Source organism: Rana temporaria, chromosome 3 (genome assembly GCF_905171775.1).
Source record: "Rana temporaria chromosome 3, aRanTem1.1, whole genome shotgun sequence".
Classification (NCBI taxonomy): Eukaryota; Metazoa; Chordata; class Amphibia; order Anura; family Ranidae; genus Rana; species Rana temporaria.
Window position 1 is genome coordinate 462,808,390 of NC_053491.1, and position 144,179 is coordinate 462,952,568.

Consider the following 144,179-nt stretch of genomic DNA (forward strand, 5'->3'; position numbering starts at 1 on the left):
ATTCGGCCACACCCACTACTCACGCCACATTACTGCTCTCCTTGGGGTAACCAAAAGTCTCCCAGGTCTTTTAAAATCTCATAGTGTATACCGCATGTAGCGCTACGCGCTACCCCCCGAGGAGCCGCTTAAGTATGTTTGGTTCCGTACTCTGTCTCTCAACCCAAAGAACTGGCACACCTGGCAATAGTGTAAGTGCAGGGACCAATGAGAAACACATACGTTACAATAAAATACAGAAATAGGGGCAGATCCACAAAAGAATTATCTATTGATACGCCGGTGTAATTTTAAATTTCCCGCGTCGTATATTTGTTTTGTATCTTCAAAACAAGATACGACGGCATCTTGGGTCGATCTGACAGGCGTACGTCTTAGTACGTCTTAGTACGCCGTCGGATCTAAGCTGCAATTTTTCGGGGGCCGCTAGGTGGCGTTTCCGTCGATTTTCGCATAGAGTATGCAAATTAGCTAGTTACGGCGATCCACGAACGTACGTCCGGCCGGCGCATTTTTTACATTGTTTGCGTTCGGCTTTTTCCGGTGTATAGTTAAAGCTGCTGTTATGAGGCGTACTAAATGTTAAGTATGGCCGTCCTTCCCGCCTAGAAATTTGAAATTTTTACGTCGTTTGTGTAAGTCGTTCGTGAATAGGGATTTGCGTAGAATGACGTCACCGTCGGAAGCATTGGCTTGTTCCAGGTTAATTTCGAGCATGCGCACTGGGATACCCCCACGGACGGCGCATGCGCAGTTCAAAAAAAGCGTTGTTTACGTCGAGTCACAACGTATTTACATAAAACACGCCCCCATCACAGCCATTTGAATTCCGCGCCATTACGCCGCCAAAGATATACTACGCCGCCGTAACTTACGGCGCGGATTCTTTGTGGATTCGGAAAAAATAAGTTACGGCAGCGTAGTGTATCTTAGATATGCTACGCCCGGCGCATAAATGTGCCGCTGTACGTGAATCTACCCCATAGTCTTTACTGCAATGTTTCTGTGGAAAAGAGTAACAGACAGCAACAGTATATATTCAAGAAATCCAACTGGAGATCAATAACTGAGATTAAGCGCAATACTATATTTAGGCTGCGTTCAGGGAATTCCAAACCTGATAAAAGAGAATAGGCAAACACTTAAACAATAATAACTTTATATCAGGTTAGTTACCTCTACTTAAATTTGTCTCTATGAAACAAATCAACATTCAATAGATTAGTTCCCAAGATAGACTATCCCGTACACCCACTATGTGTGTGCGTGGCCATAGGGCACTAGTAAATTCAGTCCCTTGGAAGAAGGCTGAGGCCTTGGATCTTCAGCAAAGCAATACCACTAGCCCATATTATCAAACAAAGAAGACAGGATCTTCCTCAGCAAGGTGAATGAGGACAATGGTGTCTGTATACAGTGTCTCTGTGTCTGGATGGCCTGGTGTCCTGCGGCAATACAGGTGTCAGCAAGGTGACTAAGAGCATTGACGTCTCTATACAGTGTTCATAAAGCTGAATGGGCAAAGTGAAGCAACTCTATCTGTGTGCAATGTCCTTGTTTCCTGCAAATGGGCAAGTGCCCTCTCACCAATCCTGCGGTCAAGGCCCAAATGAATCGTCCTAAAACGGGCAGACTTTTCTAGTGACCTGGCTGGTCACCTCACACTGGAACACTTCACACCATCAGTGCAGGTGCGCCTGGGATCACCCTCAGGCTGGATGTCCCAGACTGGCTGTGGATGCGCGGAAACAATTTGGTTGACTGACCTGGGAGGCAACAACTGAGTCCAGCCTCTTCTCCTGCCTCACGGTAACTGAATCCCCTCAGATAAGCATGCTGACTCTTGTAGTTCTTGCCCCCATACAAGACTATAAGGCCATTTTCAATTAGAACGACATGTCCCAGAATCCTTTGCTGCTGCTAAAGTCCTTCTCATTGGTTCCTGTAATTGTCTCCCCTCTGATTCGCTCCCTCTCCTCCTGCTATTAGGAACACAGGGGTGGGAACAGGGAGCGACAAATGCCTGTGTGAGTCAGTGAGGAGAAAAAAATGGAGGCAGGATAAATCCCCCACAGACACTGACAGTCTCTCTCTCTCCCTCACAGGAGAGCCTTGATCAGCTTGGCAAGGCAGCAGGATATGCAGGGCACCCACTACATGCAAAAATAAAAAAGGCCATGCACCGCTAAAGTGTTCGGGTATGGCTTGAAGAAAAAGTGTCAGCCCTACTTTCTTACCATGTGACAGCACTGGTGGTTGGTGATTGGCTAGTCAAACAGAGAAGAGAATGTACATCTTACAAAGGTCTTTTTCTCTTTTGGAAGCTGGACAAAGAGACAGGAAGTGAAGGGAAGATGAGTATGTGCAGAGAGTGGGAGGGGTACCTGTTGCACTGCAAAAGCCATGAGTCGCTCAAATGCCACAATTTGTACTATTTGCAGTTTACCACATTGCTAACCAAGTGTATGTAATGCAAAACCTAACAAGGAACTTCCCTTATTTGTTATCTTTTGATCTGTTAAATATTCCATTGAAAGCATTTGTTACTAGCAGAATTTTTTATTCTTGATACACTTTGTTTGTTGGAGTGCTGGCATCTTTTTTAGTTCATCACTATTTTCATTTTCTACACGTGGGTTTAGCGCAGTCTTTTATTTTATTTCACTAGCAGGATCACCATGTAAAAATAAAGGGACAAAAAGCCTTCAAAAAACAAGTTTTGACTAACGATCTAAAATGTTTATTAAGTAAGTATTTCTCCTGTAATAATATAAATCAAATAAATAAATACACGTGTAGTCAAGTGCTGGCTATAACACTTTTGATATCATGGACATTCCATAACAAAGATTACATTGACCTTTGTTCCCTCTAAAGCCCAGCATGGAAATTGTGTCATAATTTCCTGATTGCAGAGAGAAAAAGACCACTAATGAAAGCTGAGGCTCATGGGCTATATAGTCCAGAGGCCAGTATTTCAATGGTCCTGCTGCAAACTACAAGTTCCAGATGGCTGGAGAGGGGAGGAATTCTGGGTGAGGAGATCAATAGAACATCCCGGGGAGGAGCTCAATCTCTTGGGACCCTGGCCTACAGCTGCAGAGCAGGGACCAGGCTGATTTGGTGGATGACAGCGGGTGCTATGGCCTGGATGGCACAAAGTGCTTTGCATGAGTGAGCCTTATTCCTGGAGGCAGACCCTCAGCTACCCAGCTTTCATTGCCAGTGTGGCTATACCAGGCCACTTTCATCTACACTGACGCAGACACCTGGGTTGTTGGGTGACCACTCAGTCATCTCTCATCTATCTTCAGATATTACAAGAGCCTGTTCTGGATTTCCTCTAGCCAAGAGCTTTGATACCTCCAGGAGTGGTGAGTGGGCAGAAGCCCACCATTGTAAATAATGGTATCAAAGATAAATCCGCCCTTTCTGTGTTCCCACCACTGCGCTTATGAACAAATAGTGATGATCAAATTGGCAAAAGAGTGAAGCAGCTACTTTTAAAAAATCAAACTGTGAAAAACATATTCTAAAACCCTAAAATTAGTATAATAAAATTTAAGCAGCGCTGTAAACAATGTAAGACGTATTCAAAAATAATGCTAATGTCCATAAACATCACCATGTGACAAAAGTGAATATGTGCACAAATTTCAAAAAATATATATAAATGTGTTTAAATATTAATTAAATATAAGTCCATAAAACACATCAAGTAGGTTTGTGAAAAAATAATGATAATAGCTTCCAATCTTCCACCACACCCGGTGTCGGTAAATCCTCTCCCATCAGATACAAAAATCACCAACTCAAATTGCCTTATACTCTCGCGTTCGGCGTGTAAACGTGTACAAAAAGACCTCACTGGTAGGTATAGTAGATAATCCCAGCTCCAACCAATTCACTGCCAGAAAGCTCTGCATGTAAATAAAAGAAGTGCTCAAAATTGCATGATACCGTAAAATCAGTTTCTTGCCCACCGGGTTAATTCTGGCACTTCTCTCCTTCATGTGAAAATCACAATTTTTTTGCTAGAAAATTAATCAGAACCCCCAAACATTATATATTTTTTTAGCAGACATCCTAGGGAATAAAATGGCAGTCATTGCAATACTTTTTGTCACACCGTATTTGCGCAGCGGTCTTACAAGCGCACTTTTTTTGGATAAAAATCACTTTTTTGAATTAAAAAATAAGACAACAATACATTTTGCCCAATTTTTTTATATATTGTGAAAGATAATGTTACGCCGAGTAAAATGATACCCAACATGTCACGCTTAAAAATTGCGCCCGCTCGTGGCATGGCGTCAAACTTTTACCCTTAAAAATCTCGATAGGCGACGTTTAAAAAATTCTACAGGTTGCATTTTTTGAGTTGCAGAGTAGGTCTAGGGCTAGAATTAGTGCTCTTACTCTAACGATCGCAGCGATACCTCACTTGTGTGGTTTGAATACCGTTTTCATATGCGGGCGCTACTCGCGTATGCGTTTGCTTCTGCGCGCGAGCTCGTCGGGATGGGGCGCTTTAAAAAAATTTTTTTTGGTTTTCTTATTTATTTTTATTTAGTTTTATAATTTTTTACACTGAAATGAAAAAAAAAAAAAAAATGATCACTTTTATTCCTATTACAAGGAATGTAAACATCCCTTGTAATAGAAAAAAGCATGACAGGTCCTCTTAAATATGAGATCTGGGGTCAAAAAGACCTCAGATCTCATAATTAGACTTAAATGCAAAAAAATAAAAAAATAAATAAAAATGTCATTTTTTCAAATGACAAAAAAAAAAATGTTTCTTTAAGAGGCTGCGCGGGACTGACGTTTTGACGTCACTTCCGCCCAGCAGAGCTATGAGGACGGGTGAAGGAGATTTCTCCTTCAGTCCCGTCCCCGCTCAGCTGCCGGACACATCCGATCCCCTCCGCCGCTACCGACGGCTCCGGTAAGCGGCGGAGGGCGCGGGAGAGCGGCGGGAGGGGGGGGGGGCCCCTCTCCCGCCACTGATAACCGCGATCTCGCGGCGAATCCGCCGCGGAGACCGCAGTTATCGTGTACACCACCGCCCCCTGAAAAGATGAATATCTCGGTTGTGGCAGCAGCTGCTGCCGTTATCGAGATATTCAACTTTAAAAACAGGACGTCTTTTTGACATGGGGCGGTGGTCAAGAGGTTAATAACACACTTGAATTTTCAAATATAGCACTCACATGAATTTTTTAAAAAATAGAGCAATACACTGCACAGCAAACACTCGTTTAGAGATGAACCGAAAACCGAGTATATTGGTCACAGCAGACCCAAGGTGTCAACTGATCACTCACCAACTCCCCGCTGTTCCTTCCTGGATCTCCGCTTCCTTGATCGGTCTTGATACGTCACACGTTCACTTCAGATGGTTGCCGCACAGCCACGCCCGGACATGTTTCGTCATAAAAGACTTAGTCATGACGAAACATGTCGGGCGTGGCTGTGCGGCAACCATCTGAAGTGAACGTGTGATGTATTAAGGCAGAGATCCGGGTCGCGCCGTGTTCTAGCAACATGGCGCAGTCGCAATCGCCGCGCGCCCCGCGGGCCACGCAGGAGCGGCCGCCCAGAATGAGAGTCGCACCGCTACACCGTCATTTGACAGTGAGCGTAGCGGTGCCTTGTTTATATATACTGTATATACAGTATCTAATAAGCAGGCCCATAGCAGCACATTAGATGTGCGATATTTGTGGGACCTGCAGTGGTTAAATAAGAAGTGGTGCACATGTTTTGAGGTATGGTTCGTTTTTTTATTTTTTTTCATGATTCTTCTGGTGGTTTTGCTATATTTTTGTTCTTTTGTGTTGCTTTTAGACTTTTTTAAGACAATAGCATAGATTCCTGCATTCCTTGCCTGATGCTCAGCTTGGTCCGGCTGAAGATGATTATGCAAAAACAAAACAAAAGGGTACAGAGGCCTAGTGTATTAACAAAAAAAATGTGATATACATAGACCTAAGTGGCAAGTTGGCCTTTGATTAGAGATGTCATGACCCTGACGTCTATCAGACTTGCCAGCTGACGCATTTAATGGACAAGCCCTCTTCTTCAGGCCCCGTTCACACCTGAGCAATTGGAATTGCAGCCAAACATGGGATGCGGTTGTGGTGCCATTATTTCTGCACCCCAAACACAGGGTGATTTTGCCTTGATTGTCCAAAACACACAACGCGAAACGCTCCTGGCTTAGTGTCAACATTTGGTACTTGAGGTTCTGTGGCACATTTTGGGAGTAGAGGAAGGCCCATTTAAAAAGAATGATGCTGCTCCAAACCAACTTTAGGGTCTCCACTTGGGCATTTATGTCCCCCATTTGGTATGTTCCACTGAGGGTGGTCAGGCTAGGAGTCTGCCCTGACTCCATGTATTCCACAAAAAAAACTCAGCCACCACACACCAAAAAAGCTCAGTGTGTGATAAATGATAACAGCCTAAGCCTAACTCCACCCAGGCCATGCCCCCAACATGTTTAGCCCCCACTTATGGGGCGAAACACGTTGTGGGCATGGCCTGGGTAGACTGAGGCTATACCATCACCTATTACATGCTGGGTTTGTATGGTGTGCGGTGGCTGAAATTTTTCTCAACAAAAACTCATGAGCATCTGATGGGACTTAGTCCACTATATCTATTGTATGTATTTTCATGTTATGAGTAACATATGTATCTGTGGCATCTATGATCTGCATGAGTATTATTAACATAGTCCTATTATTATTACTATTTTTTAGGTTTTATGCTTCCGTTGGCTTGAATTGAGAAATTTGGCAATCTTTGAAGGTTGCCAGTACCTGACAAACTTTGCAGGCAAGATCAAAATCAACGTAACACAATGCAAAAAGGTGCAATTGTGATGCAAAATTGAAATGTCTACTACATGGTTTTCCCCAAGAGTAAAGTACAAACATTGGCTTTGTGAAGCATTTTGAGAGATTTAACAATGCAACAGATTTAACATTTATCACACCTACTGTATGTTAACAAGGTCCAATGGATTATATTTAGCATTATAATAATAAATAACAGAAAAGTTTGACAAAACACTTTATTTTATTTTTATTTATTTTTAACTTTTTAAAGGTGAAAATCTTCAAAATGCGTTAACCACTTTATCATATCAGGAATTTCTTCTGATGATACCTGATTTGTCTTATGCAAAAGAGAGTTGTGAAGGGTTAGACACTCTAGTTCAGTGGTCATCTACCCTGTCCTCGGGGCCCACTAACAGGCCAGGTTTTATGTGTAGCGCCCTGCTCCCAATAACGGGGGTGCTATTTTAAATTTAGAGGGTGTCTGAGCAATAGTGGGCTCAGACTTTGTTTAATTTCATTAAATTAGCCTCTGTTCTGGCTATGGTTGTGTTTGATAGGATTTCCCACTGTTGCCTGTAGGTGGCGTTACCACTTCAGTCCAATGTTGGAACACAAGCAAACCATAGTGTATTGGTTGACCCTTCTTGTCAGCAGCCCAGCGGGAGTGGTGCCACGCTGTGCATGCCGGGGAGGGGCACTTAAGGTGCAGACACCGTTTTTCGGGGTCCTTCACCTCGTGGCCCTCCTGGCGCAAGGTATGTGTGTGTGATTCCAGTCCCGGGACCACATTGGTCCAAGGCTACATCTCTTTTGAGTAGGCCCAGCTATGCTGGCTAGGGCCTATGATTCTAAAGGGGATTCCAAGCTGTCCATCCAAGTGAGGGAAGCGCTTAACGAAGGAAACCAGGGGAGGACCTGCCCTGGAGGAAACCAAACAAAGCAAGCTAATGTCTCGGGATAGGCCTGGTGACCTCAATATACAGGGATCCACAGCTCTACTTGTCTTACAGTTCGATGTATCGGCTTAAAGGCTCTTTACTGTAATGCCGCGTACACACGATAATTTTTCAGCATGAAAAAAACATTGTTTTTCGTCATGTAGAAAAAACGTTGTTTTTTCCAACTTCATCATTAAAACAACGTTGCCCACACGCGATCGTTTTAAAAAAATGCTCTAGCAAAGCGTGGTGACGTACAACAAGTACAAAGAGAGAAAGGAGTTTTTGGGACTTTGAATGAGAAATGCTATTTTAAGCAAACAGTAAGTATAAATAAAGTTGTATATGTAATAACCAGGCTCACACTTACCACCCAAACAGCAAGCCAAATTCAACTGTCTAACTGTATATGTTAAAAGCAGAGAATTGGTTGCACGCATTTGCAAATACATGGTTAAGCTGCAGGCCATCACCAAGGCTCTCTGCATACTGCAGTCCTAACTAAACTTTTAAAGTCTCCTCAATAGAGGAGTCCCAAAAACTCCTTTCTTTCTTCTAACCAACAGGGAAGGAGGTGTATGCTTTTCATATGCCTCATTTAAAGTCCCAATCCTAGTTTTCTTTATACTACACAGGGATGGAGATGCGTTTTGTGATACCCTTATACATTTATGCATTTTTTTTCCATTGCTCTTTACTACTATACCAATCATAGGTAGGGGGCGTGACACACCCCCAGTCACCTGCCCCCTATCTACTCATTATTTATATGCCTCTATTGAGGAGACATTAAAAGTTTAGTTAGGACTGCAGAATGCAGAGAGCCTTGGCGATGGCCTGCAGCTTAACTATGTATTTGCAAATGCGTGCAACCAATCCTCTGCTTTTAACATACACAGTTAGACAGTTGAATTTGGCTTGCTGTTTGGGTGGTAAGTGTGAGCCTGATTATAACATATACAACTTTATTTATACTTACTGTTTGCTTAAAAACGCATCTCATTCAAAGTCCCAAAAACTCCTTTCTCTCTTCTAACTAACAGGAATGGAGTTGTATGCTTTTCATATGCCTCATTTAAAGTCCCAATCCTAGTTTTCTTTATACAACACGTACAACGGCACTATAAAGGGGAATTTCCATGCGGATGACGCCACCCTTTGGGCTGCTTTAGCTGATTTCCTGTTAGTAAAAGATGATTTGCGCTTTTCTGTCTGTTACAGCGTGATGAATGTGCTTACTCCATTATGAACGGTAGTTTTACCAGAACGAGCGCTCCCGTCTCATAACTTGCTTCTGAGCATGCGCGGGTTTTTAACGTCGTTTTAGCCCACACACGATCATTTTTTTCAGCCCGAAAAACGACATTGTTTAAAACGTTGTTAAAAAATGCAGCATGTTTGAATTAAAAATTTTTTCATTTTTCAGAACCCGAAAAATGATGTGAAGCCCACGCAAGATCATTTTAAATTAAAATTTTTTAAAACGTCGTTTTTTTCATGCCGAAAAATGATCGCATGTACGCGGCGTGAGGCTGGAAGTTCAGGACTTAAATCCTGTGGCAGAGGATTCCTGGCTATCCATGATCATTCTCAGACGGTCTGTGGCAGAGACTGTTCTCATACTGGTTAGTGCATCATCCCGGCTGCTAGGCCATGTGAGAGGGGTCTATCCGGGTGAGCAATACCCACTCAAGAGGGAGTGGTGACTGACTGATTGGAACTTTAGATATTTGTGTGCATTCTGTACTGCGTACCTGAACCTTCCCCTTCTCTTTATACTGTCCACTTTCTTCACAAGTTTTATGCAGCAAAAATAAAACAGTTGAAGGTTTTACATCTTGTGTGGACATTGCAATTCCTATAGACTTTCTTCCAACGAACATAGAGGCAACGTGCAAAACCCAAAATCTAAACCAGCAGCTTCTACGGGGGTAGTGCTACATATGTATTACCTTGGGGAGATGCAGACTAGAATACTGCAATCACTGAGCAGCAAATTATATCGCCTGTGATGTATTTCAGTTTATTTGCAAACCTGGCCTGTTAGTGGGCCCTGAGGACAGGGTTGATGACCACTGCTCTAGTTCACTCAAGTTTTCCCATTCGGGAGATTCAGAAAGAAATGGAGGGGAAATCCAAAATGTTAAAGTTGTCTTCAGAACAAGAGGTATTGGGAAATCTTCCAAAGTAGACACTAGAAATTTCTCTAACAGTGCACAGAGAGCAAAACAAAACCTGATAGAGGTTTTAACAGTTCCCTGCTCTATCCAAAACGAAAAATAAAAAATCAGACAACAAAGGTGTCTCCAAACTTTTTACACTGATTGTTGTTAGGCACCAGAAAACACAAGTAGTGGAGAGAGTAAAATGATGCAGATGGAAAACTCAAAGGGGCCTCCAATGATGCAATAGATGGTAAGAAAGGTTGGCATTTAAAGGAACACTAATGGTTCGTTTTTTTATTAGATCAATTGATTGCTGTAAGCTAGAGCCTTTAAATATCACTTGCCTCGTTTTTCCTTTTGACCTCCAAAATACAGTAATCCAGGTTTGAAAATGCCATTTCCTGTCTCTCCTCTTCTTGCTTTCCACCAGCATCTGAGCCGTTTTGCATGGTGGAAAGCAGAATGTGCTCACCCCCTCCCTATGACTACAGCCCTGCGTGAAGATGCTCTCTTATCCCTCACAGGCATAGAGGCTAAGCCTAATGGGAACTGTAGTTCACATTAGGCCGTGATATAGCAAGAATGAATGCGCACCGCAAACCAGGAAGTCAGTGAGAATAATGATTCAGGAGTGACAGAGGTGAATAAAACAGCTCAATTTCAACAGGTATCAAACTAGATATAATGCAAAACATTACTTTTTACTATCAGCTACTGTCAGACTTTAATTTAAGAGGAAAATATTTTTGTCTTTACAACCCCTTTAAAGCAGATGTATACCCGCAATAATTTTTTTCTTTTTTTTACACCTGAAAGGCACCGCATACAAGCTCATTATGAAATACTTACCTTCGAACGAGGTGTAGAGAACTTACCTGGTCCACGCCGAGCGAGATGTCATCTTGCCTCAGCGTGTCTTCCGGGTATCGCCGCTCCAGCTCTGTGATTGGCTGGAGCGGTGATGTCGCATGCACGCGGGAGACTTAATTCCGGCAAGGTCTGGCAGCTGCCGGGCCTTTAGCTGAAGATCCCTGCTGCGCATGCGCCACTGCAATCAACGGTGCATTGCGAGGGAAATATCTCCTAAACCGTACAGGTTTAGGAGATATTCTTTATACCTACAGGTAAGCCTTGTTATAGGCTTACCTGTAGGTAAAAGTGGTAGTAAAGCGTTTACTACCACTTTAAAAAAAATATATAACATTTGTTTCTTTTGATTTTGTCTGCTGATGGGTAGGATACTCAACTATCAGTAGAGTTGTTCATGTACTTTGTCTAGAGAACTGGCCAGTGTTTCTAAGAAACATGGAGGAATGATGTAAAAACTTTCTTTACGCACCCAATATGATTTGTTTTTACCGTATATACTCGAGTATAAGCCGTGTTTTTCAGCACATTTACTCGAGTCACCTTTTTGGGCTCGATCTCCCGGACTTCGGGGACCCGGTACCGGCTGGCCATAGCTCCCATGGACCCCAAACTTGGCACACATGTAGCCCCAGTTCTCCTCTATAAGTGTGCAAAGTCCGCTGACTATGGAACCTACTGCCAGGGAGCACTGACTTTTCAAAGCCAGGCACCCCTTCTATATACTCCCATGTTAAACGTAAGTCTAGTTATGGGCACAGTGAGGCATGGGCACAGTGAGGCATGGGCACAGTGAGGCAAAGTGAGACACAGTGAGGCATGCAGATGGACACCCGAGGCTTATACTGGAGTCAAAGAGTTTTCCCATTTTTTTGTGGTAAAATTAGGTGCCTCGGCTTATATTCGGGTCGGCATATACTCGAGTATATATGGTAATATACATTTTGTTAACATTTTGTTTGCAATTAGATTTTGTTAAGAATACAAAATACAGAACTTGTAATACAAATTAGAAAATAAAGCAGACCTTACCAACCCACTCCAGTCAGAACCATGATAGTGTGCCAGTGTTAGGGTTGAGGACTATTTTCTTTATTTCAACATACTGATCCTGCCGATAAGGATGAGGTTGGGGTTTGTGTGCTACTATGGGTTTGCGCTGAACATGTTGAACATACGTATCGGCCTAAACTGAGGGGAAAAAAATACGTTTTTTTAATATATTTTTGGGGGATATTTATTATAGCAAAAAGGAAAAAATATTGCATTTTTTTCAAAATTGACACTCTATTTTTGTTTACAGCGCAAAAAATAAAAACCGCAGAGGTGATCAAATGCCACCAAAAGAAAGCTCTATTTGTAGGAAAAAAAAGGACGCCAATTTTGTTTGGGAGCCACGTCGCATGACCGCGCAATTGTCAGTTAAAGCAACGCAGTGCCGAATCGCAAAAACTGTCCGGGTCCTTTACCTGCATTTTGGTCCGGGTCTTCAGTGGTTAAGCGGTTAACAAGGTATATAAAAATAAAACATCTAAGACACACAGTACTGTTTCTAAAAAATATATTCTCATAAAAACAGACACATATTTACTTTTGTTTGATTCCAGCAAATGAAAATAATATATATTTTTAAGAACAAAAAACACTGTGCTAAAAAATTTTGTCAAAATCTAAAAGATTTTTTTTTTTTTTTTATAATTTTCACCATTTGTTTCCCTATATTTTTAAAGGGATGAAAGTTTATTATTGACAGTATGGTATCACATTAAAGCACTCACTATCTTTTTCCAATAAAGCAAAAATAGGAGGACAAAATAAGAAGCAACTGCTAGACAATTGTTTTATAAATGCAAAATTATCCTCATCAGGTGGAGCTCTTGGTGTTTTTGGCTCTTCCATACACACAGCCCAGGACCACTAGGATGACAACGATGAAGAATTTTACAGCCACATAAGCTGCTAGTACTAAAGCTTCTTGACCAACACTGGACATCTGAGGTGGTTCTGATGATTCTGTAAAACAATTAGGATGTATGAATATTTCGTAGACCCAAGTACAATATGTTCAGGTCATATTCAAACCCAACTTTCACCAAAAAAATAATATGACACATGGGGGAAACTGTACTAAAACTTAGACATGTGCACTACCGAAAAATATGTTTTGTTTCATTTATTTGTTTATTTTTTTGTTTATTTATCAGATCATTATGATCTGCATTTGTTACTTTGGATCATTCATAACTTTGGATGCTTTCGTATTCATTACGTTCACAAACAGTTACCTTAGCCAAATTTGAAAGGAAATTCCACAGAAAATGTAAATCTAATCTATTCCAAATTAGCTGCTATGGTGACCTGAATAGAAGAATTTCGGCTATTTTACCTATAATTTATTAGTTTATAATAAATAATAATAAAAACTATAAAAGTTAATAATTTAATTTATAATAGAAGATACGAAAAACAAAATGATCTGAATGTATTCGATTCGATCAACTCGTAGGTTGAATCGTTTTTCGTTTTTTCGTTCTTTTGGGTTTTCGTTCTTTTGGATTACCATTCTTTCTAACAATTCGTTTTTGTATGCATGAGTCAAAAGAGTCTTTTGTTCATTCGGATACTTCTGAATGAACCAATATGCCAAATTTTGTCCGAAAACGAATTTGGAACAAAATGAATTGCACATGTCTACTAAAACTGGAGCACACAGAATCTGGTGCCGCTGTGCATAGTAACCAATCAGCTTCTATCTTCAGCTAGTTCGATTATGCTTTGCCAATAAAACCTGGAAGCTGATTGGTTACTATGCACAGCTGCACTAGATTCTATGTGCTCCAGTTTTTGTAAATCTCCCCCATAGAATATATCAGCTACACACAGCATTATGTAAATTAATGAGTACACCCCTTATAGTGAACATCCTGGCTAGGGATGAGCTCCGCGTTCGATTCGAACGTATGTTCGACTCGAACATCGGTCGTTCGATCGTTCGTCGAAACTCGAACAAAACGGGTCGTTCGCGCCAAATTCGAGTGACGCAAAACGTCCCATAATTCACTGGGGCGTTGAGCGCTGATGATTGGCCAAGCATGCTGTATGTCCCGCATGCTTGGCCAATCACAGCGCTCAAAAAACGAAGAGCCATAATTGGCCAAAGCCAGGGTGGCTTTGGCCAATTATGGCTCAGGGGGATTAGTACACGCCCCCCACTATAAAAGGCAGCCTGCACGGCTGCCTAGTGTAGTGTGTTGGCGGTTCTAGAGAAGATCAGTCAGTCAGACAGAGAGAGATAGAGAGATAGAGACACAGTGTCTTAACTAGATAGATAGATAGATAGATAGATAGATAGATAGATAGATAGATAGATAGATAGATAGATAGATAGATAGATAGATAGAAAGATAGATAGAGTAGGAAGTGTAGTCAGTATAGTTAAAAGTACAGTTTGTAGAGAATATATTCACATCCTTAGGCGTTGTCAATATATTTATAAACTGTACAGCTCAGCTAGTTTATCTATCAGGCAGGAGATTGTTCTACATGCAGCGCTCTAACGTGTTGTATTGCCTGCATTAGGGATTTACTTTAAATATAATTATTCTGTGTTATTTAACGTGTGCTAGTTAATTGCACACACAGACGCATTACCTGTTACTGCACGTGTGCAATTTATTTGCACAGAAGCGCAGTCGCTGTTAATGCAACTGGGCTATTGAATTGCACAGAAACGCAGTCGCTATTACTGCGTGCGTGCTGTTTAATAGCAACTAAAGGCAGTTGGTGTCACTGCGTGCGTGCTGTTAAATCGCATTTGACCGCAGTCGCTATTACTGCGTGCGTGCTGTTTAATAGCAACTAAAGGCAGTTGGTGTCACTGCGTGCGTGCTGTTAAATCGCATTTGACCGCAGTCGCTATTACTGCGTGCGTGCTGTTTAATAGCAACTAAAGGCAGTTGGTGTCACTGCGTGCGTGCTGTTAAATCGCATTTGACCGCAGTCGCTATTACTGCGTGCGTGCTGTTTAATAGCAACTAAAGGCAGTTGGTGTCACTGCGTGCGTGCTGTTAAATCGCATTTGACCGCAGTCGCTATTACTGCATGCGTGCTGTTTAATAGCAACTAAAGGCAGTTGGTGTCACTGCGTGCGTGCTGTTAAATCGCATTTGACCGCAGTCGCTATTACTGCGTGTGTGCTGTTTAATAGCAACTAAAGGCAGTTGGTGTCACTGCGTGCGTGCTGTTAAATCGCATTTGACCGCAGTCGCTATTACTGCGTGCGTTCTGTTTAATAGCAACTAAAGGCAGTTGGTGTCACTGCGTGCGTGCTGTTAAATCGCATTTGACCGCAGTTGCTATTACTGCGTGCGTGCTGTTTAATAGCAACTAAAGGCAGTTGGTGTCACTGCGTGCGTGCTGTTAAATCGCATTTGACCGCAGTCGCTATTACTGCGTGCGTGCTGTTTAATAGCAACTAAAGGCAGTTGGTGTCACTGCGTGCTGTTAAATCGCATTTGACCGCAGTCGCTATTACTGCGTGCGTGCTGTTTAATAGCAACTAAAGGCAGTTGGTGTCACTGCGGGCTGTTAAATCGCATTTGACCGCAGTCGCTATTACTGCGTGCGTTCTGTTTAATAGCAACTAAAGGCAGTTGGTGTCACTGCGTGCGTGCTGTTAAATCGCATTTGACCGCAGTCGCAATTACTGCGTGCGTGCTGTTTAATAGCAACTAAAGGCAGTTGGTGTCACTGCGTGCGTGCTGTTAAATCACATTTGACCGCAGTCGCTATTACTGCGTGCGTGCTGTTTAATAGCAACTAAAGGCAGTTGGTGTCACTGCGTGTGTGCTGTTAAATCGCATTTGACCGCAGTCGCTATTACTGCGTGCGTGCTGTTTAATAGCAACTAAAGGCAGTTGGTGTCACTGCGTGCGTGCTGTTAAATCGCATTTGACCTCAGTCGCTATTACTGCGTGCGTGCTGTTTAATAGCAACTAAAGGCAGTTGGTGTCACTGCGTGCGTGCTGTTAAATCGCATTTGACCGCAGTCGCTATTACTGCGTGCGTGCTGTTTAATAGCAACTAAAGGCAGTTGGTGTCACTGCGTGCGTGCTGTTAAATCGCATTTGACCGCAGTCGCTATTACTGCGTGTGTTCTGTTTAATAGCAACTAAAGGCAGTTGGTGTCACTGCGTGCGTGCTGTTAAATCGCATTTGACCGCAGTCGCTATTACTGCGTGCGTGCTGTTTAATAGCAACTAAAGGCAGTTGGTGTCACTGCGTGCGTGCTGTTAAATCGCATTTGACCGCAGTCGCTATTACTGCGTGCGTGCTGTTTAATAGCAACTAAAGGCAGTTGGTGTCACTGCGGCTATTTTGTTACTTTACACTTGAGCCAAGTCGCTCTTACTGTGTGGTTGCTGTTTAATACCATCTGAAAGCAGTTGGTGTGACAGCGACTATTTTGTTACTTTACACTTGAACCAAGTCGCTCTTACTGTGTGATTGCTGTTTAATACCATCTGAACGCAGTCGGTGTGACAGCGACTATTTTGTTACTTTACACTTGAGCCAAGTCGCTCTTACTTTGTGATTGCTGTTTAATACCATCTGAACGCAGTCGGTGTGACAGCGACTACTTTGTTACTTTACACTTGAGCCAAGTCGCTCTTACTGTGTGGTTGCTGTTTAATACCATCTGAACGCAGTTGGTGTGACAGCGACTATTTTGTTACTTTACACTTGAGCCAAGTCGCTCTTACTGTGTGATTGCTGTTTAATACCATCTGAACGCAGTCGGTGTGACAGCGACTACTTTGTTACTTTACACTTGAGCCAAGTCGCTCTTACTGTGTGGTTGCTGTTTAATACCATCTGAACGCAGTTGGTGTGACAGCGACTATTTTGTTACTTTACACTTGAGCCAAGTCGCTCTTACTGTGTGGTTGCTGTTTAATACCATCTGAACGCAGTCGGTGTGACAGCGACTATTTTGTTACTTCACACTTGTGCCAAGTCGCTCTTACTGTGTGGTTGCTGTTTAATACCATCTGAAAGCAGTTGGTGTGACAGCGACTATTTTGTTACTTTACACTTGAACCAAGTCGCTCTTACTGTGTGATTGCTGTTTAATACCATCTGAACGCAGTTGGTGTGACAGCGACTATTTTGTTACTTTACACTTGAGCCAAGTCGCTCTTACTGTGTGGTTGCTGTTTAATACCATCTGAACGCAGTTGGTGTGACAGCGACTATTTTGTTACTTTACACTTGAGCCAAGTCGCTCTTACTGTGTGGTTGCTGTTTAATACCATCTGAACGCAGTCGGTGTGACAGCGACTATTTTGTTACTTTACACTTGAGCCAAGTCGCTCTTACTGTGTGGTTGCTGTTTAATACCATCTGAACGCAGTTGGTGTGACAGCGACTATTTTGTTACATAACACCTGAACGCATAACTATGGCTGGAAGGACAAAGAGAGGCAGAGAGTCACGAGGGCAAGCAGGCTCTGCATCTAGAGGTAACGCTGGTGATGGATGTGGTGCATCCTCTTCAGCACGTGGCCGTGGCCGCTCGTCCTTCTTTTCGGGAGCTGGCCGTGTTGAGCCTCAACATGCTGAGAAATTAGTTGAGTGGATGACCAAGCCGTCCTCATCCTCCTCATCCTCTCTCACACAGACTGATTATAGTTTGTCTGGCAAAGCAGCTGCCAAGGCGTCCTCTACCCTCTGCACAATGGGATCACACAATCCTTCCCTAGTCCCACCGTGTCCTCCTGAGGAGTCCCCCGAACTGTTTCAACACAGTGTTGGGTACATGCTAGCTGAAGATGCACAGCGTTTTGAAGACTCCGATGACGGAACACTGATAGAGGAAGGCATTGATGTGAGCCCAGGGAGAGGGGGTGGCCGAGAGGGACAACAATCTGGGAGTGATGTTCCCCCAGCTGGAGCATACTGCCAGGTTGTCGCCAGTGATGATGAGGAGGGAGGGGATGATGAGGTCATTGACTCTACCTGGGTGCCTGGTAGGAGAGAGGAGGAGGAGGAAGAGGACGAGGCACAGGCACATCTTCAAAGAGGCAGGAAGCCCTCCAGGGGTCAGCTTAAGGGCAGCACACGCAGCAGAGGGCCATCAATGAGTACCTGTGCCAATATGGCAGCAGAACTGGCTCAGGGGAGCTTGGGTTTTTTTCACCACGCCAGTGGGCCTTGATCAGGGATGCATGCACTGTCCTGTCACCATTTGAGGAGGCCACGAGGATGGTGAGCAGTGACAGTGCATGCATCAGTGAGACTGTCCCGCTTATTCACATGTTGGAGCACACCCTACGTGGAATAATGGACAGGGCCCTTGAGGCAGAACAGAGGGAGGAAGAGGAGGACTTCCTTACCTCTCAAGGCCCCCTTTATCCAGACACTGTTCCTGCTTGCCCACCTGGAACACAGGAAGAGGAGGAGGAGGATGAGGAAGAGGAGGAGGAGGAGGAGGAGGATTGTATCAGCAGCATGGAGGTGGAACCTAGCACTCAGCATCAACAGCAGCAGTCTTCAAGGGATCATTTACAGTCCCAAGGAACACGTGGACTTTTACGTGGCTGGGATGAGGTGGCTGAGGATCCTGTCGTCCTCAGTGACCCAGAGGACTGTGCCCCGAATGCCTCTGCAAACCTACGCTGCATGGCCTCCCTGATTCTGCAAAGCCTGCGTAAGGATCCTCGTGTACGTGCTATCAAGGAGAGGGATCATTACTGGCTGGCAACTCTCCTTGATCCACGTTACAAGAGTAAGGTAACGGATCTTATGTTGCCATCGCAGAGGGAGCAGAAAATGAAACTACTGCGGGAGGCCTTGCAGAAGGGTCTGTGCAATGCGTTCCCAGAACCGGGGGGATTACCAAAACCTGGCCCTGGACAACGTCTTGCTGAGGCTTCGGTGAGTCAGAGAAGGAGCGGTGGAGAAGGTGGCCGTCTGAGCGATGCGTTCAGACAATTTTTTTGTCCGCAGCCCCAAGGTCTGACCGGTTCCAGCAACCATCGCCAGCGTCTGGTTTACATGGTCCGGGAATACCTAGCGGCAAGATCCGACTTGGACACCTTCCCCACGAAAAATCCTCTGGCTTACTGGGTCTTGAGGATGGATCACTGGCCAGAGCTTGCACAGTACGCAATTGAGCTACTGGCTTGCCCTGCATCCAGTGTTCTTTCAGAACGTACATTCAGTGCTGCTGGAGGCTTTGTGACCGATCACAGGGTACGCCTCTCCACCGACTCTGTTGATCGACTGACCTTCATCAAAATGAATCAGGCTTGGATCAACACCGGCTACCAAGCACCTGATGCTGATGTTACTGAATAAGAATTTTGTGTTGAAATATCAGATCCCTTTGAGACTGCTGATGCTGAGTGACTGTCCTGTTGTGCTGCTGATGGAATATCCTTCTCCTCCTCACTTTTCATGCTGTTAGCTAGTAAGAAATTTTGTTTTTCTGTGCTCCGCCACCAGTGCCTAAGGCCTAATTTTTCTGCCCCTGTTTAACAGGGGCGCCTAATAACAATTTTTGATGCAATACTTTGCACGTGGCCTAAGGCCTAATTTTTGTGCCCCTGTGTAACGGGCGTCTAATAACAATTTTTGATGCAATACTTTGCACGTGGCCTAAGGCACAATTTTTGTGCCCCTGTGTAACAGGGGCGCCTAATAACAATTTTTGATGCAATACTTTGCACGTGGCTCCTTGTTGCGCTCCAATTACAGATATTGGGAGGGGTTGCAGTGTTATGTTGCGCCTAATATCAATTTTGGATGCAATACTTTGCACGTGGCCTAAGGCCTAAGGCCTAATTTTTCTGCCCCTGTGTAACAGGGGTGTCTAATAACAATTTTTGATGCAATACTTTGCATGTGGCCTAAGGCCTAAGGCACAATTTTTGTGCCCCTGTGTAACAGGGGCGTCTAATAACAATTTTTGATGCAATACTTTGCACGTGGCCTAAGGCACAATTTTTGTGCCCCTGTGTAACAGGGGCGCCTAATAACAATTTTTGATGCAATACTTTGCACGTGGCTCCTTGTTGCGCTCCAATTACAGATATTGGGAGGGGTTGCAGTGTTATGTTGCGCCTACGGACACATTTTTATGCCCCTGTGTAACAAGGGCGCCTAATAACAATTTTTGATGCAATACTTTGCACGTGGCTCCTTGTTGCGCTCCAATTACAGATATTGGGAGGGGTTGCAGTGTTATGTTGCGCCTAATATCAATTTTGGATGCAATACTTTGCACGTGGCCTAAGGCCTAAGGCCTAATTTTTCTGCCCCTGTGTAACAGGGGTGTCTAATAACAATTTTTGATGCAATACTTTGCATGTGGCCTAAGGCCTAAGGCACAATTTTTGTGCCCCTGTGTAACAGGGGCGTCTAATAACAATTTTTGATGCAATACTTTGCACGTGGCCTAAGGCACAATTTTTGTGCCCCTGTGTAACAGGGGCGCCTAATAACAATTTTTGATGCAATACTTTGCACGTGGCTCCTTGTTGCGCTCCAATTACAGATATTGGGAGGGGTTGCAGTGTTATGTTGCGCCTACGGACACATTTTTATGCCCCTGTGTAACAAGGGCGCCTAATAACAATTTTTGATGCAATACTTTGCACGTGGCTCCTTGTTGCGCTCCAATTACAGATATTGGGAGGGGTTGCAGTGTTATGTTGCGCCTACGGACACATTTTTATGCCCCTGTGTAACAAGGGCGCCTAATAACAATTTTTGATGCAATACTTTGCACGTGGCTCCTTGTTGCGCTCCAATTACAGATATTGGGAGGGGTTGCAGTGTTATGTTGCGCCTACGGACACATTTTTATGCCCCTGTGTAACAAGGGCGCCTAATAACAATTTTTGATGCAATACTTTGCACGTGGCTCCTTGTTGCGCTCCAATTACAGATATTGGGAGGGGTTGCAGTGTTATGTTGCGCCTACGGACACATTTTTATGCCCCTGTGTAACAAGGGCGCCTAATAACAATTTTTGATGCAATACTTTGCACGTGGCTCCTTGTTGCGCTCCAATTACAGATATTGGGAGGGGTTGCAGTGTTATGTTGCGCCTACGGACACATTTTTATGCCCCTTTGTAACAAGGGCGCCTAATAACAATTTTTGATGCAATACTTTGCACGTGGCTCTTTGTTGCGCTACAATTACAGTATGTTTGAGGGGTGCCCTTTTTTCTACAATTTTGCTTTCCCAAAAAGATAATGCCACCCCCCCACCACCCCTAAAATAATCGAGATATTGTTCCCAGACAGCACGTGCGCAACCAGTATTAAATTACTTTGTTCTTATAATAATTTAATGTTGTGCAGGGACATTTCTAAACATGTGCCACTACTAGAGACACACAGCAGGTGTGATATTTGAAGGAATTTTTCATTTTTTTTTTCACTTTAAACATCATTAAAATCGCTGCTCCGCAAAAACGTCCGTTTTTAAAATATTTTTTTCGATTGATACATGTTCCCTGGGGCAAGACCCGGGTTCTGAAAGACGTTTACCAACATTAAATTGAATATTGGTCTTTAAAATGATCGTTTTTGAATTCGAACGTTCGAGTCCCATAGACTTCAATGGGGTTCTAAATGTTCGCGCGAACCCGCGGTCTGTTCGAACGTTCTGATGCGAACCGAACCCGGGTATGTTCGGCTCATCCCTAATCCTGGCTATCACACACTTTTGGTCTTTCTATTACTTATGGTAAAACTTTGGAGTATTTTCACTTTGAATTTTTTTATGTGTGCAACTTAAAGTAAAATTCCAGGCTAAACCTAACTAGTCTTAAAAATTCCCCCCAAGGAGCAGAGCCCCCCGCCCCAAAGCACCGCCCATGCCATCTGGTATGGTGTGGGAGGGGGAGATGCTTGCTTGTCCCTCCCTTTCCTGACCTTCCCGGGCTGCATACTTGGATAAGGGTCTGGCATGGATTTTGGGGGGACCCCACGCCATTTTTTTCCCGATATTTTTTTTCTTTTGCTGGCAATTCTCTTTTTACATGACTCACCGGTTGTTAAGGACGCAGCAGCCAGTTTCCTGGCCCACTCCTTAGCAACCAGCTATACACAGTGTGTGCGAGCTGTGCGGCTGCACAGGGCGCCATGCGGCCATCCAGAGGCGTACTAAGGGGGGGGCGAGCCGCCCCGGGTACCACACACTGGGGGGTGTCAGACCGGCACCCCCTTCCACGGTTGTATTACACCCGCGGTGGCAGCGCCGCGGGTTTAGGCAGTGGCACACTGGCACAGGCAGGTAGAGGTGAGCTAGCTACAGTGGCAAGGAGAGGGGTGTGCGGGGGGGTGCAGGGTGACACTGCTGTACCTACCATCCCCTTCTCTTGCGGCCACGGGTTGCCTGTCTGTGCGATCCCGGATGTAACACAGGCACAGCCGAGTGAAGCCGCCTCCCCCTCCTCTCTTTTTATGTGTAAACAGGGGTAGGGGACCTGCTGTGCATGTGCTGCCATGCTGATCTGAGGTACTGAAAGGGGGGCTGCACTGAACGGGAGGGCTACACTGAAGGGGGGGCTGCACTGAAGGGGGGGTGCACTGAACGAGGGGGGCCTGAACACCTAAGGCTGGCCCTGAGCACACCCAGCTGGTTTTCTGGCCAATCGTTGGCTGTGCTTGACATTCACACTTGCACTGGAAGTTACTATATAATAACAGATGGATTGATGCGAGACAAAGTCCTTTTACAGCGGGACAGAGGTATAAATGCAGGACAGCCCCGCCCAATTCGGGACTGTTGGGAGGTAAATGCACTGTGTCTATACAGAGGTGTGAGACAATGAAGCCAGCAATGTGTGTGCAGTGTGCAGATTCCTACTTTCTCACTCACTTTCTCCACTCCCCCCTCTACCTAGCCTGCCTGCTTGGAATGTTTGGCCATGTTGGAAGAATCATACCTGGTTTAGGCTGTGAAGGTGAGGGTGCCATTAACAGGTTCTTAGGAAGAGAGGGGGGGATGTTCATCTGTCAATGTGTGTTTGTACATGTCTACCGCCTGTGTGTGTGCTACACTGAGACATGGGAGAACACTGGCTGCATGCTGAGTCCCCCTCCCCCAATGTATACACAGCATGTCACAGTACACAGGGACAGTCCCTGACCTGGACACCAGTCCCTCTCCTTCACCCACTACTATTTATTGCATTTTCCAGGTCCCAGTTTAACCATTTCAGCCCTAGAAGGTTTTACTCCCCTTAAAGACCAGGGCATTTTTTTGCGATACGGCACTGCATTAATTTAACTGACAATTGCACGGTCGTGCAACACTGTAATCAAAGAAAATTTATGTCCTTTTTCCCCCAAAAAATAGAGCATTCTTTTGGTGGTATTTGACCACCTCTGCAGTTTATATTATTTGTGCTATAAACAAAAAAAGACCGACAATTTTGAAAAAAAAAAACAGTATTTTTTACTTTCTGCTATGAAACATAAATTAAGGCCAATATGTATTCTGCTACATGTTTTTGGTAAAAAAAATCTTAATAAGCGCATATTGATTGGTTCGCACAAAAGATATAGCGACTACAAACTGGGATAAATTTATGGACTTTTTATTTGTTTTTATTAGTAATGGCGGTGATCAGCGACTTATAGTGGGACTGCGACATTGCAGCGGACACATGTGACACTAAGTAACACTTTTTGGGGACCAGTGACATTATTACAGGGAAGGGGGGGACATCAGGGGCAATTAAAGGGTTAAATGTGCTTCCTGGGAGGGCTTACTAACTGTATGGGGGGTGCTTTGGCTGTGTGAAGACAGAGATCCGTGTTCCTGCTTAGCAGAAACACCAAATGTCTGTCTCCCCCACTAGCAGAGTGCTGTTCTGCCTCTCCCATGAACGATTGGCGGGTCCCGGTGGACACTGGATCCACTGATTGGCTTCTGCTGTGTCCAAACACAGCGGGAGCGGTCCGCCAGCACGTGCAAGCGCACCCCAGACTTAAAGTGTCAGACCAAGTACATCCCTGTTTGGTAAGGATAGTCCTTGTTATATAGAGATGGTCCTGGTTATAAAGAGATGGTCCCGGTTATATAGCGAGGGTCCCTGTTATATAGAGAGTCCTTGTTCTGTAGAGATGGTCCTTGTTTTATAGAGATGGTCTTTGTAATATATAGAGTCAGGCCTCGTACATACGTCCGAGAATCTCGTCGTAAAAGAAACGTTGTTTTCCTCGACGAGGTTCTTGACAAGCTTTCCTTGCGTACACACTGTCAAGACAAAATCTCGTCGTTCCCAAACGCGGTGACGTACAACACGTACGACGGCACTATAAAGGGGAAGTTTGATTCCACTGGCACAACCCTTGGGGCTGCTTTTGCTAATCTCATGTTACTGTGTGTTAAGTAAAAGTTTGGTGAGAGACGATTCGCGCTTTTCAGTCTGTTACAGCGTGGCGCATGTGCTATCTCCATTACAAACCCTACTTTTACCAAAGGTGCGCTCCCGTCTCATACTTTATTCTGAGCATGCGCGCGCTTCTAAGCATAAACACGAACGTGTTTCTCGTCGTAAACCAGCCCGACAAGAAACGCGGCGAGGAAATTGAAACTCCCGACGGGGAAGAAAGAGAGCAGCCCAGATTCACATACATCGGCGCATATTTATGCCGGCGTAGTGTATCGAATATACGCTACGCCGACGCAGCGCAGAGAGGCAAGCACAGTATTCACAAAGCACTCGCTCTCAAATCTACGCTGGGTTTCCTCGGCGTAAGCCAGCGTAGGTGGAAGTGGGCGTGAGCCATGCTAATGAGGCGTGACCCCATGCAAATGATGGGCCAAGCCACATAGAAGTACTTAAAATGAACGGCACATGCGCCGTCCCGTGGCCGCATCCCAGTGCGCATGCTCAGAATCACGTCGAAACAACTGCCTAAGATACGTCGAATCACTGCCTACGACGTGAACGTAACCTACGCCTAGCCATATTCACGTACAACGTAAACGACGTAAAATACGACGGCTGTGTTCCCTGGTTCATACCTTTGCATGAGTTGCGCCTCCTATATGGGGAATAACTTTACGCCGGACGTACGACTTACGCAAACCACGTATATTATGCGCCAGGCGCAACAACCTTTGTGAATCTCCGTATCTCCCTCATTTGCATATGTGCATAGAAAATCAACGGGAGCGGAAAATGCGCCCAGCGTAAATATGCGCCCACGATACGACGGCGTAGGCAAGTTACGTCGGTTGTAGTAAGCCTATTTTTAGGCGTATCTCAGATTGTGGTCACGGCGCACAGATACGACGGCGCATAGTTACACTTACGCGGCATATCTCGAGATACGTCGGCCTAAGTGCTTTGTGAATCTGGGCCTGCATGTTCTCTTTTTTTCTCGTCGAGATCCACGACAGTTTTTTCGACAAAAAACATACACCCGACCGTTTTTCTCTTCAAAAATGCTCTGCCAGCATTTTTCTTGATGGATTTTTCCGAGGAAAACGGTCGTGTGTACGAGGCCTCAGTCCTTTTTCTGTAGAGATTGTTCTGTATAGACAGTGGGCTGGATTCAAGAAGCAATTGCGCCTGTGTAACCATAGTTACACAGGCGCAATTGCTTACTCGCCCCGGCGTAACAAATGCTCCTGATTCAGGAACCTCGTTACGCCGACTGCAGCCTAAGATATGCGCGGCATAAGGCTCTTCCCGTTGTGCTCAGCATATAGTATGCAAATTGCATACTAACGCCGATTCACAACGTTACGCGAGCCCTGCGTACGCAGTTTAGTCGTTTCCATACGGCGGTTTTCGCGTAAGGCTGCCCCTGCTATTAGGAGCATGCGTTCTACGATCGGCGCGGGAACGCGCCTAATTTAAGTGATTCCCGCCCCCTACGGGATCATTTAAATTGCGCGCGCTTACGCCGGGCATTTTGCCGGCGCGGCCACGCAATTTACGGAGCTACTGCACCGTGAATCAAGGGCAGTGCAGTAAATTTGCAGGGGCGCAGTGCAAAAACGTTGCCCTGCGCCTCCGTAAAAAAAGCGCAAATCTACCTGAATCCAGCCCAAGTCATTTTTTCTACTGATTGTGCTGAGGTTTATATGTGTCTGTGGGACTCTTGCTTGTGGCACAGCAATCAAAGCACATTTACAGGTACAGGTGAGCCTGGGCTTTGTTTATCTATGCCCCATAAGCCCCTCCCATTTGTTATTGCAATCTGGCCACACCCATTTTCCGCTGCATTACTTCTCTCCTTTCTTTCTGGCCCCAGGTGCATGGGGGACGCTTGCAGTTCTCCCCACCCCCCTCCTCCCAACAGGGGGACGGTGTGTGGTTAGAGCAGGTGATCAGTGCAGCAGGTGGGGGAAGAAACTGGAACCAATCTTTTGTGGCTATCACTGCAGCAGCTGAAAGCCAACATCTCCTGCTCTAAGCTGCTGCAGTGAGAGCCACAAAAGATTGGTTCCAGTTACTTCCCTTTGTGTGGGTGTGACTTGAGTGTGGGCGGCGACACAGGGGGCCCCATGATCTCCTATTGCCTGAGGGCCTCATAAGTTGTCAGTCCGCCTCTGCTCCACCATGTAGTTTACTAGATGGAACAGATGGACCCGGGGGGTAGCTGTGTCAGTTTCATTTCGGGACACTGTATTGTCCTGGAATGAAGGCTGTTCCCCTGGACAGACCTGCAAAATGCGGGACTGTCCCAGGCAATCCGGGACATATGGTCACCCTACTCCCGATGTGTCCAATCACAGAGTCAGCGCACCCCCACTGGTGCACGAGCGCCCTCACCGGCGCACGTGTTACCCAGAGCCAACGAAGGGGATGCCGTACAGGTACGTGATTATGGGCTTAAGGGCCACCCTGTCACAGTACAGGGGCGGTCCTTAAGTGGTTACTTAACGCAGTGCCATATCTCAATAAATGGTCTGGTCATGAAGGGGGATAAATCTTCCGGGAAGTCAAGTGGTTTAGATAACACATTAATGCATATGTTTTATTTTTCTGGACAAATTAGGCTTTCTTTTAGTCATATTGCTCTGCTATTTTATTTATTTATTTTATTCCATGCAGTCTATGCACCAAAATATGCTTGTTTCCATAGGCGTGCGCAGCCTATTACATTAGGGTGTGCACCCCAAAGCTCAAACACACATGTATGTGTGTGTGTATGTATATATATATATATATATATATATATATATATATATATATATATATATAATGTATATACACACACACATAAATTGGTACATGTGCACAGGTTTTTTTGTTCAGTTTGCTGGTTGGAGGGAGGGTTGAGGGAGGGCTGAGAGAAAGAGAGGTGTAGGAGGGAGGGCTGAGAGAGGGAGAGAGAGAGAGAGGTGTAGGAGGGAGGACTGAGAGAGAGAGGTGTAGAAGGGAGGGTTGAGAGAGAAAGAGAGGTAAAGGAGTGAGGGCTGAGACAGAGAGGTGTAGGAGGAGGGCTCAGAGAGAGAGGTGTAGGAGGGAGGGCTGAGAGAGAGAGGTGTAGGAGGGAGGGCTGAGAGAGAGAGGTGTAGGAGGGAGGGCTGAGAAAGAAAGGTGTAGGAGGGAGGGGAGAGAGAGAGAGAGAGAGGTGTAGGAGGGAGGGCTGAGAGAGAGGGAGGGCTAGGGATGGAGGGAGGGCTAAGAGAGGGGGGTTGATAGAGACGGGTGGGCTGAGAGAGAAGGGAGGGCACTTAGAGAGAGGGGGGCTGAGAGAATAGGGAGGGGGTTTAGAGAGAGGGGGCTGAGAGAATAGGGAGGGCTGAGAGAGAGGTGTAGGAGGGAGGGCTGAGAGAGAGGGAGGGCTGAGAGAGAGAGGGAGGTGTAGGAGGGAGGACTGAGAGAGAGGGAGGGCTGAGAGAGAGAGAGAGAGAGAGAGAGAGAGAGAGAGAGAGTGAGAGGGAGGGCTGAGAAAGAGAGAGAGGGAGGGCTGAGAGAGGAAGGGCTAAGAGAGAGAGAGGGAGGGCTGAGAGAGGGAGGGCTAAGAATAGAGGGAGGGCTATGAGAGGAGGGGCTGATAGAGACGGGTGTGTTGAGAGAGAAGGGAGGGGGCTTAGAGAGAGGGGGCTGAGAGAATAGGGTGGGCTGATAGAGACGTGTTGGCTGAGAGAGGGGGGCTGAGAGAATTGGGAGGGCTGAGAGAGAGGGAGGGAGGGCTGAGAGAGAGGGACGGTGGGCTGAGAGAGAGGGAGGGTGGGCTGAGAGAGAGGGAGGGAGGGCTGAGAGAGAGGGAGAGAGGGAGGGCTGAGAGAGAGGGAGGGCTGAGAGAGAGAGAGGGAGGGCTGAGAGAGGGAGGGCTAAGCATGGAGGGAGGGCTAAGAGAGGGGGGCTGATAGAGATGGGTGGGTTGAGAGAGAAGGGAGGGGGCTTAGAGAGAGGGGGCTGAGAGAATAGGGTGGGCTGATAGAGACGGGTTGGCTGAGAGAGGGGGGGCTGAGAAAATAGGGAGGGCTGAGAGAGAGGGAGGGCTGAGAAAGAGGGAGGGAGGGCTGAGAGAGAGGGAGGGCTGAGAGAGAGGGAGGACTGAGAGAGAGGGAGGGCTGAGAGAGAGAGGGAGGGCTGAGAGAGGGAGGGCTGAGAGAGAAGGGAGGGGGTTTAGAGAGAGGGGGCTGAGAGAATAGGGTGGGCTGATAGAGACGGGTTGGCTGAAAGAGGGGAGGCTGAGAGAATAGGGAGGGCTGAGAGAGAGGGAGGGAGGGCTGAGAGAGAGGGAGGGCTGAGAGAGAGGGTGGGCGAGCCTGTCTGTCCTCCAGCTCCGGGCCTTGAATCAGAGCGCGGAGAGGAACTTGGAGCAGTCCATGCTCTGGAAGCATGGGGTACGCTGCGCCAGCTTTCTTCCTGGGGGAGGCGGGGTCGAGGGGACGAGTTCAAGGAGAAGGCGGTGCAGGCTCTCAGCTTATCTGTGCTCCCTCCCCAAGGGTGCTGCTGATTGCTGCCCACTGCCGCGCCGCCACACACATTTCTGGTGCTAGAGAGCTGCGTAGAGGACGAGGCGCATTAACAATCTCCAGGTGCCCTCTCCTCCTAGTAGAGAGTGCCGGCCCTGGGTGTGCCTGGGAATTAGGGTGTGCCCAGGCACACCCGGCACACCCCGTGTGCACGCCTATGCTTGTTTCTAGTGTTTTAGGTATATGTATATATATTTTACCCAGAATTCACATATTTTCCCAATGGAACCAGATTAGATAAATGTGTAAAACGTGGGTAAAAATTGTGTAAAGACTTATAAATAAATCCTTCCTGAAGGAAATATATATATATTTTTTTGCTCTACTTCATGGGTCTTCAAACTACGGCCCTCCAGTTGTTCAGGAACTACAATTCCCATCATGCCTATTCATGTCTGTGAATATCAGTGTGTTACAATGCCTCATGGGATGTGTAGTTCTACAACAACTGGAGGGTCATAGTTTGAGGATCCCTGCATCTAATTTGTCCCATTGAAATTATACCAAAATTAAAGGGTTGTGGAAAACTGGGCCTCCCACATTCTTTTCATAGTCAATGAGAGTCAGATTGTAATATACATTTTTCCAGTAAAGATTGGATGAAGGTCTAATCTGTCAGCCACAATGTCGCAGTCCCGCTAAAAATCCCTGATCACCGCCATTACTAGTAAAAAAAAGAATAATGTCATAAATCTATCCCCTATTTTGTAGATACAATGGCCGCGATTCAGATACATTGTCGTATCTTTGAGCGGGCGTAACACATCTCCTATGAGCTACGCCGACGTAACATTGAGAGGCAAGAACTGTATTCAGAAAGCACTTACTCCCAAAGTTACGTCGGAGTAGCGTAAATGGGCCGGCGTAAGCCCGCGTAATTCAAAGTAGCAAGTCAGTGGGCGTGTTGTATTGTAATGAAGCGTGACCCCATGTAAACGCATGTCCGATCGAACGGCGCATGCGCGTGCATGCTCAGAATCACGTCGCAAATACTCCCTAAGATACGTCGGCTCAATGCTTTGTCGCGTGAACGTAACCTACGCCCAGCCCATTCACGTACGACTTTGGCAGACGACGTAAAATACGACGCTGTTCCGACGTTTCCGACGTCCATACCTTAACATGACTTACCCCTGATTTATGAGGGGTAAACTTATGCCGGACCGACGCCTTACAGAAAATGGGCGCAAGTACGTTTCTGAATCGGCGTATCTAGGTCATTTGCATATTCGACGCGTAAATCTACGGAAGCGCCCTTAGCGGGCAGCGTAAATATGCACCCAAGATACGACGGCGTAGGAGACTTACGTCGGTCGTATCTTGGCCAAATTCAGGCGTAACTGCCTTTCTAAATAAGCGCATAGATACGACGGCGCTCATTTGGACTTACGACGGCGTATCTGGAGATACGCCATCGTAAGTCCTTTCTGAATCCGGGCCTATAACTTACTAATAGAGTTGAGTGGACACCTGGATGTTCGAGTTCGACGGGTTCGGCCGAACTTCGGTAAAAAGTCCGGGTTCGGGACCCGAACTTGACCCCGAACCCGAACCCCATTGAAGTCAATGGGGACCCGAACTTTTCAGTACTAAAATGTCTCTAAAACACTAATGGAAAGGGCTAGAGGGCTGCAAATGGCAGCAAAGTGTTGGTAAGAGCATGGCAAGTACTCTGCAAATATGTCCGAAACACGTCAGGTTCCATCATTTCTATTCACTAGGTCTGAACCTGGTCTACAGAATCGGCAGTATTTTGGATGTTATTGATAGATCTGAGGGGTATTTGAGCATTATCCTAACATAGGGCCAGATTCACAGAAAAAGTACGCCAGAGTATCTGCTGATACGGCTTCGTACGCCTTTGGATCTTAGGTGTAATTTTCCGACGGCCGCTGGGTGGAGTTTGCGTCGTTTTCCAGCGTCGGGTATGCAAATTAGCTGATTACGGCGATCCACGAAGATACGCGCGTTCGTCGTAATCTCTTACGTCGTCGCTAGTCAGTTTTTTGCGTCGTAAAGTTAAGAGTGCTATTTAGATGGTGTAAAATTACACCATCCATGTTAAAGTATGGCCGTCGTTCCCGCGTCGAATAATTTTTTTTAATTTTTTTTTGCGTAAGACGTCCGGGAATACGAAAGTACGTTATGCATGTCGCCGTTCAAAAAACACGTCGGGCGCCGTAATTTCGCGCAAAGCACGGCGGGAAATTTTCACACAGAGCATGCGGGAGCGCGCCGAATTTAAATGACACACGCCCCATTTGAATTAGGCAGGCTTGCGCCGGACAGATTTACGTTACGCCGCCGCAAGTTTACAGGCAAGTGCTTTGTGAATCAGGCACTTACGCTGAAAACTTGCGGCAGCGTAACGTAAAGGGGATACGTTACGCCACCGTAATTATTCCTGAATCTGGCCCATAATGTTTACTTATGTATCTTATTTTGATGCAATGTCACTTTATAGGACTTGCAGGAACAAAAACTGTCTCTGGACAGCCGCACTCTGAACAAATTGTAGCCTTTGGCTGGGTTCACACTACTACACTACTTTCATCCTACTTTGCTCTGTGTTCAATGTTTCCCTATGAGAGCGTCTTGTAGCATCCTACACAAGTCGGTCCGACTTTGAAAATGCTCCCTGTACTACTTTTGGTCCTACATTGATCCTACTTCAGGCCCATTGAATATCATTGAAGTCGGACCAAAGTAGTATCCTGTTCATGAAAGTAGGATGAATGTAGGACCAATGTAGGATAAATGTAGGACCAATGTAGCAGAGAAAAGTAGGATCAAAGTAGTGTAGTAGTGTGAACCCAGCCTTTATCAAAAGAAGGACAGCACTACAAGTCACAAAAAAAAATGAAAATAAAACCTGGCTGTTGACACGTTTCGCACTGGAACTAGTTTTCGATTTCCGAAAAATTAGAATTTCCAAATTTTCGTATTTACGAATTTTTCAATTTACGAATTTTCGGAGTTCCGAAAATTCGAATTTCCGAATTTCGTTTTTTTTTATTTTAGAAATGTCGCATTTTTTATTTTTTATTTTCGAATTAAAAAATTCGAAATTGAAAAATTCGAAATTGAAAAATTCGAAATTGAAAAATTCGAAAAAATCGAAAATTCGAAATTTCGAAAATTGAAAAATTCGAAATTTGAAAATGACAAATTCGAAATTTTGAAAATCGAAAATGAAAAATTCGAAAATCGAAAATTCGTAAATTCGAAAAATAAAAAATTCGAAAATGAAAAATTCGAAAATTCTAAATAAAAACAATGAAAAATTCGAAATTTCTAAAATTGAAAAATTTTAGAAATTTCGAATTTTTCATTTTTTTTATTTTGAATTTACGAATTTTCGATTTTCGAATTTTTCATTTTCGATTTTCAAAATTTCGAATTTTTCATTTTCAAATTTCGAATTTTATAATTTTCGAAATTTCGAATTTTCGATTTTTTCGAATTTTCGATTTTTTCGAATTTTTCAATTTCGAATTTTTCAATTCGAAAATAAAAAATAAAAAATGCGACATTTCTAAAAAAAAAAAAAAAAAAAAGGCACCCCAGACAGCAATAGTGGTCACTCACAGTACAGCCATGGCTGGAACAGAAACCCAAATTTGGCAAAAATAACACGGTCAGAGGCAACTAAATCTCTGACCACCCTCTAAAATTTAATGCAGCACCAGCTATAAAAGAAACAGGGCGCTACATTAGTAAGGCATTCATTTAAAAAGAAAAAATGAATTTTTGCTGTACATGGGGAAAAGGAGCTGGGATTGGGAAGTGGTCAGGATCCCAGAGTTCAGCTTTAATTCTTGGCATCAGACATAAATTAAAATGATACATTTGGGGTTAGGAGCACTTAACTTTACCTTTAATGATTAGTCTGGTTCCTCCTCCATACTGAATTTTATCTTCATATTGGTTGTAACTTGCACACAGTTTGATTACCACAAAGCAATAAAATGAAGTGTCATCTGCCTTCATCACATCCTTTATCATTAGATTAGTCATCCCTGTTATGGATGTCCGATGTCTATATGTAGAATGAACCATTTCCTGGTAGGGGTGGTAGGCGTACGGTCCGGTTACATTCTCCACTCTCCAGTATACATTGACCCGCATTACATCTCTCTCTGTATACCGATCACTAGGAAGGGTGTAGGAGCAGGAAAGGATCACTGAATGTCCTTCTTCTACTGAGATCTCATTAGTCAGCTGATTCCAAGATGGTTGGTAATCTAGAGGAAAATGTTGAAGAAATAAGCCAATCCATATATGCAGGGCCGCTGAAAGAAATCATGGGGCCCTGTACAGCCTACCTGACGGGGGCCCCCTTCAGCTCCACCCCTGGTCCCGCCCCTGGTCCCTCCTTCAGCCCCACCCCTGGCCCCTCCCCAGACCCTGCCTTGAAACAAAAGTGCAGGTTTGTCTACAAGTGATATTTATTTTTCATGCCATGGGTGGCACTTATGGGCCATAACGCATGTGCTTTTATTTTTCTACATTAGTTATCTGTTCAGGTAGCCTGGGCCCCCCTGCAGGCCGGGCCCGGTACAACAGGGCCAGCTGTACTGGCCTATCAGCGGCCCTGCATATATGTGAAACAATAAAATCAATTCCTGGTTTTACTTAGCAAGATCTAATTGCTGGGTGTTGTTTGGCCATAGTGAACTCAGATCTTGATATACTAAGGGCAAATAAACTGTTCACTTTGCAAGAGAAGTTGTTACATAGTTACATAGTAGGTGACAAAAGTCCATCCAGTCCAACCAATGTGTGTGACTATATGTCAGTATTACATTGTATATTCCTGTATGTAGTGGTCGTTCAGGTGCTTATCTGATAGTTTTTTTAAACTATGGATGCTCCTCCCCCGCTGAGACCACCGCCTGTGGAAGGGAATTTCACATCCTTGCCGCTTGCAATTTGGCCCAGAACTTATTGAATGTGGTGACTTTGTAAAAAATACCCCAATTATATGCAAGGAACAGTTTACTAAAAACAGCATTTTGCTGGCACATTATTGGATGCTAAATGTCAACCATGCATGCATTAAAGTGGTTGTAAACCCTTTACAACCACTTTAAAGGGGTGTTCCAGGCATTTTTTGTGTTTATTAAAAGTCAGCAGCTACAAAAAGTGTAGCTGCTGGCTTTTAATAAACATACACTCACCTGCTCCACGTTCCAGCGACGCGCCGGCCGGGGCTCCGCTCCTCTTCCCCCCTCGCCGGCCGGCGTCTTCATCCTAAGTGTGGGCACCCAGCCATGACAGCTTTCGGCTTCACGGCCGGGCACCCACTGCGCATGCGCGAGTTGCGCTGCGCTCTCTCATTGGACAGGCGATCGCATGGGACCTGTCATGTGTCCCAAGCGATCGCCTACAGGAAGGGGCTGCAGTAAGGCGATTAAGCTATTCGCCTTACCAGCCCCTCGGCGGAAGGAGGAAGTGAGACAGGAAGTCCCCTTCTCCTGAAGCCCCCACTAACCCCCCAAAAAAATTACATGCCAAATGTGGCATGTAAGGGGGCGAGGAGTGGGTTAAGCGGAAGTTCCAATTTTGGGTGGTTTAACCTACAGGTAAGCCTACATTAAAGTGGAGGTTCACCCTTTAAAACAATTTTTGACATCACACGGAGCCGCGCCATCCTACCGACAGAATGCCAGTGTTTTTTTTTTTTCTCAGCACATACCTCTTAATCAGGATTTTGACCTCATTTTGACCCGATCCCGCGGGAGTGGGCGTTCCCAAGCACTGCCTGTGATTGATAGGCTTCCGAACGGTGCATACTGTGCGTCACAGGTTGCCGACAGAACCCGAACGTCGGTGCGCAGGTGCCGTATAGAGCCGCACTGACGTTCGGTTTTTTCGGCAACCTGTGACGCGCAGTATGCGCCGTTCGGAAGCCTGTCAATCACAGGCAGTGCTTGGGAACGCCCACTCCCGCGGGATCGCCGTGAGGTCAAAATCGTGATTAAGAGGTATGTGCTGAGAAAAAAAACCAACTACCGGCATTCTGTCGGTAGGATGGCGCGGCTCCGTGTGATGTCAAAAATTGTTTTGAGGGTGAACCTCCACTTTAAGGCTTACCTGCAGGTGCAACAAATATCTCCCAAACCTAAAAGGTTTAGGAGATATTTGCAGAAAATGCCGGCACCTGTGTCTACGGATATTCGCCAACACACCAAGGATCATTTAAAAAACGTCCAAAAATGTTATGCATATTAGCGATCCAAAAAAACAATGTTTCGAGGTTGCACAGGACCTCTTTGTCAGGCAAAAGATGATCATCTTTTGCCTGACGAAGATGTGCAATTTCCTGGAAGGTGTGCAATTGGAATATTTTTGAGACCTGTGTCTACGGCACATGCGCCGTAGACATCGGGCGCAGGCGCACTGAGCGTGCCATTTACAGCGGCAATCGTGCCTTGACAGTCGGCTGCCATGCGCATGCTCGGGAGTGACGTCATCGCAGCTCCGGCCAGTCACAGCGCCGGAGTCGCGATACCTGGAAGTCACTCCAGGAGAGATGGTGGCGACGGAGGACGTGTCCGAGGACCGCTGGGGGGGCTTCGATGTCAGGTAAGTAATTCATAATGAGCTAGTATGCTATGCATACTAGCTCATTATGCCTTTGTCTTGGAGGGTGTTTTTTACTTTTTTAGAGAGGATTTACTTCCTCTTTAACCACTTAAGGAGCGAGCCTCTTTCTGAGATTTGGTGTTTAAAACATTTTTTTTTTTTGCTAGAAAATTACTTAGAACGCCCAAACATTATATATTTTTTCTAACACAGTAGAGAATAAAATGGCAGTCGTTGCAATACTTTTTGTCACACCGTATTTGTGCAGCGGTCTTACAAGCGCACTTTTGTTTGGAAAGAAATTACTTTTTTTAAATTAAAAAATAAGACAACAGTAAAGTTAGCCCTTTTTTTTATATTGTGAAAGATAATGTTACGCCAAGTAAATTGATACCCAACATGTCACGCTTCAAAGTTGCGCCCGCTGTTAAATGGCGACAAACTTTTACCCTTTAAAAAATCTCCATAGTTGACATTTAAAAGATTATGGGCTAGATTCAGGTAGGGGCGCGCATAGTTACGGCGGCGCAGCGTATCATATTTACGCTACGCTGCCGTAAGTTAGAGAGGCAAGTGCTGTATTCACAAAGCACTTGCCTTCTAAGTTACGGCGGCGTAGCGTAAATGGGGCCGGCGTAAGCGCGCGTAATTCAAATGTGGATGAGGGGGCGTGTTTTATGCTAATGTATGATGACCTGACGTGATTGACGTTTTTTACAAACGGCGCATTCGCCGTCTGTGTACATATCCCAGTGTGCATTGCTCCCAAGTACGCCGCAACGACGTATTGGTTTCGACGTGAACGTAAATTACGTCCAGCCCTATTCGCGAACGACTTACGCAAACAACGTAAAAAATTCAAAATTCGAAGCGGGAACGACGTCCATACTTAACATTGGCTGCGCCTCCTAATAGCAGGAGTAACCTTACGCCGAAAAAGCCTAACGTAAACGACGTAACTAAATTGCGCCGGGCGTACGTACGTTTGTGAATCGGCGTATCTAGGTCATTTGCATATTCTACGCCGAAAACAACGGAAGCGCCCCTAGTGGCCAGCGTAAAATTGCACACAATTATATGCTGCCGTATTCAAGTTACGTCGGCGGAGGAAGCCTATTTTTTTAACGTATCTGCCTTTCAGAATCGGCGTAAAGATACGACGGCTCAGATTTGAAATTACGGCGGCGTATCTGGAGATACGCCGCCGTATCTGCTTGCTGAATCTAGCCCATAATCTACAGGTTGCATGTTTTGAGATACAAAGGAGGTCTAGGGCTAGAATTATTGCTCTCACTCTAACGATCGCGGTGATACCTCACATGTGCGGGCACTGCTCACGTATGCGTTTGCTTCCGCACGCAAACTGGGTGGGACGGGGCGCGTTTAAAAAAATAACGAATTATTATTTCTTTTACCTTTTATTTTACATTTTTACACTGTTCTTTAAAAAAAATGGGTCACTTTTATTTCTATTACAAGGAATGTAAACATCCCTTGTAATAGAAAAAAAGCATGGCAGGACCTCTAATGTGAGATCTGGGGTCAAAAAGACATCACATATCATATTTACACAAAAATGCAATAAAAAATGTCCTTTTAATAGCATTGGGCAGAAGTGACGTTTTGACGTCGCTTCCACCCTGCAATGATATGGAGAGTGGGGGGGGGGGGGGCATCTTCCCCTCACTCGTCTCCATGTCAGCCTAGGGAGAGGATCCGACGGCTCCAGTAAGCGGCGAAGGGCACCGGAGAGCGGCAGGAGGGCGGCCTCTCCCGCCACCGATAAAAGTGATCTTGCGGCGAATCTGCTACAGAGACCACTTTTATCTTCAAGCGGACCGCCCGCTCTTGAAGAGGATACTGGGGTTATGGTAGCTAGCTGCTACCATGACGACGGTATTCCTCTTCAAAGTAGCGACGTAAAACGACGGCGGGTGGTCCGGAAGTGGTTAGGCTCTTTGGGTAATTCCCTTGCAAAGTGCAACTACCTCTACAAAGTGAACAGTTTATTTGCCTTTAGTACATCAACCCCATAGAATTAGAAAGCACTGAAGGCAGAAGGAGCTCAGAAATGGTAGGCTCCATGGCCCAGATTCAGGTAGCAATTGCGCCTGCGTAACCATAGTTACGCAGCGCAATTGCTGACTTGCGCCGGCGTAACGAGTTCTCCTGATTCAGAGAACTCGTTACGCCGACTGCAGCCTAAAATCTGCGTGGCATAAGGCTCTTATGCCACGCAGATTTTAGGCTGCATTCTAGCGATGACCGCTAGGGGGCGCTCCCATTGTGATCTGTGTATAGTATGCAAATTGCATACTAACACCGATTCACAACGTTGCGCGAGCCCTGCGTACGCAAATTACGTAGTTTGCGTATGTCAGGTTTCGCGTAAGGTTACACATCCTAATAGCAGGCGCAGCCAATGCTATAGGATACCCGGCGTTCCCGCGTCGCAATGTTCGAATTTTACGTCGTTTGCGTAAGTGAATCGTGAATGGCGCTGGACGCCATTCACGTTCACTTTGAAGCAAATGAAAGTTTCCCGACGGAGCATGCGCTGTACGCTCGGCGTGGGAGCGCGCCTAATTTAAATGATTCCCGCCCCGGCGGGATCATTTACATTGCGCGCGCTTGCGCCGGGCAATTTTGCAGGCGCGCCATCGCAATTTACGGAGCTACTGCTCCGTGAATCGAGGGCAGCGCAAATTATTTGCGGGGGCGTAGGGCAAAATTGTTGCCCTGTGCCTCCGCAAATAATGCGCAAGTCGTACCTGAATCCGGGCCCATATTTCTTTCAGTACACCTTGAAATTAAAGCGGGAGTTCACCCATTTATACATTTTTTTTTTTCTCCCCTTAGCTTCCTGCTCGTTTGGTCTAGGGGAATCGGCTATTTGTATTAAAATATGAGCAGTACTTACCCGTTTTCGAGATGCATCTTCTTCCGTCGCTTCCGGGTATGGGTCTTCGGGAGCGGGCGTTCCTTCTTGATTGACAGGCTTCCGACGGTCGCATCCATCGCGTCACTCGTAGCCGAAAGAAGCCGAACGTCGGTGCGGCTCTATACTGCGCCTGCACACCGACGTTCGGCTTTTTTCGGAAAATCGTGACGCGATGGATGCGACCGTCGGAAGCCTCTCGGAAGACTGTCAATCAAGAAGGAACGCCCAGTCCCGCAGCCCATACCCGGAAGCGACGGAGAAGATGCATCTCGTAAACGGTAAGTACAGCACATATTTTAAAACAAATAGCCGATTCCCCTAGAGAAAACGAGCAGGAATCTAAGGGGAAAAAGTGCCCTCTAAGGGTGAACCACCGCTTTAACATTTTTGAACAGCCCAAATTTTTGGTGGGATTTGGATAGAGTGGGAAAGGATTAGATTTGACCCTCCATTCATGTCCTGTGACAAAGATCTAAGCCTTCCTCTACTCTGCTAAACAAACGTATTTATGATTCTTTCTATGTTGTTGGAGATTTCCCCTCACTTCCTGTCTGGTAAAATGTTCTCAGCAGGGCAGGAAGTGAGGGGAAATCTCTCTAATGCCTTGTACACACGATCGGTTTTCCCCGCCGTAAAAAGTCCACCAGGAAAATCGAGGGGAAAACCGAGGACATGCTCGGTAGCTTTTTCCCTCATACACACGGGCCGGGTTTCCCAGCAAGAAAACTGCCATGAGAGCTTTGATTGGGAAACCCGGCCGTGTGTATGCTCCACCGCAGGTTTTCCCCATAGGTAAACTGCCGGCTTAAAAACCACCAGGAATTCCGGTGGGAAAAAAGAGAACATGTTCTAATTTTTCCAGCCGGGATTCCCGGCGGTTTTCCTGTCGGGAAAACTGCGATGGAACATACACACGGAGGGTTTTCCAAGCCAAAAGCTGTCATGGCCATTTTCCAGATTGGAAAACCGGTTGTGTGTATGAGCCATAAGTAGACATGTGCACTGCCAAAAAAATCGTTTTTTCCGTTTATGTTATTTTTTTTTTTTTTTTTTTTGGAAATTCGGGAAAATAAAAAAAAAATCCGTTTGTTTCATTCGTTTTTTTTTCGTAAATTCGTAAATTCGGGAAAATCGTTTTTTTTCCGTTTTATTCGTTTTTTTGCTTTTTTCGTAAATTCGGGAAATTCGAAAAATTTCGGATTTCCGAAAAAGCAAAAAACGAATAAAACGAAAAAACAAAATTTCCGAAAAAAAAGAATGAAACGAAAATTCAAAAAGTAATTTTCGGAAATGAAAAAATTCGGAAGTACGAAAACATTTTAATTCGAAATTTCTAAAATTCGAAAATTCAAAAAAACGAAAATTCCACAAATTCGGAAACTCCACAATTTCGAAAATTCTGATTTTTTTAATTTTCGAATTTTACATTTTTTTATTTTTCGAATTTTCAAATTTTTCAAAAATCGAAATTTCAAAAATGAAAAATTCCAAAAATCGAAATTTGAAAATGAAAAATTTGAAATTTCGAAAATTTGAAAATGAAAAATTCGAAAATGAAAAATTCGAAAATTCTAAATTTCGAAAATTAGAAAATTCGGAAATTCATAAATTCGAAATTTCTATAATTAAAAAATCGTAAATTCCAAAAAAAAAATATTAGAAAATTCGAAAATTTAAAAATTCGAAAATGAAAAATTCGAAAAAAAAAAAAAAAAAATTAAAATTAGAAATCTCTAAAATTGAAAGATTCGAAAATAAAAAATGAAAAATTGGAAATTTCGAAAATTTGGAATTTCGAAAATTAAAAAAAAAAGAAAATTCGAAATTTAAAATTCGGAAATGTAAAAATTCGGAAATACGAAATTGAAAAAAACGAAAATTCGAAAATTGAAAAATTCGAAATTTTGAAAATCGAAAATGAAAAATTTGAAAATGTAAAAAAAAAATCGAAATTTCTAAAATTGAAAAAATCGAAAATAAAAAATGAAAAATTCGAAATTTCAAAAATTCAGGATTTTTAAAATTAAAAAAATAAATTCGGAAATACGAAAATTCGGAAATGAAAAATTCGGAAATACGAAAATTCGGAAATTAAAAATCCAGAAATTCGGGAATTAAGAAATTCGGAAACTCGAAATTTCGGAAGTCCGAAAATTCGGAAATTGAAAAATTCGAAAATTCGGAAATTCGATTTTTCGGAAATTCGAAATTTTCGGAAATTCAAAATTTTCGGAAGTCCGAAAATTCGGAAATAAAAAATTTGTTAAAACGAAAATTCGAAATTAACGAATTTCCGAATTTCCGTTAAAAAAATAATTAGAAACTAAACGAATTGCACATGTCTAGGCATAAGCAGGACAAACAACTTGGTACATTCGGTCTGCCCAATAATGGTTCGAATCTCAGCCAGTTCCTGCTGAACCAGCCAAGATTCGAACCGTGTATGGCCGGCCTAACTGAAAAACATAGAACACAGTAAAAACCTGACATGGGTTCTAATCCTTCCCCCATTATTCAAAATTAAGTGTAGCCCAGACGCAACACTGCTTGCAAGGCAGCGGCACGACCTGGACTGTCAGACAGTCATCCACACACCACCCCTACTGCAGTGACTTTCCTTCCCTCTTCCCCACTGTGAGTGTATAGAGTGGCCATGCAAGGCAAGAGGAAGAGGAAGAAGGAGAGATAACATTGAAAGGCCGCACCTGCACCCGCAGCCCCCTGAAGCCCTGCCCAATGCCTGGGACAGCAACAGAAGGGCAGTGATTTTCTGCAGCACTAACCAGGAAATGTTAAACCAATCCCCAGAAGAGGAAAGACTGCTGGGAGCTGCAAAGAAGGCTGGGAGGTGTAGTTCCCAGGTGGATAGGTGGATCACGTAAAGAACATTGTGGAACTACAAGTCCAAGGAAGGAAGTGCTGTTGAGGAAGGGGGGGAAAGGACTGGAAATCCAGGGCTCGGGACTTGGTGATCACATGGAGAGACCGGTGCTGCTGCTGAGACCAGTAATACTTCTGAGTGTCAGTGCTTCCCTAGGATACCGAAGTGGGACTGCAATGCGGCGCCCATCCAGAAGCTGTTGCCTGAGACACAGTCAATTGTGTGCAGTGGACCATGCCTCAGGGCAGAAGGGCTGTGGGAGAGGAAATCTGTACCTGGATCATCTGTAGGGGTATTTTGCCTGGAATTGCTGCTTCAGTGCTCAGAGTTGACACCGTCTCCTTCAGGGATTGTAGGAGACAGCCTGGTGATATGTTCATTGCTTTGAATACCCAGTGTCACTCTCCTCTTAGGGACTGCACTGCCCCAATTTGGAACCCGCAGAGATTGGTTTTGAGAAATACTGCCCTTTTTGTTGGAATGATAAAAACTATGTTTAAGAGTGCTCCAACATAGGTTGGGCCCCAACACTGGCAGCCAACAGGTACAGCACTGACTACTGGGAGGGGATAAATAGTGACTTTTAACTACTGAGTGTATATACCCCATTTAGAGGGCTCCCACACGAGTAAGAGCCTAAGAGGTGGGGACTTTGCCTAATGCGGCTACACTACTGCCGTTTTTCAGTATGCATGAGGCCCAAGGGTCATTATCACTAGTCACCAGGGATCCTGTACATCAGCAGCACCTCCAGGAATAAGAGCTACATAAGAAAAAAACAGCAGGAACACTGGATCTCCATCTTTCCCTCTCACAGAACGTGTTCTGCCTCTCTTGAGAATGATCAGAGGGTGCTGGTGGACATTGGGTCCACTGGACCCCACTGATTGCCTCCCGCTGTGTCCAATGACAGCAGGAGTGGGTCGCCAGGGGCGAGCGCAAGCACCCCAGACCCCGTGCACGAAATCACGTACAGGTACGTGATTTTGCGCAGGAGGGCCGCCTTGCCACAGTATATCTGCGTGGGGTCATTCATAAGAGGTTAATCAGAGATTCGGAAGAAATTAATAGTGTTCTGTATTTGTACCTGCAACCACCAGCCTTGTAAATTGTTTACTTTCGAGTGTTGCTCTTGCGGTAGAGGTAGAGATGACACAGCAATAACTTCTCTGATCATTTACATGAAGATTATGAATGCGCAGCGAGACGTCTTGAGTGAAATTGACCAAAGAGTACCGACCCCCACCATATTGATGTGCGTTTCTACTTTCAAATATGGACACATCGGTACAGAGATTGAGTTCTCTGTCCGCAAAGTTCCAGGTGACGTTTGTAAGATCCAAGGTGTTTTTGGAGTAATAACACGGGATGACAACTTCTTCACTTGAAACAGCCATCAGTTCATCCAGCTGAGTGATATATTCTGTTTCTAAACAAATACAATAGGTTAAAGGTATGCATTTATATGTGGATATACGGGCCTTAACAAAGAGGGTTACATTTGTAGATGGCAGAGTCTATCCAGTAACCACCCTGTTACCATATGGTTGTCTTATATATATTTTATATATATATATGTCATATATCTGTCTGTATTTATACCCAGTCGTCAGACATGTCCGCTCTGGAGCTCCTCTACTTATTTTATACCACACCTATTGTTCAATTGAACATAGCTGTTTTTATATTTACAATATATTTTTATATATATTTTATGTGTTTTTATTCATGCCCGACTACCTACCTCCAGGTGTCTTGGCTTTTAAATTTGGTATCCTCTCTGTGTCCCATTTATATACTTTTTTACAAACAGTCTCCTAAGCTGTAGCGCTGTGAGAGGTGTGTTGGTTTCAATTTGGCAGCCACCTAATTGCTTTATACACAGCCTCCTGTATCGTTCACCCATGCTTTTATACTTGTCTAATTATAGTATTTTTACCAGTCATTACTGTCCCCCATGTATATCGTTTTTTCCGTCTGCAATAAGATGCAATGCACTTATTATGGCTTGTTTTCTTTATCGTTACATCACGGGACACAGAGCGGCATTCATTACTATATGGGTTATATGGAGTACCTTCAGGTGTAGACACTGGCAATCTTCAAACAGGAAATGCCCCTCCCTATATAACCCCCTCCCATAGGAGGAGTACCTCCAGTTTTTTCGCCAGTGTCTTAGGTGTTAGTCATGGTTTAGCTTGCCTCCGCATCCTTGGGATTAGGTGAGCTACCGGTTCTGTCCAAAAAAGCCTGCGCGCTAAAGTGGTCAGTAACCGGACCCCAAACCCTTGGGGTATAGCCCATAATGCTTTCTTTTTAAGAGAGCTGGACCCTGGGCCCAGAACTTAGAAAACCTTTGGGGCGCCTAATGTTTTCTGTTTGCCAGGGTGCTGTATGGGCCCAGGACAGTGGATCCTTCATGGAAGAAGAAGGTTCCCAGGGCCTGAAGGTCTAGACATCCCCACGGAGATGGGGGAAGATTGGACCTCTTGCTTGGCAAAGTCCTGCGGCATGGAGCAGGTAAGTAAGGGGAAAAAACCTGCGGGGCTTGGCTCTTAGCAAGTTTTTTCTGGGAGGTCACAGGGGACATGCCTAAAGGTTATGCATTGCATCTGGCAAACCAGTCACATATCATGAAGATAGGATGGCTCTATATGTTATATTTCCCCATAAAAAGTGACCTCCCTGGTAGTGTTGCAAAAGCTGTGAGTGGGGCCTTTTATGTACAAGTGTATGTGTGTGTCAGAGAGCTATGCTTACCTGCAAGCCTCCAGGCGATGCTCTATCCAGTCCTCTCCCTCATGCCTGCAAGGCAGGCAAAACGCTGACCTCCTCGTGTGTTCCAGGCCTACGGCTGCAGGAACAGAGAGGCCCTTCCTCCCAACCCCCCCCCCCCCCGTCGGCGGGCGCGCGCGCGGTGCGCGTGCACGTGTTATAGACGCATTTGGCGCCGTTTTAGCTGGGGGGGAAGGGCGGGTCAGTGGTTTAAAGGAAGGGGCGGCCCTTCCTTAGATGCCACAGCTCATTCATTTCTCTGGCTTAAGGGAGGAAGGACTGGAGTGAAGCACGGGGCGCTGAGGACACACAGTGGCCAGAAAGAATACTACAGTCTTCAGAAGATTGTGGTTTAGCCTAGGAATAGGCTGGTTTTCTTTTCCATCTCATAGTCTTTTCTTTGGCAATACTACTCAGGGGGATAGAATGTTTTTTCTTGCCTAGATTGAAAAAAAAAAAAAAAAAAGAAAAAAAAAAGAAGAAAAGTTTTTCTTTGAAAAAAAAAAAAAAAAAAGAAGGTGTCATCTAGGGTAGAGGAAACATTTTTTATTCCCCAAACAGGTGTTTGGGCATTTAACTATTATAAGTCCCAGGTACCAATAAGTAGCAGGTGTACCTCGGTATTGTACCATGGCATCAAGAGCAGAGGGTACAAAAGGTGGGGATTCCCCCGCAGAATCTGAGGTCTCGGATAGAGCTATGCCGCTGCTTTCCCCACAGGGAGCCTTTGGGCCATCGGGGTCTGGGGCTAGAGCTGACGCGAGTCAACCCAACCCTAAGGTGGTCACGGAGGAGGTGTTACTCGCCTCTTTAAATGAGATGCGGAGAAGCATGGGAGAAATGATAGCCGCAGCCATGCGGGGTAGTAAGCGGAATAGATCTCCGTCACCCGTGCGCGGACCCTCGGAAGAGGAGGTCCTTTCCTCTGGGGAATTGGACCTCTTGGACAGAGACCAGGTAGGTTCAGGGATCGAAGATCCGGATACAGAGGAGTCTGGGGCAGTCTCCCTGAGGGAGAGCTGGTGGATTCAGGGCTTGACGGACTTGGTCCATAAGGCATTCAACCTACCTGTACCAGATCTCCAGGTATCCACGGTTTCAGCTTTGGGCTCACTGAGGGCGCCTCAAAGCAGTGCTGTGTTTCCGATCCATCCTCTATTGGAGGAAGTCTTGTTCCAAGAGTGGAACAAACCAGACAAGGTTTTCTTTCCACCTAAGAAATTTTCTGTCTTATATCCTATGGAAGAAAAGTTTTCCAAGAGATGGGCTTCTCCTGCAGTAGACGCAGCCATCTCATGTGTTAACAAATCGTTAACATGTCCTGTAGAAAACGTACAGGTTTTCAAAGATCCAGTTGATAGACGCTTGGAAGCCCTACTTAAGAACTCCTTCACTTCTGCAGGGGCAGTAGTACAGCCAGCCGTGGCTGCGATTGGAGTCGCTCAAGCTTTATCGGATCAATTTAAGCAAATGCTTGAACTTATTCCTGCCGAGCAGGCAGAAGAATTTTCGGATGTCCCTAAGGCCATATGTTTTACGGTAGACGCAATCAAGGATTCTATCCAACAAGCGTCACGTTTATCATTATCCCTTATCCATATGAGAAGACTCTTATGGTTAAAAAGCTGGGAGGCTGAGCCCCCATGCAAGAAGCTCCTGGCAGGGTTTCCCTTCCATGGAGGACGGCTCTTCGGAGAAGACTTAGATAAATACATTCAGACCATTTCAAGCGGCAAGAGTACTCTCTTGCCAACTAAGAAGAGGGTTCAGGGACCTGCGTTTAAACGACAGTCCTCCCCTGGGCAGGGGCCCTCTAATGCCAAGCAGTATCGACGGCCTCCTGCAAGAACAAACTTCGGCTTCAACAGCAGATCACGAGGACAGGCTGTTAGGGGCAAGAGGCAGTGGTTTCGCAAGCCAGCAAAACCAGCCCCCAAGTCTACCTCATGAAGGGGCGCCCCCACCCACGAGGGTGGGGGGAAGGCTGCGACTCTTTTCGGAGATTTGGGAAGCCAACATTCCCGACGAGTGGGTACGGTCTTCCGTGGCCACAGGCTACAAGCTAGAGTTCCTAAGGTTTCCTCCTCCTCATTTCCAGGAGTCGAGGATTCCAAACGATCTGGAGAAAAGAGCCGCATTAAGGTCGGCTCTAGATCATCTACTTTCCCAGGAAGTAATAGTAGAGGTACCAGTCCTGGAACAGGGGCTGGGTTTCTACTCCAACCTATTCATCATCCTAAAGCCCAATGGAGATGTCAGGCCAATTTTGGACCTAAAGATGGTAAATGCATACTTAAAGGTCCGCTCATTTCGGATGGAATCCGTGCGGTCAGCAGCTGCCACACTCCAAAAGGACGACTTCATGGCGTCCATAGACATAAAGGATGCCTACCTTCATGTTCCAATTTATCAGCCACATCAAAGATATCTACGCTTTATGGTGGCTTCGCGTCATTTCCAATTCGTGGCGCTTCCCTTCGGGTTGGCTACGGCCCCCCGGGTGTTCACGAAGGTTCTAGCTCCAATCCTAGCCAAGCTAAGGATCCAAGGGGTCACGATCCTAGCATACCTGGACGACCTCCTAGTCATAGACCACTCATCTCCCGGCTTGGAACGAGCAGTGGCCCTCACGGTCCAATACCTCGAGAGGTTCGGCTGGGTCCTAAATCAAGAAAAGTCAACATTCCAGCCCACAAGGCAGTTGGAATATCTCGGCATGAGATTAGACACGGAACAACAAGGGGTGTTCCTACCTCTGAGGAAGGTCAAAGCCATCAAGGAATTAATCCTACTGGTTCTAAGCAAGAAAAAACCGACTATTCGCCTATGTATGAGATTACTAGGCAAGATGGTGGCTACTTTCGAGGCGGTGCCATACGCCCAGAGCCACACTCGCATCCTGCAGGCAGCCATCCTGTCAGCATGGAGCAGAAGGCCACAGGCCTTGGATATCCCGTTGCCTCTCTCATCAAGAGTCCGGCAAAGTCTGTGTTGGTGGTTAGACCCTCAGAATCTACTGAAGGGAAAATCTTTCAGCCCAGTGGCTTGGAAGATAGTGACCACAGACGCCAGCCTGACGGGCTGGGGAGCGATTGTGGATGGTTCCACTCGCCAAGGTATTTGGGCAAAGCCAGAGAAGCTTTTACCCATCAACATCTTGGAGCTCAGAGCTGTTCGACTAGCCCTCAGGGCTTGGACGTCGAAATTGCAGGGGCTCCCGGTGAGAATTCAATCAGACAATGCCACGGCAGTGGCATACATAAATCACCAAGGGGGGACCAGGAGTCAGGCCGCTCAGAGAGAAGTGAGCTTGATTCTCTTATGGGCAGAGGCTCATGTGCCCTGCATATCGGCAGTATTCATTCCCGGAGTGGACAACTTTCAGGCGGACTTCTTAAGCCGCCAGACTCTATGGCCGGGGGAATGGTCTCTGCATCCACAAGTCTTTCAAGCACTCTGCCAAAGATGGGGAGTGCCGGACGTGGATATCATGGCATCGAGACTCAACAAGAAGCTAGACAGGTTCATGTCCCGCTCAAGGGATCCGATGGCCTGCGGAACCGATGCTCTGGTTTGCCCTTGGCATCAGTTCAAGCTTCTTTATGCGTTTCCCCCGCTCCAGTTACTACCCCGCCTGCTGCGCAGGATCCGGGTGGAGCACATACCAGTTATCCTGGTAGCTCCAGCATGGCCCAGAAGGGCTTGGTACTCACTAATCCTAAGGATGGTAGTGGGAAACCCTTGGACTCTGCCTCTAAGGCCAGACCTGCTATCGCAAGGTCCGATCCTCCACCCTGCCTTACGGCATCTAAATTTGACGGCCTGGAAGCTGAATCCTTGATTCTCAGGGGTAGAGGTCTGTCTCAGAAGGTAATCTCTACCCTAATCAGAGCCAGGAAACCGGTCTCTAGGGTGATTTATCACAGGGTCTGGAAGGCCTATATAGGCTGGTGCGAGTCCAAGCTATGGCTTCCTCGCAAGTTCACCATAGATAGAGTTTTAAGTTTTCTCCAGCTAGGAGTGGATAAAGGATTGGCATTAAGCACAATCAAAGGACAGATTTCTGCCCTGTCAGTGTGGTTTCAGCGGCCACTGGCCACCCACTCGCTGGTTAAGACCTTCCTTCAAGGGGTCTTACGTATTAAACCTCCAGTTAAATCCCCGCTTTGTCCGTGGGATTTAAATCTTGTTCTGTCGAGTTTACAGAAACAACCGTTTGAGCCGTTGGCTGAAGTTCCTTTGGTTCTACTGACAAGGAAGTTGGTGTTTTTGGTTGCCATAGTTTCCGCAAGAAGAGTTTCGGAACTGGCAGCCTTATCCTGTAAGGAACCATATCTTATATTTCATAAGGACAAGGTCGTTCTCCGCCCTCATCCTTCCTTCTTACCGAAGGTCATATCCAGTTTTCATTTGAACCAGGATTTGGTATTACCATCCTTCTTCCCTAAACCTACTTCCAGAAAGGAAGGGTTGCTGCATACCTTGGATATTGTCAGGGCCATGAAGGCCTATCTTAAAGCTACAGAGAAGATCCGGAAAACAGATGTCCTGTTTATTCTACCGGATGGGCCCAAGAAGGGGCAGGCAGCTGCAAAGTCCACCATTTCTAGGTGGATTAAGCAATTGATCACTCAGGCCTACGGCTTGAAAGGGTTGCCTCCTCCAGTATCATTAAGGGCTCATTCTACTAGAGCCATGGGCGCCTCCTGGGCAGCGCACCACCAGATCTCTATGGCTCAAGTTTGCAAGGCGGCAACCTGGTCTTCTGTCCACACATTTACAAAATTCTACAAGTTGGACGTAAGAAGGAATACTGATACTGCCTTCGGGCAGGCAGTGCTGCAGGCTGCAGTTTGAGACCCTCGGATTCCGGGGGCTCCTCTTTTTTTGAGTTAAATTTAAAATTTAAGATTATTTTTCTCAAATAAGTTGGATTTATTATGATTTGAGTATATCTCTAAATTAAATCCTTTTGTCTTGGAGATGTTCTCCCTCCCCTCATTGTAAGCATTGCTTTGGGACATCCCATATAGTAATGAATGCCGCTCTGTGTCCCGTGATGTAACGATAAAGAAAAAGAGATTTTTAATACAGCTTACCTGTAAAATCTTTTTCTTGGAGTACATCACGGGACACAGAGCTCCCACCCCTCTTTTGAGGACCATTTTGGGAGGACTGCTTGCTACAAAACTGAGGTACTCCTCCTATGGGAGGGGGTTATATAGGGAGGGGCATTTCCTGTTTGAAGATTGCCAGTGTCTACACCTGAAGGTACTCCATATAACCCATATAGTAATGAATGCCGCTCTGTGTCCCGTGATGTACTCCAAGAAAAAGATTTTACAGGTAAGCTGTATTAAAAATCTCTTTTTTTGGTATGTGGCCCATGTATACGTTCCCTATGTGTACATTGCTGCCTGGTTTGTTTTTCTGTTTAAGACCTAGGTATCATGGCGTCCTGTCCAACGTTAGTAACACATAGGTATACTACATTGAGCTACAACAAAATGGCCGACGGACGTCCAGTTTAATAGACGTTTTTACAGCCTATTTAAGCCTATTGCTTACACCCTGCGTTATCCCCTGAAGAAGTCATGTGATGTGACGAATACACGTAAGGGAATAGGAGTTACAGAGCCGACACAGACCGACGGCGATGAGACGAGCTCACCGCTCGTAGGTGTTTTGCTTCTGCCCCAATTTTAAATGTGAGTTTTTACTTTGCTGCTACTTGTACTCTAATAAATTTCACAAGATACTGCACCATGGGCCTTCCTCTCTTTTCTTCCATCTTGTACCCCCTGAGCACTGGCTGATACTAAGGACAGGAGGTGGAAGATACAGAGAAGGTGGAAGTGAGAGTTGTTTTGTCTGTCAGTGATCCTCCAGCATACCAGTTCCGGATACGAACGCGGTGTTCGTGGAGATAGGTCCACTATCCACAGCCTCAATGTGAGTGCGTGTATATGCGATATATCATTTCCAAGGTTTCCCACAGGATTATGCTATTATCCATTTATTTTTGCTTCCATGTTTGTATGAATATTTGATGAGGAGCCCCCTTCATCTCAACCTCAATCCGTGTGACTGCACCCCCTAGGGAGACATTGTTTGGTACTTTGAGCCATCCGTGCTATGGCTCTGAGGTGAGCATCTAGTACCACAAGAGGTGTGCGCACCAAAGTTTGCCTACTGTCTTCTGGGACGTCACTATTTTAAATAGACTTTTTTTCACGCATTTTTGTTATACATTGTTTTTGTACACAGTTATTTTGGTTCACATCCGTGCACCTTCACTACTGTGTCTCTGGTTTATCCAGCCTGGTACATTCGTGCCACACCGGACTGTCTTCTGGGATGTCACTTTTTTAAATAGACAATTTTTCACGTATTTCTGTTATACACTGTTTCTGTACACAGTTATTTTAGTTTGTGTAAGCTACTATTTGGTTCACATCCGTGCACCTTTACCACTGTGTTTCTGGTTCATCCAGCCTGGTACATTCGTGTCACTTTATGTTCACATTATATGTTGTTTATTCACCTTTCTTTCCCTGTAATAGTCACCTAGTATCTATTTATTTATTTATTTATGTATTTCACTTTAGGGTTACCTACTTGTTAGGTATTGAGATCCCCCTTCTATTATTAGTTCACAGCGCTTCACCATCACTTTCCAGAGTCTATCCAGTGATTCTTGAAGGATAATGGACTCAATTCACAAATAAATATTCCAGATTTTGTGATTTAGAGTTATCCCTGGGCAGCTATAATTTACCTGCACTACCACTAGTAGCAAACTAGGAGGTGCTACATTATGTATAGCACTTCCTGTCTCTGTATGTTCCTTATGTATAGCACTTCCTGTCTCTGGGGATCTGGATTGAAAACTCTCTCTCTCTCTCCCTGCTTTCTCTCTCACCGCTCTCTTTCTCCCTACTTGCTCTCTCTCTCTCTCCCTGATTTCTCTCTCACCGCTCTCTCTCTCTCTCTCTCCCTACTTGCTCTCTCTCCCTCTCTCCCTGTTCTCTCTCTGTTTTCACTCTCCCTGCTCCCTCTCTCTCTCCCTCACTGTTCTCTCTTTCTCCCTGTTCTCTCTCTCTCTCTCTCTCTCCTCTCGTGCTCTCACTCTTTCTCCCTGTGACAGACTCACCTAGGACAGAGGCTTTTGGAGGGGGCTGAATGCTCGCCTCCTGCCTTGTGATCATGGGCCCTGGCATTTGGGGGAACGGTGCTCTTTGTGAGCTGTATGCCTGGGGACCCAGTATATCCCATATTAGAGTGACTGATTCATACTGTTGGGACATACAGTGTAAGGAGATGCTAATACCACCTCCTCCAGCCATCTGTCCATTCTCTGTGCTAATTGACCCTGCTATTGTGTGAAGATGTCCTGTGTTTACACTTATGATAATGTATATTGTATAGCAGGTGAGCGAGGAGACGTGACGTCTACCCTGAAAGGTCATATCTATGAGTCGCCTAGTCTGGGTAAATGATTAGTTAATTAACTCATGTTAATTTATGTTCTGGTTACCTCCTCTTTAACTGTATATAAGGTTGTATTCTTGGTTCTATTAAACACTCCATGTTCAGCAGACAAACAAGTCTCTTCTCGTTGTGTGCTTGTGAGCAGCTGGAATATCTGATATCTATATCCAGACTGATAGGAAGCAGTATATGACGGAAGCACTCAAGCGGAGTGTGGGATGTTCCGTTACACTCCCTGCTCTCTTTCTCCTTCCTGAATCCCTGTTCTCTCTCTCTCTTTCTTCTTGCTCTCTCTCCCTGTTCTCTCTCCCCCCTTCTCTCTCTTCCTCTTTCTCCCCCCTCTCTTTACCTGCACTCTCCCTCCTCCCATGCTCTCTCTCTTTCTTCTCACTCTCTCTCCCTGTTCTCTCTCTCTCTCCCCTGCTCTCTCTCTCTTTTTCTCTATCTCCCCCTGCTCTCTGTTCTCTCTCTCCCCACTTTCTCTCTCCTTTCCTGCTCCCTCTCCCCCTGCTCTCTCTCCCCTCTCTTTCTTCCTGCTCTCTCATCCCATGCGCTGTCTCTTTCTTCTTGCACTTTTTCCCTGCTCTCTTTGTTCTCTCTCCACTCTCTCTCTCTCTCTCCTCCCCTGTTCTCTCTCTTTCTTCTTGCACTTTCTCTCTGATCTCTTTGTTCTCTCTCCACTCTCTCTCCACTCTCTCTCCTCCCCTGTGCTCTTTTTTTTCTTTCACTTTCTCCCTGCTCTCTTTGTTCTCTCTCCCTCTCTCTCTCCACCCTCTCTCTCCTCCCCTGTGCTCTCTCTTTCTTCTTGTACTTTCTCCCTGCTCTCTTTGTTCTCTCTCCACTCTCTCTCTCTCCTCCCCTGTGCTCTCTCTTTCTTCTTGTACTTTCTCTCTGCTCTCTTTGTTCTCTCTCCTCTCTCTCTCTCTCCTCCCCTGTGCTCTCTCTTTCTTCTTGCACTTTCTCTCTGCTCTCTTTGTTCTCTCTCCACTCTCTCCACTCTCTCTCCTCCCCTGTGCTCTCTGTTTTTTTCTTGCACTTTCTATCTGCTCTCTTTGTTTTCTCTCTCCCTCTCTCTCTTCACTCTCTCTTCACTCTCTCTCTCTCCACGCCGGCGCTCTCTCTTTCTTCTTTCACTTTCTCCCTGCTCTCTTTGTTCTCTCTCCCTCTCTCTCCACTCTCACCCTCTCCTCCCCTGTGCTGAGTGCTCTCTCTTTCTTCTTGTACTTTCTCCCTGCTCTCTTTGTTCTTCTCCTCTCTCTCCTCCCCTGCGCTCTCTTTCTTTTTGCACTTTATCTCTGCTCTCTTTGTTCTCTCTCCCTCTCTCTCTCCCCTGTGCTCTCTCTTTCTTCTTGCACTTTCTCCCTGCTCTCTTTGTTCTCTCTCCCTCTCTCCCTCTCTCTTTTTCTGTCTCTCCCAGTTCTCCCTCTGTCTCCCCCTGCTTTCTTTTTCTATCTCTCTCTCTTTCTCTCTCTCTCTCTAAAAGTCCACGGGTTACTTGCTGTGCCCTGTGCTCTGATAACCCAAACTACGCCACTGAGTTCTCCTTCTTTACCTACAGATTTAGTGCAAGATAGATAGATAGATAGATAGATAGATATTTTTACCTGGAAATTGCAGAAGAGTGCCGTGTTTACTGCCCTTGAATATTTCATTATATCTTATATTGTATAGTTGGCAGCAAAATCGAGGCCCATCCGTTGGGTCCAGTCCTGTAATTGTGATGTATTCAGTCTGATTCCTGTTAGGATCCTTCTCTCTGAAGAGTCTTCCCTTATATTTCTCTGTAACATTTCCAGAAGGTGAAATGATTGTGTCCGCAGCAGAGGAACAATATTCTCCATTTGTCTCACTCCAAATGATTTGTAGATCTTGTTCCAGTTTCCAGGGGTCGGAGTATGAACATGGAATGGTAACAGATCCTCCAGACTGCACTGTACGAGTTTTTACCTGATAGACACACCTGGGAAATCCTGTGATCCCTGAAATGAGCAGATAAAGTGAGATTTAATATCAGTACTGTCGATCCATCTATGGGCAGCATGGTTGTACTGAAGTCGATCTAATGTTTGACTTCAGTACAACCAGCCTGTTGTGTTTTTTCCATAAGACCACTACCACTGGCTATAGTTGGCAGCAGTGATCATTGGATTCTAATGGCGGGGAAACCTCTCGTTGTCAGAATACAATAGTGCAATGGGGAGGGATTCCCCCTCCAACACCGACTGTGCTGATAGGGAATCAAGCAATGTACTTTCCTTCTCCCGGGGTAAAAACTATAGATTGTGGGATCCCACAGAAACATTTTTACTGCTTGTCTACCGCGCGGGAAGATAAGCCTCTCGTCCTGGGAGGACGTCATATGACGTCCTCCCCTTCCTGAGCCACTAGGGGGCGCACGCACCCTCCGCGTCACTGGGAACCTGATGCGCGTGCCCAGTAACTGAGCAGGATCGTGGATTTCTGTGTGTAACATTGTATGCCGTCGCCGCCATCTTGCTTCACCCTACCTATGCCTTGGAAGCTACCGCGCATGCGTCAAAGTCATTTAGAGCATGCGCCGGTTTCCACGGCGACAGGTAAGTATACAGACGCTCGGGTTTCTCGGCAGGAAAACACTTCCGAGAATCACGAGAAAATAGAGAGCAGGTTCTCTATTTTTCTCATCGAGATTCTGGGCAGTTTTCTTGACGAGAAACCGCAAAGCCTCGTACAGACGCTCGGTTTACTCGGCAAGAAAGCTCCGCCAGCAGTTTTTCTTGCTGGTTCTTGCTGAGAAAACCTTGCGTGTGTGCGAGGCTTCAGACTTTTTTCTCTTCTGAACAAATGTTATTTTATGGACAGTACTAAAATATTGCATTGTGACTTCTAAATGGTGCTATGGAGCCTTTGAAAAACATATTTCTTTAGCAAGAAATACAATGTAACAATTTTAGAGACCACAAGAGCTAAGTGGTTATTCAGCTGGTGGTACCATCGGCATTGGTCGGTATGCGTCTATTCCAGTGTTTCTTAACTCCAGTCCTCAAGGCGCACAGGTCATGTTTTCAGGCTTCCCATTATTTTGCACAGGTGATTTGATCAGTTTCACTGCCTTAGTAATTACCACAGCCGTGTTATTTGAGGGAAATTCTGAAAACATGACCTTTTGGGGCGGCTTGAGGACTGGAGTTGAGAAGCACTGGACTAGGGTAAGGCCAGGATCCATGGTTCTGCTGTGCCTTCCCTTCTGGCAGAGCGTCAATCTGCCCCAGATTAGGTAAGGGAAGGTTCTGGACAGCCACACTCCATTGCCTTTATTAAAATATTTCAAAAGTACAAGCCAGAGCAGAGTACAGGACAGAAAGCTGACGCGTTTCACACTTTCAACAGTGCTTAATCATACACCTATGATTAAGCACTGTTGAAAGTGTGAAACGCATCAGATTTTCTGTCCTGTACTCTGCTGTGGCTTGTACTTCTGAAATCTTTTTACAATTTTGTTTTGGAGTGCGGCTGTCCAAAACCTTCCCTTACCTAATTGCTATATGCTTAGTCAGAACCTGCTGCTTCCATTCTGAGGAGAGCCTCATTTCCACATACCCACCTGGAGCGGGTGGGGATTTTTGCAAATCTGCCCCAGATTGTCGTTTTACCAGTGCCCTGTGTAATCCGGGCACCGGCCAGTTCAGCTGAGTTGCACCGGCAGACATCCAGTCCGCGGTGCCCTGCAGCTGAGCTCTCGCTGTGTAAATTCACAGCAAGAGCGGCTCGCCGGCGGCGCGTGCCCCAGACCATGAAGTGTCAGATCAGGTACTAGGTATGTGATCTGGCACAGAGCAGCTGCCCTGCTGCAGTAAATGTATGGTGGGTGGTCCACAAGTGGTCAAATATGTATTGCATGGGAAAAAAAACACACTTCTAGTAAGATGAGGAATTGCAAAAAAACATTCATAGTCCAGGCTGGCCACAAATTTGATATAATTAATAATTTCATAATTAGTTTTTATCACTCACCTAGAAAGTACAGACAGATCACAATGAAGGGTCTCATCTCTCCTAACAGGGCGCGGTAGCTGGAGAGCAGAGGATGTGTTGTCACTGTTTTATGGTCTGAATGTATTTTAGGTTAAAGGAAGAGGATATGAGCAAAACACGGAGAGAAGAAAAAGCAGAAATTGTATTAAAGATTTAAGGGATTGATTTACGGAAGAACGTAACATACATATAAGGGCACTATGAGGAACTAGACAAACCTAGAGATGAGGGATTCAAAAGTATGACTTTCTGCAGAATTATACATTTTACATGTTAGCCAGATGCGGACCGCCCTCTGTAGATTAACCGTAGCATGGCGGCCGCCCGGCGCCAGATCACATACCCAGTACGTGATCTGACACTTCCCGGTCTGGGACGCACGCATCATCGGCGACCTGCTCCAGCTGTAATTGAAGCCAGGGCTGCCATCAGGGGGGTACAGGCATTACACCCAAATGGCCCCCTCCCGTTTTTTTTTTGCATTACACCTGTAAGGGGCCCCATGGTCCCCAAGGCCCCTTACAGGCCCGGCTGGCCACCCTCCCGTTTTTTTTTTTGCAGTAGACCTGTAAGGGGCCCGATGGTCCCCATTAGGGAATTAAAATTTTTTTGTCAGCACCCCCCCCCCCAGTTCTCTGCTCCAGGGGGGCCCTGCTTAAAGCTGTGTAGGGGGCCCCAAAATTTGTGATGGCTGGCCTGATTGATGTCAATCAGCTGGTGCAGCGGATGTAATGTCTGCTGGGACCCGCTGATTGTTCAGGAGAAAGGCAGACTATGTAAACAAGGCAGATGGCCGTTCTGTGAGAGGGGAATGTGTTGATCCTGTGTTTCAGGAACACGGATCTTTACATTCCCCCAGTACAAGCACATCCCCCGAAGTGAGAAAACCCTCCCAGGGGACACATTTAAGCCTTTGATTGCCTCTGATGTTAACCCCTTCCCTGCCAGTGTCATTAGTACGGTGACAGTGCATTTTTTTTAGCACTGATCACTGTATTAGTGTCACTGGTCCCCAAAAAGTGTCAAAGATGTCAGTTAGGTATTCGTATAAGTCACTGATCGCTGCCATTACTAGTAAAAAAATAAAAACGTAAAAAAAAATATACCCTAGTTTGTAGATTCACAGACACTGGCGCATATTTATGCCGCCGTAGCGTATCTCCTTTACGCTACGCCGACGCAGCGCTGGGTTTCTCAGGCGTAAGTCGGCATAAGTGGAAGTGGGCGTGAGCCATGCTAATGAGGCGTGACCCCATGCAAATGATGGGCCGAGCGCCAGACAGATACGTATCGCCAACTGAGCATGCGCCGTCCCGTGGGCGCATCTCAGTGCGCATGCTCACAATCACTTCGGAACAACTGCCTAAGGCCTTGTACTCACGAGCAGACATGTCCGATGAAACCGGTCCGCGGACCGTTTTCATCGGACATGTCTGCCCGGGGACTTCTGTTCGATGGCTGTACACACCATCGAACAGAACTCCGCGCGTAAACAATACGCGGGGCGTGTCCACGGTGTCACCGCTCCGATGACGCGGTGTCGCCGCGACAATGACGCGGCGACGTGGGCAGGCCTGCCTTTTAAATGCTTCCACGCATGCGTCAAAGTCATTTGACGCATGCGAGGGATGGCGATCCGCCCGAAAATGGTCCGCTCGTGCCTACACACGGCCAAACATGTCTGCTGAAACTGGTCCGCGGACCAGTTTCAGCAGACATGTTTGGTCGTGAGTACGGGGCCTAAGATACGTCGGATCACTGCCTATGGCGTGAACGTAACCTACGCCTAGTCATATTCACGTCCTACGTAAACTACGTAAAATATGCGGGCTTGTGTTCCCTGGTTGCCATTGTTCTGTTCCCACATGAAGACGAATGAAGGTATAACTGATAATAGCTGTGTGACTTCTTACCTTCGTATCCAAGCAGTGGGGCAGACAGGACCGGCAGATGTTCAGGTTAGATGGATCCAGACTCAGACATGAAGATGAAATCAGCGTGGGTTTATTCAATCCAGATAAGACAACAAACGGTGATACAATACTGTTCTGTAGTAGTGGTATCAATGCTGACTTGTTAGAATATGTCCTGCTAGCTGCTGTGGCTGCTGAGCTGCTGCTGAGCTGCTGCTAACTACTGCTGACTTCTGTGTGACTTCTGCGTGGTCAAAAACTGATGCCTTCTCGAGCCCAAAAATGTGGAGTGTCTAGTCACACAGCCATGAGGAGCAAACTGAAATGGCTGCCCCCAGTGAAGAGACCTGCCCAGCAAGAGTCCACGCCTCCGAATACAAAAAACTTTACTAACCAAAACAGAGACGTGTGTGGCATGCAAATTCTGGCCAGCAGATGGCAGCAGTGAAAGAAATGCATGAAAACAAACATGGAGAAATAAAAATTAAGAATGCAATGTACAAATAACTATAAGGAGAACAGCACACTCCCCGTCTGAAATTTACGTAAGGAGATTTCACTATGACGAATGTCCATAAAAATATAATACAACCTGTAACAAAGAACATGTGAAATGCAATAAACATGACATAGTGGGTTGGCTGACCCATAGCGGGTAAAACTGTGCAGTTCGAGTTCAGTCCTTTTTCATCCTTCAGGAACGTTCGATGGGTAATATTAGAATGAGTTTGTTAATCGGCCTTGCAAAAGTTTTAAGCTCACCCTTCCTGAAGATCTTCAGCTCCACCTTTCGGACCTTGCCATCCTTGCTAGGAAGAACCTTTGTAATTAGTCCCATAGGCCAGGTGATCCTTTCGGTTTGTTGCTCCTTCATCAATACGAGGTCTCCTTCTTTCAAGTTTGGTTTTTGATGTTGCCATTTCCTCCTTACTTGAAGAATATTGAGATACTCTTTACGCCATCTGTTCCAGAAGTAATCTGCCAGGTGTTGTACACGTTTCCAGTGTTTTTGGTAGATATTCCCATGGGTAAATTCTCCACTAGGCGTGAGCATATTGTCCGTTTTTTGGGTAAGTAGAATAGCCGGAGACAGTATGGCTGGTGTTTCAGGATCCATAGATACTGGCACAAGGGGTCTTGAATTGATGATAGCTGAAACTTTAGCGAGAAGAGTGACGAGAGTCTCGTGTGTAAGTCTTGAAGAGTTTACATCCATCAACATAGAATTTAAGATGTTGCGTGAGATCCCGATCATTCTCTCCCAGGAACCCCCCCATGTGGGAACTATGAGGAGGATTAAAAATCCAGGTGCAACCTTTCTCTGCCAATTGATCTTGGATAGGCTTAGTGTCGATGTTCAGTTCTCTACAGGCGCCGATGAAGTTACTTCCCTGGTCTGACCTCAACTGTTTCACTGGTCCTCTGATGGCGAAGAACCGTCTTAAGGCATTAATGAGGCTGGATGTGTCCATAGATTCTATCACCTCTATATGAACGGCTCGCACACTCATGCAAGTAAATAGCACGGCCCAGCGTTTACTGTTTGCGTGACCACCACGGGTTCTACGTGCGGACACCATCCATGGTCCAAAGACGTCTAGGCCAGTGTAGGTGAAGGGCGGCTCTGTGCATAGTCTATCCGCGGGCAAGTCGGCCATTTGTTGGTGTAGCTGTTTTCCTCTGGCTTTATGACAGTGCACACAGTCATGCAGTAGTTGGGCTACACGTTTCTTCATACCTATAATCCAAAGACCCGCAGACCTTAACTTGCCCTCAGTGATTTGTCTGCCCTGGTGTTCAGTCTTTTTGTGGTAATGTCGGATCAGCAACGTGGTGATATGATGTTTGCTGGGAATAGTGACAGGATTTTGCTCCGCAACTCCTAGGTGGGCTTGATTCAAACGACCACCGACTCTGAGCAGGCCAAAACTGTCCATAATTGGGTTTAAGTTTGCAAGGGGACTTTTTATAGGAATCTGCTATCTGTTGTTCAAGCACTTCCATTCTACGTTAAATTCCTGCTGCTGGACATGACGTATTATGAGAGACTCGCTATGAGAAATGTCCTCAGCAGAGAATGGTTTATGGCAGACGTGCCAACCATGACAATCTTTATCTTCCTGAGTATTGTGATAACATCTGGCGATGTGCACTAACCTTGCAATGGTTCTGACAAGTCTCATCCAACTGGAGAAATGTTCAAAACGATGACAGTCAAGCCTGGAGGTCTGCTTTGTTTCAGTGACTAATGCGCTAACTTCGGCGCGGATTTCTGGATCATTATCCGGATCCTGGATGCTGTAAACTTCCTGTTCACATATGTCTGCCCGTCCTAGCAGAAACTCTGGGCCTGTAAGCCAAGTAGATTTAGCAAAGGAACCCACAGACGTAGGCCTGGTGGCGTGATCTGCTGGATTAAGTTCAGATAGTATGACAATGTGTTCTCTCGTCTCAGGCTTGCTGTCCATGGTGCGCTGAAGAGAGTTAGATCTGGATGGCGCTTGCTCCTGATTGTCCGGGAGTCTTACCCTGGTGGTTCCGTAGGGTAATGGAGAAACCCAGTGATTGGTTTCGTCTTTAAAGAACTCTCTGTCTTCTACTGATAAGGCTACCTTATTGTCATCCTTGGTTGTGTGGAAGACTGATCTCCCCGAGTCGTCAGCAAAGAGGGGAGAAATTATGTCAGGTGGTTGTACGAGGTCTGGAGACTTCTCCTTCACTTCATAGTGATGAGGACACGGCTTAATGCAAGTTGTGCGTCCATCTCCGCGTACGTACGCTTTGAAGGAGTCGATTTCTGGTTGATCCAGGCATACATTTCCTATGACTACCCATCCCAGGTCCAGCCTCTGGGCAAATGGCGCGTAGTCAGGACCATTACACTGTTGGCGCACCTTGTGCACCCTTAGATTGTCTCTGCCAAGCAGGAGTAGAATCTCAGCATTGTTGTCCATAGGTGGGATAACGTTGGCTAGGTGCCTTAGGTGCGGTTGGTGAAACGCAGCTTCTGGGGTAGGAATCTCATCCCTATGGTTGGGTATTTGATCGCATTCAATCAGTGTTGGTAGGGGTATTTCTGTATTCCCACTGATGGGGGAAGCAATGAATCCTTGCGCCCTCCTGCCGCTAGTCTCTATGCGGCCTGAGCAGGTGTTTAAGATGTAGGGTTCTGATGGTCCCTTTATCCCAAAGGCTTCAAAGAATTTAGGTCCTACTAGGGACCGGTTGCTTTGGTCATCGATGATGGCATACATTTTTACTGCCTTTTCTGGTAGTCCCTCTGGATAGACCTTGATTAGGCATATTCGGGCACAACATTTCTCACCCTGGCCCTCGCCACATACTTCCAAACATGAGCAGGAAACAGCGGCGGCTGCGTTAGCGTGGTTCTGGGGCTCCCCGCCATGACTTGGAGCGGGACTGGTGGTGACGGCAGCTGGTGAGTCTCTGGGCAGTGGAACTGGGTGCATAGCTGAGGCATGTCTTTCACTATGACACTCCTCACACTTGACGATGGATTTACAGTCCTTAGCCATGTGCTCCAATGAAGCGCAGCATCTGAAACATACCCCAAGCTCGCTGAGGACTTTCTTGCGCTCCTGTATGGGTTTGAATCTAAACCCTCTGCATTTGTTCAGTGAGTGTGGTTTTTTATGAATGGGACATTCACGATTGAAGGACTTGTCTCCTGATGAGGTATTGTACTGTTTACCCGTGGGTGCTGCAGAAGATGGTAGGTTAGTCTTTCTAACACTCACGCTGCTCTTAAAGTCTCTGTGTTTATGCATGACACTTTCATACCTTGGTGATGGTGTCGCTGGAGCTGTAGTGTTGAACTCCAGGAAATCGAGGCTGGGGTCATTCCTCATCTGGGACTGTTCATCAATGAATCTGCAGAAATGAATAAATGGGGGAAAGGTGACGTCATGCCCCCTTTTGTACCTTGAGACTGATGCCGCCCACTTTTCTTGCAGACTGTATGGTAGTTTCACGACAATTGTGTTCACTCCATGGGCTGTATCCAGGTAGCATAGCCCGGTCAGACGAGGGTCTCTTTTGGCAAGCTCTAGTTCCATGAGCAGGTCACTCAAATCCTGAAGCTTATGGACGTCCTTAAGATTGATCTTTGGAATGTTCTGCAATCTCTTAAATAGGGCCTTCTCTATAGCTTTTGCACTGCCAAAGGTACGTTCGAGTCTCTGCCAGGCAGCAGCGAGACCTGCTTCTGCTTGTCCCACATAGACAGTTCTGAGGCTCTTGATGTGATTTGTGGAGCTTGGGCCCAGCCATGTGATCAGGAGGTTGAGCTCCTTCTCTGCGTCTAGTTTGAGGTTGGCAATGGTGGCCTTGAAAGTTGCCTTCCAAGCTCTGTAGCTCTCTGCACGGTCATCAAATTTTGAGAGACTTGTGTTAATTAGCTCTCTGCTCGCCATAATCCTGGCCAACTCAGACATATCTGATTTCTCACTGCTTGTTGCCACGACAACCTGTGGTGCCGCCGGGGCGTGTAGGCTTTGCGGCGTGAAAGGGTGAGATGCATCCAGGTAGAATGATGCTGCTGCAGGGTTGAGCTGTGATCTAGTCTCTGTAGATCGTGAGGACTGCTGCTTGAGCTGTGGAGGTAGGCCAGGAAACGCCTGATGGCCCTTTTTGTAGTTTTGTAATAACTGTCCTTGAGAAGGCACATCTGGGTGAACACCATCAGATTTCTCGGGTGCTGTAAGTGACACTGGCACTGTAGGTGGAGATGACTTTGAGGTTTCAGCTTGGACGGTACTGCATACTGGGGGTGATGCAGATAATTGTTTCAGCACATAGTCGCTGGTGCGGTAAGCTGAATCTTCTACGTCCTGTGGTAGCGAGCAGACTGGATCAAGACCTTGGCTTAATGCTTGCTCAAGTAGTCTTACTTTAGCTAATGCAACTTCCTCTTCCATCTCTGATTCAAGAATCTTTATTCGAGCCTCTGCTTCTGCGTCTGCCCTCTTGGCCTCTGCTTCTGCCTTTGCCAGAGCTTCTTTTTCAGTGAAGGAAGGTCTGGCTTTGGATTGCTCTGCATTTATGCGGGCCTCTAGTAGTCTGTCGCTTAGGGTTGAGCTTCTTGAGCACGATGATCTGTATGACCGAGAGGAATGTTTGGATGAATTTGATCTGTGTGATCTAGTTTCTTGCAAATGGGAGATGCGGAGTTCCGCTTTATCTTTAGCAAGCAGCACCATGGTGTCTCTTTGAATGTCTATAGATTCTGCCTTGCTCAGTTCTGAAAGGGCTTCATTATTATTAACGTTTTTTAGAAAGGTTATATACCTTGTGAACAGTCTCTTGTATCCTTCATGAGCTGTGTTCAGCCGCCTGATGCCAACTTGTAAGCTTGAGGTATCACCAGAGGATTTAAGTCCTGACATGAGGGAGGAAACTCGCTCCCATAGCTCTTCCAGGTTATCGCATAGCTCATCTTTTGTGGTTTGATAGTTTTCCCTGACCTTTATTGTCGGTTTGAGGGAGCGTCTTGGTCGCACGACTTGGTCTGCTGGAAGTGTGGGTTCTGCTTCCTGTACTTCTTGGTGATCAGTATCAGGCTGCATTAGCTCTGTTTCATCACTGGGGAACTGTGCAAGGTCCTTTTTGTCCATTTTGATTTAAGGTGCGCTGTCTCTTTAAGAAAATAAACTTTTGCATTGGGGGCTGAAAATTGCAGTGCGCCTTGGCTGGGGCACTCTGGCAAGGTTCCTCAGGTGTTTTAAGTGATTTGCGGGGGTTTAGGTTAGAGAGGGACCCCGTGTGCGTTAACAGTTCTGCTATGCGAGCAAAGGTTGATATGGGTTATATAAAACAGCTTGATGAGTTGTGGAGGGCTTTCAGGCAACAGTAAAGATACTGTGGACATGCGGTGCTTGCCCTGAGACTTGTGGAACATGCACTGTAGCCGGGCAGATTCGCTGCAGATGGGCCTGTTATGAGGGAGATTCCTTAGTGTGGTAACTCTGAGGGAATCTGTGACTGGGGTGTGGACATTAAGGCAGTTTTTGACTGTTCTGTTCCCACATGAAGGCGAATGAAGGTATAACTGATAATAGCTGTGTGACTTCTTACCTTCGTATCCAAGCAGTGGGGCAGACAGGACTGGCAGATGTTCAGGTTAGATGGATCCAGACTCAGACATGAAGATGAAATCAGCGTGGGTTTATTCAATCCAGATAAGACAACAAACGGTGATACAATACTGTTCTGTAGTAGTGGTATCAATGCTGACTTGTTAGAATATGTCCTGAGGCTAGCTGCTGTGGCTGCTGAGCTGCTGCTAACTACTGCTGACTTCTGCGTGACTTCTGCGTGGTCAAAAACTGATGCCTTCTCGAGCCCAAAAATGTGGAGTGTCTAGTCACACAGCCATGAGGAGCAAACTGAAATGGCTGCCCCCAGTAAAGAGACCTGCCCAGCAAGAGTCCACGCCTCCGAATACAAAAAACTTTACTAACCAAAACAGAGACGTGTGTGGCATGCAAATTCTGGCCAGCAGATGGCAGCAGTGAAAGAAATGCATGAAAACAAACATGGAGAAATAAAAATTAAGAATGCAATGTACAAATAACTATAAGGAGAACAGCACAGCCATCTGTGGCCCTGTGGGCCTCCGGGCCCCTGGGGACCACCGGACCCCTAAAAAAATATATATATATTATTATTATTTTTTTTAAAGGGCATTGCCATCTGGGCCCCTTACAGGTATACTGCCTGTACCCCCCTAATGGCGGCCCTGGTTCCGGGCAATCCGGGACATGTGGTCACCCTACCATGCAGGTATGGGAGATACTTCTTGTAACCTACAGGTAAGCTTTAATCTAGGCTTACCTGTAGGTTAGAGCGGTTATAAAGGGTTTACAACCACTTTAGAGCGGAAGCCTAATCTGCTTTCATCTCACACATGCAGCTGACCACTTTGCACTTCTACATATGCCTTCCGGTGGAAATGGCGGGCTGCATCTACAGATGCACTGGAGACCGCGTGCCACTAAAGCATTGGTAAACACATAGAAATAATTGCATTTTTTTTTTAAATAGTTTCTTTATTGTAGTTTTGCATATTACATAGGCATAGAACATTGCGCAGAATATAAAATAACATCACAATTCATCAACCACTTGAAGACCAGGTCTAGTCTGGCACTTCTCTCCTACATGTTAAAATCTGTGGGGTTTTTTTACTAGAAAATTACTTTCCAAACATTAGATAATTTCTTAGCAGAGGCCATAGTTACAATTTTTTATGTGTTTTCAAACACAATAATTTTGGGAAAAAATACACTTTAATTCATTTTAATGAAAAAAAACCCACAATATATAACCCAATTTTTTGGTAACATATAAAATTAATGTTACGTTGAGTAAATAAATACCTAACATGTCACACTGTAAAATTGCGCACGCTTGTGGAAAAGTGACAAACCACGATACTTAAAGTGGAACTTCAGTCGTTTTTTCATCTTTCTATCTATTAAAACTTCTGCTTTTGTTGTTTTAACTTTGGATAGTAAAACTTTTTTTTTCTGCAAATAAATATCATCTACTGCCCACTTCCTGTTTCTTGTCCGGTAAAAAGCCTAGGCTTATGACATCACGTACAGCTCTCTCTTTCTCACTCGTGAGAGTTTGCCACAAAGGGAGGGGGGATGAGTCAGAATAGGGCCAATGAGAGCTGCAAAGCTGGAGGTGTGCCTCTGTGTGTGTCTGTGTAAATCCAGGAAGTAAACAGGCAGCAGTTTCAGCTGCCCACAGTTAAAATGGCTGCAGCCAGACTCAGTGGAGGGAGATTTCTGCAGGATATTTGGCAATTGCAAAATCACAGTATATATATAGTAATAATATGCAAAGTGGTTGGAGGGAAGCCTCAGAATGGCAAAGATGTTTTTATTACAACTTATGTGAGTAGACTGCATTTCCTCTTTAACCCCTTCAATACCAGGCTTTTATACCCACCTCATTACCGGGCCTATTCTGGCACTTCTCTCCTACATGTACAAATCATCATTCTTTTGCTAGAAAATTACTCAGAACCCCCAAACATTATATATGTTTTTTTAGCAGACACCCTAGGGAATAAAACGACGGTCATTGCAACGTTTTATCTTGCATGGTATCTGCGCAATAATTTTTCAAACGCCTTTTTTTGGGGAAAAAAATATGGTTTCGTGAATTAAAAAATAACAAAACCGTAAAGTTAGCCCAATTTTTTTTTTAAATATGAAAGATTTTGTTACGCAGAGTAAATAGATACCTAACATGTCACGCTTTAAAATTGCGCACTTTGGTACTTAAAAATCTTGAACATTTTTACAGGTTACCATTTTAGATTTACAGAGGAGGTCTAGTGCTAGAATTGTTGCTGGCACTCTAATGCAGGCGGCGATACCTCACATATGTGGTTTGACCGGCGTTTACATATGTGGGCGGGACTTACGTGTGCGTACGTTTCTGCATGCAAGCTACCGGAGACAGGGACGTTTTAATTTTTTTTTATTATTATTATTTTACTTATTTCTTTATTCACACTTTTTTTTTTATTTTTAATTTTTTCACTTTTATTCCTATTACAAGGAATGTAAACATCCCTTGTAATAGGAAATGTGTGTGACAGGTCCTCTTTTTGGAGAGATGTGGGGTCAATAAGACCATTTCTCCTCCAGGCTGGAAAGCATAAGATTGTGAAAAAAAATTCACAGATCTCATGCTTACTAGGCGCAATCGCAGCTTTGTTTACTTCCGGGTTCCTGGGTGCGACATCATCACATCGCGCCCGGTCCTCTGACGGTCATAAAGATGACTCTATGCTTCCTAGCCTGCGCCGGACGATTATTTCTTCGGGCCCCCAATGGCACGGGAGAGCCCGGAGAAGCACGGGATGGCGGCGGGAGGGGGGATGTCCCCTCCCGCCGCCTATAAGAACGATCAAGCTGTGGAACCACCTATGATCATTCTTATGGTGCACAGAATCGCCGGCGTGAAAGAATGATATTTAAATGATGCCTCTAGCTGCAGGCATCATTCAGATATCACTGCACAAAGCCCAGGACGTCATATGACGTCCACCCAGGATGGGAGATCCCCTCTGTGGACGTCAAATGACTATGGGCCAGTAGTGAAGTGGTTAAAAATCCCCATAGGTGACACTTTAAAAATGTTTACAGGTCACCAGTTTAGAGTTACAAAGGACGTCTAGAGCTATCGATCTCGCTATAACGTTTGTGTTATACAAACATCATTTACCTATGTGAGTTCAATCTATGTATTTGTCTGCACATGAGCACAGGGGGATGGGCTTTATTTTGTTTTATTTTTATCTTATTATATTTTTAAAAAATAATTATGGTACAATCATTTTTATTACATTTAAAAAAAAAGCAAAGAAAAATAAATGCATAGCAGAGTTTTTGAAATTATGATATACAAAAAATGTTGACGCTGTAAAGCATGTAAAATAATAATAAGGAGGTAATGAACTTATGATAGGAATATATAAGGAACTTATCAAATAATAGAAATAAAAAAATAAAAAAAGGGTGAGATTCCAGACTAAGTACACGTTTTTCAAACAAGAAGTATCCAAACTGGGTCACATGAAGGTGGGTAAAAAGTTTAGATTAAGTAAGCAAATTAAATAATATAAAAAGATTTAAAAATAAAAAATATAGAGGAAAAAAGAGGGAAGAAAAAAAAAGAGGGGGGGGATTTGTAAAGAAAGGGAAGGATAAGGAACGATTTAGAAGAGATGGAAAAAGTCCATATGGACTGATGTCAGATGTGGAATGTATCAATATTGTTTCTTAACCACTTAACCACTTAACCACTTAAGACCCGTACCTTTAGGTAGCTAAAGGACCCGGACAGTTTTTGCGATTCGGCACTGCGTCGCTTTAACTGACAATTGCACGGTCGTGCGACGTGGCTCCCAAACAAAATTGGCGTCCTTTTCATTAAAAAATCTTGACACACAATCACATACATGTACGTCATTGTGTTCAAGCTGTTATACCAGGACCATGGCTACAGTTGACGGTCATAATTAAAAATTTTCAGCTGGCGATTCTCTCTCTGCTAAAAGCAATACGAGCGGCTGATTAGCCACTGGATCACTTTTAGCAGTGGGAGGGGTCTTCCTCCCACTCCTCCAACTTTCTGGTGAAAATTTCCTGTTTCCTGGGCTGACCCATCTCACCGGGGAGCCCGGGACCCGATCCAGTGGTTACGGCTACAGTAATAGCCATAGAGGTGATCGAGGACTGGAATGTCCATGATCATCTCTATGGTCTAGGAGACATTTTGTCACTTCCGGTTAGTGAAAATGATTTCATGCTTTCAAGGGTATAGGAGGTCTTATAGACTCCAGGGCCCAGATTCACAAAGGACTTACGACGGCGTATCTCCATGTACGCCGTCGTAAGTCCGAAAGTCGTATCTATGCGACTGATTCATAGAATCAGTTGTGCTTGAATTTGGCCAAGATACGACTGACGTAAGTCTCCTATGCCGTCGTATCTTGGGGTGCATATTTACGCTGGCCTCTAGGGGCGCTTCCGTATATTTCCGCGTTGAATATGCAAATGAGCTAGATACGCCGATTCACGAACGTACTTGCACTTACGTAACGCTGTTTACGTAAGGCGTACAACCGGCGTAACTTTACCCCTCATAAAGCAGGGGTAAGTCTTTTTAAGGTATGGACGTCGGAAACGTCGGAACAGTGTCGTATTTTACGCAAGTCGTACGTGAATGGGGATGGGCGTAGATTCCGTTCACGTCGACTAAGCATTAAGCCAGCGTAATTTAGGGAGAAAATTTGACGTAATACTGAGCATGCGTGCGCATGCGCCGTTCGTAAGGCGTGTCATTTACGTGGGGTCACGATTCATTACCATACAACATGCCCCCTACCAGCCTACTTTGAATTAGGCGGGCTTACGCCGGCCCATTTACGATACGCCGCCGTAACTTAGGGCACAAGTTCTTTGTGAATACTGCACTTGCCTGTCTAAGTTGCAGCGGCGTAGCGTAAATAGGATACGCTACGCCCTCACAAAGATGCGCCTTCCTACGTGAATCTGGCCCCTGATGTCTCCATAAAGAAGACCCGTCATACTTTATTGCTATCACAAGAGAAGTTTACATTTCTTGTGGCAGCAATAAAAGTGTAAAGTGTATTTTTATATATAAAATAAATAATTATAAAAATTTGTAAAACGCCCTCATCCCCTTGTGCTCGCACACAGAGGAGAACACAAAAGTAGGTAGCCCATGCCTGTAAAGGGTGTATTGCACCACTTATGTGAGGTATCGCCGCAAAAATTATAGCAAAAGCAAAAATTCTAATGCTAGAACCTCCTTTGTAACTCTAAACACAAGGCAGAAGGCAGCGCGCCTCCATTTCACAGTACATCACTGCGGACGAGGAAGTGCCAGATTGGGACGATCTGCCTAGTAACAGCCATTTCTGGTAAGTATAACAAATTATTATTATTGACGGTATAGCCGTGCTATTTGTAGCGCCGCTATACCGTCGTATTTACAGCGATATTCGGGCGCTAGCGGTGAGGTTTTAACCCCCGCTAGCGGGCGGTATTACCGCGGTTTCCCATTGATTTTAATGGGAAGGCGCGGTATAGGTGTGAACACACCGCTCCTATACCGCAGTAAAGATGCGGCTAGCAGGACTTTTGGAGCGCTCCTGCTAGCGCACCGCTTCAGTGTAAAAGCCTTCGGGCTTTCACATTGAACACTACAGGGCATGATTTTTCATGCGGTATAGCAGCGCAATTTTTAGCGCTGTACCGCATGAAAAACACCTCAATATGAAAAGGGCCTTTGGGTAGACCTCCGCTTTAAATGTAAACAAATAGTCTTCAAGTGGTTAAACTTCTTTTTTATACATACAAACAAAATATATTACATACTGCATCCCTCAAAAATTCCACTCGCCTGCTCGCATTTGGCAAGTGGATATTTAGGTAGGGCGAGTGGAGCAGGCAGAAGCAGACAGAATGCTGCTAAGGGAGGAGAAGAGGCGCCCTGTGGATGCTGGGGGGATATCGCTTGCTGGCAATCTCTGCTCTCCCCCTCTTCAATGCAGGCACCGATCGCACAATTTTCAGGCCAGCTCCGCCCTCTGCCTTCCGCTCCTGCTTTTTGCCTAGGTCTCAGCGGCTCCCCTGGTAAGGAATCCTGCAGCCCCATCATGAAATCATTTTGAGAGACAGCTTTATTGTGAGCGCCAGGCATCCAGGGCATATGACCCACCTTTGCTGGTTGGTATCCCCGCGCCGCAACCGCCCACATTGCTTTTGTTCCAGTCCAAGGCACCTTCTTTCTCTGAATTGTCGGGACTGTAGCATGGAGCCGAGTAAAGTGCAGTGAAACGTCTCCTCGGCTCTGTGCTACAGTCCCGACAGTCAGACCTCAACTGCATTGTGCTGGAAAAAAAAACAGCAATTGTGAGAGAGCTGGGGGGGGTGAGAGAGCTGGGGGGGGTGAGAGAGCTGGGGTGGGGGGGATTTGTAAGAGAGCTGGGGTGGGGGGGCATTTGTGAGAGAGCTTGGGTGGGGTGATTTGTGAGAGAGCTGGGGTGAGGGGAGGTTTGTGAGAGAGCTGGGGTGGGGGGAGGTTTGTGAGAGAGCTGGAAGGAAGGATTTGTGAGACAGCTGGGGGAGTTTGTGAGAGAGCTGGGAGGGGGATTTGTGAGAGAGCTGGGGGGATTTGTGAGAGATCCGGGGGGAGATTTGTGTAAGAGCTGGGGGGATTTGTGAGAGAGCTGGGGGGTCGGATTTGTGAGAGAGCTGGGTGGGATTTGGGAGAGAGGTGGGGGGATTTGAGAGAGAGGTGGGGGGATTTGAGAGAGAGCTGGGGGGAGATTTGTGAGAGAGCTGGGGGGGAGATTTGTGAGAGAGCTGGGGGGGAGATTTGTGAGAGAGCTGGGGGGGGTTTGTGAGAGAGCTGGGGGGATTTGTGAGAGAGCTGGGGGGTGGGATTTGTGAGAAAGCTGGGGGATTTGTGAGAGGGCTGGGTGGAATTTGTGAGAGAGCTAGGTGGGATTTGTGAGAGAGCTGGGGGGATTTGAGAGAGAGCTGGGGGGATTTGAGAGAGAGCTGGGGGGAGATTTGTGAGAGAGCTGGGGGGAGATTTGTGAGAGAGCCGGGGGGAGATTTGTGAGAGATCTGGGGGTGGGATTTGTGAGAGAGCTGGGGATGGGATTTGTGAGAGAGCTAAGGGGATTTGAGAGAGCTAGGGGGGAGATTTGTGAGAGCGGGGGGAGATTTGTGAGAGAGCCATGGGGGGTTGAGAGAGAGCTGGGAAGGGAGATTTGTGAGAGAGCTGGGGGGGATCGGTGAGAGAGCCGGGGGGGGGGGGGGATCGGTGAGAGAGCCGGGGGGGGGGGGGATTAGTGAGAGAGTTGGGGGGGATTAGTGAGAGAGCTGGGGGGATTAGTGAGAGAGCTGGGGGAAATAGTGAGAGAGCTGGGTCCCCCACAGTTAGAATCACTCCCTAGGACACACTTAACCGCCCACTAGTGTTTAACCACTTCCCTGCCAGTGTCATTTATACAGTAATCAGTGGCTTATAGCACTGATCGCTGTATAAATGACAATGGTGTCAAAAGTGTCCGATGTGTCCACCATAATTTCACAGGCCCGATAAAAATCGCAGATTGCCGTCATTACCAATAAAAAAAAAAAAATGCCATAAATCTATCCCCCATTTTGTAGACGCTATAACTTTTGTACAAACCAATCAATAAACGCTTATTGCAATTTTTTTACCGAAAATATATAGAAGAATACGTATCGGCCTAAACTGAGGGGGAAAAAAAATGTATACCGTATTTATCGGCGTATACCGCGCACTTTTTTGCCCTGAAAATCAGGGCAAAATCATGGGTGCGCGATATACGCCGATACCCGCTTCCCGCGCTGAGTTTGAACCACTGCGCCGGCATATACCGAGCGCAGTACACTCGGGTGTAGTCGGGCAGGCTCGGCTCCTCTCGCGGTCACGTCCTGTGCGTCCTGTACGTCCTTTACGCGAGAGGAGCCGAGCCTGCCCGACTATACCCGAGTGTGCTGTGCTCGGTATATGCCGGCAGTGGTTCAAACTCAGCGCGGGAAGTGGGGATCGAGCGGGGAGGGCACCACGATGGCCGCAGAAGGACGCCGGACCGGACGAGGCTGCCAATGGACGCGATGGACAACGGGCAGGACGCGATGGACGACGGGCAAGACACCGCCGGGCGCGCAATAGGCCGATAAATACGGTATATATTTTTGGGGATATTTATTATAGCAAAAAGTAAAGAATATTGCATGTTCGGATCACTCTTAAGAGGGCATTGTATAGGCAATGAAGAGGCATTCACCTTCTGTTTTAACCCCTAAAACCCTGCACCCCCATTCAGTTGAATTGACTGCATTGGGGTTGCCAGTTGCCCCATTCAGTTTAACGCGCCCCCCCCATCATTTGAATGGTCTTGTTGTGAGCAGCCTATTCAGATGAATGGGCATGCCTTGTGGTTGCGGGGCGCCCCATTTGGTTGAATGGGGGAAGTCTTGGGGCGCCTTGTTGGATGAATGGGTCTTGTTCTTGTGGTACTGTCGGCTGAACACAACAGCGAGGATAGTCTTTGCCAAGGCACCATGCAAAGCATCTCCGCTGCAGCATATGAACAGTACACACCCTATGCTGCCTTTGGTGGTGGTGGGGGGCGGACTTTGCACAGTTTTGGTTGCACCTGGAATCCATTTAGTGGATTTGAACTGAAATTTCAGTTGGGCTTTAATAAAACCCTATTTATGGGCTGTATTGACCACGTCCGCATAGACAACCTCCTCAGTGTGCTTTGGCTGAGCTCGACTTTTATCATTCAGTTTGTTTTCATCCAGTATGGCATAAAGCAATTTATTCTGCGGAAAGAGGAAAGTTGAGTTAAGTCGACACACATTCTTTACAACTCATCAAAAATAATACAAATACCATCACCTCCCCATATGTGAATGGTGACTGGACAGATGGATGTAGGTCTTCATTCATTTTAAGTTTATAGATTATGGGGAATTTGAAGGTAAAATATATTATATTACAATGTATTGGAGCAAAGCGTAGTGTTGGGAGCCATCTGAAGCATTGAGCCATTGACATTGCAATGTTTTATATTGTTGCCCATTGGCAGTGATCAGCAGTCGGGAACCGGCCATGGTCATAGGGTTCAGAAGCAGGAATAGCCAACTAAATCCCTGAGACATCTTCATTACTAAAGCTGACCATACACTAGTAGAAATTTGTTAAAGAACATTTAATTTTTCAAATGCTAATTGAATTTTTAAAGTACAACATTCACCGTCTGGTGCCCTGCATGTATAGCAGAGGGCCAGGTGCATGGATAGAGGGGGGTGTCACGGAATGACCCGTGACACCCAAAGACTTTTGAAGGATGGGGTGTACTCATGTGCCAGTGTCACTAATGACTCTTGGGTCTAGGGTCACCATGTGCCCCTTTTGGGCATAGGGTGACTGATAACTGATAATTAATGTTCTGCAGGATATCTTGGAATATTACAAGTTGTTAAAGTCTGACTCCAAATGGAGTGTTTTCATTCAATGGGGGGACACATGCTTTTGAGGTGTTAATTGCGTCTGCTCCTAGACATTCCATTGTGAGATGCTAACTAAGGCTGCTACTGTGGTGATGTGGAATGTGACTTGTCAAGCTGTATGCGGAGACCGGCTGTCTGGATAATGACTAATAATTAACTCAACTGAATGTCATTGTCTAAGAGAAGGTGTATTGAAGCCCCCCCCTATTGTGTGATGTGTGGGTGGAGTGTTCATTTGTTCCCTCGATTACTGTAACATGCCTGTACTGTATATAAGAGAGCTAACCAAAGCGTTCATTCATACATTTTGAAACCAGTAACAGAGCTTGTCGGTCTCGTTATTCTGGGGAATGGAATTGATTGGGTCGTGTCTGATGTCTGTCGGACTGTCGGATAAGCTGTCGTGGCTGATGGAATGGGAATATCGTAAACGGTGGTGACCGTTACAGGGGGGGGGGTGTCTAGTGGTGTTTTTAGGCCACTAGAAGTTGTTTACTTAAGTGATTTGCTATCTCCGTCTTAGTTTAGTATTAGTCAGTAGGGATGAGCTTCGAGTTCGAGTCGAACATTGCCTGTTTCCCGAACAGCGAACAATCTAAAGTGCTAATTTTAAAGGCTTATATGCAAGTTATTGTCATAAAAAGTGTTTGGGGACCCGGGTCCTGCCCCAGGGGACATCAATGCATTTTTTTTTTTTTAAATGGCCATTTTTTTCAGGAGCAGTGATTTTAATAATTCTTAAAGTGAAACAATAAAAGAGAAATATTCCTTTAAATTTCGTTCCTGGGGGGTGTGTATAGTATGCCTGTAAAGCAGTGCATGTTTCCCGTGCTTAGAACTGTCCCTGCGCAAAGTGTCATTTCTGAAGAATAAAAAAGTAATTTGAAACCACTCGTGGCTATAATGAATTGCCGGCTCCCGGCAATACAGAAAAAGGCATTGAGAAAAAAAAATGCGTGGGGGTCCCCCCAAATTCAATTACCAGGCGCTTCAGGTATGGATATTAAGGGGAACTCCACCAATTTTTTAAAAAAATATGACGTGGTGTTCCCCCCAAATATCCATACCAGACCCTTCAGGTCCCTATTAGCTAGACCCTCCCTGTTTCTTCTATGTGTCCTCAGTTGATGTTAGAACTTCATAGACACGGCTTGGGAAAGTCATTGTCTTTGTAAACTTCAAAGAACTGGTAAAACTACCTCTATGCTGCAGTTATCTGAAGTAAAAATTGGTTGGATTCTGTGTCTTATTGAAGAGTTAAGCTGCCTGTGGATAATGGCAGGTGGCCATACTTTCATCAAACAACATCTGAACTCCCCCCAATGCCATCTATCTCTCAGTACTTACATCTTCTCCATCCTCCACCGTTCTTCCCAAATTATCAGTGCCATCCACCGGGACCTCATCTGGTTTCTGAAATATATAAATTCCTAAGTTACATTTAAATAACCACTTAAAGTGTTAAATCTAAACCCAAGAGCCAAATTGCACCTTAGCAGTCCTTAGATGTGTCATCTGCATTATATAACTGCAGCTAGATAAGATATATCATGACCTGGATAAAAGGAGAGCCCACAGGTATGGTGGCTGCATTCATTTTCTTTTTTCAGGCCAAGTAATATTTTCCACAAATACAGTAAAATAGCAGTTGAACCTGCCACCAATGTCTGGAATCTCAAACAACTTCTGTGAACTACAAAACAAATCCACTCTATGGAGAATAGAAGAAGAGGGAGAGATGTGTTTGTTTTCCAAATCAGAAGAACAGCCTAGGGTGACAAAACTGCTTGTCGTGCAATACTAAAAATGCCATAATGTAAATATTGTGGACGAGAACGGGAAGAGATTTGACTGGCACCATCATCCCTTAAATATCAAAGATAACCAATAAGCATATTTTAGATGCAGTTTTCAAGGTGCACAATTGTCACAGACCATAAAGCTGTTAAAATACAGTACATTTTATTTACACTTAAAAATCATTAAAAACAATAAAAAATTGATGTAAGGATAGTGTTTACATGTGTGTTTAGAAAACACATCCCTTTACATATAGGGCCGGATTCAGAAAGCACTTCCCCCCGACGTATCTTCTGATACGCCGCGTAAGTGCACGGATGTGCCGTCGTATCTCTGCGCCTGATTCTTGAAACAAGATACGCCTGAATTTTGGCTCCATCCGACCGACGTAAGTCTCCTACGCCGTCGTATCTTGGGCGCATATTTACGCTGGCCGCAAGGGGCGCTTCCATTGTTTTACACGTCGAATATGTAAATGAGCAAGATACGCCGATTCACGAACGTACTTACACCCGTCGCAGTAATCTATGCCGTTTACGTAAGGCGTACGTCCGGCATAAAGTTATTCCACCATATAGGAGGCGCATGCCATGCAAAGGTATGGATGACGGAACAGCCATCGTATTTTACGTCGTTTACGTAAGTCGTACGTGAATGGGGCTGGGCGTAGGTTACGTTCACGTCGTAGGCATTGAGCCATTGCATCTTAGGGAGTATATGTGACGTGATTCTTAGCATGGGGTCACGCTTCATTTTAATAGATCACGCCCACTTACTTCCTACTTTGAATTAGGCGGGCTTACGCCGGCCAATTTACATTACGCCGGCGCAACAAAGAGAGCAAGTGCTTTGTGAATATCTATGTTACGTCGGCATAGCGCATATGAGATGCGCTATGCCGCTCTAAAGATGCGCCGATCTATGTAAATCTAGCCCATAGTCTATACATGTTTTAACATCATGGCTTCATCAGGAAGTACATTACATGTAAGTGATGCAACTGAACAAAAGAGAAAATAAGAATTCAAAAATCATATTACTTCATGTGTGTGTAAAGTTAGGTGTCCCAAGACTCAGGATGCAGAGCATTGCGTCTGGGGCCCGCCCAGGTGTGTTGAAACAGCAAATAAAAATTTGCTGTTGCAACACTGATCCTCCTCCCGGGCCAATCGGGAAGCAGGTATGAAACTTGTTTTCCGATTGGCCAAAATGTCTGGCAATCCTATTGGCCGCCTAGCGCCAGGAGGAGGAGAGAGACACCTGAGCCCGCCACGCTCTCACCGCCCGCATCTAAGATAAGGACAGCGGGTGGTGGTGGGGGGGTGTGTTAGTGCCCCCCCCAAAAAAAACACCAGCCGCCACTGATACATATATATAAAATTTATAAACATATATTTTGATAAGAACATTACAGGTGCTCACCTTTGAGATTGCCTCACAGTATCCTGTTTCTTTACTTGACCCATCACCTGGAAATCAATGAAGAGTTTAAAGAAATGTTCAGAGTACATTGCAAAGGTATTTAGTTATTATTGTGGTTTAGATTGTGAAATAATATATTGGTGTATTGTTGAGAGCTAAATGTAGCACACCTAGGGTGACCACGTGTCCCGGATTGCCCGGGACAGTCCTGCATTTTGCAGGTCTGTCCCGGGCACATTCATTCCAGGACAATACAGTGTCCCGGAATGAAACTGACACAACCACACCCACCCCCCTCGGCCAAATGTCCCCCAAAAAAGGCCGCCACATCACCTCTTTACTCACTGACAGTACTTGTCCTGGCCGGGAATGCCTGGAGGAGCACAATCACCGCCCCTTGCTTGTGATTGGAGACATTTTTAAATCCCGCCTCTTGTGTCCAATCACTGTGCTGTGATTCCTTACAGCACAAGCTGATTTTTGGGAAGGGAGGGTGTCCCTGAATGGTAGTTTAGAAATGTGGTCGCCCTAAGCACACCACCCCCGAGGGAGCTGCTGGTTAGTTTTGGGTGACATGTTACCTCTATTCCTTCGCTGTCTAGGGTACTTGATGAGAGCTGTAAAGAACTTCAATGTCCACACTTTAGGTTTCTTTGTCTATGCTTTATTACCCAACGGGGTAAAATAATAAAAGTTGTAGTAGTTAAAGAGGTAGAAAGGAGAAATGGGTAGTCGGTTCAGGTGTATAACTTTGGTCGGAAACAGTCCTGCTTCCAGCAATGTAGCTTTCGTCGCCACTCTAGCCAGAGCGGGTATTGTGCACTTTTTTCCCCCATTCGTAAATGTCCGTGGTTGCGAGAATGTGCCAGTAAAAATAGCCGAGATCGGTTCGGCTTGGAACTGCGCATGGAGATTGGAGGCAGGGGGTGATGGTGGCTGCAGTGGCACCACAGAGGGGGATGGAGGCAGGGGGAGATTGGAGGCATGGGGTGTTAGTGGCAGGGGGTGATTGGAGGCAGGTGGTGTTGGTGGCACCACAGAGGGGGGTGGTGGCACCGCAGAGGGTGGGGGATGGAGACAGGGGTTGTTGGTGGCACCACAGAGGGGGATGGAGGCAGGGGGTGATTTGAGGCAGGGGGCCTGGGGGAGATTGGAGGCAGAGGGAGATTGGAGGTAGATTGGAGACAGGAGGCAATTGTGGCACCGCAGAGGGGTGTGAAGGGAGGGGGTAGTGGTGGCAGAGGGGGATGGAGGCAGGGGGTGATGTGACTAAATAATTTTCCCTTATTTCGAAAATAACAAAAATATGTTTTTTTTTTACCTTAATATCTACCTTAAATCACATTGCTATTTGCCTAACGTACTTGTTTGTAGTCTAAATACTGAAATTTGCACCTAAAAATGTAATTTAGTAACTTTTGTGAAATGCCAGTAAAAAGTTGGCTGCGCCAGTAAATTTTGGGTATCATGCCAGTAAATTTCAATCTGGTAGGTTGGCAACACTGGCCTGGGGTGGTACAAGCACCCCAGGCAGCAATAGTGGTCACTCACAGTACAGCCATGGCTGGAACAGAGGCACAACATTTGGTAAAACAATACAGTCAGAGGTAGTTAAGTCTCTGACCACCCTCTAAATTTAAGGCAGCACCAGCTATGAAAATAGCAGGGCGCTACATAAAAAATAATAAAGCCTGATTTAACTTCTAGTGTAAATCAGCTAACTACATTCCAGATGCATTAAAACAATATACAAAGTCACGTTCCTTTATTTATTTTTTATTTTTTTTAGAAAGCAGCCACACCTGGAGAAGAAAAAGCCTGTGCCCTGTCATCTCTGTAAGGAACCATATGCACAGGTAGGGAAGGCAAGAGAGATGAGTCACTGCTCTAACTTGTTTACTTGTGTGTAGAAAATTTCAACTTGAGCTACTGACCACTGTAAACATACTTTTCTTTTCCCTAGCAAAACAGCCAAGAAGAGCCTTAAAAGTGTGCCCCTCCCCCTACCTACCCACCCCCCCTCCCTCCCTCCCCCACCTTGGCCCACTCTTGGCCTGGGAGCCGCTGGTAGAAGACTCTTCGCCTTCATCCTTGGCTCCTCAATCGTGGTGGTGCTCAAGATACTCCCCTGACCCCCCCCCGTCTCCCCCCCCCCCAGATAAAAATAAACAAATAAACAAAATAAAAATTATATAAACTTGCAAAAGAAATACACCACAAATGATGCTAAACCAGATGTAGAGACGGAATTATGAATAAAATCATGAGCAAGTCTCTTGCTGTGGTGAAGTCTGAAGTGGCAAAAAAAAAAAAAAAAGTGTGCTTTTGGAAATCTGCTGAAGGAAAATTATGATACAAAATATTCATGTTATATTTTATATTTACTTGATTACAAAATAGGAAGAAAATGCATTAAATGTGTTATATTTAGTGGTAGGGATTTTTTTTATTTAAACGTGCTTGCGGCAGTAATGTATTGCCGCCTCCCTGCAATAAATATGAAAAATCAATGACAAAAACGACATGGGTTCCCCCCCCCCCCTCCAGTCCATACCAGGCCCTTCAGATCTGGTATGGATTTTAAGGAAAATGCCACACCAAAATTAATTAAAAATATTGGTGCCCCCCCAAGATCGATACCAGACCCTTATACAAGCATGCAGCCTGGCAGGTCTGGACAGAGTTTGGGACAAGAGAGCAGCATACCAGGCCACATGCCCTCAACATGGGGGGGTGTTTTGGGGCGGGGGGCTCCCCTTAACAAGATCCTGCCCCCCATGTGGATGATGTACCCTCCCTACCCATTTACCAAAAAAAGTGTCAAAAAGCAAAAACCACAAGAGACAGTTTTTGACAATTCCTTTATTAAAAAATAAAAAAGTGTCCCGCGATTTCCATCCATCATCAATCAAGCCACCCGACGGCCCCGAAAAATAGAAAAAAATAAAAAAGCTCCGACTACTTGGGAGGCCTCCTTTTCACTTTGACAGCGACCCCACCCCCCTCTGACGTCACATGATGTCTCTAGGTGTCAGAAGGGGCGGGGTCACTTGGTTATATCACCAGTTGGCCCCGCCCTTGCCATTCTCATGGAGGGCAGGATCTGCTGGCCCCCTTCTTAAAGGGGGCTTCCAGATTCCGATTAGCTCTCTTTCCTGGGATGCATGGTGCCTACGCTGACACATGCTGGTGTCCTTCTGTGGGCTGCACGAATGCTGCTGGTGTCAGGGAGCTGCATTTCATTGACGGTATAATGAATTCACATATGTGCTGCTCTATATTGAAAGAGAAGATGTTACCATCACTCCGTGCCCTTGGTCGTCGTGCACTTTTCCAACATGACAACGATCCAAAACACACATCTAAGGCCACTGTTGCATTTCTGAAGAAAAACAGGGTGAAAATGATTCTGTGGCCTAGTATGTCTCCCTATCTGATCCCAATCCGGAGAACACCTATGGGGAATTCCGAAGAGACAAGTTGGGCATCACTCTCTGTCCAGCATCCAGGCTATAAAAGAGGTCGTTCTTGAAGAATGGAAAAAGATAGATGTTGCCAACTTGTTCATTCCATGCCTAGAAGACTTGGTGCTGTCCTTACAAATCATGGAGGTCATACAAAATACTAGATCGAGTAGTTTTTGTTGTGGGGTGTTTTCATTAAGTTATATTATTAAAGTGGAGTTCCAGCCTTTTACTGTTTATTAAAAGTCAGCAGCTACAAAAAGTGTAGCTGCTGGCTTTTAATAAACAGACACTTACCTGCTCCACGGTCCAGCGACATGGCTGCCCGCTCCTCTCCCCCCCTCTCCGCCTCCATTCACAGTGTGGGCACCCGTCCATGACAGCTTTCGGCTTCACGGCCGGGAATGCGCGAGTTGTGCTGCGCTCTCAGAATGGACAGGCGATCTCCTGGGACCTGTCACGTGTCCCAGGAGATTGCCTAAAGGGAGGCCGCCTAATGCGAGAGGAGGAGTCGTCTAGGCGGTCCCTGGGTGGGAGTAGCAAGTGGGACAGGAAGTCCCACTCCTACCGAAGCCCCCACTTCCCCCCCCAAAAAATGACATGCCAAATGTGGCATGTAAGGGGGTGAGGAGTGCTTAAAGCGGAAGTTCCACTTTTGGGTGGAACTCCGCTTTAACCTTACTTTCATGTAATGAGCTAAACAAGTGTTCTATAAAACTCAGTTTTGTCACAATTTTGGAAATTGTTCTTGTTTTCATTGAGATAAAGATTAAGGGGGTAATCCACAAAGAAGCGGCGCAACGTAATTTTTCCTATTTAAGTTACACCGCCCCAAAATTTCTACCTAAGTGCCCGATCCACAAAGCACTTACCTAGAAATTTTGAGCGGTGTAACTTAAATCCGGCCGGCGCAAGGCGTTCCTCTTCTCCAGGGGGCGATTCCCATTTAAATGAGGCGCGCTCCCGCCCCGGCCGTACTGCCCATGCTCGTGACGTCATTTTCCCGACGTGCATAGCGCAAAATTACGTTACGTCGGGCTTTGTGGATCGCGACGGGACAATAAAGTTGCGTCGGGTAAAAAAAAAGATACAGCGCCAAAAAAAAATTTAAAATTAAAAAAAAATCGCGTCGCTAGCAAGAAAGGTCTGTTTTTACAAGGTGTAAACAGTTTACACCTTGTAAAAGCAGCCCTAATTTTGCGTTTGCAAAATAAATCTTACAGAGAAAAAACGAAGCTGAAAAGCTTCGTGGATCTCCGCAAGTCCTAATTTGCATACCCGAGGCGGCATTTCGACGCAAAATGCCCCCAGCGGCGGATGCGGTACTGCATCCTAAGATCCGACAGTGTAATTCAATTACACATGTCGGATCTTCGTCCTAACTATGGGAAACTGATTCTGTGGATCAGTTCCATAGTTAGGACCAGGGATACGACGGAGTAACAGCAGTTACTTCGTCGTATCTCTTTTGAGGATTTGGCCCTGTATATTACATTTTTGAATTTGGGTTTAATACCCCTTTATATAAGTTCATATAAGTTCTTTGCCGTACCTTTACCTGGATCCTGGATAGGGTTCATCTGATGTTCAGTTCTAAAACAAAAACAAGTATGTCAGACTCTGCACAATGAAGACGAATATTTTTTTATTGAATCAAAAATGTACACCAAATGAATGTTGAGTAAATAAAAAATATGAAAATTCCCCTGCACAGACTAAAATAAGCCATTACGTTGAATGCCAGGCACCATCATCTCAATGTTTTCCTCTGCTGTGTTGCCCTGTCTCACTTAACCACTAAAAGACCGGCTCACGTACATATACGTCATCACTTTTAAGATGAATATCTCTTCGTAACGGAACCCGCCAGGGTTGTCCCTAGTTATACATACTCTCAATGGAACATCTGGCCATGGCCGTCCGGCACGACTCCAATATTCAGGGTATATCTATTGGCCATTGTCAATATAAACTGTCCCTATATGCGGACGACCTCTTATTATATGTTACTAAGCCCCACAAATCTATACCAGCCATTGTCGAGGCATTCACAGAGTTTGGACTGGCTAGTAACTTTAAAGTAAATTACGATAAAACTGAGGCCCATAACATCTCCCTACCCAAACCTACAGTAACCCAGGTTCAATCCTCATTTGAATTTAAATGGCAGTAAAAAGCTGTCAAGTATCTTGGAATCCAAATCCCTACCTCTCTACCCACCCTGACAGATATAAACTATATGCCCCTAATGAGAACGCTGCGAACGTGCCTCGAATCTTATGATAAACCGACCATCTCCTGGTTTGGTCGAATAAATGCAGTCAAAATGGACAATCTACCCAAAGTTTTATACGTTTTTCAGGGAATTCCTAGCCCACCTCCTCGTTGCTTCTTCCAATCGATCAACAGGGCTATTCGGGACTTCATATGGCGACATGGGAAGTCCAGGATTGGCTTTAACGTTTTAACTTTACCTAAAAGTAGAGGGGGTGTTGCCCTCCCTGACCTACGGCTGTACTTTCACGCTGCATCGTTGATCAGAATAATCGATTGGTACCACGGTTCCTCCACTAAATTATGGATGTCATTAGAAAATGACCGAATATCTCCCGACCTCACATCCCTTCCATGGACAAACCCGACACACAGACCCCCTACGGAAATATTGCCCCTTGTGACTTCCACTACGCTGCAAATTTGGGACAACTACCTCCACAAAGGTTTATTATCCTCGAGACCCAGCCTCTTGACTCCATTATTTGATATCAACTCTTTCCCTCCGACTTGTGCTAAATCTAAATTTCTTATGTGGCAAAAATCAGAGGCTCCTCTGTTGAGTCATACGCTTCGCGCTGGACAACCGATTCCCCTACCAGACATGCTCTCTTCCTGCCACAACCCTTCTATTGCTTGGCTTGAACACACTCAATTATTACACTTTACGCACAAAATACCAAACTTCTGCGATATGACTAGACCACAGACAGCTTTTGAGTCATTGATTTCCCAGTCGGACAGACCAGAGCATTCGCTATCCCTGATATATCAGTTACTGATTCAGGTCTCCTATCCAAACTCACTGTCATTCCTCTCAAAATGGGCAAGGGAGATGAATTTGTCTCCGGAGGATATGGAGTGGGGCAAAACACTGGCGTTCTCTCTTTTAAATTATCTATCTTATCTCATGCCCAAGAACGGAATTACTGTATTTTCTCCAGGTGGTACCGCTGCCCCACTATTCTACATAAGTTTGATCCTAATGTCTCTGACGTATGTTGGAGATGTTTGCAGGCCCCAGGGAACATGACACACATTTGGGGTACGTGCCCACGTGTCACCCCTTTTTGGGACAAGGTTCTCAAGCTATATGACAAACTTGTAGGTGACAAATATCTCAATTAACCCCGCTTAACAGTCCAATCTATGATTCCGGGGTCATACAAACAAATCAAGAAGAGCTTAATCCGCCATTTGCTGACGGCTGCACGTTCAGTTATTGCCATAGCGTGGCATCAACCTGTGATCCCCTCTCTGGCTGATTGGGCATGTGAAATGGACAGGATCGAACATATTGAAAGGATGTTAGCGTGGGATACCGATAAGAGTGAGGACCACACTATTACGTGGACCGTATGGTTACACTTCCGGTTCTCTGCTGATTTTGAATCTTTTATAGCGGATACAGCTCCTACTGCTTCCCCGTTGCCCTCTCATGAGTAGCGTGATGTCCCTTCTCCCTACTCTTCCCTTTCCTTTTTTTTCCCTCTCCTTACTTCTCTTCCTCCTGTATCTTAATCAGTTTGTAGTAATCTTACCAGTAGATTTACCGCACGTTCAGGCCATATGTGTTGAACCTTAGTTTTTTTTTTAGTCGTTGCCTACGCCACTGTTTACAGTGGTCTACTGGTTACTTGATTTACCATTACTAAGTTTATTTCACTTATTTCTGTGTTCATTAAGGTTATTTACCCGACTATGCATATGTGATACATGTTCTTTTGGTGTCCTTCCGATCCTAATGTGGACTTGTACACTCAATAGACAGATACTATTCCTGACCTATGTTTGGTTGAAATGTTTTACAAATGCTTGTAACTCAATAAAACAGATTCAACATAAAGATGAATATCTCGGTAACGGCAGCAGCTGCTGCCACAACCGAGATATCCATCTTTTCCGTGACTGGTCCTGTAAACCGAATCACCGTTAACAGCGGCGGTCTGGCGCCACCTACAGTGGAGGAAGCAGACTGCATCTGCCTACAAGATGACCCTACTGATTGGACAGACTGGGTCTGAGAAGGTATGTCAATGCATAAAGTGTCACATGAAATAGAATATGTGTAGTGATTTAATTTTTGGCTTCTTCATACAGCTGAAAAATGTGTTGTTTTCGTGGCTCTCTCCTCGCCCCACTGACATCAGCACTGCAGGTATGATGGACACCGGTGCTGATTTTTCCATCTATGCTTGTTTTTTCCAGTGCACACCAGTGATGTAGCTGTGGCCATGTGTTTTGGTCATGTGTCTCTATGCACTGGCTCCAGTGTCAGCTGCACATCCTTGCCATGGACTGGCAACCTGATCATAAAAACAGTGGACCATGTCTGGGCTATGTGCGCTTGTAGCACTATTGTTTTTTTACTCATTAATTCCCATGCCTTAAATATATTGTAATAAAGGTGTAATAAGTCTAATGCTGTGTACACACGATCGGAATTTCAGATAGGAAATTCTGACCGTGTGTATGCCCCATCGGAGAAATTCCATCGGAAATTCCAATGAATTCCATTTAAGTTTAAATATAGAACATGTTCTATTTTACTCCAATGGAATTCGTCGGAATTCCGATGAGCTTTTGGTTTAGCAAAAGCATAACATAGAAGGCATAACACGCGGCATAACATAGAAGCTACACAACAACTTCAGCCTTTGACTTTTGTCATTTGCTTTTAACTGGAGTTCCACTTTAAACCATAATTGTTCAATAACATTTGACCCAATCATGTGACATCAGAACATGGACGTGTAGATTGAAAACTGGAGAGGGGTAACGATCTGTGACTATCACACTTACCTATTTCCTTTCTTTTTGCAGAGAAGACCTGCAAGGAATAAACAGGCAAAAATTATTTTTAACCACCAGAAGGTTCTACTTCGTTCATGACCAGGGAATTTTTTTTTTTGAATGGCAATTGCCCGGTCATGCAACACTGAACCCAAAATTAATTCTATATTTTTTTCACACAAATAGAACTTTATTTTGGTGGTACTTGATCACCACTGGGTTTTTTATTTTTTGCTATATGAATAGAAAAATACCAACATTTTGAAAAAAAAGCATGATTCTGTTATAAAATTTGCAAACAACCCTTTCTTCATAAATTGATTCTGCTACATTTCTAATGCCGCGTACACCCGATCGGAAATTCCGTCAAGAAAACCGTGGATTTTTTTCTGATGGAATGTTGGCTCAAACTTGGCTCAAACTTGTGTTGCATTGACGGTCGGAATTTCCAACAACATTTGTGTGACCGTGTGGGTCACACAAATGTTGTTGGAAATTCCGACCGTCAAGAACGCGGTGACGTACAAGATGTACGAGCCGAGATCAATGAAGTTCAATAGGCAGTTTGGCTCTTCTGCTTGATTCTGAGCATGCATGTTTTTTTTCTGTCTGAAAAATAGTGAACCAACTGTCAATCTTTTGCTGGTGGAAATTCTGACAGAAAATGTTGGATGGAGCGTACACACAGTCGGAAAATCCGACCAAAAGCTCACATCCAACTTTTTTTGACGGAAAATCCTATCGTGTGTACAGGGCATTAGGTGAAAATAACCCAAATCAGTGTATATTATTTAGTCTGTAGGAAAGTTATACAGTCCACAAACTATGGTATGTATATTTGAAAATTCATCAGTCCTAATCTCATTTATTGAGGCCCTAAAATGTCAGGGCAGTACAAATACCCCCCAAATGTTCCCTATGTGGAAAGTAGACAGTCCAATGTATTTAGTAAGAGGCATGGTGAGTTTTTTGAAGTTGTAATTTATTGTTACAATGTTTTGGAAAATGTTTTGGAAAATGAAGAAATTAAATAAAAAAAATACACTCACTAGTTGATTGCAGTGTCAATAATCGGACTGAAGTGGCGGTGATCATGGACACTGACTGGCAACAGTTGGTAAAAATAATAATAATAATAATAATTTTTTATTCAACTATACTATTTTTTAGACATGTGCACACTGAAATATTTTGTTTCGTAATTTCGTTTTCGTCCGAAAAATAAATTTATTTCGTTACTCCCGAAATTCGTTTTTATTTATTTTGTTTTTCGTAAAAAAAATGCATTAGTCCGAAAATCCAAATTAAGGTCGAATCTGTCATTGAGTCTTATGGGGCCAGATCCTTTATAGCGAGTACGCTGGCGTATTTACTGATACGCTGGCGTACTTTCAAATTTCCCACGTCGTATCTTTAGTTTGAATCCTCAAACCAAGATATGACGGCATCTGGGTTTGATCCGACAGGCGTACGGCTTCGTACGCCTTCGGATCGTAGATGCAATACTTCGGCGTCCGCTGGGTGGAGTTCGTGTCGTTTTCCGCCTCTGGTATGCTAATTAGTCGTCTTTAGTCGGCTTTTTCCGGCGTATAGTTAAAGCTGCTATTTTGCGGCGTATAGATAGACTTGCCATGTTAAGTATGGCCGTCGTTCCCGCGTCGAAATTAGAATTTTTTTTTTGCGTAAGTCGTCCGTGAATAGGGATGGATGTAATTCACGTCTAAGTTAAAAAAATTACGTCGTTGCGACGTCATTTCGCGCAATGCACGGCGGGAAATTTCGAAACGAAGCATGCGCAGTTCATTCGGCGCGGGGACGCGCTTCATTTAAATGAAGCACGCCCCCTACCCGCCGATTTGAATTACGCGTCGAGAGATCCATTACGCCGCCGTAACTTACGGCGCAAATTCTTTGTGGAGTCAAAGAATTCAAAAGTAAGTTACAGCGGCGTAGCGTATCTCTGATACGCTGCACCTATCTAAATGTATGTGAATCTGGCCCATGGTGTCTGTCGAATGTTCAAAGAAAAAAAAACAAAAAAAAAACATGATTCGACAGAATCTTAAAAAAAAATAAAAAAAAGTCGAATCTTTTCTCTCTATGTCGACTCTTCTTCATGTCTCTATAATGTCGAATCTTTTCTCTCTATGTCGACTCTTCTTCATGTCTCTATAATGTCGAATCTTTTCTCTCTATGTCGACTCTTCTTCATGTCTCTATAATGTCGAATCTTTTCTCTCTATGTCGACTCTTCTTCATGTCTCTATAATGTCGAATCTTTTCTCTCCATGTCGAATCTTTTCTCTTTATGTAGAATAATATTGGACTAATAGAGTTAAGGTTAGGCACATTCGACCGCAACGAAAACGAAAATAAAGCATTTTTTTATGTCGGATCTTTCGGTTTTCGTTCTCTGTGCTTTCATTATCGTTTGTTAAGAGGATAACGAAAATACTTGAAATTCGGACGAAAACGAATGCACATGTCTACTATTTTTTACACCCTGTTACCAGATTGCTGATCACTGGTAAGAGCAATAGTTTTAGCTGTCATGAATGGCCTTCATTCATGACAGCTTGCTTACTATTGTGATCTGGAATTGGCTACTGCTAATCATACAGTACAGGATGCTGTGATTTGCTCAGATACCATGTGATAGCTGTGGCACAATCACAGCATCACAATAGTAAGCAAGCTGTCATGAACGGAAGCCATTCATGACAGTTTTGCTTACATTTAATCATGTGATCGCTATGATTGGTCATAAAGGAGGTCCCCAAGATATTGCCTTCATTTACAAGGATTTCCTCTCACTTCCTGTTTTGACTATGGGATAGGAAGTGAAGGTGAATCTCCCCAATGGAGCAAAGATGACAAAATAATTCTTACATTAGTTATTATCCTAAAATAAAAAATAAAAGTTTGCTTATAGATTTGCTTTACACTTACTCACCTTTTACTTTCAAAACTAGTAAGATCAGGATGATGATAATCATGATAATCACAGAAGTAATGATAATACTGATTATGGAAATTGGCAATTCTTTCCAGGTCATTTCAGTAGAGTCTAACAAAATAAAATAAAACAAAATATTAACTAACAGAAGAAAATACATGTAACAAACCAGTGAGCCTAAATTAAAAGTTGTTATAAAAGAACAATAAATATAATTGAAAAAAATAAACACGCAAAAGCCATCATAGCCATATAGAAACTGATATTAAGAACATTACATTTAAAAGGAGGCTATAATGGTCAATTTTATTACATTTTTGAAAGTGTATGCATTTATAAAGTAATGTTTTATATCTGATTTTGTACTGCTTATGGAAAATATTTATTTTACAAAAAAAAAAAAAAATTTAAAATGCAGAATCCATTACATTTTGCAAATAGACAATGGGAGAGGAGGAGCAGGTAAACAGGGTCTCCCATTGTCCATTTACAGAATAACTTGTATTCTGGGAACAGAATCATGGTGGATAAAAATCAATGATTTATAAAAAAAAAAAAAAAAAATTATTTTATTTGAATCATATTTGTTAGATTTTTATCAAGTGTATTTTAATAAAATGCTTTTGGAGTAAAAATCTAATCTAATCTAATGATAGTTTTTTTTTAAGATACATTAACCACGTAAGACCTGGACCATTGCCCCTTTTTGCGATTCGGCACTGCGTCGCTTTAACTGACAATTACGCGGTCGTGCGACGTGGCTCCCAAACAAAATTGGCGTCCTTTTTTTCCCACAAATAGAGCTTTCTTTTGGTGGTATTTGATCACCTCTGCGGTTTTTATTTTTGTGCTAAAAACAAAAATACAGCAACAATTTTGAAAAAAATGCAATATTTTTTACTTTTTGCTAAAATAAATATCCCCAAAAAAGATATAAAACAACTTTTTTTTTTCCTCAGTTTAGGCCGATACGTATTCTTCTACATATTTTTGGTAAAAAAAAAAATCGCAATAAGCGTTTAGCGATTGGTTTTCGCAAAATTTATAGCGTTTACAAAATAGGGGATAGTTTTATGGCATTTTTATTAATATTTTTTTTTTACTACTAATGGCGGCGATCAATGTTTTTTTTCGTGACTGCGACATTATGGCGAACACATCGGACAATTTTGACAAATTTTTGGGACCATTGTAATTTTCACAGCGAAAAGTGCTATAAAAATGCACTGATTACTGTGAAAATGACAATGCAGTGAAGGAGTTAACCACTAGGGGGCGCTGTAGGAGTTAAGTGTGACCTCATGTGGGTTTCTAACTGTAGGGGGGCGGGGCTGGACGTGTGACGTCAGTGATTGTCTTTCCCTATATCAGGGAACAGACGATCAATGACATTGCCACAATGAAGAACGGGGAAGGTGTGTTTACACTCTCCCCGTTCTTCAGCTCCTGTGACCGATCGCGAGCGTGATCACGGACACCAGGGTTCAGACCAGGTCGCGAGCGTGCCGCCGGCGGTGCGCTTGCGACCCCATGGCTGGGCTTTTGAAGAGGACGTACAGGTACGTGCTTGTGCCCAGCCGTGCCATTATGCCGATGTATATCGACGTGAAGGGGTCCTTAAGTGGTTAAAAATGTAGTTTATTCAGCCTGAAATGGAGCTTAGTTATGTAGCATGAGGCTGTATATTCTGTGATACAGGGGGTCCCCGGGTTACAAACAAGATAGAATTTTGTATGTTTTGTATGTTGGGGGAGCGGCGCAGGAAAGAGCGGTGATGTGCAGGCTTCACTAAGGCAGTTTTAGCAGCCCGGCAGGCCACCGGACCATACCAGGCCTGTGGATGGGCAGGGAGGATGACAAGAGGGCCTCTTAACTCGCAGCCAGGCCAGGCACAGGCCAGGAAGATGGCCGTGGCCGCGGGTGTGTGGGATCGATGTTTCCCTGAACGATCACGGGCAGAATCTCTGCAAAACAGGCACAGGACACAGCAGGATATGGAAAGGAACAGGCAGGCAGGTAATAAGGTTGTTTTTCAGCACGGATGGCTAAGGATGGAGTGCAGGATTCTTGGAGCTCCTCACTAACATGGCAGCGATGTCACTCGTACCCCGTTTGTAAGTAGGAGTCGTTCGCAACTCGGATGTTTGTAACTTGGGGACCCCCTGTATTTACATTTTTGGTAAACTCATTCAATGAATCCAAGCTCTGCAAGCTGAGATAACATGCACTGCATTGGCAATGTCACAGTAACCATGAGATAAAACAGAGTTCTGGAATATTCCTTTATGCCATTGTTTTGAGAATATATGTACACTATAAACTGTATGATTGAATTGGTTCTGATATCGCTGTTTTACTAACCTGATGACTTATTATTCTAAATAGGAAACCTTCATTTGGTTTGCAAATATTAAAGTTGAGTTGCAGTTCAGTGAGTAAAATAAGTATTTACCGTATATACTCGAGTAAAAGCCGACCCAAATATAAGCCGAGGCACCTAATTTTACCACAAAAAAAATTGAAAACGTATTGACTCGAGTATAAGCCTAGGGTGTCCATCCGCAGGCCTCACCGTGCCTCACTTTGCCTCACCGTGCCTCACTTTGCCTCACTGTGCCCATGCCTCACTGTGCCCATGCCTCACTGTGCCCATGCCTCACTGTGCCCATGACTAGACTGATGTTTAACATGGGAGCAGGGATGTATTTAGGTTTTGTGCTGCCCTAGGCCTGACTAAACTCGTGCACCCCCTAATTTGAATATGACCCACCCCTTCCTGTCAAGGCCACACCCCTTGCGGTTTAAGACCCACCCTGAAATTTTCAAGTGGGGACACTAGTTCTGATGGCCTGGGGGGGGGGGGGGCAATGGATTCCCTTAATTTGCATATATTCCCTCTCACTTCCTGTTTGGCTATGGGACAGGAAGTGAAGGAAAATCTCTGCAATGGGACAGGGATGGTAAAAAAATTTAAGCGACACCCCCCCCAAAGTTGCAGAATGCCAACCGCCCACATACTGGAAGCAGTGCGGCCGATTTATGGGGGCGCTAAACTAATTTGCCTAACAGTGTAGCGCAAGCCGGCAGAGACACTGTCTGTGCTGCCCCCCTGCAAAGTGCTGCCCTAGGCCTGGGCCTTGTTGGCCTAGGCCAAGATACAGCATTGCATGGGAGTCTACGGAAGGGGTGCCCGGTTTGAAAAATCGGTGCTCCCCAGACATAGGTTCCCCAGACATCAAACTTTGCACACTTGTAAAGGAGAAATGGGGCTATATGTGTGCCAAGAACCTACAACCGGCCGGTACCGGGTCTGCAAAGTCTATGGAAAGGGCGCACTGTTTGAAAAATCGGTGTTCCCTGGCCGTAGGTCCTCTGGACAACAAACTTTAAACACTTGTAGAGGAAGAGTGGGGCTACATGTGTGCCAAGTTTGGGGTCCAGGGAACCTACAACCATCCGGTACTGGGTCCCCAAAATCCGGGAGATCAGGCGCAAAAAGGTAACTTGAGTATAAGCCGAGGGGGGCATCTTCAGCACACAAAAAATGTGCTGAAAAACTTGGCTTATACTCGAGTATATGCGGTAATCCCCTACCAACCAACAATAATTGTGACTCCCACGGACTGGCTACAGTATGAGCTCATGTGGTACACAGATTAGTTCTATCAGTTTAAGAAGGTGCTCCCAATGACAACTCGTTATGTGTATAAAAGACACCTGTCCACAGAATCTCTTTTTTCCATTCAAACCTCACCATCATGGGCAACACCAAAGAGCTGTAAAAGGTCGTTAGGGACAAGATTGTAGACCTGAACAAGGCTGGAATGGGTTATACGACCATCGCCAAGAAGCTTGGTGAGAAGGAGACAACAGTTGGAGCGATTATTCGCCAATGGAAGGAAAACAAAATAACCATCAATCGTCCTCGTCTGGAGCTCCATGGAAGATTTCGCCTCATGGGGTAAGGATGGTCATGAGAAAAGTGAGGAATTAGTCCAGAACTAGGAGCTTGTGAATGATCTCAAGGCAGTTGGGACCACAGTCACCAAAGTCTTGGATGAGAATCTTATTCCCTCAGCCATAAACTGAATATGGGTCGTGGATGGGTCTTCCAGCATGACAATGACCCAATGCAACAAAGAAAAGGCTCAATAAGAAGCACATTAAAGGAGAAGTATAGCTAAAGCTCGTTTGGCTGTACTTTTCCTATGGATCACAGAAGTGCAGTTCGTTTTGCACTCCTGTGACCCGGAAACAGGCTGAAATCTGCTCTCTGATGATGTCATCGATCACTGACACCCGTCTCAGGCTCTCAGCGAGCCCCTGAGAGCCTGAGACAGATGCCCCTCCCCTCCACAGCCCAGTGCTCCAGTGAGCAAAGAGGGGGCAGAGCAGTGAGCTGTAACTGACAGTCTACAGCTCTCTGCTCACGAAGCTCTGAAAACCAAACGATCGCCGATGTTCGATCACTCGGTTCTCAGTATAGAGGTGTCGGGGGACAGATGCAGCATCGGACTGATGCTGCATCCACCAAGGTAAGTATGATTCAGGAAACAAAATTATTTACTTCTCTTTTAAGGTCATGGTATGGTGTGGCCTAGCCAGTCTCCAGACCTTAATCCTATAGAAAATATATGGAGGAAGCTAAAACTTCGAGTTGCCAAGAGACCTTAAGGATTTAAAGAAGATCTGTGCCTGTCAACAAGGTTTTCTCCAAGTACTAAGTCATGTTTTGCTTGGGGTTTAACCACTTCAGCCCCAGAAGAATTTACCCCCTTCCTAACCAGAGCACTTTTTACGATTCAGCACTGTGTCGCTTTAACTGACAATTGAGCGGTCGTGCATTTTTTTTTATAAATGTTTGGGGGTTATTTATTATAGCAAAAATAAATAGATTGCTTTTTTTTCAAAATTGTCGCTCTTTGTGTTTATAGCGCAAAAAATAAAAACCGCAGAGGTGGTCAAATACCACCAAAAGAAATCTCTATGTTTGGGAAAAAAGGACTTCAATTTTGTTTGGGTGCCACACCCAAACAAAATTGAAGTCCTTTTTTCCCAAACATAGAGATTTCTTTTGGTGGTATTTGACCACCTCTGCGGTTTTTATTTTTTGCGCTATAAACACAAAGAGCGACAATTTTGAAAAAAAAGCAATCTATTTATTTTTGCTATAATAAATACCCCCCAAACATTTATAAAAAAAAATGTCTTTCTCAGTTTAGGCCGATACGTATTCTTCTACATATAGTGCCGGGTTACTTCCAAAAGTTAAGGGATAATCAGAGTATAAGTGGCTCTGATTTAAATTTCAATTTGAAAAGGGGGCTTCTGTTTTGGCTTGGCTGTGCTGTGGGCCCATTCTGTTGTTGCTGGGGTGTTATACCACCCCGAGGCAACGGGTGGCACCAGTGGAGTCGAGGTTTGGGTGCCTCTTGCCAGCAGCCAATCGGGAGAGAGTGTTCTCTCGCGGGGCATGCTGGGAGAGGGTACTTCTGAAACAGACGCCATTGAGGCGTGGTCTTCTTCCGGTGTGGCACCCACCTTCAGGGTGTCCACACATCACGGCTCCCGGCGAAATGGCCCGCCACGCGATGCTCCTGGTTCCGTGACCATGATAGTTCGGCACGTTTAAGCTGTGGCGGGGCCCCAGTAGTCGACTGGGTCCCCAATCATGAGAAGATCCCAAGCGTTTTTCCTTTGAGGGGAAGCTGTTCGGTGGGGAGTCCGCCTGAGGAGAGCCAAGAGAGGCTGGCCTTCCAACAGGGCCTCGACAATCCACCGGTAATCAAGGTATCCGGACACTGAGAGGGTGGATGTTGGCAGTGGCGTAGCGTGGGTGGTGCGAGGGGGGCCACCGCCCCAGGTGCAAAATTTAAAGGGGCGCTGTCATGAATGTGGAGAGGAGGGAGTGCCAACAACAGATGGGACATAGGAACATGTGCATGATGCCACCACTCCAGGCTTTACCAGTCACTATCAAGTAAGCTCTCCTCTTCCCTACAGCCACCGCTGTCTCACATAGTGGATCATGTGACTAGACTGGAGCTAGCTGAAAATAGGTAAGTCCATGGGTCAGGGGGGCGCAAATTACTTGCTTCGCCCCAGGCGCTGACAACCCATGCTACGCCACTGGACGTTGGTCACCCGCCAGTCGGTACCTAACTGCAAACTACCTGAAGGAGATCCAGGCACAAAGTCTACTGAGGAGAATTATTCTCTGTGATCTAAGTTATAGGGAGGGTCCGTGGCAGAGACTTTCTTCCCTCAAGGTTCCGAGTGATACTCTGGCGATGAAGAAACAAAGTGGTTGGAAGCAGGACTGTTTCCATATTGTTATGCCTGAGTCTGCTATTTCTCCTACATCGTCACCCTCTACTGAAAGTTTTACTGTTTTACCTTGTTGGGTAAATAAAAGTGGACATTCCATTACTACGGCTCTCATCAACTACCCTAGACGGCGGAGTCACAGAGGTAACAGGTCATCCCATTCAATAACCAGCGGCTCCTTCGGGGGTGAGCACTACATGTGTAAATGACACTGGCAGGGAAGCGGTTAACAACTTGGTGGGGGAGGAAGGGGTGAAGTGTGTCCTAGGGAGTAATTCTAACTGTGGGGGATGGTCTTACTAGCACATGACAGAGATCGCTGCTTCCAATGACAGGGAAATTACTTCTTTACATCTCCGTGTTCTGCCTCTCCGTGACACGATCGCGATTTAAAGGGGACAAACAGGTGCGTCCCCATATTGTGTTTTTTCCAAAATTGTCGCTGTTTTTTTGTTTATAGCGCAAAAAATAAAAACCGCAGAGGTGATCAAATACCACCAAAAGAATGCTGGATTTCTGGGAAAAAAGGACGCAAATTTTGTTTGGGTACAGCATCGCACGATAGCTCAATTGTCAGTTAAAGAGACGCATTAACGAATCGCAAAAAATGGCTCAGTCATTGGGCAGCCAATTCTTCCGGGGCTGAAGTGGTTAAGGACTGGTACACTGCAATATACTGCATTTTTTTCTTTTTGGGTTTAGATGTACTTTAAGATTTAATTATACCATATATCTAAAATAAAGAAATAAGAGGTCAGACATTCTCGCACATTACCTTCAACACTTAGTCTGGTCTCTCCTCCGTACACAATTGAATCCTCATATTGGTTGTCACCTTTACACACTTTGAACACCACAAAGCAGTGAAATGTTGTGTTGTCCTCAGTCTTCACACCTTTTATATGGAGGTTTGCTGTCCCCATTATGCTTGTTCTCTGTTTATACTTGGAATGAACCATTTCCTGGTAGGGGTGGTAGGCGTACGGTCCGGTTACATTCCCCGCTCTCCAGTATACATTGACCCGCACGATATCTCTCTCTTTGTGACTGCTGTCTTGGGTGTAGGAACAAGTCAGATTTACAGATCCTCCTTTTCGGACTATGATCTTATGAGAATTCTTAGAATTGAATAATTGTTGCTCTAGAAAATGAGAACAAGATTTGACTTTAAAAACGTATCACATAATACGGTACACAAGTACTGTGATGTGCAATAAATTGTGACATTTGTGAAAAATCTTGCAAAGTGAGTGCTTTAAAAAATAATATAATATATAATATAAAATAATAAATATGAAATAGTTTTTTTGTACAATTTTATTATTATTTTTTTTAAGAAATTGGCATAGTGATAAAATCGTGCAAACAGAATGGCAAAACGCTTGTCACTCAAAAAAAGTTCCGGAATTATTTTAGACGACAGGCGTCCTGCGATTCTGTTTGCACGATATTACCGTGATTCGTTGGGCGACAAACGTGGCAAAATCATGCTGCAATCAGGGTGCCATTGGAAGTAACGGAGATCGCAGGCGCATCTGCAAATTTCTGTGGGGTATGCTATGTGCAGAGGGCACGGCTGGGCACAAGCATGTACAGGTATGTCACCTTTAAGTGCCCAGCCATGGGTCGTGCACGCACCGCCACCGTCGCGCTCGCGACCTAGTCCTGAGCTCCGTGACTGCGCCCGCAGGACCTGATCGCCCCCGGTGTCCCGCGATCGGGTCACAGCAGCTGAAGAATGAGGAGAGGTGATTGTAAACAAACCTTCAAAGGGAACGACGATCAGTGACATCACACGTCCAGCCACGCCCCCCCCTACAGTGAGAAACACACAATAGGACACACTTAACCCCTTTAGCGCTCCCCTAGTGGTTAACCCCTTCACTGCCATTGTCATTTTCACAGTAGCATTTTTATAGCACTTTTCACTGTGAAAATTACAATGGTCCCAAAAATGTGTCAAAAGTGTCCGATGTGTCCGCCATAATATTGCAGTCATGAAAAAAAATAAACGCTGATCGCCGCCATTACTAGTAAAAAAAAAATATTAATAAAAATGCCATAAAACTATCCCCTATATTGTAAACGCTATAACTTTTGTGCAAACCTATCAAAAAAACACTTATTGTGATTTTTTTTACCAAAAATATGTAGAAGAATACGTATCGGCCTAAACATTGGAAATTTTTTTTTTTTTTTTTAATATATTTTTTGGGGATATTTATTATAGCAAAAAGTAAAACTTTTTTTTTTTTTAAATTGTCGCTCTATTTTTGTTTATAGCGCAAAAAATAAAAACCGCAGAGGTGATCAAATACCACCAAAAGAAAGCTCTATTTGTGGGAAAAAAAGGACGCCAATCTTGTTTGGGAGCCACGTCGCACGACCGCACAATTGTCAGTTAAAGCGACGCAGTGCCGAATCGCAAAAAGGGGCCTGGTCCTTACCTGCATAATGGTCCGGGTCTTAAGTGGTTAATACTTCAACGCCTCCCTTGTCCTATCTATTTATAAGGCCTCGTACACACGACAGAATCTCGTCGTAAAAGAAACGTTGTTTTCCTCTACGAGATTCTTGTCAAGCTTTCCTTGCATACACACTGTCAAGACAAAATCTCGTCGTTCTCAAACGCGGTGACGTACAACACATACGACGGCACTATAAAGGGGAAGTTTGATTCCACTGGCGCCACCCTTGGGGCTGCTTTTGCTAATCTCATGTTACTGCGCGTTAGTAAAAGTTTGGTGAGAGACGATTTGCGCTTTTCAGTCTGTTACTACGTGACGAATGTGCTATCTCCATTACGAACGCTACTTTTACCGAAGGTGCGCTCCCATCTCATACTTTATTCTGAGCATGTGCAGGTTTTTAAGCATTCACACGAACGTGTTTCTCGTCGTAAACCAGCCCGACGAGAAACACGACGAAGAAAATTGAGACTCCCGACGAGAAAATAGAGAGCAGGTTCTCTTTTGTTCTCGTCGAGATCCACGACAGTTTTCTCGATGAAAAACATACACACAACCGTTTTTCTCGGCAAAAAAGCTCTGCCAGCATTTTTCTTGATGCTTTTTGCCGAGGAAAACGGTCGTGTGTACGAGGCTTAAAAGGTCAAAGTGTGGAGAACGATGGCCATACACCAAAATCTGATTTTTTAAGCAGAAACTGACCTTGTTGTGCTCTTACCTGCAACAACAAGTGTTGTGATTTGTTTGCTTAAAATTCCCCTTGTAGTAGTAACGTAACAGCAATAACCTCCCCGATCCTGATTGTTGGTTTTCCGTATGCGCAGTGAGATAGCTTGACGGTAATTGACCAGTGAGTGTCGGTTATCTTGATGTGTATTGTTTGATGTATCAACTTTTTTTCCATTAATGTCACAAATGTTCAAATCACTCTCTACACGATACCAGGTGACTTCCCCCCCAGAATCTATGATTTCCTTGGGGTAGTGACAGGGGATTCTGATGTCTTCACCTGACACAGCAATCAATTCTTCCAACTGAGTGGCAGTTTTCTGATCTAGATAATGACAATAAGATATTATTTATATATATATACGCTTCATATGACCACTGACAGGTAAAGTGAAAAACATTGATTATTTTGTTACAATGGCATCTGAAAGAGGGTGGGATATATTAGGCAGCAAGCAAACATGTTATCCATGAAGTTATCGACTTGTTGAAAGTAGAAAAAATGGGCAAGCGTAAGGATTTGAGTGATTTTGACAGGGGCCAAACTGTTATGCCGCGTACACACAATCACTTTTTGTGATGAAATTTTTTATTTTTTATCATGAAAAAAAATGACATTTTTCCAACTTGCCGCCTGGCAATGACAAATTGACGTCGGCAAAGTGGTTGTAGAATCCTGACTGGATGTCATATGACACCCCGCAACACCGATCTGCTGTGGTCAGAAGTGATACATCATGGAATACCATTCACTTTCACCACTACCTGGCCATACTATTTGCTAATTTTTCAATTATTTGAAATAAGCACCCCCAAAATCTTTTTACTCTGTAGTATGCTTTACCCCCAATACTGTTCTCTAACAGAGAATTTTTTTTTTCTTCAAAATTTTTATTGGCGTTTTCAAGTCAAATACAGAGTACAATTAAGTATTGTACGTCGTGCAACAACGTTTTTCACAATAACATAGAGCACGTATGAATGGTCACTAACGAGATACTATTAATAATGGAAATAACAGTAATAACAGGTAAGGCCGGACAACATTGATATGAGCTTGAAGCATAACCAGTCCTTCCCACCAGAGCGGCACCCCAAATGTGAGCTTTAGTGTCGCCGAGGCGGGGGGGCCTGCCTACGGTGGTCCAACCTTCAATAAGTTTCTTTATTAACACGTAAATAGCAAAATACAGAACAGGAATAGTGTTGGATTAATTTGTCAGGTATTAGTCGCAGCATTAATCCAATCGGTCCATGGCTGCCAGTCAGTCTGGCTGCAAGTAGTATATGGGTAGTTACATGTTTAAAGGGGTGGGGTATGTCTTCGATGGTGAGGTTTAGAATTGCGAGAGCTGGTGATGGGGGGATATGGATTTTGGTAACTCGTGATATGAGCCCAAAGATGTCATTCCAGTATTTTTGGATGGCGGAGCAGGTCCAGAAAATATGCATCATATTTCCCATTTCGGACCCGCATCTCCAGCAGGAGCTAGAGACGTGAGTGCCAAAGGAGGCCACTCTGCGGGAGCTGCGGTGGCTCAATGCGATTGGCACTGCACCGACAAGCCATTCACCTCTGCAGCTAGGGGTTCGGATCCCGGTCTTGGCTACATGTGAATTGAGTTTGATGGTCTCAGCCTGGCTCCCGGTGGGTGTGCTATGCGAGGTAAGCCTGCGCTTAGTACGCCCATCCCACAAAAACCACCACACTTACACGCACTCAAAATTGTTAACATGCACGCACTTTGACCACGTGGTCTCTAAAAAGAGAGGTGAAGGACTAACGGGGCTGGTTGAGCGGGCTAGATCCTCTTACTCCCTTATAGGGAGTCCTTCTGCCCTGTTGGGCTTCAAAGCAGAGCAGGTAGGGCGGGCTGTTTTGGAGGAGCCCCTCACGCACTCGCCATTGCCACCCAGGGCATGGAGAAAGATGGCAGATTGCCTCTGCCTACTCCCAACTCCTGCAGTCCAGCTCCTCTTTCGAGTACACGCACAAAAATACACTTTAAAAAAAAAAAAAAAGGAGGCCACTCTGGACGGGGTCATATACCATCTCAACGAAATCTTTTGCGTGAGCTCCCAAAGGGTCAAGCACTTAGTGGATTTGTAGATGGCTCTGAGTGCATGTTGCCATTGGGTGTTATCAAAAGTGAGAGCTAAGTCAGTTTCCCATTGTTGATACGGGCATGTCTTAGTGAAGGTGAATTTTTGATGTAGGAAGTTATAAAAATGGGAGATGCCTTTGATCCCTGATGTGGGATTGGTGAGATATTCCCAAGTTTTAGGGTGGATACCGTATAGGGGGATCGGTATAGTGTTCAGTACACGCAGGAATGTAAAGTGGTCAGCAGTTGCCAATCTGTATTCGGATTATAAGCTAGAGAAGGGTTTGATGCGAACAGAGAATTATTTTGGCGTAGGTGCATTCGTTTGCATTTAGAAACATTGAACTGCAGTTTCCATTATGTTGAATGACTTTCCAGCAATGCCAAATCATGTTCCATGTTACAGACACCTCCAGGAATATTAACTCTATTGTACACCTTTGTGTCATCAAGAAAGACATATCTTACCTTATATAGCTTACAAGAAGAGGAAAAAGAACAGGACTTAGTAAAGAGCCTTGTGGTACACCATTTACCACTTAAAGTGGAGGTTCACCCAAAAACTTTTTTTTTTAACATTAGATTGAGGCTCGTTTTGTCAAGGGGAATCGGGTGTTTTTTTTTACAATCGAAGCAGTACTTACCGTTTTAGAGATACATCTTCTCCGCCGCTTCCGGGTATGGGCTGCGGGACTGGGCTTCCGACAGGCTTCCGACGGTCGCATACATCGCATCACGATTTTCCGAAAGGTAGCCGAACGTCGGTGCGCAGGCGCCGTATAGAGCCGCACCAACGTTTGGCTTCTTTCAGCTACTCGTGACGCGATGTATGCGACCGTCGGAAGCCTGTCGGAAGCCTGTCAATCAAATAGGAACGCCCAGTCCCGAAGACCATACCCGGAAGCGGCGGAGAAGATCTATCTCTAAAACGGTAAGTACTGCTTCAATTAAAAAAAAAACACCCGATTCCCTTTGACAAAATGAGCCTCAATCTAATGTTAAAAAAAAAATTTTCGGATGAACTCCCGCTTTAAGGACCCCTTCATGCTGATATACGTCGGCAGAAGGGCACGGCTGGGCACAGGCACATACCTGTATTTTGCCTTTAAGAGCCTCGCTCTCGCGACCCGGTCCGGAGCTCCGTGACCGCGCCCGCAGGACCAGCGGACCCGATCACTGCCGGTGTCCCACGATCGGTCACAGGAGCTGAAGAATGGGGAGAGGTGTGTGTAAACACACCTTCCCCATTCTTCTGCGTGGCAGTGTCACTGATCGTCTGTTCTCTGATATAGGGAACGACGATCAGTGACGTCACGCCTACAGCCACGCCCCCCTACAGTAAGAATCACTCCCTTAGGGCACACCTAACCCATTAGCGCCCCCTAGTGGTTAACCCCTTCACTGCCATTGTCATTTTCGCTGTGAAAATGACAATGGTCCCAAAAATGTGTCAAAAGTGTCCGATGTGTCCGCCCTAATGTCGCAGTCACACAAAAAAAAAGTGACACTTTTCGCTGTGAAAATGACAATGGTCCCAAAAATGTGTCAAAAGTGTCCGATGTGTCCGCCCTAATGTCGCAGTCACACAAAAAAAGTGACACAGTGCCAAATCGCAAAAAGGGGCCAGTTCCTTTACCTGCATATTGGTCCGGGTCTTAAGTGGTTAAGGACTGACCTCACATACAACCACCTTACTGATTGTTTTGTAGCATCTTATGCCTTACACATGATCGGAAATTTGACAAGAAAAGTCCGATGTGAGCTTTTTGTCGGAAATTCTGTTGGACTTTTTCTGTCCGAATTTACACCAACAAAAATTGAGAGCAGGTTCTCTATTTTTACGACCGACGGTCGTCTGTATGCAATTCCGACGTGCAAAAAAACATGCATTCTCAGAATCAAGCAGAAGAGCCAAACTGCCTATTGAACTTCATTGATCTCGGCTCATCGTACGTGTTGTACGTCACCGTGTTCTTGACGGTCGGAATTTCCAACAAGATTTGTGTGACCGTGTGTATGCAACACAAGTTTGAGCCAACATTCCATTGGAAAAAAATCCACGGTTTTGTTGTCGGAATTTCCGATCATGTGTACGCGGCAATAAAGTGTGTTCATCTTCTTACCTTGTTTCAACTATTAAAAATTGTTGATTTATGGAAAAAAATAATCGATATCTATTTACCTGAGAATTGCAGAAGAGTCCCGTACTGATTCTTCCAAAATGTTTGTGGATTTTGTTTGTTAAATATTTGGCAGCAGAATAACGGACCATCTGTTGGTTTCAGTCCTGTGATCTCCATATAATGTGTTCTGCTCCTATTAGGATCCTTCCATGTGAAACGACGCTCTTCATATTGCTCTGCAACGTTTCCAGAAGGGATCACATCTGTGTTATGTAGACATGTTGTTTCCTTTCCCTCTAACCAGTGGATGCTTATATGTTCCTCCTCTCCCAGTTCCTGGTGGTCATTGTATGAACACGGTATAATAACAGATCCTCCAGATTGTACAATACGAGTTTTCACCTGATAAACACAGGACTTATCGGAAGAGACTGCAATTCCTGCAACTAGCGGAACAGACAAAATATCTTACTAATATCAATTCACTAAAGAGTTACAAAAAGTTCACACCTTTCCATGATCTTCCATCTTTTTTATGCATATAACATTCCATATACTAAAGAAGAATGTTTCTTAAAGCGGTGGTTCACCCTCCTTCACATTATTAGACCATTACATTCGGCATCGTAGCGCGAGCTACGGTATGCCGGTCTTAAATTTTTAATCCCCGTACTCACTGTGCTATCGATGATTGAAGAATCCGACTCCCGCGGGGAATGGGCGTGCCTATGGAGAGGGAGGATGATTGACGGCCGGCTCTGGCACGTCACGCTCCCCGAAGACAGCCGGAGTAGGTCTCGGCTCTTCACGGCGCCTGCGCACAGGCTATGCGCAGGCGCCGTGAATAGCCAAGCCTATTTCGGCTATTTCCGGAGAAGCGTGACGTGCCAGGGCCGGCCGTCAATCACCTTCTCTCACCATAGGAACGCCCATTCCCCGGAATCTTCAATGAGCCATAGCACAGTGAGTACGGGGATAAAAAATGTAAGACCGGCATACCGTAGCTCGCGCTACGATGCCGAATGTAATGGTCTAATAAAAAAAAACATTTTTTTTTTTTTTTAACAGGGTGAACCCCCGCTTTAAGCCCTGTACACACGACCGGGATTCACAGCGTTATAAAGTCCGCCGGGAAACATGAGAACCTGCTCGGTAAGTTTCCCCATGTACACACAACCGGGTTTCCCTTCGGGAAAGCTGCAGGGAATCCCAGCCGTGTGTGTGCTCCCTCGCAGTGTTTCATCATAAGAAAACTGTCTGGTTTAAAACCGCCAGGGATCCCGGCGGGAAAATAGAGAGCAGGTTTTAAATTTTCCCGTCGGGATTCCCGGCAGTTTTCCTGTCGGGAAAACTGCGAGGACGCATACACACAGCCGTGATTACCGGCCAAATGCTCACCCCGCAGTTTTCCTGTCAGGAAATCCGGTCGTGTGTACGGGGCTTGAGAGGTATTAACCGCTTCAGCCCCGGAAGATTTTACCCCCTTCCTGAGCAAAGCACTTTTACAATTTGGCACTGCGTCGCCTTAACTGACTATTGTCCTGTAGTGCAACACTGTACATAAACAAAATTTGCGTTCTTTTTTCACCACAAATAGAGCTTTTTTTTGTGCTATTTGATCACCTCTGCTGTTTTTATTTTTCGTGCTATTAACAAACAAATACCGTAAATTTTGAAAAAAATATAAAATAATTTGTACTTTTTGCTTTAATAAATATCCCCAAAAATGTTCTTAAAAAACAAATTTCGTCATCAGTTTAGGCCAGGGGTCTCCAAACTTTAGACTTTACGGGGAGCCGGACTGTGGTCATTGGGAGTAGAAAAGGTCCCGATGTCAGTGGGAAAAAATAATTCCCCATTGTTTATTTAAGTGGGAGAAATTTTGTGCCTCCTTGTTGGTGTCACTGGGAGGAATTGTGCCCCATCATTGGTGTCATTGAGCCCCATTGTTGGTGCCATTGGGAGGAATTGTGCCAGATTATTGGTGTCCTTGGAGGGAATTGTGTCAAATAGTGGATGAAACAGTGCCTCAAGGGCCAGGTAAAAGCAAGCAAAGGGCCACATCTGGCCCCCAGGCCACAGTTTGGAGACCTCTGGTTTAGGCCAATATATATTCTTCTGCATATTTTTGCTAAAAAAATTACAATACGCTTATATTGATTGGTTTACGCAAAAGTTATAGCGTCTACAAACTATGGGAAAGATTTTTGGCATTTTAATGGCGTTTATTTTTTTTTACTAGAAATGGCAGTGACCTGCGACATTGTGGCAGGCAGATCGGACACTTTTGACACATTTTTGGGACCACTGACATTTATACAGCAATTAGTGCTATAAAAATGCACTGTTACTGTGTAAATGTCACTGGCAGGAAAGGAGCTAACAATAGGGGGCAATCAAGGGGTTAAATGTGTTCCTTAGGTGTGTTTGTAACTTTGAGGGGAAGGGACTGACTAGAGGAGGAGCCGGATCGTCGTTTCTACTTGGTAGGAACAGACAATCCCTGTGATGGCTCTCGTGCCTGCGATCGCGGGTGGCTGGCAAACGCGCGTCTGCTATGGGTCTTAAAGGGGACAATGTACCCAGACATGGAGCTGTGGTTCGGCCCCACCCCATCTCTCAAGGCTTTTTATCTTAATGCATAGAATGCATTAAGATAAAACAAACTTCTACCTTTACAACCCCTTTAAAAATTCAGTCAGTTTTTCTGTTGCCATCTGTGTCCCCCCTCTATTATCCATGACATGCTCTGCTTGACAGTAAAACCTAAACGATATGTAGCAACAAAATAACCCACAGAAAAAGTGCAGAGTGGCATCCCAAAGTAATATTTTCGAACAGTAGCAATTTGTGTATTCATATGAGGATCCAATGACACATATAAGAATATCTAATGATCATGCAATGATTTCTACTGGTAAGAAAGGTGAAGCAATGTATGAAACATGTGAACCTCAATGGCTGTTAACGTTTTGTTGAGGGAATATTACTTCCCCATAAAGTGGTTGTAAACCTCAGACATGAAATATGAACAGAGCATATGCCTCTATAGTGTATATTTGTCTCAATCCAGAGCACTAAGTATCATTTCTGTCTGCTGCTTTCTTCCCCTGCTATCTGCATGAATCACCCCTGACAAGTTTTCTTGACAGCAAGAGAAAAATGGTGACAGGGAGGGACCTCAAGCTGAGTGACAGATTTAGCTTTGTTCAGGTGTGCTTTGTGAAGGGGGGTGTGTCCCTTCCCTCCAATCAGCTCTCAGAGAGACAGGTGCAGATTGCACAGAGATCCAGAGAAGGGTGATCGGCACATCATTCAGAACCAGGCTTAGATGGAAAGCAGGCAGAATACCAAACTGAGGAGTGGCTCAGAGGCAAAGAACTGAAGCAGCACCAGAGAGGTCTTGGGTTCAATACCACCCAGAGCCACTTGGGGGTTGACGCTGCTTGCACGGCACGGTCGGTACCGTGACATTAGGTGTTGATGTTGCCACAACACTGCAACCCCTCACAGTTAGTCTTGGTGGGCGCAGGAACGCCCTGCTGTGAAATATTAGATCAAGAATTGTAATTACATCCCCCTGTTGAACAGGGGCAGAAAAATTGGGCCTTAGGCACTGGTGCCACAACACTGCATCCCCTCACAGATACTGTAGTATGAGCCCTGCGTAATTACACACCTGTTAAACGGGGGCAGAAAAATTGGGCCTTAGCCACTGGTGGCAGTGCCCAGAACCAAAAATGTTCTAACAAGCTATCAACATGAATATTGAGGAGGAAGAGGATAGTCACTCAGCATCAGCATAGGCAGTCTTGAAGGCATCTCACATTAAAAAAAAAAAATATTCGGTCACATCAGGTGCTTGGTAGCTGGTGATCCAAGACTGATTCATTTTTATGAAGGTCAGTCGATCGACCGAGTCGGTGGACAGGTGCACCCTGTGATTGGTTACAAAGCCTTCAGCAGCACTGAATGAACGCTGGATGCAGGACAGGCCAGTAGCTCAATTGCATACTGTGAAAGCTCTGGCCAGTGATCCATCCTCAAGACCCAGTAACCCAGAGGATTTTCGGTGGGAAAGGTGTCCAAGTCTGATCTTGCCCCTAGGTATTCCTGCACCATGTGAATCAGGCGCTGGCGATGGTTGCTGGAACCAATCATACCTTGGGGCTGCGGACTAAAAAATTGTCTGAACGCATCGGTCAGGCGGCCACCTTCTGCACTGCTCCTTCTGTGACTGACCAAAGCCTCAGCAACACGTTGTCCAGGACCAGGAATTTGTAACCAACCAGGCTCTGGAAATGTGTTGCACAAACCTTTCTGCAAGGCCTCCCGAAGATGTTTCATCCTCTGCTCCCTCTGCGACGGCAAGATAAGGTCTGCAACCTTACCCTTGTAACGTGGATCAAGGAGAGTTGCCAGCCAGTAATGATCCCTCTCCTTGATGCCACGAATAGGAGGATCCTTTCGCAGGCTTTGCAGGATCAGGGAGGCCATGCAGCGTAGGTTTGCTGAGGCATTCGGTCCGGAGTTCTCTGGTTCACTGAGGACAACATGATCCGCAGCCACCTCCTCCCAACCACGCAGTCCATAGGTTTCGGGGGACTGTAAATGATCCCTTGAAGGCTGCTGCTGACGATGAATGCTAGGCTCCACCTCCATGCTGACACAATCCTCCTCCTCGTCCTCTTCCTGTGTGATCGGCGGGCCCGCAGGAACACTGTCTGGATAAAGGGGGCCTTGAGAGGTAAGGAAGTCCTCCTCTTCCTCTTCTATTCTGCCTCAAGTGCCCTGTCCATTATTCCATGCAGTGTGTGCTCCAACAGGTGAACAAGAGGGACAGTATCACTGATGCATGCACTGTCACTTCTCACCATCCTCGTGGCCTCCTCAAATGGTGACAGGACAGTGCATGCATCCCTGATCATGACCCACTGGCGTGGGAAAAAAAAACAAGCTATCCTGATCTTGTCCTGGTGCCTTAGTCGCACAGGTACTCATTGATGGCCCTCTGCTGCGTGTGCAGCCGCTGCACCATGGCCAACACTAAGTTCCACCTGGTGGGCATGTCACAGATTAGGGGGTTTTTGGGCAGGTTAAATTCCCTTATTATATGACCAGCAGAAATGCACACAGACTTTCCTGGCCTGCCTTAGAACATCCTGTAAGCCTGGGTACCTGCCCAAGAAACGCTGCACCGCCAAGTTAAGGACGTGAGCCAAACAGGGCACATGGGTCAGGTGTCCCTGTCGGAGGGCGGAGAGGAGGTTGGTGCCATTGTCGCAAACCACCATTCCTGGCTGAAGCTGGCGTGGCATCAACCACCTCTGAGCCTACCCCTGCAGAGCTGACAGAACCTCTGCCCCAGTGTGGCACCTGTCCCCCAAGCACACCAGCTCAAGCACTGCATGGCATCTCTTTGCCTGCGTGCTTGCGTAGCCCCTTGAACGCCTATAGAGCACCGCTGGTTCCGAAGACAAATCAGCAGAGGAAGAGGCCATGGAGAAAGAAGAAGAGGAGGGGGTGGAGGAGAGAGATGTGTCAGAATCCCCAGTAGTAGCATTTTGGAGGCGTGGTGGCGGAAAAACTTCCAACACTACTGCACCCTGTCCTGCATCCTTTCCAGCTGCCAGCAGAGTCACCCAGTGCGCTGTGAAAGATAGGTAATGTCCCTGTCCATGCCTGCTTGACCATGAGTCAGTGGTAATATGCACCTTACCGTTGACCGCCCTGTCCAGCGAGGCCAAGACATTGCCTGCCGAATGCCGCTAGAGAGCCGGAATCGCCTTACTTGAAAAAAAGTGGCGCTTGGGAACCTGCCACTGAGGTACCGCACCTTCCACAAACTTACGGAATGGGGCAGAGTCTACCAACTGAAAAGGCAGCATTTGAAGTGCTAGCAATTTAGCCAAGCTAGCATTCAACCGCTGGGCATGTGGATGGCTGGGAGCGAATTTCTTTCGCTGGTGTAGCAACTGGGGCAGGGAAATTAGCCTGGTACATTCGGACGTTGGTGTACCGATAGCAGATTGCCCGCAAGTACTTGGCAGTGGCACACCTAATTCCACACTGTTACGTACCTGGTTTCCAGAGTCTGATGCAGGGTAGCCTCTCTTACGACTCTGGTTCGCGAGCCACTGGATATGGGACAGCGGGCTCGGAGCACAGAGGGGTAGGAGTGCCGGGTGGTGATGTGTAGAAGCAGGTGGACGAATACCTCTGGCAAGTAGATGCTGAACGTACAGCGGAGGATGGGTCAGCGACCCGCACAGAAGCTGCGACTACAGCGGCACAAGTTAGTAACAGTTCAGGTATACCGGGAAAGCAGGGTCAAACAAGCCGGGTCATAACAGGTGATCGTGCAGAAAGATGACTGAAGAGTGGTCGGTAAACAAGCAGGTGGATCTGGCAGCAGTGAAGTCAAGCAGGCGGATGGTCAAACGGAGCCGGGTCAGGATAGGAGAGATGAGAGGAGTCAGACAAGCCGGGTTCGGTATTCAAATCAGGTTTCAGGTAGAGTAGTCAAAACAAGCCAAGTTCAGTGTTCAAATCAGGTTTCAGATAGCAAACAGGTCTCAGATAGGATCCACGTCAGAACTGCAGATCAGGCAGCAAAGACACTGTGCTGCTGAGGTGTTTAAATAGGGCAGCCTGCTGTTAATCACTGAAATCAGTCTGCACCATTAACCCTTAAGTGGCAGATCCATGACACACACCTTCATGCCTCTCAGTGCAGGTTTCTGAGAGGACTGAAGGTATAGTGGGGTTGGAGATCCCAGATGATGAGGAGCAAGGAGAGGTCCGCTTTGTTCTTTGGTGTGGGTCTTTTATGTAGGCTTGCCAACAGACTGCATGGCAGGTTGACATATGTCTGGTCAAGCATGTGGTGCCCAAGCGGCTGGTGTTTTGGCCACGCTTGATACGCTTCAGACATATGTTGCAAATAGGAATGGTGCCATCTGCAACACACATCTGAAAAAATGCCCTCACGCCAAAGAACTTTTGGAAAAACGCACAGAGTCAGCAGTGCCCTGCACATGCGGAGCTCTGCAGGGTGATGCAGTCGGTTGGCTGCCCTTAAGCTGGCCCCTGGAGGGCATCCTGCCTCGTTGGAGATGTGTCTCCTCCTCCTCTCTCCTATCAGGCACCCAGGTAGAGTCAGTGACCTCATAATCCCCTCCCTCCTCATCACTGGAGCAAACCTGGCAGTATGCTGCAGCTGGGGGAACATGACTGCCATTTTGTTGTCCTTCTGTCTGGGCTCACGTTACTGCCTTCCTCAAGCTGGGTACCATCATCGGAGCCTTCAAAACGCTGCACATGTACCCAACACTGTGGTTGAACAATTCGGGGGACTCCTCTGTGCATGATGGTGGGGCTAGGGAAGAAGTAACTGATGACCTCGAGCCGATGGAATAGGCCGCTTTGGCACCTGCATTCGCAGCCAAGGTAGCCTGGGTGACAGAGGATGAGGAGGCTGAGGACGGCTTGGTCATCCACTCTATTAACTCTTCTGCATGTTGCGGCTCAACGCGGCCAGCTGCCGGAAAAAAGGGACAAGCATGCCCCACGGCCATGTGCTGATGAGGATGCACTGTTTCCATGACCAGCACTGTTGCCTCTAGAAATAGCTTGCCCTCTTTTATTGGCCTGTGAGTGTCTGCCTCTCCTTGTTGGCCTTCCAGACATACTGTATTTGAATGGTCTGCAGTCAGCTTTACCTGCACACTGTGCCCCGTATACAGTACACTGCCTTAATATACTGCAGCTTAGCTCAATCAACTGCCTGCCTGTATTATTAGGAATATAATAGGGATGGTCTGCAGTCAGCTTTAGCTGCACACTGTGCCCAGTATACAGTACACTGACTTAATATACTGCAGCTTAGCTCAATCAACTGCCTGCCTGTATTATGAAGAAGAGAACAGGGATGGTCTGCAGTCAGATTTACCTGCACACTGTGGCCAGTATACAGTACACTGACTTAATATACTGCAGCTTAGCTCAATCAACTGCCTGCCTGTATTATTAGGAAGAGAACAGGGATGGTCTGCAGTCAGCTTTACCTGCACACTGTGGCAGTGGTGTATTTAGGTTTTGTGCTGCCCTAGGCCTGACTAAATTTGTGTACCTCCTAATTTAAATATGACCCACCCCCTTCTTGTCAAGGCCACACCCCTTTCTGTTTAAGACCCACCCTGACATTTTCGAGTGGGGACACTAGTACTCAATGCCTGGGTGGGGGGGAATGGATCCCCTAATTTTCATAGATTTCCTCTCACTTCCTGTTTGGCTATGGGGCAGAAGGTGAAGGGAAATCTCTGCAATGGGGCAGGGATGGTAAAAAAAATAAACTGACAGGGGCTATAACCCTCCCTTACTCTACCCAAAATGAAAAAAAAAAAAGTGTTGCCTATAGTTCTACTTCAAGCACAAATTTCTGATAATTTTATGGAAAGGACTAAGAATATATAACCATGCCAATGGTACAGCAGAAAACATATAGCACAGTGAGGAAGGATTGTGGTCCAGGATGATAGGACAGTCAAAAGAAATAGCTTGCGTTACACCAACAGTGTAGCACAAGCCAGTGGGGACTCTTTCCGTGCTGCCCCCCTGCAAAGTGCTGCCCTAGGCCTGGGCCTTGTTGGCCTAGGCCAGGATACAGCATTGCACTGTGGCCAGTGTACAGTACACTGACTTAATATACCGCAGATTAGCTCAATCAACTGCCTGCCTGTACTATTAAGAAGAGAACAGGGATGATCTTCAGTCAGCTTTACCTGCGCACTGTGCGCAGTATACAGTACACTGACTTAATATACTGCAGCTTAGCTCAATCAACTGCCTGCCTGTATTATTAGGAAGAGAACTGGGATGGTCTGCAGTCAACTTTATCTGCATACTGTGGCCAGTATACAGTACACTGACTTAATATACTGCAGCGAGAATAACAGGAACACTCTGAAGTGAGATCTAGCTAAACTGAATACAGTGTATATATATATATATATATATACACACATACACACACAACGCCTGGGATGAATATATATACTAAATACACTGACTGCAGCTACCTAAATCGCCTGCCTGTTCTATCTAACTGAAATGAAATGATACTCTGACTCTCTCTCTCACCACGCCGCAACACACTACACAAGACCGACGTGCAGGTGGCCTTATATAGTGTGTGGCGTGTACTTAGTCCCCCTGAGCCTTGATTGGCCACGGGCACCATGCCAATTATGGCTCTCTGTTCTGACGGCGCTGTGATTGGCCAAAGCATGCGGGTCATAGTGCATGCTTGGCCAATCATCAGCCAGCAATGCATTGCGATGAGGCAGTGAATTATGCGGTGACGCGCAACTCGAATTTGGAGCGAGCCGCCCAGAAAGTTTGATCTTCGTCGAAACGATCGAACATCTGATGTTCAAGTCAAACTCAAAGCTCATCCCTATTGACATGCTGTCCACAGTAACATTCGAATTTGCAGAGCAGAGTAGGACTGGCCTAAGAGGGATTACTTTGACGCAGTTGGCCGGCTTAAACATGTATTTTAATATGTGTGAACTAAATATCCCTATTTTTTATTGCAAATTTTTCTTGAAAGTGTAAAGCAGTGTGCAGAGGGTTCATCCAGTATTTTTAGGTGCATTATTGAAACATGTTACACGTTCCACCCTAACTACAGGTGTAACATGTAACAAAGGTGAACTTATCCGTTTAATATTAAACATTGCATAACATCCCTTTTTTTAGGGGAACTACATTTTTGGGCACCTCTGCTATACCATGCTCTAAGGGACCTTCTTTTACTTCCACTACTATACCAGACTGTAATACAGAATAAGCATAATTATTATTAATAATAATAATAATAATAATAATAATAATAATAATAATAATAATAACAATAATAACATCCTTGTTTTGTACTTACCTTGAAAGCAAATGAAAATCGTGATGAAAAGTCTCATGTTTGCTCGTAGAGCAGACAGCAGAGAGTCTGTAGACAGACTGTGCGGCCACTTGGATATTAACTGGAATATGTAAGTTGATGTAAAGAAAAAAGGAACTGAGCTGAACTGCAAGGGGAAGGTGAAGCAATAACAGAAGAAGAGATGGTATTGTCTGAAAAAGATGCTAAGAAACAACAAACAAAAAAACATTAGGGAGAGGAGCGAAGATCTACAGTTAGGTAAAAAGATACACATTTTAGTGTGCAGCAACTTCTCTATAGAAAGTTAAATTAAATCTGACCTCCAGCCTTACCTTCAGTCTTGCACTGAACTCAAATGAAATATCTTACTCTGATTTTACAAGGTTTGTCTAAAAAGTTTGGTGATCTGTCTGATATCCCTCAGTCAGCTCCAGCAAAGTTTGATAGAACAGGCTCCCCAGCTAGCTTAGCTGGGACCTCAATAAGCAAACAAAGAAGCATGTCTGGACCGCCCAGAAGGGCAGCAGCCCTTCAGGCTGGGCTCTTCTCCTGCTGCACAAGAACCCCTCTGTTCCAAGCTGCAAACTATTTATGCTCACTCCCAGCCACCTACTGCCCCCCCCCCCAGGGAATGGCTTGGACTACATAAATATTTATAGGTAGATTCACAGAGAAAGGCTTAAACTTGCGGCGGCGTAGCTTAGCCTGTTTAGGCTACGCCGCCGTAAGTTAGCTAGGCAAGTACATGATTCTCAATGTACTTGCCTGCTAATATACGGCGGCGTAGCCTAAAGTGGGCGGGCGTAAGGGCGCTGAATTCAAATGTCTTGTAGGGGGGCGTGTTTTATGGTAATGAGGCTTGACCTCACATTTTTTACGTTTTTTTTTAATGCGCATGCGCCCGGTGCCTACATTTCCCAGGGTGCATTGCGGCTAAGTACGCCGCACGGGCCTATTGATTTCGACGTGGAAGTAAACTACGTAAATCCCGATTCGCGGACGACTTACGCAAACAACGTAAAAAATTGGAATCTCGCGGCGGGAACGGCGGCCATACTTTAACATTGTTATTCCACCTAATAGATGGAATAACTTTAGGCCTGCTAATGCCTTACGGAAACTGCGTAAAACTACTGCGGCAGCCGGGCGTACGTTCGTGAATCGGCGTATCAACTCATTTACATATTCTACGCCAACCGCAATGGAAGCGCCACCTAGCGGCCATCCGAAAAATTGCAACCTAAGATAGGACGGCGCAAGCCGTCGTATCTTAGATATGTTTAAGCGTATCTCTGTTTGAGAACACGCTTAAACATAAGTCGGCGTAGATTCTGAGTTAGGTCGGCTTATCTACTGATAAGTCAGCCTAACTCTTACTGAATCTACCTATTAGACTTGAGATGTGACTCTCAAGGCCCACTACTTTCCAGGACCATCCAGAAAGTGGGACAAGCAGTCAAATCCACAGCCAATAAAACTTAGAACAGAGCAATCACAAGCAAGCAACTCCACTGACTCCACAGGAGAGAAAAAGGTCTAAATTTACCTAAACCTAGCTAGCACCTAACTAGGATGAAGCTGCATATCCAAAATGAAAAAGGAAAAATGTAAATACCACTTTAATTTATTTTTCTGCAGAAAAAATAGCTGCTGTACATTAAGATATGTATCTTTTTTTTTTTTTTACATCACTGTAGGTGTTGAAATTATGCTTTTTTTATCATCCTTTTTACAAGATAACATCTCTTCTGTTTTTTTTTTTGTTTTTTGTTTTTTAACCTTTCCTTGCAGTTCAGCTCACTTCCTTTTTCTTTACATCAACATACATCCCCAGATAATATCCCAGGGAGCACACACTCTTTACAGTCTGTCCTAGGAATAAACATGGGGCTTCCAATGAAGCTTTTCTTTTGCTTTCAAGGTAAGTAGCAAAACAAAGCTTAAATGATTATTAATTTTGCAGTATGTTGTTTAATATAGGTGGAAGTAGGAGAAGGTCCCCTAAAGTGTAGCAGAAGGTCACACAAAAATAGCTTTCCCAAATCGGATGTTATGCAATGTTCAAAAGCTAAATGAAAAGAGAAGTATTGGTTTCCCTTTTTTTTAGCTTTAATCATATTCCTTGTGAGCTGCAAATACATACAAACCTTTCCAGCCCTCTTTCTATTAAAATCAAGGTAAATACCTGTGGGAGGGGATCTAGAAGGGATACACCTCCTTTACTTCTCCTTTGCTTGATTGATGTTGGCTTTGGGCTATCTGCTCTTGCTTTACCTCTGTTGAATGGGGGAAGAGAGGGGACATTTTTTGACACGTGTCATGTGCTATGTCAATAGTCTCTTCTTCCAGGCGCTTTGTTCCCAATTGAATATTAGTGGTGTGTAAAGGGGGCGCTATAAGTAAATTGTGTGATCAAAAAATGACTATAATTAAATTAGCAAAATAATCAGATGATCCGTCTGTGCCAACAAACTGGTGAACAAAATGACAATCAATGCAATAAATGAATAATACAATAAATTAAAATAGAAAATATATAAAAGAGAAAAATTGGTGACTAAATAAATAAATAAATATATAAAGTCCATTCAAAAATGTTAGGTGAAATCCATTCAAATATGTCCTTAGCAGATTAAACTGAGAGAACAATGTTGAAAATTCATATGAAAGGTGTCGACCTCCACCAAGAAAAGATCCCCCAATAGTGCACTGATGGATGGCTTCTTACCACAAGACGTTGACCTGATTGTTTAGAAAAGGTCAAATAGAGCAGTTGGTCACTAAACCAGTTGAAGGATTCAGCTGTGTAGCTTTATGTCTCCTAGACTCAGGTACTCTCATAAAAGAGGGAAAAGGAAAACCGCCATAGTAAAGTATTGTTTATTAAAATATACCAAAAAGATAACAGCGTAGCCAAATGGCCTCTTACTTTGGTAGTGCCTAGGACCCGGCACTGAGGCTAGTCGGCATGGCAGGTACACTGCGATGAAGGTTCCTCGCTGGGGAACTAGCGTGTGCGATAGGAGTTCCTCGCTGGAGAGCCGGCGTGCGCTCCAAGCACGGGAGCCAGCAGGACCGGAAGTGCGTCGTTCGTACGTAACTAGGCGCCTCGACGTACATTTTGTGGTAAACACATCGTCAGGAAGCGTACCTAGATGCGTACTAGACCCATACAAAAAGGTCTTGCAATTGAAGTGGGCAGGATTTAGCCTCAGTTCCCGATCAAACAGTTAATTGATTCATACTATGTTCCACATGGTATAGTATGTTAGAACATATATACAAATAAATATTTAATAATAAATCTACAATCAGCATTACATTAGAACCTACATTTAAAATATGTATGCATAAAATCCACATGTATATGACCAATATTGGCCAAAATAACATGTAAAAGACATTATATAACAAATTCATAAAAATAATTAAAACACTATTCATTAGATAAAAAACAGTTCAGGTCCAACTCAATATTTAACCCTAACGGCTGCATCGTCCTTAAACGATGTATCCATTCTGTTTCATTTTGCGATACTGCTTTTTTAAGGTCAGTGCCTCTCCAATGTTTAGTGACCTTAACTATGCCATAAAAGGTCAGTTTGCGTGGATCCCTATCGTGGCAATCCGCAAAATGTTTAGAGACACTGTGGTTAGGGAACCCTTTGATTATGTTCGCCACATGTTCATTAATACGCACTTTAAGTTCACGGGTTGTGCGTCCTACGTATCGTAACTTGCAAGGACATTCTAGGACATAGGTGACATAGTCCGAATGGCAAGTAAATAGTGGCTTTATTGTAAATTCCTGTTGGGTGACAAAGGAAATTAATTTACTTTTCTTTTTTCCTTGTCTAGTAGTATTTTTACACGATCTGCTTCGGGTACAGTAATGAAACGCAGATCCATCCAGGAAGGTCAAAGGCCGTTCAGGTGGATCTGGAACATTAGCCGCAATTTTGTTTCTAAGGCCCGGGGCTCGCCTGTACACAAAGTTGTGTTTGGTTGGTAATATTTTGGCCAAATCCACATCCTGTAATAGGATAGGCCAGAATTTTGTAAAAATATTTTCCACGTTCCTGTACTGTCTGTGAAAGCCAGAAAGGAAAGGTACCTGATCACCCCGCTGGGTGCCCCTTTTAGATTCAAGTAGAGTTGGGCGGTCCATACCGGAAACCTCCACCTGGGTGGCCTGTAATATGGGCAAGGGATATCCTTTTTCAGCAAACCTTTTGGTAAGTATGTTTGCTTGTGAGTTGTAGTCGGTAATTAAATCACAGTTCCTTATAATGCGCATATATTGGCCCTTGGGGGTTGCTCCCAACCATTTTGGATGATGGCAGCTAGAGGTGGGCACAAACCCATTTCTGTCCGTAGGTTTGAAGTAGGTTTTTGTGCCGACCTGATCCCCAACTTTTTCTAATGTTAAATCTAAGTAGTTAATAGAAACAAGGCTACACTCCGCAGTGAAACTCAAACCATAGTGATTGATATTCATTTCCAATATGAACTCATCAAGGGCTATTTTGGGACACTCCCACATAAGTAGGATATCGTCTATATACCTTTTATAGTATATAAAAGCAGGTTGGTTAACATTGAATATGGTTTCCTCCTCCCATTTATTTAAGACCAGATTGGGTGCATAACGGGCCCCCATAGCGACACCCTTAATTTGCTTATAGAATGTTCCTTGTGACCAAAAATAATTGTTCCCCATAGCTTGTTTTAAACCTTCTACTAAAAACTGAATTTGAGCCGGTGGTATGGCAGATAATGTTTCCAATGTTTGGGTAACAGCCAGAATCGCATCTATTTGTTTAATGTTGGTATACAGCGATTAGTGTTGAGCAGAATATGCCATATTCGATTTCGCGATATATCTCGAATATATATTCGAATATTCGAGATATATTCGCTAAATTCGAATATTCGTGATATTTTATCGAAATTAAATGATTGCGATTTTTCGCTATTGCGAATGCGAAAATAATTGAGATTTTTTTGATAACTGCGGTAGGAGCACTCTGATTGGCTCAGAATATTCTTGATATTTTTCGAAATTTCGCAAAATGCGAATGCGATATTGATGGCGAAATTTCGACAACAGCGCTAGGAGCACTCTGATTGGCTCAGAATATTCGTGATATTTTACAATACAAAATAATTGCGAATATTCGGCAAATGCGGAAGGAGCACTCTGATTGGCTCAGAATATTCTTGATATTTTATCGAAATTTCGCAAAATGCGAATGCGATATTTATTGCGCAATTTCGACAAATGCTGGAGGAGCGCTCTGATTGGCTCAGAATATTCGTGATATTTTATCGAAATTTCGCAAAATGCGAATGCGATATTTATTGCGCAATTTCGACAAATGCTGTAGGAGCACTCTGATTGGCTCAGAATATTCGTTATATTTTATGGAAATTTCGCAATATTGCGAATGCGATGATTATTGCGGAATTTCCCCAAATGCTGTAGGAGCGCTCTGATTGGCTCATTCAGAAATCGAATATTCGAGATATTTTAGCGCAATTTCACAAAATGCGAATGCGAAATTGTTTGCAGATATTTCGAAAACTGCTGTAGGAGCACTCTGAAATCGAATATTTGTGATATTTTAGCAAAAAATATTGCGATTGCGATTGCGATTTTTCGATCGCGCATGCGTAATCGCGCGAACAACACGCGCCCAACACGCGACCATTTCCTGGACCCTTGCCAGTTTCCAACTTTATGATCGCATCGCAATCGCAGAGCAGAATGGTTGGAAGTAATTTCACTCGATCTGAGGAAAAGATGCTGATTTGTGTAAGTATTTTGACCACTGTTATTTCATTATCTTCAACTGCATTTTAGTCTAGTTTAAAAGTTAGTATATATGATCAGATATTAGTATTTCACAAACAATGTGTCTCCTGCTTTTACAAAACTACAACTCCCAGCATGCCTGGACAGCTGCAGACACCCTGGTTGGTAAATGTGTATTTAGGCACTTTTCCTTGTTATTTAGCATAATGAATTTAAAAATTTTTTGGACATAGGACGTATGCGAACGTCCTGACTTCAGAGTCCTCAAGGCCCAAGGACGTTCGAATACATATTGCCCTTTAGATGTTGCAGAACTACAACTTCCAGCATGCCTGGGAATGCTGGCACTTCTAGTATTGTAAGTTCTGCAGGCCCACATTTTTCAGGCCTTTATGCACGGGTCTCTAAACTGTGGCACCCTAGATGCAGCAAAAGTAAAATTCTTAGCATGCACTGACAGACCGTGGCTGATGGGAGTAGTAGTTTTGCAACAGCTGGAGGTGGACTGGTCTTGAAACCCTGAGTTAGGTAACAAACCCGTAGTGTTTTGCAACCATTCTGCCTCCAGCTGTTTTTTTCTGTTGAAAAGCCTGTGGCGTGCAAAACACAACCTAAAAACTCCACCCGGTGCAGGGAAAAATGTGCACACACCTAAAGAGTGACATCACAAAAAACTGCGACGGGTGCATACGTCAGTGGTCCTCCGAAAAGGTCCCGTCTCTGATCCCCCGGGGCGTTAGGCTCCTGACAGGGAAAAGAGTTACTGTGGTCCATACAGCCGAAGCCATATGGACCCATCTCGGTCCAAGCAGCCGAAGCCACAAGGACCCAACATCCTCGGAGGGACTGCCGAAACAGAACCCTCCTCGGTGAGGCTCCCCCGAAGGGAGACCCCATGAGAGCCGGTGAACCTAACCAGAAGGCCGAGTCTACCAACTCCCAAGACTTTCAGAGACCGGCCCGAGGACCAGCACCCTACTCGCCACACATAAAGTGCAAGCACCAAAACAAAAAGAGTGACAAACAAAACAGAACACGGGGAAAAATAATAAAAGAAAGTGGGGAAAAGGAAGATGGGAGAGTGAGGAAAGTGACCAATGTGAAATAATTCTGCCTCCAGCTGTTGCAAAACTAAAACTCCCTGCATGCAACTGGCTGCAATTACCCCCCCCCCCTCTCACCCAATGTGAATGTACAGGGTACATTCACATGGGCTGTGGCTTACAGTGTGCTTCTAGCTGAAGCAAATTCGGCGCTGCAGCTCAAACCCTCAGCGGGAAACTACTGTGAACCCCATGCCTCCCCGTTATTACCGGACAGCCATTAACTGTCCAGGCATGCTGGGAGTTAAAGTATGATTGTTGTACAGCTGGTGACGGATGAGCTACATGGTGTATCAGAGCATGCTGGTAGTTGTAGTTGTTAAATAACATCAACTCCATTATTTATTCAAAATTAATTAATCAAAAAGTCAAAAGAAACAAACATATTATTGTTCCTATATAAAGATAGGGATGAAAAAAAATAATCTATTGTACAGGCCCATTATCAGTGTCCAAAAAAAATTATAGCGGTCAGATGAATAGCAACGCATATCTCCCCTATACGTGTATCCTGTGTTGTTAATCATATATACATAATTATGCAAATCATAATGGCTGCTATATTTATGCAAAAAAGGTGGCGACCGAAATGGCAGGATATAAAATCTGTCATGTTACCCCTGTCATTGATTAATAAGGCGAGTGTCAGGGCTCCATTCCCGGCTCCATTGAGCTCCCGCACATGCGCGGGGCAACTGGGCACTGGCGCACGTCCGGGCGCAATATGTGCGCGCGCATGCGCGGTACAGCAGCGTGCCGTGTGCGTGGACGCGCGCACGGGCGTGCACGTGACAGCTCTGTGGCCTATCAGAGGACTGACTCTCCTATTTAAACTAGCCTCATCCCCTGAACAAGTTGCTGGCTTGTCTTCAGCTCCTATGTGTTTACCTGTTGCCGTACCTGCCTGTTTTGACCCGGAATTCTTGACGACTCTCCTCTCACCTGGAACCTCTGACCCTTTGGCTAACGTTACCTGGATTGCTGTTGTCTCCTGCCCCTTGACCTTGGCTTGCTCTCACGGACTCCCTCTGAACTCTCCTGCTCTTGACCCTCGGCCTGTGACTCAGATTTGCCTTTGTTTCCTGTGGACCCTACCGGTCTTACCTACCAGTTCCTGCCTGACCAACGCTTGTCTCCAGTCTTCTGCACCTGCCCTGCTTCTGTCAGCTGCACCAAGTCTGCCTACCAGCTCCCGGCACCGGTGCCTCCTTGTGCCGTCCCTCCTCTGTCCCAACTCCAGGGAGTGGTCTGCACAGGGTCGCAAAGGTGAGCCGCCCTCAGCATCTCGGTCTCGGTGAGTACAGGTTCTGACAGTACAAGCCAGCCAGATGTCTGAGACCGACAGGGCGCGCTCACCCATTGAGACGCTGTGCCAACAGGTCTCCGCCTTAACAGAGGCAGTCCAGAAGCTTCAGGAAGGCTACCTCCAGATTGATGGCCGCCTCCAACAACTGGCCGGTTCCCCAGGTCCATCCGCTGCAGCCCTAGCCTCTTCACCCGGACCTTCTGCTGCCCAAGCTCCTGCAAGCCCTGCCATGATGGGGAGTAATCCCGAACCTCGGGTCTCCATGCCCGAGCGATTCTCAGGTGACCGCCGGAAATACCGGGCTTTCAAGAATGCCTGTTCTCTTTATCTGGCCTTGCAACCTAGAACTTTTGTGACCGAAGCTGTTAAGGTTGGATTCGTAATCTCTCTCCTTTCTGATGAGCCTCAAGCATGGGCACACTCCTTAATGGAACAACGCAGTCCAATACTTGACTCTATTGACACCTTCTTCACCCACATGGCTAAATTATACGACGATCCTCTACGTGCAGCCACAGCAGAGGGTACTCTGCACAACTTGAATCAAGGGAGACGGCCGGTGGAAGACTACACCGCCGAATTTAGAAAGTGGTCTGCTGACACAGGCTGGAATGAGTTGGCCCTCAGGTACCAATACCGTCAGGGCCTCTCTGAGAACCTAAAGGATGAGCTCGCAAGGTCGGCACCCCCCTGCCTCTCTGGAGGATTTAATCCAAACTGCCACTCAGCTGGATAGGCGCCTTCGAGAACGTCGTTCGGAGAGGTTCCAGTCCAACCGGCCTAATTGGGTTCCACCAAGATATGCTCCAGTACCTCCGCCTCACCCAGCTCCACCAAACACCTCATTACCCGAACCAGAGCCGATGCAGCTTGGTATAGTACGGGCCCCTCTGACTCCAGAAGAGAGACTCCGGAGGCGTCAATCTAACCTCTGTCTGTACTGCGGAGCCGCCGGACACTTTTTGCGCACCTGCCCAGTAAGGCCTTGTAAGTCGAAACCTCCATCTGCTATCAATTTCCCTGTTACCAGTTTGCCTCAGACTTATGTTATCCTCTTTCTTTCCCTACAGCTCCCGGAAGGGGCAACACGTCTGCCGGCGATAATTGATTCCGGGGCCTGCAGCTGCTTCTTGGACTCATCCTTGGCCCAAAAGCTGCGTATCCCCTGCCGTACCAAGGATTTTCAGCTGCAAGTTCATCTGGCTGACGGCTCTCTCCCCCGTTCCGGATTGATTACCCAGGAAACCCTTCCTCTTTGTGCCATCTCAGATTCTGGGCACCGGGAGTTCCTCTGTTTGGACTTGATTCCGTCCCCCATGTTCCCTATCATTCTGGGTCTCCCTTGGCTACAAGTTCATCTGCCCTGCATTGATTGGCTCAAGAAAGAAGTCAGCTTTTCTTCCACCTACTGTTCCCAGCACTGCCTTGCACCCGTTCCAGTCTCCTGCTCCACGTTAGCTTCTCCACCTGAAGACCTACAGCATGTTCCTCCAGCCTACCTAGACTTCAAGGATGTCTTTGACAAAAAACAAGCCGATTGTCTCCCACCACATCGGTCATATGACTGCCCCATTGACCTCTTGCCCGGATCTGAAATTCCCTTTGGGCGCATATTCCCCTTGTCAGAGACTGAGTTGAAGGCCCTCAAGGCCTATATTGAAGAAAATTTAAGAAAGAAGTTCATCCGTCCCTCCTCCTCGCCAGCGGGGGCGGGGATCTTCTTTGTCGAGAAAAAAGATGGATCGCTTAGACCCTGCATTGATTATAGGGAGTTAAACAAAATTACCATCAAGAACCGATACCCGCTGCCTCTAATCCCCGAGCTCTTTCAAAGGTTCCGATCAGCTCAGGTTTTTTCTAAATTGGACCTCCGGGGCGCCTACAATTTGGTCCGAATAAGGGCAGGAGATGAGTGGAAGACTGCGTTCAGGTCCAGATTCGGGCACTTCGAGTATCTGGTCATGCCCTTTGGGCTTTGTAATGCGCCCGCCACCTTCCAGCATCTAGTCAATGACATTTTTCGACAATTTTTAGATGACTTCCTCGTAGTCTACTTAGACGATATTCTCATCTTTTCAGCCACAAAAGAATTACATCGGCAACATGTCAGGCAGGTTCTCACCATCTTGAGACAACACAGGCTTTATCTCAAATCAGAAAAATGCGAGTTCGAAAAGACATCAGTGCAATTTTTAGGATTCATCATTTCTGTGAATGGGGTAGCCATGGATCCCCAGAAAATCAGTGCTATTCAGGAGTGGGCACCTCCAACAGACAAAAAGGGCGTTCAGCGCTTCATTGGCTTCGCCAATTTTTATAGACGATTCATCATCGGTTTTTCCCCCATCACCAAGGTGACCCGCCAGGGGCACCGCTTTCAGTGGCCACAAGAGGCTCAGGAGGCCTTTATCAAACTCAAAGCGGCCTTTACCTCGGCACCTGTACTTTGTCATCCGGATTCTACGCTACCTTTTGTTCTAGAAGTGGACGCCTCGGAATCTGCTACAGGCGCTATTCTTTCCCAGAGACAGGGACCGAAGTCGCTTCTTCACCCAGTAGCCTACGCCTCTCGGAAACTAAGTCCTCCTGAGCGCAATTACGACGTAGGCGATAGAGAACTACTGGCCATAAAATTTGCACTGGAGGAGTGGAGGTACCTGCTGGAGGGGGCAGCGCATCCCATTATCATTTTCACGGACCACAGGAACCTGGAATACTTACGGTCGGCAAAACGCCTTAGGCCCAGACAAGCCCGTTGGGCTCTTTTTTTTGTTTGCTTCAATTTCCATATTACCTATCGTCCTGGCGCAAAAAATGGAAAAGCTGATGCCCTCTCCAGGATGTTTCCGGAGACGCCCGATACTTCCGAGCCCAGCACTATCCTGTCACCTCAAAATTTTGCTGATGTGAGGGGGTCCTCCCACACAGACCGTCCTACCTGCTCCGCTTCGAAGCCCAACGGGGCAGAGGGACTCCCTATAAGGGAGTGAGAGGATTTGCCCGCTCAACCAGCCCCGTTAGTCCTTCGCCTCTCTTTTTAGAGACCGCGTGGTCAGAGTGTGTGCATGTTAACCCAATTGCGAGTGCGTGTGTAAGTGTGGTGGTTTTTGTGGGAGGGAGGTGGGCGTACTAAGCGCAGGCTTACCTCGCATAGCACACCCACCGGGGGCCGGGCTGAGACCACCAAACTCAATTCACATGTAGCCGAGAGCGGGATCCGAACCCCTAGCTGCAGAGGTGAATGGCTTGTCAGCGCAGTGGCAATCGCGTTGAGCCACCGCAGCTCCTTTGGTGACAGTTATGTAAGGTCATATGTAATTAATGTAAGGTCAGATGTTGTTAACCAAGACGCCATGTTGTTGTAACATATATCACCACCAGCCAAGGTATTCATAGTACTGTTGGAAAAAGACATGGGACAGCAGACAGGAACACAGAAGTTATGTGGGAACATACTTTTCCCATTGCTTTGCATGGGACTTTAAACAAAAACCCCGACCCTCACCAATGGGGGTAGTTAAGGGATAAATTAACGATCCTATACTTTAAGTGGACGTATAGGTAACATGTGACCAAGTGTTATCGAAATATCTACAGCTGTTATGAAGTAACATGTATTTCCCATAGAGTTGAATGGGACTTTAAAGAAAAACCCTGACCAAGGCAAATGGGGGTGGGTAAGGGTTAAACCACCTATCCTATGTTTGTGGCTGACATATAAGTAACCTGTGTGCCAAGTTTCATGTAAATATCTTTAGCGGTTTGGACGTGATGGTGGAACATACATACATACATGCACACACACGTTGAGTTTTATATATATAGATTCCCACTAAATTCCTGTGTTAGGCGTGGGGTTGTTATAGTAATCCCGTGTACTCCATCAAGCCCTTTTTTTAACATGAGATCGTCTGAACAAAACAAAGGAGACAAAAACAGCTCATTTTACCATGGTGGCAGCCCAGCTCACGCTCAGTCCCCTGTAGTGCCCACAAGACCCTTTAATATAACATTGTCCCATTGGTTAACTGTCTATATAAATTAATTTGTATTCATATACAATACAGCAGAGTACACAGAATTTGCATACGTCATTAGAAAACATTTTTATAATATATGAACATTGTGTTATTATAGGAGCTCCGCTACCAACTGTGCGCCCCAAGCGCACAAGGCGACAGGCCGCAGAGGAGGAGCAGGAGGAGGATGTGGAAGAGGAGAAGAGGGATGAGGAGGAGCAGCCAGGGCCATCCACATCACCACCCCCAGCTCCTGTGGAGGAGCAAGAGGAGGAGCTGCACCCCCCCCCCGAAACTTCTGGTGGAGTAGTGGGTGACGAGGAAGAGGAGCAGGATGAGACGGTTAATTTTACCATCAATCAGGAGGGTAAATATGTGCACAGAGATTAATAAAATTTCAACAATAAAATGTAGCTCTAAAAATGGACAGCATTTAAAGTAGGGCTGTGGAGTCGGTAGATAAATTTTCCGACTCCGACTCCTCAGTTTTATGTACTTCAGACTCCGACTCCCCGACTCCCCGACTCCGACTCCTCTGTATTAATATGCAAATGTATTTTATAGATTCCTTGAGGGAAAGAAACGCAACCTACCACAGGACTACTGGCTGGGAAGCCAACAGTCTACTGTATTGCACAGTTTAAGCAAAAGACAAACACAATGAAAACAATCAAGTGACTGGATAGTAGCAGCAGGCATAAACATCAGGAACAGGATCTTTACCAGTTCAAAAATACAGACCTGCTTGATATATCCCTCTATAGCCCAATATAGTGCAGGAGGAAGGACAGGAGAGGTGCTCAAGCCGGAAGACAGCAGCCCCTGAAAAGAAAACCTACAGTTGATGGGAGCCTGAAGCCGGTCTTGTTTTAAAAAGGGAAAAACTTTGGAGAAACAGCATAAAAGTGAGTAACCCAGCATTATCAAGCATAATATGGATGGAGGGGTATACTGTGCTTTGAACTGAACTGAATTATATGGTGCACTGATGCATTGATACATGGACTGATTAAATGCTGAGAAGGATTAATTGATCATTGAACTAAGAAGAGGGCTTGATAAAACTTGTAGCACGGATGAATGGGATCTCTTTATCCCCTTAATGCATACATGGGACATGGTGCTATTGTCTGGCTGTTTTTTTTTTTACCTGCGGGAGCTATCTGTGTGACACTCGGCTGTTGATGCTTTTGGTGCCCCCGGTGTTGTCACCTATAAGGGGGATACGGTGATGCTGAGCCGCTCCCTATTATTTACAGTAGACTTATATGAGATCCCCTGATCTGGGCGCTGAAACAGAGGTCAAGTAGAGAGAGGGGAAAGAAAAAAGAGAAAAAAAAGCTTTTTCTTTCTTCAAAGCAACAAAAACCAAACTTTTATTTTGACCAATCGCCCTATACTGCTACTATTCAGAAGGAGAAAAGGGAGACGCATGCTCTTTTTTTTTTTTTTTTTTTTATATTTGGTGTGCTGTTTTTTTTGTCTTGACCCTTAGAAACGGCTTTTCTTGGACTCCTAACATTAACAGTAACAGAAAGCTGGGCACAAGTGAAATACCTGTTGCCTTACAAAAATCAGGGGAAAGTGCAGGGCATCTGCTCTGCAAATATAAATCGCATAGATGCAGCAGCTACGCTCAGGAAAGGAGAAGAACTCACAACACCCGGCAGTTGCTGCTAAATTGGAGTCACATGCCCATTCCTCTGCCCAGACGCCTACATCAACAAAAAAGACGGCGCAACTAAAAACACAGGGTGGGGTGACCGACAGAAAAAGCCAAGGACAGTCAGCAGCTACTACTATACAGGGCTCAGCAGGAATATTAACAATAAAAACATCAAATAAAAACCCTGAGGTGATGGAACAGAATACGGCGGTAACAGCTGAGATGTGCTTACCCGTGGAAACGGAACCAACACTAAAGGATGTATTTACAGTTGTGAGCGCATGTAAGAGTGCACTAAAAGAACTTTGTACCCAGATGAAAGAGGTAAAAGAGGATTTGGTACTGGTCCGCCAAGAATTGCAAAGAACAGCGGAAAGGACCTCTGCACTGGAGGCAAGGACAAGCCAGCTGGAAGACGATGTATACCCATTAATAAACGAGGTGAAAAACCTGAAGGAGCAGATGTGCAGACACGCATCAAAGATGGATGAGATGGAGAACCGTCTCAGAAGAGATAATGTTAGGATGGTGGGACTGCCAGAAAAGAGCGAGGGCTCCAACCCTATAGAGTTCCTTGAAAAATGGTTTATCGAGATCTTCGGAAGAGAGACATTTTCAACGACATTTTCTATTGAGAGAGCACATAGAGTTCCTTTTAGAGCTCCGCCAGCAGGGGGACACCCCAGGCCGCTCCTTATGAAGTTCCTAAATTATAGAGATAAAGTTGCACTGCTGCGGACAGCAAGAGCGGCGGGAAACATTTCTTTTAAGGACACTAAGATTTCATTGTATTCTGATTTTTCACCAGAATTACAGAGACGGAGGGCAGAGTTCATTTCAGCTAAACGGGCATTACAGAAACATGGGTTGACTTATGCCCTTCTTTACCCAGCAAGGCTACGGGTGGCGACCGAGGGCGGGACTCAGATCTTTGATACCCCGGCGAGTGTAGAAAGATGGCTGGATGAGAATAAGGATAAGTGGTAGATAATCTGAGCAAGAGGGAAGGGGGGGGGGGGAAATGGGGAAAAGAGATATTTCCCTTTTTTTTTTTTTTTTTTTTTTTTTTTTTTTTGTCCCCTGCTCTCTCCCCCTCAGGAAAATAGCAAACAGAAAATTAAAAATTAAAAACAGGGGGGAGGAGAGGGGGGAGGAGGACGAGCATAGTTTTTCGAATGGGATGGGAAGGGAGTGAAAGTGAGGAATACATGGTGTGGGAGACGGTCACTGGAATGCCCCCAGGGGAACACCAGGTTAGGTGGAGGAGGGGGGAGGGAGGGGGGAGGAGGGAGGAGGGGGGGAGGATGGGTGGGAGGGGAAGGGAGGATAGGCACACGATACACAGGAATAAAGTGTTCATTAATATAAGTAAAATGCATGTAAAACACGAATTGAAGGAGAGTATAGAAGGTAACGATAATGACAATGCACAGAGAAATAAGATAATTGAGAAAGGGCAAGGAAATACACAATGGGGGAAAGCCTGTCACAGGAAAGTGGAATTTAAAAGGAAGGGAAGAGGAAAGGCAATTTTTTTTTTTTTTTTTTTTTTTTTCTTTTCCTCTTTTTTTCTTTCTTTTCTTTTTTTTTTGCATGGAAATAATATTTGATTGTATATACACTCTTTTGGGATGTTGGGTTATACCATTTAATAGACACGGTAAAAAAGAAATAGATGTGAGTCATCCACAATTTAAAACAAAGAAATTTAGGGTAAAGTTTGATTATGTAATCGTCGTTGGGATTGATACCCCTGACAGTCCATGATATACTACACACTGTTAAATGCTAAGTAAAACATTGAGTCTAGGCTCATGGAATGTCAGGGGCCTGGGGACAGCAGCCAAAAGAGCTGCAGTGCTCTCAATGATGGAAATAAATGGGATAGAGCTGATATGTCTGCAGGAAACACATCTAACAAAGAATACAACTTACTTACTACAGAGTAAAAAATATCCTATTCAGTATCATGCAGTACACTCCACGTATTCCAGAGGAGTAAGCATTCTAGTGAGAACCGGAGTGAGGTTCTCCTGCAGACACATCAGCATAGATGAAAACGGCCGATATGTTTTTTTGCATTGTAAAATTGACAACAAAATGTATGTAATAGCAAATATTTATATCCCTCCACCTTTTAAAATAGATGTTATGCTCAGATTAAATGAATTTATAATGGGAATGGAGGAAACACCGGTTCTGATAGTTGGAGATTTTAACGAGGTTTTGGATCAAAAGGCTGATAGGTTTCCCGCACCATTAGACCCAGCTCCTAGAGAGAGGACCCGTTTGAGCCAATTTATGGAAGAAGTTGGTTTACTAGATATGTGGAGAGTGAGGAACCCGGGCGCCCAGCAATATTCCTGTTATTCAAGCACGCATTCCACACTCTCCAGGATAGATATGGCCCTTGGGAATCATAAAGCGCTACAGATTATGGGAAAGATAATATACCTGCCACGAGGTGTGTCTGACCACTCCCCAATGATTTTAACTTTAAATTTAGGTGGACAAAAAACCCAGAGAGAGTGGAAAATCAATTCTTATTGGTTTGAGTTAATAAAGGAGTCGGAGGAGATTGTGCCTAAATTAAGGGAATTTGTAGACTTTAATGAAGGTACCACAAGTACCGGGATAGTATGGGATGCTCTCAAGGCATACCTTAGAGGCATCCTGATCCAGCAGGTGGCAAAATTTAATAAAAAAAACAGGGAAGGGGAGGAAAAATCCCGTAGAGAGGCAATGGAGGCAGAAAAAAACTATGTAGAGGATCCAACATCGGAGAAGCAGAAAATATGGCTGGAGAAACAACAAGCATATAAGCTGGTAACCATAAGGGAGGTTGAGACTAGACGACTCTTTCTGCGACAGTCTTCTTTTGCAGAGGGTGAAAGCGTTGGAAGGATGCTGGCGCAAGTGGTGAAGTCTAACTCTTCCCCCTCCAATGTTCAGTCTATTAGAGTAATAGGAGGGGCAATAACATCAGATACCTCAGAGATAGTACAGACCTTCCAGACATACTACCAAAAACTTTATACTGCACAGAAGGTGGGGATGGAAAAAGAAATGGTAGACTTCTTGGAGAGGCTAGAGATCCCGTCTATAACACAACTGGAAAGGGAGGAATTAGAAATCCCAATATCACTCGGGGAAATTCAGCAGGCAGTAGCAGATATGGCAAATCAAAAGTCGCCAGGCCCAGATGGACTCCCGACAGAAATATACAAATATTATGGAGAAATATTACTACCAGAGCTCATAAAAGTACTAAATGGAGCCGCCATAGAAGGTAAACTCCCTGCTTCAATGCTGGAAGCAACTATTATAGTTATACCAAAAGAAGGGAAGGACCCTCAAGACCCTGCGGCATACAGGCCTATATCCCTCTTATGCTCTGATGCCAAGATTATAGCTAAGGTCTTGGCAACAAGGCTTAATAGGCTAATCTCAAAGTTAATTCATCCAGACCAGACAGGATTCATAGCTAATAGATCTACCAGCATGAATATCAGAAGAACATTTCTAAATTTACAGACCCCGTCACAGAATGAGGGAACAAGAGCTGTATTGTCACTAGATGTGACTAAAGCCTTCGACAGCGTAGAATGGGGGTATATTTGGAAGGTTTTGGGTAAATTCGGATTCGGCCCGACATTCATTAGGCTGATAAGAATGCTTTATGATAATCCTAGTGCCAAACTAAAAATTAACAACGAATTTTCGGAAAAGATTACTCTTGAGAGGGGGACGAGACAGGGGTGCCCCTTGTCACCCCTGCTCTTCGCCCTAGCGATGGAACCGTTGGCAATAGCCATAAGGTCAAGTACTGAGATAACCGGATTCCAGAGGAAGATGGGAGAGGAAAGAATCGCGCTATATGCCGATGACATTCTCCTCTTCCTGGGGGATACGGAACAATCATTGGTAAAGGCAATGAGTCTGGTAGAAGAATTTGGGAGCTTTACAGGATTAGAAATAAACTGGGGGAAATCCGAGCTGCTCCCGATAGATCCACTTGGAGAAACGGCGATATTGGAAATGCCACAATTAACGGTGGTAGACACAATGAGATATCTGGGGATATTGGTGACGAAAGATCCGAATCAATACATCCATAAAAACCTAACCCCGCTATTGGCTAAATTTAAACAAAAAATCCATATTTGGAAACGGCTTCCGTTGTCAGTCGCCGGCAGATGCAGTTTAATAAAAATGATTTGGCAACCACAACTGCTATATATACTGCACAATTCTCCAATATGGATCTGCAAAAAGTGGTTCAATAAAATCGAAACTCTCTTCAGAGAGCTTATATGGAAAGGGGGGCAAGCGAGGATCCGTCTCCGTACATTGCAGCTCCCGGTGGGGGAAGGAGGACTTGCAGTCCCCCAACCCGAGATTTACTATCTATCAGCACAACTGCAACAAATAGGAGGATGCAATGTTCCGGGAGGAGGTACCCCTAATGGGAAGATACTACTAAACGGGGTTCCCCATGATACCATCATTGAAGCGCTAGAGGCAGATTCCTTCAGTCACAGGAACCCAACAGTAAAAATGATAACTAAAATATGGAAAACAGTTAAAAAGCTGATGGGATACACCGGGTTTACTGAATACTCTCCATTGTGGAATAATATTAAACTGAAGGAAATCCTCCAGATAGGGAAAGTTAGGACATGGGAAACAAAGGGTATTAAAAGGTTGAGGCAACTGTATAAGGAGGATAGGTATAGGAAGTTCCTGGACCTGAGAGAGGAATTTGGTATACCGCAACACTCATTTTTTACCTACATGCAGGTAGGACATGCCCTTGGGGCCCAATTTGGGTCACAAACTCCAGAATGGAGTGAAACGCCCCTCTTCCAGGTTTTGGCTAATGCAGGATCAACTAAGGGACTCATTTCGGAGATATATGGACAGATATGTAAAAAGGTTAATATAGGTACTAGTCTCCCAAAAATAAGAGAGAAATGGGAGGAGGACATCGGGGAAATAACACAGGATCAGTGGAAGAGGGTCTTGGAGATGGGACCGAAAGTTTCGGTCTCACCTCCACAGAGGGTCTCCCATCTGATGCTGATAAATCGAGCCTACTATACGCCTAAACGTTTGTTTAAATATGGAAGAAGAATAGATGATAAATGCCCTAGATGCCAAGGGACTGGAGACCTAATACACATGTTGTGGCGCTGCCCAAGGCTGTTCCGATACTGGGAGGGAGTGATAAACTATCTAAACGACACATTCGGAACACCCTTGGAGGTGGAGGCCACACTGTGTGTATTGGGATATAGGAAGGAACGGGAGGAGAAGAAGACTACAACAGTTGTAATATTGAGATGCCTGTTTCAAGCCAGGAAATTAATAGCTACAAGATGGCAGGCGGCAACACCCCCGGCAATAAGAGACTGGATCAGGATAGTAAATGAGACGATTTGTAAAGAAAGGGCAGTCTATATAAAAAGAGGCAATCTTAAGGAGTTTGAGGAGATGTGGAAACCATGGTTGGGAAGAAGGGATATTCCTCTCTAGAGGGTAAGAACCATAGACGGGCGGAGTATAATTTTAAATAACACCGTAAGACAAAAGTATATGTGAGTTAACCCAGGAAAACTAAGGGTAATCCTGAAACCCCATCGGGGAGGGGAGATAGTGGACCAAGGGAGTAAGGCCACAGGCCTAATGGCGGAAAAGAACCTTTTTTCCACCTCCCTCTTTTTGTGTGTTTTTCTTTTTTTTTTTTCTCTCTTTTTTCCTCTATATCAGAAAGTTAGTTAAGATGATTTCACTCTTCAGATTTTCTGTACTTGGTAAAAAGATGATGATACATAAATATATGTGGAATAATGTTTGTTCCTGATTTTATTGAATGAAATGCTAAATAACTGAATGTGAAAAAGAAAAAAGATAAATAAAGAATGAATATTAAAAAAAAAAAAATACAGACCACATTATTTGGCTGTTTTAGAACAAAAACAAAGCTTATCTATAATGAACCAAAAACAAAATCTGAAAAACCTAGAAATGGTTTATATTAATCTTGAAATGCAGTTCTAGGCTTAGCAAATGCAAATAAATGCAATGTAGAGTTCTAAGGAAGAGAATTGCCTCTGCCAGATCCTCTTTCATAGAGTCTCTTAAGTCCGACTTTATTATTTTTAGGGCTGAAAATAATCTTTCGTAATGGTCTTTGAAATCCAAATGTTTTTTTCTTATATCCTAACAGTTATAAAAAAGCTCAAGGGGAAACAAGCTGCCCTGAAAAATCTGACGCAGAGAATACTGGCAAATGAGCAGCAGATTCTTTTTTTTACGCGCCAAAATCAGCAGCTGGTGCAACAAATGGTGAAAACCATAGATGAGGTGGCAGAGCTTCAGAAGTTAATGTCTTAATTTTTTTTTGTTTTTGTTTTAATAAAAAATGTTATTTTGCAAAGGTTTCATTTCTTATTGAGATTGTTAGTTTTTTAAACACATCTAACTTCACATCTAACACATCAACATCAACATCAACACATCTAGCTTAATAATAACCGAAAACATTTTATACTATTACTAGCTGAATACCCGGCGTTGCCCGGTCTTCCTATCTTAACCTTTTGGGGAGGAAAATCATAGTAATATAAATATACCCATCTTTTATATAAGGGTGTTGGTAAGGGTTAATTTAACTGTTATATATTTTTATTTGGCATATAAGTAATATGTATAGCAGGTATTATTGAAATATCTCTAGGCGTACAGAAGTTATGTGGGAACATACATTTCCCATTGATTTGCATGGGACTTTAAAGAAAAACCCCCGACCCTCACAAATGGGGGTAGTTAAGGGATAAATTAACTATAAGTGGTATCAGTGAACAGCAGTGGTAATAGGAGTATATAGAGTGGGAAATAACTTTTTACATAGGTGTCTTGACTGAGCAGCAGCAGCAGTAGTAGTAGTAGTAGATACAGAGTCATATCACTTGGGCAGGAGGTGCCATGATGAACAGCAGTGGTAATAGGAGTATATAGAGTGGGAAATAACTTCTGACATAGTTGTCTTGACTGAGCAGCAGCAGCAGCAGTAGTAGTAGTAGATACAGAGTCATATCACTTGGGCAGGAGGTGCCATGATGAACAGCAGTGGTAATAGGAGTATATAGAGTGGGAAATTACTTCTGACATAGTTGTCTTGACTGAGCAGCAGCAGCAGCAGTAGTAGTAGTAGATACAGAGTCATATCACTTGGGCAGGAGGTGCCATGATGAACAGCAGTGGTAATAGGAGTATATAGAGTGGGAAATTACTTTTGACATAGTTGTCTTGACTGATCCAGAGGAGTCATGGGAGAAAGTCATGTGGTCAGATGAGACCATAATATAACTTTTTGGTCATAATTTCACTAACCGTGTTCGGAGGAAGAATAATGATGAGTACCATGCCAAGAACGCCATCCCTACTGTGAAGCATGGGGGTGGTAGCATCATGCTTTGGGGGTGTTTTTCTGCACATGGGACAGGGTGACTGCACTGTATTAAGGAGAGGATGACCGGGGCCATGTATTGCGAGATTTTGGGCAACAACCTCCTTCCCTGAGTTAGAGCTTTGAAGATGGGTCGAGGCTGGTTCTTCCAACATGACAATGACCCAAAGCACACAGCCAGGATAACCAAGGGGTGGCTCTGTAAGGAGCATATCAAGGTTCTGGCGTGGCCTAGCCAGTCTCCAGACCTAAACCCAACAGAGAATCTTTGGAGGGAGCTCAAACTCCGTGTTTCTCAGCGAGAGCCCAGAAACCTGACTGATGTAGAGAAGATCTGTGTGGAGGAGTGGGCCAAAATCCCTCCTCCAGTGTGTGCAAAGCTGGTGTAAAACTACAAGAAAGGTTTGACCGCTGTAATTGCAAAGAAAGCCTACTGTACCAAATATTAACATTGATTTTCTCAGGTGTTAAAATAGTTATATTCAGCACTGTAAATACATCAGGTCCGGGGCTCCATCAGGGAATGCATGACAAGGGACCCTTCAGCGCCCTGAACCGACGACGGGTGCCAGAAAGTCACCGCCGATCCAGGACTCATTCATCTTTATGAATGTGAGTCTGTCCACGGAGTCTGTGGACAGACGGGTCCTCTTGTCCGTGACCACCCCACCTGCCGCGCTGAATGTCCGCTCAGATAGTACGCTGGAGGGGGGGCAAGACAATAACTCCAGCGCATACTGAGCGAGCTCGCGGCAGGTGTCCAATCTGGCAACCCAGTACTCCATGGGGTCGTCGGTGCTCATACTGTCAGAAGCACCGACGGACGCCATGTAGTCTGCCACCATGTGGGTCAGCCGCTGGTGGTGACTGCTGCTGGTGCTGGTACTGGGTCGCTCGGTTTGGAAGAACATCCTCATCTCATCCATTAGGTCCCCTGCTCGGCTGCTGCTGGGTGCAGCCACCTGCTGGGTGAGATGAGGGGGGACAACTGGAGGCCGGGGAGTTGCCTGCTCCAACCGGCTGACAATGCCTGCCTGCAGTTCCTCCATCCGGCGCTGCCTCCGGCTGGCTGGGATGAACTGCTCCAGTTTCCCCTTGCACCTGGGATCCAAAAGGGTGGCCATCCAGAAATCATCCCTCGCCTTGATGGTCTTAACCCGGGGGTCCCTCCTGAGGCATCTCAGCATGTGGGCAGCCATGGGGAAGAGCACAGCCCGCTGTGACTCCTCACTGCTGCCCAGTTCAATGTGGTCCGACTCTTCATCCCTGAGGCGCTGCTGGTCACGCTCAGAGATGCCCAACCCCCAGACTATCGGTGCCCCCAACACCGGCTCTCCCTCCTGACCAGGCCCTGACTCCGGGACGACACCAGCAACCACCTCCTCCTCATCATCATCATCATCCTCCTCCTCCTCGTCCTGGCCCTGGTCTCGGTGGAGCATTGCTGCCTCCTCCTGCTCCACCAAGGCACTCTCCCCAGCTTCGAGCAGGCGATCTAGTGTCCTCTCCAGCATGAACACTATTGGCAGCACGTTATTGAGGCCGACATGCTCACTGCTGACCATCTTGGTCGCCTGCTCAAAGGAGGACAACACTTGGCAGACCTGCTGTATCTGCCCCCACTCCGCACAGGCGATGAAAGGGAGTTGTGGTCAAGCCCTCTCAGTGCGTAGGTCCATCAGGTACTCCCTCACCGCCCTTCGCTGCTCCCACAACCTCTTCAGCATGTGGAGGGTGGAGTTCCACCGCGTCACACTGTCCACAATCAGCCTGTGAAGGGGCAGCCTGTAGTTCCGCTGCAACTCGGACAGGGACGCGGTAGCGGTTGGGGAGCGCCTGAAGTGGCTGGCAATCCTACGCGCCTTTGGCACAATGTCACTCAACCCGGGATAAGTGCGCAGGAACTTCTGCACCACCAGGTTGAGGACATGTGCCAGACAGGGCACGTGGGTCAGACTGCCAGCACTGAGGGCGGCGAGTAGGTTGCTGCCGTTATCGCAGACAACCATACCTGCCTGGAGCCTTCGGGGTGTCAGCCACTTCTGGACCTGAGCCTGAAGTGCTTTCAGCACTTCTTCTCCAGTGTGTCTCCGGTCCCCTAAACTAACAAGCTGGAGCACGGCCTGACAGCGCACGTGCCCCACACTTGAGTAGCTACGGGGGCGCTTGCTGGGAGGCTCAGCAGCTGCGGAGACAGTGGCTTGAGGGAGACCAGCAGTTCTCCCCTGGACACCCCGGGGCGGCACCACAAGATCGGTTGCCGCCGATCCCTCACCGACGCCTCGGAGGGAAACCCAATGGGCCGTGAAGCTGATGTAGCGCCCCTGCCCATGCCTGCTGGTCCAGCCATCCATTGTCAGATGAACCCTGTCACTGACAGCGTGATCCAGCGACAGGGTTACATTCTGCACAATGTGCTGGTGTAGGGCAGGGACACCAGTCCTGGCAAAGAAATGGCAGCTGGGGACACGCCATTGGGGTTGGGCCTGCTCCAACATCTGCCTGAAGGGGTTGCTGTCAACTATGTTGAAGGGCAGCAGATGTTGGGCAATAACCCTTGCCAGGAGCCCATTGAGGGAACGCACACGTCGGTCTCCAGGGCGGAAGGGAGTGGTGCGGTCAAAGGCGTCTGAAATCGACGCCTGGCGCCGGACGGCAGTGCGGGACACAGACGCGGAGGGTGCTGTGGAAGTAGAGGTCTGGCTGCCGGTACCAGTACCTCTCCTAGAGGGAGCGGGGGGGCATGACCTGCTGGAAAGAGATGAAGCTGTGGCAGGGGCTGCTGTACCCTGCTCACTTCTGGTGGTGGCGCTGCTACCACCACCACGCTTCATCTCGTCAAACACCCCCCAGTGGTTTATCCTCAGGTGCTGGTTCAGGGCTGTGGTACCCACCCGAGCCAAACACTTCCCTCTCTTCACCCTCACTTTACAGATCCGGCAGACGGCCACGGTAGGGTTGTCTGCCACCAGGGTGAAGTAGTTCCAGACAGGTGACTTCAGCGCCGCCCTCCTGTCAGATGGGGTGACGCTGACTTGCACCTGCTGGGACTCAGTGCGCACAGGTGGAGCTGCCTGCTGCTGCTGCTGCTGCTGCTGCTGCTGCTCCTGACACCTCCTGCTGCCATCACCAGTGGAGACCCTGACGATGGTCTCCCTGGTGGTGACCTGGCGCACCGTTTCACCAGGGTGCCTACCTTCCCCGTCGTCACTGACGCAGTGAGCCGACGCGTCAGATGGCAACCATGATGGGTCACCCTCTTCGCCCCCAGAGATGTCAGACCAAGGGCTGAGATGTGTTGGTCTGAGGGAACCAACTGACATGGAGCCTCTAGCCTGGCTCCGCTGTCCCCTCACCCACGCCTGGGTCTGACTAGGTGCTGCTGTTTCCTGCACCAAAACAGCAGCACCAGTTTGAAGGGATGTCTCTGGGATACTGCCAGCAGGTATCCCATCCTCCTCATCCATCCCTTCAAAAAGGTCCTGACCATCAGGACAGAGCTGGAGGTCTGCCTGATGCATGGCCTCCCCCAAGAGATCCCTCTCACTGTCGAACAGTAAGATGCTGGACTCTTGGGGGCTGGGGGGGGGGTACTACAGGCACCGGTGTAATGGTGGTACTACTGGGAGTCGGGACCGACGACTCAGTGGCACTGCTGTGCCCCATGTAGTCCACCACTACTTCAGCCTGAGATGGCAATATTGGGCGGCTGCCCGATGGAAAGAACTCCCGGATCAGGCGGACTCCCCTTGCACCCGATCCTCTACCACTAGTAGGGGCACGAGAGGTACCCCGTGCTGGCAGCGACCCAGCACTGGGAGTAACTCCCCTACCCCTGCTGCCACGGCCACGGATGCCGCTCATGATTGCTGATGTGTGTGTGGGGGGGTAAACTTTATTGGGGGGGGGAAATGTGAGGAAAATGTGTTTTTATGTGTTTTTTTACAAGACAGGCACGCAGACAAAGACGTACACAGACAGCTACTAAACTATAATAAAACTAGTACACCAAAGACAAGGACTACAAAATAAAAAAAAAAAATGCACTAAACAAACACTAACTAAAGTTTTTTTTTTTTTTTTTTTTTAACACAAAACACAGACACTAAACACACACTAAGCTAAGCTAGATGAAATAAATGTACACTAACAGTGTGTACACTTACTACACAGAAATCTAACTAACCTAAACAACACAAAACTTAGCTTTTAGAAAAGCTCTTTAAGAAAAACTAAGCAAAATGTGCACTGAAATCACTAGCAAATATCACTGAAAAGCGAAGCTGCGAGATCAAACAGTAACACAAGATGAACAACACAGCACAAAACTTAGCTTTGAAAAAAGCTCTTTTAGAAAGCTCAGCAAAATGTGCACTGAAATCACTAGCAAATATCACTGAACAGCGAAGCTGCAAGATCAAACAGTAACACAAGATGAACAACACAGCACAAAACTTAGCTTTGAAAAAAGCTCTTGGGTCTATTGCTTTGAAAAAAGCAGTTGATAAACTGGAATATATGCACTGGAATCACTAAATAGCAATGCAGCACTATGCTGATGATGATAGATCAATCAATTAGGAACACAGACACAGGAACACAGAAACAGCCTCCACACTCTCTAGCCAGCTTCTGAATCTGCAATGAAATGGTGCTGGGAGTGACCTTATATAATGTCCGTGCAGGCAGGTTCCTATTGGTTGCAAACCTATGACAACTGTGGTAGGAGAACTCTGATTGGCTCTGATGCAAAAGAAGGGCGGAGAAAATAATCGCGCAATATTCCTATTGCCGAATATTCGCATTGCGAATATTCGGCAATATAAAATGATCGCTTCAGCTACTCGGCCCAAGGTCTCTAATCATACCAGCAATGCTTTTAGACGTCTATGGAGATCACTAGGATGTAATCTGTTTTAAAAATGAAACTGTAAAAATCGCTCTGATGCGGAAGATAGGGGCGAAGAAAATAATCGCGCGATATTGCGATTGCCGAATAATCGCATTGCGATTTTTCGGCAAAATTCAATGAACGCTTCAGCTACTCGGCCCAGGGTCTCTAATCATACCAGCAATGCTTTTAGACGTCGATGGAGATATCTAGGATGTGATCTGTTCTAAAAATAAAATTGTAAAAAATCGAATATTCGGAATTGCGAATATTCACCGCGAAATTCGAAATATAGCGCGATTACTCGAATATGCTATATTCGAGTCGAATATTCGCAATGCGAATATTCGTGAGCAGCACTAACAGCGATTCGACATCGACTGTCACCAACCAAGTGTTCTCTGTTACAAGCACAGGGGGTAGGGTCTTAATAAGATCTCTACTATCTTTCAAGTACGCCTTGCCCTTCACAACAAGAGGTTGTAGATAAATATCTAAATATTCCCCCACTCTTGAATAAAGGGAGCCGTTTCCACTGATAATAGGCCTCAGGGGGGTTAATTTTATCTTTGTGGATTTTAGGGAGTATATATAACACCGGTATCCGTGGTAATTTTGGGACAAGATATTGTGCTTCTTTGTTGTCCAAAATGGATAGTGTTAAACCATTTGTAACCCAGAGTGACAGTTGGGCTTTCAATTTGATTGTTGGGTCCCCTAGCAGAGGCTGATAAGTATCAGCATCCAACAATAAATGCTGGATTTCTGCATAATACTGTTCTTTGAGGAGTACCACGACCCATCCTCCTTTATCTGCTGGACGTATCACTATGTTTTTATTAGTTTCAAGTTTTTTAATACCTTCATTGATGGGGTTCATTTTTTGTTTTATCTGTGTAACATCAAGTTCTTTTATTTCTTCTTGGACCATACGCTTAAATACCTCCACATGAGGATGTGTTCCCTTTTTAGGGTTAAATAATGAACTGTTTTTTAACCCACTATGCACAAATTCTGTGACATGAGGTGGTGGTAGACTGTCTGTTTGATGTGAGAAATGTTTTTTAATATTTAACTTCCGTATATATTTCTCGACATCAATAAACAGATCAAATTTGTCAATATTTTTATTGGGAGCAAATTTCATTCCCTTAGATAAAACTGTTAATTCCGCTTCCGTGAAATTGACGCCCGCTAAGTTGAAAATCCCTTTGATTAGTTGTCCCGTGGTCTTTTTCATTCTGGTTCCCCCCCTTCTGCCCCTTTTTCTGAATTTTCTCTGGGGGGTTGTGGTGTAGAAGTGGGGATTTTGTATGGCTCTTTCCATCCCCTCCACCCCCCCCCGATGGCTGATTGTATTGATGATGGGAGGGTCTCCCTCTATAATTACCCCTAAATTGGCCTCTTGGAGGTCTAGGTGCATAATAGTGTGAGGAACCCTGATAATATTGGGGATAATTGTAATCCACTGGTCTATTGTCTAAAGGGCCATACCTATTATGAGTATGCACCATGTATGGTGTGCCATAATGTTCATTTGGCGGTCCATAGTTCCCTTTATAAACTGGTGGTAGACCCCTACTACCCTGGTAATTGTGTCCCTTAGGTTGTGACGGGGTTTTGACTTTCTTTGGGGATTGTATTTTGGTTCTAATTTTTAGTTTGCTAACTGTTTGAGTGACCGCAATAGGCACTTCCGGGTCTCTCTCAAGCACGGATTCGTTGGATGCTGCAGGATCAAATTGCAGCTGCCATTTATAAACTTTGTGATCATCAAAATCTTTGATGTCACGTTGGTATTTCTTTAACTTTTTTTGTTTTATGTCCCCATCACATTTAGATAGATGGGTTTGGAGTTTTTGTGCTTTCTCCAAATACTATTTTTTCCCCATATGGGGACCCATTTGTTCTTTAAGTTCGGCTATGTTGGCCTCAACTATAAGATTTTTGGCTTTGCGTCTCCTGATCATGAGCTAAGTTTTTGTTCGCAGGCATTGAAAAATTTAAACCACTCATCAACCAAGGTGAGGTCCTCAATTCCATCGTTCGGGTTTACATCCCATCTCAACCTTCTGGGGGTGAGATTATTGGTTATGTACACCTCAAAGGATGCTATGTGCCACCACAGATGGATTTGTTTCTCAATATACAAGATTTAGGCTTTCTTCATAATTACGAAGTTTATTCTTCAAGAAGGACAGGCAAAAGACAATGCTTACATATTGGCAGCTGATAACACAAGGTAAGATGGTAATTCAGAAGGTTTCAGACGGAATGATATGATGGTACATCATCTGCTGGATAGGGTCCCTTCCCCCGATTTATACTGTTTTAAAAGCCAAGCTAAGCATAATTTCTTTTAGAATAGCTCCAAGAAAGGTGGTGGTGCTCCTGTCACAAATGTAACACCCACTTGTATATATTAAGTAACACATCTCCACCCATTGTCTTGACGTAGAACTCCAAAAATACATGTAACCTACACAGCAACTGACCTTTCTCTTTCCTCATCAACCTTCAAAATTACCATGTTTAAATATTGATTCTCAGAAACCCTTATCACATAAAATAGTAATAAATTCAAAATCTAACAACCTCCCTCCTCCTTTTACATAGCACAGTGCCCAGATCAATTCTCTTACATACAGCCCTATCTGCACACTGTGTAGCTGCCTGCCCTGTGAGGTTTCCAGGTAAAAATGGCTGTGCAGCAAAGCAGGCAGCTACACAGTGTGCAGACAGAGGCTTTCTGTAAGAGACTTGATCTGAGCTGTGTGCTGCGTGAGAGGAGGAGGCTGGGAAAGGAGGGGGAGAGGAGCTGTGCAGCTTGTGCTCAGATGGTGTGCAGTACATGGACGTGAGATGGAGCCCAACGGTCACAGCTTCCATGGAGGATGGGGGCACAACTGAAATCTGGAGGGAGGGTGGCACAGCCCTCCCAAACACTTCCCCTTAGATCCAACCATGTCTATACCACTTATGTATTTTCCTCTATGCACAGGAATTGCACAGTGCCTGAACTTGTTTACTGTTCAGGTGTGTGTCTGTTCAGTAGGTTCAGCCACATCTCCCAGTGGTGGAGAACAGAAAGAGGGTGTGGATTGCTGAAATTATAAACTCTCCCTCTAAACTGTCAAATGGACCATTACAGGGACCTGCTTGATAGATGACGTGCCCCTGCGGGAAAAACAAAAGGAGAGAGGAACAAAATAACAGCTGATTCATGATTGTGGCAATATTTGTTAATTGTTTAGCCTATCTCATACTTCGCCCTTAACCACTTCCCGACCGGCACATGTACATATATGTTGGCAGCGATGCACAAAACGACGTACAGGTACGTCGGCACCTTTCAGAGCCTTAGCTAAGGCTACACTTATTGCGATTTTTTTTTAGCAAAATTATGTAGAAGAAAACATTTCGGCCTAAAATGAGGAAATTTTTTTTGGGGGAAAACAATGTGGGATATTTCTTATAGCAAAAAGTAAAAGCTATTGGGCCAGATTCTCTAAGATTCGGCGTTGGTAAGTGTAAGCCATTTACACCACGCTACCGCAACTTACTGGAGCAAGTGCCGTATTCTCCAAGCACTTGCTCCGTAATTTGCGGCGGCGTAGTGTAAATGGCCCGGCGTATGGCCACGTAATTCAAAGGGGGCGGATTATATTCAAATTAAGCGCGCCCCCGCGCCGATCGAACTGCGCATGCGCCGGGGGGAAAAAAAGCCCAGTGCGCATGCTCCAGCTCACAAAGGAAAAGGTCAATGACGCCGACGTGAGCGTCATTGACGTAAAGTCGTATTCGCGGACGACTTAGTAAAACGACGTAACCGACGGAAAAAGACGACGTTGACCCGACGCCATACTTAACATGGCATACGGCGGACTGGCGTAAGGTTACCCCTCATATAGCAGGGGTAACCTTACGCTTACGGAAACTATGTAAACGACGACTACGCGGCGCAAATTCGTTGGGGAATCGGCGTATCAGGCTCATTTGCATAGTCAAATGAGAACTGAACGTAAACGCCACCTAGCGGCCAGCGTCAAATTACATCTAAGATCCGACGGTGTAAGTGACTTACACCTGTCGGATCTTGGCCGTATCTATGCGAAAATGATTCTAGGAATCACTCGCATAGATACCCGGGGCCAAAAACAGAGATACAACGGTGTTTCCTGAGATACACCGTCGTAACTCTTGAGAATCTGGCCCATTGAGTTTTTTCAAAGTTGTCGCTCTTCTTTTGTTTATAGCGCAAAAAATAAAAACCACAGAGGTAATCAAATACCACCAAGAGAAAGCTGTATTTGTGAGAAAAAAGGTTGTTTGGGTACAGGGTCCCACGCCCGTGCAATTGTCAGTTAAAGCGACGCAGTGCCGTATTGCAAAAAAAATGGCCTGGTCATTGAGCAGCCAAATCTTCCGGGGCTGAAGTGGTTAAAGCGTTGCAGTGCTGTATCGCAAAAAATGGCCTGTTCGGGAAGGGGGCAAATCCTTCTGGGGCTATAGTGGTTAAAGTGGTTCTAAAGGCAGAAGGTTTTTTTTTTATATTAATGCATAGAATGCATTAAAGTGATTGTAAAGTCTCGTATTTTTTTAAAATAACAAATGTGTTATACTTACCTCCTCGGTTCAGTCGATTTGCACAGGCCAACATGAATCCTCCTCTTTTCGGGTCCCTCTTCGCTGCTCTTAGCCCCTCTCTCCTTTTGAGTGCCCCCACAGCAAGCAGCTTGCTATGGGGGCACCCGAGCCGAGCTGCAGCTCCTTGTGTCTATTCAGGCACAGAGCTGCCCTTCAGCCCCGCCCCCTCTCTCTCTCCTGATTGGCTAACTGACATTGACAACCATTGGAGCCAATGGTGCCACTTCTTTAAGATAAAAGGCCTTCTGTGTGCAGCAGCCCCCCTCAGCCCCCCTAATACTTACCTGAGCCCCATCTCTGTCCAGCGATGTCCACAAGTCCCCTTGGCACTCTCCTCCTGATTTGCTGAAAAACAGCAGCGGGCACCATTGGCTCCCATGGTTGTTAATCAAAGTCAGTGAGCCAATGAGGAGAGAGGGGGGGTGGGGCCAAACCACAGCTCTGTGTCAGAATCGACACATGGAGCAGTGGCTAGGCTTGGGTGCCCCCACAGCAAGCAGCTCACGGCAGGACAGGGGGACCTGAGAAGAGGAGGATCTGGGCTGCTCTGTGCAAAACCGCTGCACAGAGCAGGTAAGTATAAAATGTTTGTTATGGTTTGAACAAAAATTAATGAAAAATAAGACGTTAATCACTTTAAAATGGGCCTAGACTAGAGACTAACAAGTTCCCCAAAAAAGTGCATCAACCTCTCATTTGATAGCTCTGTTTTATAATCTACTACATCATTGAAGTCTCCTGTGTTTTTCTTTTACTTTTTGCACCTCCAGATTTCTAGAGTTTTTTTTATTTTTTTTGGCACCTGTGCCATCAATTAGAGCAGGCAGTTTGGAGAATATGTGGCATCTTTTATTGGCTGATTTAAGTTTTTAATACAAGTTAGCTCTCTTTAGCAGTCATGCTTGCTAAATTGTGCCAACACACACTCTTTTATCTTTAAATATTTCCAAACAAATTTAAGGAAAAATACATGGCAATGTACAATACATGTAGGGCTCCAGACACATGGATTCCAATGGGGTTTTAATTTTTTAAGAGGCATATGATTCGAGCCTGAGGTTCGAATTGGCTTCAAAAAGGGTGGGCTTGGGGCACAGAGCACTATGAGCACTAATTTCTCTTGTGAATGAAGTTGTTAAACCCACGGATATCTACAGAAGACTTCAAGTACAGAACAGTGATGAGACGCTCAGACGCAGTAAGACATTTGAATGGTGTAAATGTTTCAAAGATAGCCGTACGTCCGTCAGTGATGATCCCAAGCCATGGTGGTTCCCAACCCTCAGCAGTCATTCCTGTAAACAGTCAGTGTGTGGAATGCCTGATACTAGAAAAATCGCTGCATACTCTGTCGTAAAATTGCACAAGAGACTAATCTTTCAGTGGCAAAGTGAGAAGCAGGCTGTCCTAGGATGGTTAAGGCGTATTGACAAATCTTTCTGTGACGAAGATTTCCAGGCATTATTGAAACGCTGGGTTACGTGTATAAATGTAACAGGGGAGTAAGTTGAAAAATGCAGTTTCCACTCTTTGAAATGTATTCTTATATTATATAGACTTAAAATTCTCGGTTTGACTTGTTTTAAACAAAAAATTAAAGAATTCTTGTCTCTTTTGAAGAGTGTTGCCATATTTAAAATTCTGTTACCTTCCTGTCTGGTGTGGCAGTGAGTGTCACAGACATATTCTAAAGGTCATACTTATTACAGACCATACAGTGCCTGCTTCCATTAAAGCAAGTGTAGGCAGCTATTGTTTATAAAAGGTTACCTGCAGAGTTAACCAACCCCAGTGATGTTAATGCTCAGTCTTCTGGGGCTAAGGTTCATGC

General features: G+C 45.3%; 2 protein-coding genes across 2 annotated transcripts; both read right to left on the reverse strand.

Moving 5' to 3' along the window:
• Positions 1-32,555: 32,555 nt before the first annotated feature.
• LOC120933540 lies at positions 32,556-55,612 on the reverse strand. The gene is made up of 4 exons (XM_040346799.1): positions 55,461-55,612; positions 53,072-53,446; positions 42,289-42,630; positions 32,556-33,035 (listed from the first exon to the last, which is right to left on the reverse strand). Exons 1-4 carry the CDS (start codon positions 55,495-55,497, stop codon positions 32,647-32,649), a joined length of 1,143 nt encoding a protein of 380 aa, XP_040202733.1. The 5' UTR covers positions 55,498-55,612; the 3' UTR covers positions 32,556-32,646.
• A 16,086-nt stretch (positions 55,613-71,698) lies between these two features.
• LOC120933541 lies at positions 71,699-111,656 on the reverse strand. Its single transcript, XM_040346800.1, has 10 exons — positions 111,431-111,656; positions 101,547-101,933; positions 97,249-97,584; positions 94,838-95,203; positions 87,733-87,846; positions 84,789-84,816; positions 81,265-81,305; positions 76,249-76,295; positions 74,374-74,439; positions 71,699-72,336 (listed from the first exon to the last, which is right to left on the reverse strand). Exons 1-10 carry the CDS (start codon positions 111,465-111,467, stop codon positions 72,220-72,222), a joined length of 1,539 nt encoding a protein of 512 aa, XP_040202734.1. The 5' UTR covers positions 111,468-111,656; the 3' UTR covers positions 71,699-72,219.
• Between the last annotated feature and the right edge of the window lie 32,523 nt (positions 111,657-144,179).

Excerpts from the sequence above, each read along its gene's own strand:
- LOC120933541 (XM_040346800.1), bottom strand. The coding sequence starts at position 111,467 with ATGAGACTTTTCATCACGATTTTCATTTGCTTTCAAG. Across the intron at positions 76,296-81,264 it reads TATCCAGGATCCAGGTAAAG|GTGATGGGTCAAGTAAAGAA; the intron begins GTACGGCAAAGA and ends ATTGATTTCCAG. Across the intron at positions 74,440-76,248 it reads ACTGTGAGGCAATCTCAAAG|AAACCAGATGAGGTCCCGGT; the intron begins GTGAGCACCTGT and ends TATATATTTCAG.
- LOC120933540 (XM_040346799.1), bottom strand. The coding sequence starts at position 55,497 with ATGAGACCCTTCATTGTGATCTGTCTGTACTTTCTAG. Across the intron at positions 53,447-55,460 it reads GATCTGTCTGTACTTTCTAG|GGATCACAGGATTTCCCAGG; the intron begins GTGAGTGATAAA and ends TGCTCATTTCAG. Across the intron at positions 33,036-42,288 it reads TACAAGGCTGGTGGTTGCAG|ATTACCAACCATCTTGGAAT; the intron begins GTACAAATACAG and ends ATTTTCCTCTAG.